This window comes from Symphalangus syndactylus, chromosome 7, assembly GCF_028878055.3.
Source record: "Symphalangus syndactylus isolate Jambi chromosome 7, NHGRI_mSymSyn1-v2.1_pri, whole genome shotgun sequence".
In the NCBI taxonomy this organism is placed as follows: domain Eukaryota; kingdom Metazoa; phylum Chordata; class Mammalia; order Primates; family Hylobatidae; genus Symphalangus; species Symphalangus syndactylus.
In genome coordinates, this window is record NC_072429.2 from 99,289,076 (window position 1) to 99,423,694 (window position 134,619).

General features: G+C 42.8%; 1 protein-coding gene and 1 pseudogene across 2 annotated transcripts; one reads left to right on the plus strand and one right to left on the minus strand.

Annotated features, from left to right (window-relative positions):
* Nucleotides 1–9,883: 9,883 nt before the first annotated feature.
* SNX31 (sorting nexin 31) lies at nucleotides 9,884–86,514 on the minus strand. 2 transcript variants are annotated; one of them, XM_055286920.1, is made up of 14 exons: nucleotides 86,301–86,514; nucleotides 86,126–86,200; nucleotides 72,451–72,565; nucleotides 66,886–66,950; nucleotides 55,019–55,129; nucleotides 50,352–50,442; nucleotides 49,341–49,428; nucleotides 45,862–45,931; nucleotides 37,704–37,796; nucleotides 33,993–34,196; nucleotides 25,981–26,094; nucleotides 21,225–21,302; nucleotides 14,017–14,073; nucleotides 9,898–10,975 (listed from the first exon to the last, which is right to left on the minus strand). In XM_055286920.1, exons 1-14 carry the CDS (start codon nucleotides 86,364–86,366, stop codon nucleotides 10,880–10,882), a joined length of 1,323 nt encoding a protein of 440 aa, XP_055142895.1. In that variant the 5' UTR covers nucleotides 86,367–86,514; the 3' UTR covers nucleotides 9,898–10,879. The 2 variants fall into 2 exon arrangements, with proteins under 2 accessions (XP_055142896.1, XP_055142895.1); XM_055286921.1 differs by lacking the exons at nucleotides 66,886–66,950; nucleotides 72,451–72,565; nucleotides 86,126–86,200; nucleotides 86,301–86,514 and adding an exon at nucleotides 55,729–55,803 and having other exon boundaries at nucleotides 9,884–10,975.
* A 36,215-nt stretch (nucleotides 86,515–122,729) lies between these two features.
* Nucleotides 122,730–122,830, plus strand: LOC129487039 (uncharacterized; annotated as a pseudogene).
* The last annotated feature ends 11,789 nt before the right edge of the window (nucleotides 122,831–134,619 follow it).

Sequence of the window (134,619 nt, forward strand, 5' to 3'; positions counted from 1 at the left end):
GATAAGTGTCATGAAGGGAAAGAGAAAGGATTCCTTGAGGGCAAACAATATGGGAGCTAATTTAGATAGAAGGGCAACAATGTCTTTGAATAAGTGATATTTAATCTAAGATGCAAAGCATGAGGAATTAATTATGTAATGAACAAGGGAAGTATTCTAGACAGAGGAGACGGTATGTTTGGCCTGCGAATGGTGATGGCAGAAAGCTATCACCTTCTGTGGCAGTACCTCTACCCCTGAATCCTTAGCACCACCACAGTGACTGGCACATCAGACGTGTTCAGGAATATTAGCTTAGTAGTTTTCAACCTGGCAGCATGTTACAATCATGCAGCAGCTTAAAAAATAACAGTGCCAGCCAGGCGCGGCATCTCATGCCTGTAATCCCAGCACTTTGTGAGGCCGAGGCAGGTGGATCATGAGATCAGGAGTTCAAGACCAGCCTGGCCAAGATGGTGAAACCCCATCTCTACTAAAGATACGAACAGTAGCCAGGTGTGGTGGTGGGTGCCTGTAATCCCAGCTACTTGAGAGGCTGAGGCAGAGACTTGCTTGAACTTGGGAGCCAGAAGTTACCGTGAGCTGAGATCACGCCACTGCACTTCAGCCTGGGCCACAGAGCAAGACACTGTCTAAAAAAAAAAAAAAAAAAAAAAGCAGTGCCCAGGCCCTAGCCAAGATCAAGTTAGAATCATCTGGAAGCACGGCCCAGTCATCTGCATTTTTAAAAGCTGCTCAGGGAACTCTAATGTGCAGCCAGGATTGAGTTGAGAATCACTGTATTAGATACAATTGAGTGAATGAATGAATAAGTGAAAGGAAATATTTGCTTTGGGTAGGGTTTTCATTTAGAAAGTTTTCTTATTAGGGATAAGAAGGGTTTTGGCTATATTTGTTATATAAATTCCTATCCAGTCTTAAAAAATGCAGACGGACTTTCAAAAATATTGTACTTGAATGCTCACCAGAAGAGACTGAAAGTGATCTAGCAACTATCCCAATGTAACTAGTTGTCTCTGTAGAAAGGTGATATGGTCAGAATGGGGAGGTGTTTGAAAAAAATACACCACACCTACGAAGTAAGGGTTTTGAGCTCTACTTTCCTGTTCCAGGGTGCATTTGGTTTCTGTAGTACTGAGGAATGACCATGAGAGGGAGATATGCTCCTGACAGGTGTTGCTTCCACGAGTCTCCCACCTCTCAAGCCCGGCTAGCATGAATCAGGTGTTCTCCACAACACTGTGGGTTCTGAGACATAACAATGGAATGAGTAAGTACAGGAGATGAGACAAGTAGCACATATTTATCTACACCAAAGTTAGGGTCATTTCAGTTCCCCAACAATTTTAAACAACCAGAAAAAAAAATGAAGTGTTTTGTGTGCCGGACATATTTGAGAAACTGTTAGAGAAAAAATTTGAAGCCCAGGAGAATAATATTTTCCTAGAGCAACTGGCACAACTAAAAAATATTCAAACAAAACATTCAGAAAGAGATCTCTTTTCTCAATTGCAAAGTAAACATCTTAGATGTCCTTGGGTTTCTGAAGTTTCTAAGATAACAGTTGGACTCTTGGAAAGAAAAAAAAAGATCTCAGCTCCTTGCCATAACATCCATTTGTCATTTCTCTTTCCACTTACCTATACATGCCAGAACCACACAGATTCTCACACACACACACACACACACACACACGGCAAAATATGATGGGATGTACATTTAGGCAAGTTACCTAACATATGTCCTGTACACCTTCTAGCCCTGCTGCATTGGGAATTAAGTTTCCAACACATGCTTTTTGAGGAACATATTCAAATGATAGCAACTGGTTTGATAAATTTGCTTAGAAGCAGGCAAGGAAAAGTAACAGAAGATAACACCAGAAAAGCTCACGGTCCAGGCTCATCTTACCTTTCCTCCAGTTCCTTCCTGGCCCTAGTTTCCTTTCTAATCTTGTAATATTTCAGCTCCTTTGAGACCAGGATAGTTCATGGCTTGTTAAGTCTGGGCAAAGGTAAAGTTAAGGGTTCGTGCAGGTCCCAAAAGTCTCTGGGTTATCCATTCAGTTCAGATAATGAGGAGAGTTGAGGATTCCAGCAATCTGTGTTGTTAAAAGGTTCACTTCAACCCTAGAATGGAACTTAGCTTACCCCAGGGACTTAAACTGAACTGAAATCTTAGGCTTAGAAGGATCTTAACTTTTACATTAGCCTAAAACAAACTCCTGGCAATCATTCAAACAGAAGCAAAGCACATCTCCTTCTCAGTCTTGAAACATATGCCAGGAACTATATTAGGCTTTGCCTCAATTCTGCTCTCCTCCTCTCAAAACACTGATCCTGTGGTTTCATTTCCACTTTTACAAAATTGTGATGCCAATGTCAGGGTAAAGCCTGAGGCTATCCTACTCTGACTTTTGAGGATATAGTCATACTCTGACAACTATTTTCTGCAAATACAACTGAACGAACATATCTTTTGGACATACACTCCTGCCTTATTCCATTCAGGCTGCTATAATAAAACACCACAGACTGGATAACTTAAAAAGAATAGAAATCTATTACTCACAGCTCTGGAGGCTGAGAAGTCCAAGATCAAGGCACCAGCAGATTCTGTGTCTGGTGAAGGCTTCTCTCTGCTTCCAAGGTGGCGCCTTCTTGCTGTGTCTTCATGTGGCAGAAGTTGAAAGCGCAAAATGCACTAGGGTGTTCCCATCAACCTCCTTTATAAGAGCACTAATCCATTCATGAGGGAGGGCCCTCTTAACTTAGTCATTTTCCCAAAGGCCCTACCTTTTAGTACCATCACTTTGGGGTTTAAGCTCCAACATATGAATTTTGGAGGGACACATACATTGAAACTAGCAACTCATGACCAGCAAGAAAGGAGACTTTTGTCATTTTTATAAGAAAAACAAATAGGTAGATAAGTAATACAAATTGCTCTTAGCCTATGATTTATTTTAAGACAAATAGAATGAGAAAAGACTTAACAATGACTTCAAATTATTTTATTTTATTATTATTATTTTTTGAGATGGAGTCTTGCTCTGTCACCCAGGCTGGAGTGCAGTGGCGTGATCTCGGCTCACTGCAAGCTCCACCTCCCAGGTTCACGCCATTCTCCTGCCTCAGCCTCCCAAGTAGCTGGGACTACAGGTGCTCGCCACCACTCCCGGCTAATTTTTTAGTAGAGACGGGTTTCACTGTGTTAGCCAGGATGGTCTCAATCTCCTGACCTCGTAATCCACCCGCCACAGCCTCCCAAAGTGCTAAGATTACAGGTGTGAGCCACTGTGCCCGGCCAAATAATTTTTTTTTTATTTCTTTTGAGACAAGATGCAACCATAACTTACTGCAGTCTGGACTTCCCAGGCCCAAGCTGACTTCCTACCTCAGCCTCCTGAGTAGCTGGGACTACAGGTGAGTTCCATCATGCCTGGCTAATTAAAAAAAAAAAAAATTATAGAAACAGTCTCCCTGTGTTGCCCAGGCTGGTCTTGAACTCCTGGGCTCAAGTAGTCCTCCTGCCTTGGTCTCCCAAAGTGCTGGAATTACAGGCATTAGCCACCATGCCTGGCCTGATTTTCATTTTTGAAAGACCTGAAAAATGAATTTTATTTGTTTATCTGGCAGGTCACAAGAGACGTTAACAAAATAAATGGAGTGAGTTGCTTTTTGTGTTTTTGTTTTGTTGGTCACCCAACAGGATTTTTTAAGTCCCAGGTAATAGTTTGCAGTAGGGTAGTAAGGTTTTAGGATTTTTCTATAGTGAATTCACTGCCTAAGATTTCCTCATCCTATCTTCATTGTGAACCCCCAGACTGCGTGTCTGTCACCTGTTTTAATTTTGACAAATTAAACGGGAAAATAGAGGAAGTTAAAAAAAGGAGGGGGATTTAAAAAAATCTATGAATCTATGACACAAACAACCCATAGTTAATTGCAAAAGAGTAACTAATACTTATATTACATGATTAATAAAAATCCAGTTACCTGTCAAAATGTTAGGTTTAACCACTATGACTTGTATCCAGTCAATAATTAAAAATAAACCCTAATTTATAATCTTACTATTTTCTTCCTTAATATGGTGCTATGTAAGTCATGGTAGTGGAATCGCTTTCTCTTTGTGCATAAGTGGGGCACTTGTTGGCAATGTGCCTCTGGAGAGCATGATGCTCCACCAGCTATTGTGAGGCAACATTCAGGTATCAATTCAATAGCTGATTTTGGAATGGAATTTGCCTTCAGGTAGTTGACTTTTACAAATACTTAAGAAGTTTAATAACTGCCATTTCACTTGTTTTACTCAGCATTTTTGTTTTGTAGAAAATCAAATTCTGAACTTCCCCTGATCAGGACCCAAATACAGTAGTAGATTTCCATCTTCTATTCCTCTGCACACTAGAAACCATGACAAACGTTATCTCCCCAGAAATTCTGCCAGGATCAGTTTCCAGTGAGGATAAGAGCATGCATGCCCACAGCAAAGCCAACTCAGAGGATGAGTTTCAGCCTGCTGCTCTGAGTGCCTCCGCCCAGACAACTGTTGCGACTCGGAACCCATCAAATACATATGAGCTCGTGTGGACAGATGGAAAACCCATTAGGAAGTATAGCCAACTGTGTGTTCCCACATTTCTGGGAAAGAAACCACATTTGGTGCAGGAGCAGTGCAAAATCACTAAGGTCATCACCTTTAACTCAACAGAATGTCTAACCTCTTTCAAGCTATCACACAGGTAAAGCTATCTGGTTAGCTAAAGACTTTGCCCTACAGAAAAATACATGGGCTAGGGCTAGACCAAAGACCCAAGCCCACCAATGACATCATGTACTTTTCTGTAGCTGTTAATTTTTCTTAAAATTGTGATACAAACAACTTACCTCATAAGAATACAACTGTTAGCTATTATAAAGTAACTTATGAGCAAAATATAATTGGACCTCAATAAAGTGCGGAGAAAGTACAATTACAAAGCTTAAAAGCCATCTTGTAAGAAATCGTTGGTTAGCCATACTTTTTTTAAGTTAACACAGCACGTCTTTTTTTGTGTGACAGAAAAGCATACCTACTTTTTTGACATTTTTTTTGGACTATGGGTGACAGGAAGGAGACCACCCCGTGAAGGAGAGAACTCTCCCCTGTCTTCCACAGTCCTGCGTCCACACAAGCCACTCCCCTCATGGGCCACTGAATACCCACTGCAGGACAAGGGACAGCTAAAACAGCAGCTGAGAAAGTAGACTTCCTCTGTTGCTGAGTTTTCTTTTGTAGTTTTCCTTTGTTTGGTATTTTAGAATCATTTTGCCACTGTTTTGCCACCAAAGGTTGGCACCTACTTGTTTTTTCCACAAATTAGGATCACCAAGCTCTTCTCAAATTTACTTTGAGGGTAATCTTAAGGTAATTTCTAACTGAAATGTTTAATGTAAAATTTGCTCAAATGTCCATATGGGGATGTGTGCAAGCTGTATGCTGACCACATGCTGATGTAAACTGAGACCTAGTTCTGGGGAGGATGTTAGCTCATATATATACATGGGATTTTAGAGTTATGAGCCAGGAATCATGGATGAAAACCAACATATATGTATCATAACACCACCGGCCACTGATGGGGACAGTCCTTTAGTCCCTTCATGTTGAGTGCTAACACATACTTGTGAAGGCACGTAAGCCAGCCCTTCATACTTTTATCTCCCCATTCTAGACAACCAATGTTCTAATTAGTTGTTCTACTTCTCTATTACTAAACGTTTACTGTAAACTATCAGGCCGCCCCTGGTTTTCAAATACAGACCCCTTACATCAAAAGAATATACAGGCCAGGCATGGTGGCTCACGCCTGTAATTCCAGCACTTTGGGAGGCAGAGGTAGAAGGATCACTTGAACCCAGGAGTTTGAGACCAGCCTAGGCAACATAGCAAGAACTTGTCGCTACAGAAAAATAATTTTTTAAAAACGATATTCAATTCAAAAGATACTGCCTTATTACTAGAATCCCATGTAGTCATTAATAATTAGTCCAGTCCATCATTGTGTATGAATGTCTCCCAGAGTAAAGTTACTCAGGTTTGCAGGTTTCCTCTCAATCTTGTCAGGTGCCAAAAACAGGAGTGGTCTTGGCAACTAGCCTCACTCTTTGAGGCATCTAGAATAACTGAGCCAAGACATCATGTCATCTTTTGCTCTGAGACTCTTTTGAAGTGTTAATGTAATATTGAATTTCTTTCCATTAATAACCAGTTTTTTCTTTACTCTCAGCTGCTTTTTCTCCTTCTCTCCACTAATACTCAAACTTTTTCACCTTTGGAAGGGACACTAGAATTGCCACTGTGCTGGTCTAGATTGTGGGCAGCAGTACTAGTCTAGCAAGTAGCTCCTCCTCAGTCCACTGCCATTCAGATAAGGTAAGGTTACACAGGTGCAGAACTAGTGAGCTAGTTTTGCCACCAGAGAACATAGGTGCATTCACTCTTGATCCCAATTTCTTAAATGGGGTGAAGGCAAAACCCACCCCCATTATCCCCTTAGGAATTCAGATACAAAGTTTAAAAATGTAGTTACAGCTTCTTGCTTAGAAATCATCCTTGCTTCCAGCACTTGTAGTTGTAGTCCTGGTCCTAGGATCATTGCATCAGGTAGAGCAGAGAAAAAAAAATTGAGGTTATTTGGGGAAGAAAGGGAAAATTATAGTCATTATACCACTACTCCTCCCTTGGCAAGAATTGCATAGTCATATCAGCATTCTCCCCAATCCCTCTTCCCCAGATCAACCAAAAGAAAAACAAAAACAAAAACAAAACAAAACAAAACAAAAAACCAGAAAAATCTAGTGGGGACACCCCTTTAGTCCCATTCGTGTTGAGTGTGAGCACCTACCTGTGAAGGCGTGCAAGCCAGCCCTTCATACTTTATCTCCCTGTTCTAGACAACCAATGTTTTATACTTATTCTACTTCTCTATTACTAAACTATTACTCTAAGGAGGTATCTCTCTGCCCATCATTGGATATTATGGCTTATACATTGTTCCTTGGTCTGAAGAAATGACAGTTGTCTGTACACATCCACGCAAGTCTTCAGTTCCTGTTTTTTTATGGTACTCTGAGCATTTTCATCTTCCACTAAGGAAGCAAAGCCCAGTCCAGAGTCAGTGTCTAATTCCTGTCAAGACCAATGTGTAGTCCCCAGGGCTACCAGCATCAGTCTCACTTGCCAGCTCTGGTCAGGGCCTTCCCACCAGACAATCTGCCCCATAGCCACTGGCAGTTTCTGTCTCTCTTGCTGACAAACAGGACAGTTATTATTGGCATTCTGTGTCTGCAAAGATGCAAAAGGAGCACGTTTAGATTCATGCCATCTCTGCACTGCTGCAGTATTCCTATATCCACTCTCTTCATGGACCAGGTGGTGACCACAAGGGCGGACACGGAGTTGCTGCTTGTCTATTCCAGTCACCTTCCCAGCCTGGGGAGGAAGTTCTTCTGATGTGCATTGACTTATTCTCCTTTAATGCACCCCTCACATTTCTATAGGGCTATGCCCCATATGGACATTCCTTTAATAGCCCAGATTTCCATCGTCCTCTTGCCTGAGTGTATGGCCAGGCCTTTGGTCACTGCCCATGAGTCAGTAAAAACCCAAATATGGGGGCTTCTACTACTGTTCAGTTCTTCCATTACTGTAAGAAAAACAACACACAGTTCAGCCCACTGAACTAATCTGTTTTTACCTTCTTTGATCAAAGCAGCAGCCTTCCAAACAGGAGGATGTTGCCCATTCACTTTGGAAATGCTTTCTGTAAATAGAGCAGCTCCTTGTTGGTCAATCAAGAGCTGTTCACAGTGCACTCTCCAAGTGTCTATAGAAACCAGCAGCACCTCACAGTTTGCATCAGTCCTGGGGGTAAAGAGGCTCCCTGCTCGTGAATATCTCCTTCTTGCATTCCCCAGGTGGCATGATCCCCTAGAAACCATTTCCATTTTATTGTGGAACTCTTCTGGGCACTGTCACTCCCTGTAGCATGTTTCTCTGCTGTCAGCTCTTCAATCAAAGCCTACACATGCTTCCCTCCATAGGGCCCAAAGGGGCTCGGTGGGGCCTGACCACAATTTAATCACCTCTAATAGTTATTCTCATTATGATTTGTGTGAAATTTTCAAACTCAGTTGTGTTTGCCTGTGGGCAAATTGCTTATGCCAGTTATTTTAGGAGTATAAACAGCAGCAAAATCTCATATGAATGTCTAGAAGTGGAAAGAAGTGATGGTGGATATAGACATGGCAGGAGAAAATGTGGCTGCCTGGGGATCATTTTTGCAGGGATATGAGGAGTGGACAAAGGCATAGGCTGGTAATTGGCAAAGCCATGTCACACCCCTTAGGATTAGCAGTCACTGAAGGATATCAACAGTCACCTACCTGATAAAGCCACGAACCAGCTGACGGCTTCTCCAGTGCTGGGGCGGCTGTGCCGGTGGCAAGGACTGCTGCAGAGTGAGGTCCTTACCTCCTGGAGTGATGAGGGGGTCTCACTCGCCATCTTCTCCCAGCACCTGCAGCTGGGGAGCTCACTCCGGCAGCTGAAGTTCTGACTTTTTACACAATGATCAAGTGTTTTGATCCAGAAGTGATTTAAACTCCTAAATTCCTAGATAAAACTAGGCCCAGTAATCCCCAAAAAAGGCTAATAGCTCCTTCTTCTCTCACATAACTACTAAGAAATGTATCATTTTACAAAATAAGTTTTGAATTTTGTTTGAATTTTTCTTTTGTTTATCAGGTGCTACCCTAGTTCCTTTATTCTTCATGTTATATTTATATACTGTGGAATGCATGTCATCAATTGTATTTTTCTTCTCATATTCTGACACTGATGATAATCTCAATGTTTGGAAAAAAAATTAAATAAAGTGCTTCTGTTTTTGTCCATCTTCAAAGGATAAACTGCTCTGCATATATTGTAGAGATGCTGCATTAGGATATGCATATATTTCTGATCCATCCCGCCTCTTAGCTTTATCTCCTAACTACTCCCTTAACCTAAAACTTCGCTAGCACAGAGCAAGTTTACTCATTTTTTCTGCAACACCACATTTATTCTCCCATCTGTAACTATCCTTCCCTTTCTCTAGGGTGCCCCACCTTTGCCCACATGGCTCTACTCTTTCTTCAAAGTCCCTCTTCCCCTTGGGGCTTTCCTGATGGCCCCGACGTCCTTTGACATGCAGGTCCACACTATGCTGTTGTTGTTGCTGTTGTTTTTATAGATATTGGGTCTCACTATGTTACCCAGGCTGGTCTTGAACTACTGGGCTCAAGTGATCCTCCCACGTTGGCCTCCCAAAGTGCTGGGGTTACGGGAGTGAGCCACCATGCCCGGCCCACCCACATAGCACACGTCTGACACCAACCACGTGTTGTCTGGGATTACTCACTCTCTTATATATCGAGTTGAAACTTGAAATTGTCAACATAAAACTATTTTTGGCCTACAAGGACAGCAGTTATATATGGTTCAATTTATGTGTCTTCTTACCCCAAATACAATTCGTTGCATTCTTGTTTTCTCTGATAGCCTTTTCCATTGTGTAGGTGTTTGCTATTAAAAAGAGATAGAGCTTGACTACTCTTAAATTGGCAAAATAGTAGATAAACTTCCATTTTAATCTGAAGAGGATCCTAGTCCATTAATACATTTACTAGGATGATTTGAGATGTTTGTGAGTCTCTGCTAAAATATCCTACTACAGCCTAAAATTTAAATATAAAAATTTCCAGTACTAGGAGTTACAGCTATAGGCATATGTTTAAAAATATTATAGAATGTTAATAGATTCTATATTTCAAAAAGATTATTCACAGAATTTTAATCAACAAATTTATATTCACTAGAATTATTTTGTATTTATTATATAATTAGGTATACAACCCAGTTAGACATTAGAATATTGTACTTTTTCTAATTACACTATACAGATTCCTCTGATTATCTCCCTTATTGTGGTCTTAATTCTATACATAATTACATTAATTACCATGAGAGAAATGAAGCTAGATAAGGAAAAACCTTGTGAGAAAGTACACATATTTTTAAAGCTAAGAGACTTATAAGGTATCTGATATCAGGTGCAGGGCCTAATAAAGCAATAGCTTTCAAATTAAAACATTCCAAATAGCATGTTGATTATTGAACTGCCTTCAGTACTCTAAGGACAGAATACAATGATAACAACGGTCAAGCAGAGAAAGGGACAGCCTTTTACTTTGAGTACATCCATATTGGTAGGCTCAGACTTATGTGAGGAAACAAATCAGTATTTCATCACCTCCTTGCTCTAGTACTGTGTGGATAGATCAGAGAACCCAGGTTTCTTTTTCAGTGATTCCATTTCTTAGAGCCATATTTTCCTCCGTTGAAGAGTCACATCTTTAGAAATTGATCCAAAATACATTTATGATATTTTATGAGGCTTTTATTTATGTAAATTCAGAACACATAAAAGACTTCATGAAGCCATATAAAGATCTACTTTAGAGAAAAATAGAATGAGCTTCATGTAAGTTGATTTGAATTTGCCACTTGTCATTTATGGGACATTAAAAGCAAACTCTATACTGTCATGACGAAGTGCAAAAATAAAATAAAAACTAACTCTATAACTTGGTTCCTTTTTTTTTTTTCTAATCTTGAGATTTCCATAGAGTGCTGTGGTATAATATCTTGATGAATACAGTCTATCTTAATGCCAAAAAAATGGGAAGAGGTCAAATTTCCTCCACTGATGGTAGGTAGCCCACCTGAATCCCCAAGTTCTTTCACTGTCTTGAGATAGCCTCCAAGGATATTCTAAAATATGAGAGTTTTATCAGAGATCTTCTTCCTTTATGTTCCCAAAAATGCAGTCATCTTTAGCTATCTTAATCTTGCTTTTTGTTGATAGAAGACTAGAATAGTCTTTCTGCTGTGAAGTAAACAGAGAGGTCAGAAATGTAAATGAAAGAAAATCATTTCCATAACAATAACAAAGTCACAGAGGTTAAAACAGCACTGAAAGGGCAACAGAAAGCTTACATTTGTATAAGCAATGGTTATTTTAAACAGTTTTATTCTGTAGAAGCTTTATTTTGGGGTGAGTGTAAATACACTCGTTAGGGCTGAGAAGAGCGCCGCCTACTGGTTTTAGGTGTCCTCTGCATCTTTTGGGGCCTGGGATGTCACTCAGGTAACATTTAACTCTACCTGTCTTGCCTCTTTCCCCTCTTAAAGCCATATGACTTTCAATTTTTAACTTTGCCCAAAATCTTGAGTGCATATTCCACACAAATACAAACTTTAAAAAAGAGGCTGGGCGGCCAGGCGCAGTGGCTCACGCCTGTAATCCCAACACTTTGGGAGGCCAAGGCGGGCAGATCACGAGTTCAGGAGATCAAGACCATCCTGGCCAACATGGTGAAACCCTGTCTCTACTAAAATACAAAAAAATTAGCTGGGCATGGTGGCTGGCGCCTGTGGTCCCAGCTATTTGGGAGGCTGAGGCAGAGGAATCGCTTGAACCCTGGAGGCAGAGGCTTCAGTGAGCCGAGATTGTGCCACTGCACTTCAGCCTGGCAACAGAGTGAGACTCCGTCTAAAAAAAAAAAAAAAAAAGAGGCCGGGTACAGTGGCTCATGCCTTTGGGAGGCTGAGGCGGTGTATCATTTGAGGCCAGGAGTTAGCGACCAGCCTGGCCAGCATGGTGAAACCCCGTCTCTACCAAAACTACAAAAACTAGCCGGACGCGGTAGTGCACACCTGTAATCCCAGCTACTCAGGAGGCTGAGGCAGGAGGATCACTTGAACCTGGGAGGTGGAGGTTGCAATGAGCTGAGATGGAACCACCGCACTCCAGCCTGGGCAAGGGAGCGAGACTCTGTCTCATTAAAAGAAAAAAAAGTATTACATTTATTTTAAAACATTTTAGAGGTTAGGGTTACCACAAATCTTTAATGAGTAATTTGCCTTCAGTACTTACGAAATCTCAAAGACGGGGTTATGGAAAGTGGAAAGTGAAAAAAAAAAATGTGGAGCCCCTCAGTGGGCAGATGGGCTACAATTTTTTTTCTACAAGGGATTTGTTTTGATAGAGGGGCCTCACTGCTGAGTGGTTAAAGCAGCAAACTAATTTTATTTGTTAAACAACAAACAAAGACTGCTTGGGTTCAAATACTGGCTCTGATATGAACTGACTGTGTGACCTTGAGCAAGTGACTTAACCTTTCTGTGTTTCAGTTCTCTATGCGGTAAGCCAAGGATAACAACAGCGCTTTGGTTGTTTATTGGGATTAAATCAGTTATACATAAAAAGTAATTATAGCCGTTCATGGCTCAGGATAAGGTCTATACAACGGGTTGCAAAATAAATTAAAACTCAATACAGTTGGACACTAGGTCTCTTTCCGACCTGCTGGTCCTACTCACAGCATGAGATGGGTTGGCCTGTATTAGAGTTACCACTCATCTGAGAGGACAACTGAATTGATCACACTTGTGCTGAGTGTTATCTGTTGTCCTAGGACAGTGGCTCTCAAACTTGAACATGCATCAGATTTGTCTGGTAGGTGTGTTAAAGAGATTCCTGCGGACTTCCCCCAGAGCTGCTGATCCAGTAAGTTTGGGGCCTGAGAATTTGAATTTCTAATAAGATCCACGTGATACAGATGCTGTTGGTCCAGGGACCACACACTGAGAACTGGTGTTCTAGGATAATGGTTCCAGCTCTGGTTGTATAATAGGACCACTTGGGGAGCTTTTAAAAATTCCATTGCCCAGGACCCTCAGACCAATTAAATCCAAATTTCTGAGGGTGGGGCTCAAGCTTTAGTTTTTAGAGCTCCCAAGGTGATTCCAATGTGCAGCCAAAGTTGAGAACCACAGCTCCATGCTGTCGACATGCTGCTAAAATGGGTGCATTAAAATGATGATGTGATTACCATCTACATTTTACAGATAAAGAAATGGAAGTGCAGTGTCAGAGTCCCTAATGCCATTAGGTTTCGGATCTGCCTAATGACACATAACCAGTAAGCAGTGGAGTTCCTATCTCGTCTCTCTGTCCAACCAGCCACAAATGCTGTGATTATGAAGGAGAATGCTTTTATGCATTTATGCTAGTTTATTATTCCCTGACTGTATTCATTCAAGAAAGGACTTTATATACTTACGTATTTATAAATACTGTACATATATACTAAGGATGTTTACCTACACACCAGTCTCTGTGACAGGTGCTGGATCAAGAAGAAATCCCATTCAAATGCTACTTAGAAGTCACTTTTCTTTCATTCACCTACACTAGGATTTGGACTTAGAAAGGAAGAGTTAGCAAGGGCACAGTTAGTTAAGGGCATGGTTCCAGGGTCAGACTGCCTGCTTCTTTCCATCATTGACTGCTGTGCAACCTTGGGCAGGTCACATAACCTCTCTGTGCCCTAATTTCCTCAACTTATTTATAGGGCTGTGAAGGAATGTGTTAATTCACATAAAAGTGAATACTGCCTGGCAATAATGAGTGCTCAAAAATGTCATTGATTGTGATTTTTTCTATTATTATCTGCACAGCAGATCTAAATGCTTAAAAAAGTATTTTGTAAACTTAAAAGTTGCTTTATACAGAGTATACTGCAGAAAACTATGAGATCAAAATATACTAGATATATAACATATACAAACTAGAAAGAGAGTTGCCTCCAAAAAATGCATGGGGTGTACAAAAAAATTGCCAAATAATTTTGTGTTTCTCTTGGAAATCTTCTATGTAAAAATTCTTGGTAGTGCTATGGGGTGCTACAATAAAAATACTATACTTCTGTGATGGCCTTCCAATTGGCCCAATCTACAAAGAGGAGCTTCTGAGAAACATAATTCTGACTTATTATTGAAAGTGGGATGACTTTGGTTAAAGAGGAAAAAAGATCAGATTTATCAAAATTATAATGTATCAATTACATAATTTTACTCACAGACCTGGCTTTGTTGAATGTGGTATTTTTTACTTTTGCTTTGTTCCGGAACTTCAATCTGCTAAATAGATTAGTGAAATGTCAGTCAGCTCAGCCCAGAGAAGCAGGCACACAAACAATATATTTAACTAGCACACTTTTCCTTCCACGATAATCCTCTGAATGGTTCCAAAGGCTGCCGGTCAGCAGGTACACCTGCTTGTCATCTGTGCATTCCTCTTTCATTTGTCAGGGTCTAAATGTTACAGAAATAGAGTGCCCAAAAGTTAAGTAAAACTTAATGTTTCACATTAGTGGTTGCCTATGGATTTTGTGATGGAAGAAAGCTTTTAAAAGAACACCACACGAAATGAAATGTCCTTCTAAATCCTGAAATAATTCTTGGGGTTGCAATCCATATGCTGACTCAAAGCCCAGCAGGGCTTTGGTTAATCAAAAGCCACCATTAATCAAACGAAGAGCCAAAGCGAAGTTCAAGACACATGAATATACCTCATGTACATAAGGTAAATCCAATATACCAGAAACAGATGGTGCAATCTTGGGATAATTGAGGAGAATTTTAGGAAGGAACCATTTAACTACTTAATGGAGGTGTGGGCAGGATTACATCGAATGCATGAAGGGATGTTGGGGCCCCCAGGGCCTAGCAATGAGGGGGATTTCCAGAGGATTCTTATCACCTCTAGGCCTGAAGGGGCGAGGGAGCAGCTGTGGCTGGAACCAGAGAGTAGCTGTAGCTATAAGGAGGAGAGATTGCCTGACGGGAGCTGTATCCCTCAGTAGAGGGACATTCCAACCACAGAGACCCAGCAGGTTCCAACGTGGAGAAATAAACACCCCACTCTCACTTTTCTCCCACCCTCCAATCTCCTGCTGGTTTCCCAATGAGTTATCCAGGGATGTCCAATCTTATGGCTTTCCTGGACCACACTGGAAGAAGAGAATTATCTTGGTCCCCATGTAACATAGCTAATGAGCTTTTTAAAAATCACAAAAAAAACCCTCAATGTTTTAAGAAAGTTTATGAATTTGCATTAGGCCACATTCAGACATGTCCTGGGCTGCATGCAGCCCACAGGCTGTGGGTTAGACAAGCTTGAGTTATCCCATTGAGGGTAAGGTTGCAGTACACAGTCTCCCAGGGCACAGAGCAGAGTGGGAGTGAATCTGGAAAGGCAGAGTGCCTGGCACACCTAGTAAACATCACCTAGCCAGGCTTTTGGAGGAAAGAGTTATTAGACAATTCTTAATGGGAAAGAAAAGAACTGCTATTAAACAACTGTGCATTAGGTACATAACTTAAACAGGGTGCAGCATTTATTCACCCTACAATTGTCAACGTCTCTGTACTAATTGCCTTTCTCCTCCAACATATTAGCTCTTTGACCCTGGATCCTCAGGTTTAGCCATCACATGGTACATACAGGCATTCATAAATGACAGAATAAAAGAGTGACCTAATTGTTTATTATTGCTTACTTCTCATGAGAATATAGACTGAGACATTTCAAAATAAGTAGGCTAAATAACATGACACTGCAAAAAAGCATTACCTTTTAACTATAGTTAACTTTGTTGTAAAATCAATTGCTTTAAGGAGGTATGTATAAGACTTCCTTTAGGTTAGTATTCTTCATGGAAATGTTCACATATTTAAGCCGATTTCAATAATTTTTTATTTTATTTTATTTTATTTTATTTTGAGACAGAGTCTCGCTGTGTTGCCCAGGCTAGAGTGCAGTGGCACAATCTTGGCTCACTGCAACCTCCACCTCCTGGATTCAAGCGATTCTCCTGCCTCAGTCTCCCAAGTAGCTAGGACTACAGGTACGCATCACCATGCCCATCTAATTTTTGTATTTTTGGTAAAGACGGGGTTTCACCATGTTGGCCAGGCTGGTCTCAAACTCCTGACCTCAAGTGAGCCATCTGCCTCGGCCTCCCAAAGTGCTCGGATTACAGGCACGAGCCACCGTGCCCGGCCTCAGTATTTTTTAAAAAACCAGTTATTAAGTCTTGGTACATGAGAAATTAACACTCTGATGTCTTATGTGTTTTGCTACTATTATTATTATTTTACAGTGTTACATTAGGGTCCGTAAATAGTCTTGCAGCCATGAAATACAGAACTTGGAGGAAAATTCTCAGATTTTTTCTCTCTCCTAGTCTCCTTCCCTTCCTGCTCCCTATGTCAAAGTAAATAAAATAGAACCACTACAAATGTTAAGCAATTTCTGACATAATCAGTTTCCTTGACTTCTTGCAATAAGGCCTTCAATACTTTATATACTAGTGGGAATAAAGCTGGGGAAACAAACAAATCTTTTTTCATAATGCAGTATTCCTTATACTTTCTTTTTCATCAATAGAGTAGTTTCTGTTAATAACATAATCACTTATTCCTGCACAGTAATTTCCCTCTGGCTGTCTAAAACTGTGTCCACCTGCTATGCTCATACCATTCTCCTGACTGCCATACACAGTTTTTCCATTTTCTATATTGGACCAGCTCTTCAAAAGGCTAACGTTCCTCAGATATCAGAGACCACAGTCCTTAGTGTTTCCCCTCCTCACTATATAATAGAAACATGTTAAAAATTGCCAGTTGCCTTTTAAATAGTTTCACCTTGCCTAAAAGGAAAGAAGAATGGACGGAAAAATACATCTGGTGATGGTAATTGAGGATGGAGTGAGAGGTGTAAGGTAATCAGGAATCAGAAAGCCATCCTGTTCTTTGCCATTTTTGAGGGAAACTAATTTTGAGATCAGATCTACTTTTAAGAAAAACAAAGGGAAAAATATACAAACTAGTTATAGATTATTAGAAATATAAATTGTTTCTTGCCAGGCATGGTGGCTCACACCTGTAATCTCAGCACTTCGGGAGGCCAAGGCAGGCTGATTGCTTAAGCTCAGGAGTTTGAGACCAGCCTGGGCAACACAGCGAGACCCCTGTCTCTACAAAAAATACAAAAATTAGCCAGGCATGGTGGTGTGTGCCTATAGTACCAGATACTTAGGAGACTGCAGTGGGGAGGATGGCTTTAACTCGGGAGGCAGAGGTTGCAGTGAGCTCAGATTGGCACTCCAGCCTGGGAGACAGAGCCTGTCTAAAAAAAAAAAAAAAAAAGAAGTCTTTTTAAGTCAGAAAATTATTCACCAGCATACTCCTGATGTACATCTCATGTATCCAGATTACAGTTCAATATGTAAAAAAATAATGATGCACTTTCAGAAATTCCTTAGGAACACATCTATTGCATAAAATACATCTATTCTCTTTTCCTGGTGTCTTTTGGAATTCTCTAAATGGCAGATATTGTTGGTAGTTTACTCCATTATCCATTCTGCCCTTCTTCCTTAGTAATTACACCCAGTTTTATTTGAATAGACAACACACCCTGCTAAAAGACCACATTTACCAGACTCCCTTGCAGCTAGGTGTGGGCCTGTGATGTGACTATCTCTTGGCCAATTGTCATAGGGGAAATTCTGAGTGAGACTTCTAAAACTTCTCCTTAAAGAAAAGAAGTGAGCCCTGCTTCATATTTTCCTCATACTTGCTGCCTAGAATGTGGATGTAATGATGGGTGTTCTGGCAGCCATTTTGGGGATGAGGTGAAGGCCACATACAGAAGATGGCACAACAGAAAGGTCTGTGTTGATATTATGGAGCCACCCCATCCAGCCCTAGACTTCACACCTCTGGACTTCTTTTAGATGAGAGAGAAACAAACTTCATTGTGTCTAAGACACTTGTTTTGTCGTTTGTTTTCTACTATATGCAGCAAAACCTAACTCTAACTAATATACTTTATTTTTAAATAAAGCAATCCTTTATAATTCTGCTCTAATTAAGAGCAGCAAATATTAAGGAAATTGATTCAGGCTTTTGTACAGGAGCATAGCTTTAAGAAGAATGTTACACTTTTTTTTTCTTCCAGTTTATGGTTAATATTGCCTTTAAGGGCCAGGTACAGTGGCTCATGTCTGTAATCTCAGCACTTTGGGAAGCCAAGGTGGGAGGATCGCTTGAGTTCAGGAGCTCAAGACCAGCCTGGAAAACATAGGGAGACCTTATCTCTACAAAAAAAAAAAAAAAAAAAAAAAATTAGCTGGGTGTGGTGGTACATGGCAGTGGTCCCAGCTACTTGGGAGAGTGAAGTAGGAGGATCACCTCAGTCTGGGAAGTTGAGGCTGCAGTGAGACATGATTGCACCACTGCACTCCAGCCTGGGTGACAGAGCGAGACCCTGCCTTTAAAAAAATTATATATATATATATATATATATAGAGAGAGAGAGAGAGGGAGCATTTATATATATATATAGCATTTAAGAACTTAATATATTTTTATATTTAAGAACTTAATATATTATATATTATATATTATATATATATATATATATATATATATAGCATTTAAGAACTTAATATATTTTTGTTGTGGCTGTATGTTTACATTATTCTTTAGTGCATTTGCTTGACCCAAATTTTAATGATGTCTTCATAAACAGAGCACAAGTTTTATCTTTGAAAACATTACCTAAAGCTAACTAAGCTAATTAACAATACATTTCTTTTTTCCCTCATTTCTTCTTACTAGGATAAAACTAGCACTATTTAATCTGCTTCTAGGGACCATCTGCCTTATTTATGGGGATCATTTGGTTACAGTTCTCTCCCCTGCTTCAGATTCTTTAAGATGATCAAAATCTTGGACTCGGAACCTACCCTGCAAAATAGAGACCTCTGTGTCCTAGTCCGTACAAGCCTTCTATAAGTGCTATGTGTCAGTTTTGACTTTGTGTGTTTCCCTGGAAAACAAGGGAATGTTGCCATGGTACATTTATATGGTTTCCTTGAGCCACAAAATGACTTTAATCTACTGTACTTGTGAGGGGGCCCAGCACTCAGGATGAGTTCAAACACTGAACTGTCTGCTCTTTCTACCTCCCAGGTTCTGCTCTACCCAGAGCTTTGTAGATAAAATTCGAGACTAAAATGCAGACTATCCTTACAAAATCCTCTTGGAAACCCAATTTTCAAAATGAAAGATCTGAACTTTTCATTCCAAGAGCCAAAATAAGTAAAAAAAAATAAAGAATTTCTGGAACTAAAACGTGTTAAATATTTGGATAAAGCAATACAAGGGTACTGACTAATGTGCTGATTTTGCTAACCTCAGAGATAAATTATGGATTTCGATTCATGTGCAAACTTAAGATACATAGTGTGGTTGTTTTTCTTGAAAACTTTAAATAGATTACTACTTTCTCCATTTTACTGAGTTAACTCTTTAGCTACTCATTGTACAAGTATTTCCTGAATCAAGTAGCTTACATTCTTTTCATCCACATTTGAGAGCACTTCTCCCTTTTAATGAGGCTACTTCAGTTAACTACTTTTCTTTCTTCTTTTTAATACATACAATAATCTCAGCCTAAGAGGGTCCATCCTGCCTGAGAGGTTGGATTTTATTATACTACTCTTTTAAAAAGAGTTTCCTTGATTCTTTTATTGCTTTGATTTACTACTCTCTAGTACATTTTGAATTGTTCAATCACCAAGAGGCAGTGAATTTATTTTCCCTGGAAAAGGTACGTTCAATTCTAGAAGAAAGAGAAATAATTACAAAACACAACTATTTTCTTAGAAAAAAGCTGGAAAGTCAAGTAAAGATCAATGTTAACTAAAGATGTCATCCATCCTCTTAGTCTAAATTTAAATGAAAACATTAGAAAAGTTTCCCAGCCAGACGCGGTGGCTCATCCCTGTAATCCCAGCACTTTGGGAGGCCGAGGCGGGCAGATCATGAGGTCAGGAGATCCTGACCATCCTGGCTAACATGGTGCAACCCCGTCTCTACTAAAAAAAAAAAAAATACAAAAAATCAGCCGGGCGTAGTGGCGGGCACCTGTAGCCCCAGCTACTCGGGAGGCTGAGGCAGGAGAACAGTGTGAACCCAGGAGGCAGAGCTTGCAGTGAGCTGAGATGCACCACTGCACTCCAGCCTGGGCGACACAGCGAGACTCTATCTCAAAAAAAAGAAAAGAAAAGAAAAGAAAAGAAAAGAAAAGAAAAGAAATTCCCAATATTTTCTATTATATTTTAAAATATCAATATAATATTCTACAAAAGAATTAAGTTTATGAATGTCAACCAGGTACTGGTATTTCTTTCTTTCTTTCTTTTTTTTTTTTTTTAAGATGGAGTCTCACTCTGTCACCCAGGCTGGAATGTAATGGTGTCATCTTGGCTCACTGCAACCTCTGTCTTCTGGGATCAAGCAATTCTCCTGCCTCAGCCTCACCAGTAGCTGGGACTACAGGTGCACACCACCAAGCCCAGCTAATTTTGTATATTTAGTGGAGGTGGGGGTTCACCATATTGGCCAGGCTGGTCTCAAACTCCTGACCTCAAGTGATCCCCCCACTTGGCCTCCTGAAAGTGCTGGGATTACAGGCATGAGCCACCATGCCCGGCCCCAGGCATTGGTATTTCTAATCATTTAAAAAAAAAATTGTACTGTATTGTTTGGGACATACTTGTATCATGATAATGACTAGGCAATTAAAACAGTTTAAAATCTAATTTTTTCACAGCCTTCTCACCAAACTTTTTGATGAGTTACTAGGCCTTTAATAAATATAATAATAAATAAACACTAGAACAATAAAGTTTAATTTTATATTGAGGAAAAAAAATAGCCTTGAGAGTTTATTTTACTACTTCCCCCAACTGTTAAAGGCATTTTCATTTGGCACAATGGAAGTATCAAGAAGCTATGGATTCTTTCTAGAGATAAACTTATAATAAGATCATCCCCACTGTGTTAAAGACCCCCTCAAGACCCTGACTTGAAGATGTAGCTTCTATAATAAATCTGAAAGCCTCCGTGTCAGAGAAGGCTGAAATAAAACAATACAAAGTCGAGGGTTAGAATTCTCAGTAACCCAAAGATGACTTCTCATTGGAAAAATGACTTCAATTCTAAAGACAGGCTTCCTTCTGCCCTGTCTTTCTAAAGACAGGCCATCCTGACCACTGAGCTACCAGAGGGAAGAGGAGCTTGCTTCTGTGGTTTGGAGTCCTCCCTTTGGGACTAGACCTGCTGGCCCAGGGAGCTCATGAGTGTAGTTTGGTCTCCAACTGTTGGCTGATGATGGGAACGTAAAGTGAAAAATATAAATAGATAAGAGCACTCACCATTTCTGGATTCTCAGCAGCTAGCTTTACCATCTTTTCTGAGATCATCTTTTTCAAGCAGCTACTCAGCAAAAAAGCCTAAGAAATGCAGGAATAAAGAACTCTTGTAACTGAAGAAATCTTCACTCTCTTCCCTCCTCACACCACAAAGCAGATTTTGACTCTGTCCTCCAATAACACACATTCGAGAATTTAGATTTCTTCATTAACGTCTCGAAGTTTTCATAAGATCCAATTAGCAAGTAACTATAAATTTTCTCAATTATTTGGATATATTTACAGCAAATTTTTTACAGAAATGAAAAATGACCAGGATCTCACTATTAACATTTTTCCTCTTAAAATTCACCCCCTTGCATCCCATGTTTTCTATTATTTTGTAAGCAGATCATGTTTTATGAGCAACAAACAATAAAAACTAATTATTATTATTATAATGAGATGAACTGATGATGGTCAATCCTATATTTAATTCTAGACATTGTATACATAATCATTGAGAGATCTCTATTGGGCATAAAAGTAACTGGTTTTTTGAGGGAATATATTAGCACCTTATTGCTTTTACTAAACTGAAAAAAAAGATTAGCTGTTTTTCTTCACTTCACTTTCTTATTTTTCTTTTTCTTTTTCTTTTTCTTTTTTTTTTTTCTGAGACATAGTCTCACTCCATCACCCAGGCTGGAGTGCTGTGGCTGCGACCTTGGCTCACTGCAACCCCCGCCTCCTTGGTTCAAGCGATTCTCCCGCCTCAGCCTGCCACCACGCCCAGCTAATTTTTTTGTATTTTTAGTAGAGACGGGGTTTCATCATGTTGGCCAGGCTGGTCTCGAATTCCTGACCTCAAGTGATCCACCTGCCTCGCCTCCCAAAGTGCTGGGATTATAGGTGTGAGCCACCGTGCCTGGCCTACTTTCTTATTTTTCTAGTATCTTTAATCACTCATGTTCTAGACTGATAGTCACCTTCACTATCCTTCGTGGCTTAATCACCATTAGTGCCAAGACACTCATAGTTGTACAACTTGCTACACAAAAGCTGGCCTTCCTTATTCCAGGCTCTTCAATACTATGAGCAAAATTGAAGGTTCCCTGTGATTTTCCCATTTGCTCCTTTCCCACTAATCCTTTTTCTCTCTTGTCCTGCTCTTAATTCTTGGCTTGCTGTTTTCTCCTTTGGCCCTACTAAGGTTTGGGACAACTGCCAATCAAAGTTGAGGCTGTAAGAACTTAGCACAGGGCTGTGTTCAGGGGTGGTCAGGGGTTGGAGGGGAGGATGGAGAGGAGAAGGGAGGAGAGAGTGAGAGAAAGCACAGGCTGGGGTGGTAGCCAAGTAGGAAGTTCTTGGAGGGGAGAACACAGAAAGCAGAATTAGAGGGAAAATGGGCTACATATAGCTCTCGATGTCTTGCAGGGGTGTACAGCATTATAGGAATCAATTTTATTTAAAAGGGGAAAAGAGGGAAGAGAGAAAAAAGGGCTGACATCAATTTTTAAAAGAATTAACAGATGTGGCATTTGTGCAAACATTTTGATTTCCTGGTTTTGCTAAGAACTAGCCCTGTTTATATGTGCATATATGTAACCTATGCAAAACGAGATAATAAAATAAACAACAAAACCCCGAGCAAATGCAGCTAGGAAGGACGTTTAATAGTGTCCAATAAGATGCAGACCAATTCTATATTCCTATACAATGTACACAAGTACATAGGCCAGGACTCTGCTATAAACTGTCAGGTTTATTAAATATGAAAAGATTGAAAATGAATAAAAAATTTAAAAAAGACAAAGTAAAAGGATTGAGTTGTTGTTGTTGTTTTTTTTTTTAGACGGAGTCTTGCTCTGTCGCCCAGGCTGGAGCACAGTGTTGTAATCTTGGCTCACTGCAACCTTCGCCTCCTAGATTCATGGGATTCTCCTGCCTTAGCCTCCCGAGTAGCTGGGATTACAGGTGCCTGCCACCATGCCCAGATAATTTTTGTTCTTTTAGTAGAGATGGTGTTTCACCATGTTGGCCAGGCTGGTCTTAAGCTCCTGACCTAAAGTGATCTGCTGGCCTTGGCTTCCCAAAGTGCTGGGATTACAGGCATGAGCCACTGCACCTGGCCAAGGATTCAGATTGCATTTAAAAGGTCTCAAAAAGATTTGGGCCCAAGCCCTCATTTGTATTTGCAAAGCACACAAGTCACATTTCCACCTTTTGCAAAAGTAGCCCTTGAGTATGTACAACTATTATATATCCATAAAAATTATAATGTTTTTAAAAAGTAGCCCTTGGGTGTACTTGAGTGTAAAACTCACACTCCAGGGGAAATAAGACCTTACCAGGAATCCTTTGAAAGAATGTTTATTGCACCTCTTTATTATGGTTTAAACTCATTTGCTACTGACTAGATTTTAAAATCATAGTAAAATTTAACCGCACTTAGCATTCTGAGGTTGGGAGGTAGTTTTACTACCCAAATCTCTCTGTCTCTCCAAATGACTGATAATCTTGCCTTAGCAAACCAGTCTACCATTTCCCTAAAGATGTTTCATATTTAAGGTGTACCTAAGGACCCACTCCTTTAACCTAGAATTTTGGTTTAGTACTTCATGTTTTCAGAGGACTTTGATATAATGACTCAACTATACTAGAAGTAAAGAGTCAAAAGGGGCCTTGGTTTCTGAACCAGAATGTTCCATGGAACTTAGCCTGATCACCAGAGACTCAAGTTGAATATGACATTGATGCAAAGAGTTTACTATTTTGATTCCATTTTAGAACATCTACAATTTTGGTTCCAATTTGAAATGGCTTAATTTAGTAAAAAGGACTTTTCAATTGGATCTGGCATTTAGATTTTCTCTTTTTTAGCATTTCTACTCCAATTTTAGTTAAAAGCCTATGGTAGACATGGATAGTTGGCTACCCAACAGCCATTGCCCCTTCTTCTTTCCTAAGAGACACTGATTTTGTTTGGGATGATAACATGCTCACCCCTAGGCAATAGTTCATGCTTACTCTAAGCCAATCATAAATCCTGTTTCTCTTTGCTAGATGCTTGGTTCCCAGACTCCCTTGCAGCTAGGAGTGGTCATATGATCCATTTCTGGCCATTGAAACATAATAGGAAGTCTATTGGGGGGTTTCTGGGGTAAAACTTTTGCTTTCCAGATAAGAGAGATATGGATTGAGCATCCCTAATCCAAAAGTCCAAAATGTGAAACTTTTTGAGCCACTTAAATGATGCCACGAGTGGGAAATTCCACACCTGATCTCCTGTGACTAGTAACAGTCAAAATCCAGGTGTACAGCACAGATTCTGTTGCTGTTGTTTCACAGGTTTCACAGCTGATACAGGTATTCTGGTGATGCTATTGTGCTGATTAGCTACCCTGAACACATAATTTTTCACTGCATTAATGGCATGTCATATTTTCTACTGTTGATTATTTATATGTGAATAAGTATAAGAAATGGATTGCTTATCAGTAGCATATAAATTCAGAGTCAGGAATGGTGGTGATGCTCAACAACCACAGATGGTCCACATGGGTGGCTGAGGTAGTGACATCTTTGCTTTCTGATGGCTCAATGCCCACAAACTTTGTTCCATGCACAAATTTATTTAAAATGTCATATAAAATTACTTTCAGGCTATGTGTTTAAGGTGTATATGAAACATAATTGAATTTCATGTTTAGACTTGGGTCCCATCCTCAAGATATCTCATTATATACAGTTATACATCACTTAATGATGATGGGGGTATGTTCTGAGAAATGCATCATTAGGCAAGTTTGTCATTGTGCAAACAACATAGAGTGTAGTTACACAAACCTAGATGGTATAGCTTGCTATATACCTAAGCTAGATGATAGAGCCTCCCACTCTTAGGCTATAAACCTGTACAGTATGCTACTGTACTGAATAAATTCTGAGGCAATTGTAACACAATGATAAGTATGTGTATCACCTAAACATAGAAAAGGTACTACAGGAAAAAGGTGAAACATTAAAAAAACCCATAAAAAACTACAGTAAAAATAGTGTATTATAATCTTATGGGACCACTGCCATATATACAGACTGTAATTGACCAAAATGTTATGTACAACATGAATGTATATGCAAATATTTCAAGATTTAAAAAAATCTGCAATTGGAAACAATTCTGGTGCTAAGCATGTGGGATAAGGGATACTCAACCAGTGGCTTTTTATCTGCTTGGAAAAGGTCAAGAGAATAATAGGGATGCCAATCATCTACCTTCAGTATTCTTATTAACTAAGATCATAAAAATCTGTATTGCCTAAGTCAGGGGTTGGCAAACAAGGCTAGGCCACCATCTGTTTCTGTAAATAAAGATTTATTGGAACATAGCCAGACCCGCTTGTTTACATACTGCCTATGGCTGCTTTTAACAGAGTTGAGTAGTTGCAACAGAGACTGTATGGATCTCAAATCCTAAAATATTTGCTATCTGGTCCTTTAAGAAAAAGTCTATGGACTCCTGGTCTAAGCCACTGTTGGTTGAATCTTCTATTACTTGGTAACTAAATTCATTTCTAACTGATACAAAGGCCATGGTGACTAGTAAAATAAAACGAAATATAAAACAAAATCAAAGGTATTACAGTCCCAAACGAGAGTGCATAGAACACTTTAGTGTCCTGCTCTAGTTGGGTTAGGGTCATGTGCTTCATCCACCCTAGCAAGCAAGACAGTATTTCAGCACAGAGGATGTTCAAGGTCTGCTCTGAGAACTCACCTGTTTGGTGTAAATAACAAACCACTGCCACCAACTATCCTCACTGTATTGAAATCTGAGCTCTAAGTTCTGGTTGAGAGTCCTCTGGGGCCCATCTGTATCCAGCAGAGTTCCCTAAAAAGGAAAATATTTTATATTTGATGTAAATTTAAATGCCCATTAATTTGCTGGGCGCAGTGGCTCACACCTGAAATCCCAGCCGAGGCGGGCGGATCGCCTGAGGTCAGGAGTTCAAGACCATCCTGGCCAACATGGTGAAACCCCATCTTTACTAAAAATACAAAAATTAGCCAGGCGTAGTGGCAGGCACCTGTAATCCCAGCTACTTGGGAGGCTGAGGCAGAAGAACCACTTGCACTAGAGAAGCAGAGGTTGCAGTGAGCCGAGATCATGCCATTGCACTCCAGCCTGGGCAACAAGAGTGAGACTTTGTCTCAAAAAAAAAAAAAGCCCATTAATGTGTTGGACAAAATATCAAAATGAGGGAGACTGTCCCTATTTCCAAGAAGGTATCAATCTATGGAGGAGCCATGAAAGTAAATCACCACAGTTTGATATATTAATAGTTAAGTGTTAGGAAGGAAACACAGGTCTATGGAAGTAAATAGGAGGGGCACCTAACCCAGGCTAGGAGGGCAAAGGAAGACTTCCCGGAAGGGCAATCTGAGCAGAGGTAGAAACTACCCAAATTTGTTATGGTGGTTTTATTTTGGTATTGTGTAGGGGAGGTGAGAGGTGATTTTTGAAAGAGGAAATATTATAGCAAGTGCAAATGTCCTGAGGCATGTTGGAGACACTACAAGGGGCTATGCATATATGGCTGCAGCACAGGCTCCAAGGCATGGAGGGTGATATGAGAAGAGGCTTAGGACCAGATCCTGAAAGCCTGGTAGGCAACATCTGTGATTTTTGCTTTGCAGCATCCATCATCCTTTTTCCTAGTAATGGAGTCTCAAATACCCTTGGAAAAACCATCCCTCTTCCACTGTTGGCTATCTATGTAGGACTGTCAGAGAATGAAAAATCAGAGGATGGCATACGACCAAATTTCAGGCCAAGTGGACAAGTAATTCTCTATGCTCCTCACGTTATTCCAGTCAGAGAGACCCAAATGGTAGGTCCTGATAGAGTTCCTATTTCTTAGAAAGCTTGAGATCCTTTGGTTCCTAACTTTCTAAAGCTTCCGCATCCGTTTTTCCTTTGAATCTGAAGATTACTCCATATCCTTCCAATAAATCCCGTTTTCCACTAGAGTCCAATGTGTTGGTTTCTATTGCTTGCCAACAAAGAGCCCTAACTCTTACAGGTTTTATAAGCTAAGGATCCCTTCCTGCAGATTATATGCAGTACACAAAAAAGAAATAGGGAAAGAAAAAAGATATTTTTCCCCCTAGGGGGCAACAGACATTATCCTAAGGGCAACAGATTTTCTTTAAGAGGTTTCATCTAGGTGTGGTAGCTCATGCCTATAATCCCAGCATTTTGGGAGGCTGAGGCAAGAGAATCTCTTGAGCTCAGGAGTTCAAAACCAGCCTGGGCACCATAGCAAGACCTTATCTCCAAAAACAGGAATTAGATTTATATTTTAGAAATATTGGTCTGGCAGCATCAGTTAAAACATGAATTGGAGACTGGGTGCAGTGGTTCATGCCTGTAATCCCAACAATTTGGGAGGCTGAGGCAGGCAGATCACTTGAGGTCAGGAGTTTGAGACCAGCCTGGCCAACATGGTGAAACCCCATCTCTACTAAAAACACACAAAAAATTAGCTGGGAGTGGTGGCTGGTGCATGTAATCCCAGCTACTTGGGAGGCTGAGGCAGGATAATCACTTGATCCTGGGAGGTGAAGGTTGCAGTGAGCCAAGATTGCGCCACTGCATTCCAGCCTGGACAACAGAGTAAGACTCCATCTTGAAAACAATAACAACAACAACAACAAAACATGAATTGGAAAACAGCTGTTTTCAGACACTGAACAACAGATAATGCAGTACTGTTAACCCAGAGAGAAGGAAAACCAAATGAAGTGAGACCCATAATTATCCCAGCTTACCACCTGAAGAGGTTTCCAGGATATAACACAAAGACAGGGAACCCAAACAGAGCCCAGGGGTCTTAATGAGTGGAGGAGAAAGGGTAAAAGTTTCAAGAAGTTGAGATTGGAATTTGTGGTGCAGAATACCAAAGACTAGGGCTTTAAACACAGCAAGAGCTCTAGGGAGTTTTTGACAAACCTTTGGCTGAATAATGATCTATGCATGTACAGAGTAAACCTACATGAGGCTGGGGAAAGAACATCCAGAAAGCAGTAGGTTGGAAATTGCAGGAGCTCACAAACAAGAATGGAAAGAGTTCATGTTCCCATCGGCCAGAGCAGAGAGACAATAGACAAGATGTCAGGTAGAGCACTAAGAATGGTAGCTAAGGCAGAAAGGGCTAAATTAGCCCTAGACTAAAGATTACTCTGCAACTTCATTAAGGCGGGCAGGCGCCTGTAGTCCTAGCTACTTGGGAGGCTGAGGCAGGAGAATGGCTTGAATCCGGGAGGGAGAGCTTGCAGTAAGCCAAGATCGTGCCACTGCACTCCAGCCTGGGTGACAGAGCGAGACTTTGTCTCAAAAAAAAAAAAAAAAAAAAAAAAGAAGAAGAAGAAAAAAGAAAGCTTAAAAGCAAGCATCAAAAAAGTAAAACTGGCCAGGCATGGGGGCTCACGCCTGTAATCCCAGCACTTTGGGAAGGTGAGGCAGATGATTGCTTGAGACCAGGAGTTCAAGACCACCCTGGGAAACATAGCAAGACGCTGTTTCTACAAAAAATGAAAATTAGCTGGGCATAGGCACATGCTTGTGGTCCCAGCTACTTGGGAGGCTGAGGAAGGAGGATCTCTTGAGCCCATGGGGTTAAGGCTGCAGTGAGCCATAATTGTGCCACTGCACTCCAACCTGCGTAACAGAGTGAGACCTTGTCACTTAAAAAAAAAAAAAAGTAAAACCAATCCTAAGTAATTTAACTGAATGCCAGAATAAAATCTAATACTCTTTAAAGGAATTCAGTAAAATGCAACATTCAACAATGTAAAATTTGCAATGTTTAGCATACAACAAAAAATTATCTGACATGCATAGGAGGAGGAAAATATGATCTGAAAACAGTAGAAAAATCAATCAATAGTGCATACTCAATGCCAGGTGATAAAAACAAACAAACAAACAAAAAGTAAAAAGAAAAAAGTATCAATCAGTAGAATTAGATCCAGAAATGACAGAGATGATGGAATTAGTAGCAAAAATATTGAAACTGCTATTTAAAGTATGTTCCATACACTCAGGAATTTGGAGAAAAATAGAAGCATGATAAGGAGAGAAATGGAAGATATAAAAAAGATCTAAACAGAACTTCTAGAGATGAAAAATACAACACTAGAAGTAAAAATGCACTGGATGGGATAAATAGCAATGTTAGACATTACAGAAGAAAATATCAATAATCTTAAAGCTATAGCAATAGAAACAACCCCAAATAAAGCAGAGAGAGAAAAAATACTGAGATAAATAAAATCACAGTGGGATACCATGTCACATCTATCTACTAGGTTGGCTATAATAAAAAATTAATAACAAGTACTGGCAAGGATGAGGAGAAATCAAAACCCTCCACTGCTGCTGGGGATATAAAATGGTGCAGCCACTTTGGAAACTAGGCTGGCAGTTCCTCAAAAAGTTAAACACAGAATTATCATTTGATCCAATGATAATTCTACTCCTAGGTATATACTTAAGAGACATAAAAACATATGTCTACACAAAAGCTTGTGCACAAATGTTCATAGCAGCATAATTCATAACAGGAAAATATAGAAGCAACCCAGATGTCTATCAGTGGATGAATGGGTAGAATGTGCTATAACCATAAAGTGGAATATTATTTGTCCATAAAAAATAGTAAAGTACTGATGATACATGCTACAAGAATGAACCTTGGAAACATGCTAAGTAAAAAGCTAGTCACAAGGATCACATGTTATATGATTCCATTAATATAAAATATCCAGAATAGGCAAATCTATTCTATAGACACAGAAAGTAGATTAGTGGTTTTTTAGGGCTGGGGGGATAGGAAGGTGACAACTAAAGGGCATGGGGCTTCTTTTTCAGGTGATAAAGTGTTCTAAAATTGATTGTGGTGATGGCTGCACGACTCTGTGAATATACTAAATGCCATACCATTGAATTGCATACTTCATATGGGTGAATTGTATGGTATGTGAATTATATCTCAATAAAGCTGTTACAGAGAAAGACACATGTGATATTGGTGGGGGAATATACACATAGATCAGCCAAACAGAACAGAGAACCTAGAAACAGACCCATGCAAACATGCCCAACTGATTTTTGACAAAGGTATAAAAATAACTCAATTGAGGACAGACAGTCATTTCAACAAATGGTGCTGGAGCAACTGGACCTCCAGAGGCAAACAAACAAAAGATTGGGGATGGGGGATAACCACCTTATTTTTATTTTATTTTATTTTATGTTTTTTGAGACAGGGTCTTGCTCTGTCTCCCAGGCTGGAGTGCAGTGGCGTGATCTCAGCTCACTGCCACTTCCCCTTCCCGGACTCAAGAGATTCTCCTGCCTCAGCCTCCCAAATAGCTGGGATTACAAGTGTGCACCACCACGCCCAGCTAATTTTTGTAGTTTTAGTAGAGACAGAGTTTCTCCATGTTGGCCAGGCTGGTCTCAGACTCCTGACTTCAAGCGATCTGCCCACCTCGGCCTCCCAAAGTGCTGGGATTATAGGCATGAGCCACTGCGCCTGGCCTGATAACCCTATCCTAAGTCTCATGTTCCATACAAAAACTAACTGGAAATGGATCATCAACTGACATGTAAAACCCCTAACTCTAAAACTTTTAGGAAAAAAAAATAGAAAAACTTCAGCATCTGTAACAGGATTTATCAAAGAGTTCTTGGACTTGACAGCAAAAGCACAATGCAAAAAAGGAAAACTGATGAATTAGATTTAATCAAAATTAAAAATTTTTGAGCTGCAAAAGACCTTGTTTAAGAGGATGAAAAACTATAGAGTGGGCCAGGTGTGGTGGCTCACACCTGTAATCCCAGCACTTTGAGAGGCCGAGGCGGGCGGATTGTTTGAGGTCAGGAGTTTGAGAGCAGCCAGAACAACATGGTGAAACCTCATCTCTACTAAAAATACAAAAAATTAGCCAGGCCTGGTGGCACATGCCTGTCATCCCAGCTACTTGGGAGGCTGAGGCAGGAGAATCCCTTGAACCTGGGAGGTGGAGGCTGCAGTGAGCTGAGATTGCACCACTGCACTCCAGCCTGGGTGACAGAGCAAGACTCTGTCTCAAAACAAAAATAAAAACAAAGAAAGAAACAAATGACAACAATAACAACAACAAAACCTAAACTATCGAGTAAGAGAAAATAATTGGAAACCACATGGCCAACAAAGAACAAGTATCTAGAATACATAAAGAACTCACAACACTCAACAGTAAAAAGCCAACAGTCCAATTCAAAAATGGGTAAAAGATATGAGAAGACATTTTACCAAAGAAGATACACAGATGGCAAATAAGCACATGAAGATATTCGGCATCATAAGCCATAGTGAAATGCAAACTTAAGTCACAATGAAATATCTTTACACATATATTAGAATGACTACAATAAAAAAAATAGTGACAACACCAAATGCTGGTGAGAATGCAGAAAACTGATTCACTCATACATTGGTGGTGGGAATGTAAAATGATATAGCCATTCTCAAAAACAATTTGGCAGTTTCTTTAAAAAGTAAACATCCGGCCGGGTGCGGTGGTTCACACCTGTAATCCCAGCACTTTGGGAGGCTGAGGCAGGCGGATCACGAGGTCAGGAGATCGAGCCCATCCTGGCTAACACGGTGAAACCCCATCTCTACTAAAAATACAAAAAATTAGCCAGGTGTGGTGGCGGGCGCCTGTGGTCCCAGCTACTCGGGAGGCTGAGGCAGGAGAATGGCCTGAATCCAGGCGGCAGAGCTTGCAGTGAGCCGAGATCGCGCCACTGCACTCCAGCCTGGGCGACAGAGCAAGACTCCGTCTCAAAAAAAAAAAAAAAAAAAAGTAAACATGCAATTACCGTATGACCCAGCAATTGCACTCCTGGGCATTTATTCCAGAAAAATGAAGATTCATGGTCAGACAAATACCCGTATATGAAGATTTATAGCAGCTCTATTCATAATAGCTAAAAACTAGAAACAACCAGCGGTTCTTCAATGAGTAAATGGTTAAGCAAACTTCGGCACATCCAGACCATGGACTGCTGCTCAACAATCAAAAGAGACAAACTACTGATATAGTCAGCAACCTGGATGAACTTCCAGCAAATTATGCAGAGCAAAAACGAGCCAATCCCTAAGGCAATTGATATTTATAGAATGTTCTACCCCAAACGGAAGGCACATTCTTTTAAGATACATGTGAAACATTTATCAAGATAGATCAAATTTGGGGCCCCAAAACATGTTTCCATACGTTTCAAAGGGCTAAGATCATACAATATATTTTCTCTGACTTCCAGGAGGAAAGAGTGGTGTAGGGAGAAGGGTTAGGAAACTGTTCAACCCATCCACATAGGGCATGTTGAGAGCAAGCTGTGAGTGTGGAGATAGAGGGAATTTTTTTTTTTTTTTTTTTGAGACAGGGTCTTACTGTTGCCTAGGTTGGAGTGCAGTGGCGTAATCTCAGCTCACTGCAGCCTCTGCCTCCCAGGCTCAAGGGATCCTCCCCAGTAGCTGGGACCACAGGTGCACACCACCATGCCTGGCTTATTTTTGTATTAGTTTGTAGAGATGGGATTTTGCCATGTTGCCTGGGCTGGTAAGGGAGACTTTTGAAGGACAACAAAGTATAGAAAGGATAGGCCTCCATTAGCACTTAAATGTGTAGGGTCAGAGAAAGAGAAAAGTCAGAGATAATTTCAAGATTTCTGGTTTCGCAATTAGGGTGTGGTAGTGGAAGTTCCCTTGACCAAGTAGGGAACACAGGCAGAAGAACCCCATGAAAGGCATAAGGAGGAAAGGACACTTCTGCTTTGGGGAAAGGCTGTGTTTGAGATGTCTGTGAGACACCCGGTTGAAGGTATCAGAGGTAGAAAAAACTGGGCTTTTGAGAAGGGTCTGGGCATTGATTTCAGAGAATATGTAGAGGAATGATGCTAGAATGCAATGCCAGAAACACCAGAATTTCAGGAATGCTCAGAGGGAGAAGTGGCCTACAAAAGTAGGGGAGAAAGGAGAGAGATTTTTGAGAAGTAAGAAATGGTTGACAGTATAGAATGCCACAGGGAGGTCAAGTATGAGCCCAGCTAAAAAAATCCCCAGGGATTTCATGGATTTAACAAGTGGGTGTCATGCTCTGATAGCTTTTGTCCTCTATTAGTTAACCTCAGTTTCCTGTGTAAAGAGGAGAACACCACTTAGCTCACTGGGGTCTTATAGGCTGAATTAAATAATAGATGAGACAGTGCAGCGCAGCCCCTGGTACAAAGCGGGCCCTCAATAAATCTAATAAGGGTTTCTCTCGGGAGGAGCTGGCAATGCAAGCATGATGCCAAGGTGTTGTAAGAAGAGCCCTGCCAGTCAGTGCCAGTCTTGAAGGGTAGAGACCTTGTCAACACTGAGCACGTAGTAAGTGCTCAATAAATGGTAGCTGTTATTGCCATCTGCTGTTATTACTACAGCCACCCTTCAAGCAGTAGGGAGGCCTGCTGTTGGGAAGGTGGAAAGATCAATGTCTCTGCTTCTCTGAGTGGGGAACGTGCGTCAGACTACAGATAGGTTTTACCACTAGGTGATATTTAATGTGGCTTACATGTCACTCCACTCAAGGTACAGATTCAAATGGCAAACCTGTCTCCCTAGTGTCAACTTTGTCATCCAAGGGTACGAGGATTTTTAAGTCATAGGCAAAGCAAGGTGCCAAGATACTCACAAGGAAAGTGACCTGCCAGCACTTCACCCTGCTCATCTGGAAAACGATGTCCTGGGTCTGGCTGTCAGGCAGGGTGATGCAGCAGCTGATCTCATTATTGCCAACAGAAAGAACAGCTCCAGAGCCTGGTTCTGGGTAGTCACAGGTACAAGGATCCAGCTGCAGGTATCCATAGTGCTGTACCTCCCGGGCCAGCTCCAAAAACTGCTCCAAAGAGGGTGATGTTGGGAGAGGGGAGGCAAGAGGAAGCAAAAGACCACTTGAAACAGACGAAAACCTCATGTCAGAAGCTACTGCCATTCTAGGATAATACATGGAACTGAGTCACAATGAAAGCTCCTTTTCTTGATCGTACAAATGGAGATAATGCCCCTGGTGCTCACCAGAAGCCCAGGGGAAATTCATGGAGTGTCCTTCCAGGGAGGGGACCATTCCTGCCTCTTTCACCATTGTGTCCCTGCCCCTGTTATGGTGCTTGGTACACAGTGGAAATGAAAATATTCCATGAGTAAATGAAGAATGAAGAAAAGAGTCCATAAAATGCATGAACGGATATGATTCTGTCTCAGCAGATTAGAATAGCAAGTAAACAAAAAAGTGTACTTTGGCTTTTTTTTTTTTTTTTAGACAGAGTCTCGTTCTATCACCCAGGCTGGCGTGCTGCGGCACGATCTTGGCTCACTGCAACCTCCGACTCCCTGGTTCAAGTGATTATCCTGCCTCAGCCTCCCGAGTAGCTGGGATTACAGGCGCATGCCACCACACCCAGCTAATTTTTGTATTTTTAGTGGAGACAGGGTTTCACCATGTTGGCCAGGATGGTCTCGATCTCCTGACCTTGTCGTGATCCGCCTGCCTCAGCCTCCCAAAGTGCTGGGATTACAGACGTGACCACTGTGCCTGGCCTAAAATGTTGGCTTTAAAAAAACTAAGTGAGATCTATGTAGTGAGAAAAGTAGTTCATTTCTACAGGCTGCTTTATATGATGGTGGTATTAATTGCCAGAGAAAGAGATTTTAGAAATGGCAATGAGGGCATGAGCTGGTCTGCTTTCTACATAGAATTCCGGAGAGCTCCCAGTTGCCCAGGGAAGACTTTTAAAATTTAGCTTTGCCCTCTGCTTCTGAAGTGACCTAAGAACTGAGGACAGTTGCAGTCACACCACTGATCAAGGCATCCTGTCACATTAACGTCTATCCAGGGCTTTTCATTTTATTAATGATTGCATTTAAATAAGCTGGTATAGGTTTGGTGACCTCCATTCTGTTCTTCCAGCTTTCGCCATGGGCTTGGCCTAATGGTATGTGAGATGTGCATGCAGAGAACAGAGTTCCCACTTTAGCACATGTTTAAATCAGGAAGAAGACTACCTAGTGACAACCTGTGATCCTTTCCTGAAGCAAGGTAACTCATACCTCCTTTACAAGGACTCCGGAGGTGTTCTCTGATAAAGTGAAACAGGCCGAGACAGGAGCAGTAAGGGACAGCTGACTCCTGATCTCATGCTGGCAGGAGTATTCAAAGCCACTGTCCCATCCAGCCACATGTGCCAGCTCATTGTGCTATGGTCCAGGCTTCAGCTTGGGAGATGCATTAAGGTGCTGGGCTTCAGTTGGGTCAGTGAGAAACATCAGAAAGGACAGGTTGCAAGTACATGGTACTTGTGCAGTGATTGGGGGCAGGAGCTGAGTCATCTTGTCACAGAGCAGACAGAGAGTAGTGTCATGCTTTTGCTGTGACACTTTCTAACTGATATGGTATAAATTTATAATTGTTTATCTTATTATTTGATAACACTTCTTTAAAATTGTAATAATCTCTTGGCTGCAATGAGCTAAAAGAAAGTGCTTGTTTAATTAAAAGTGAAGCTCTATTTTGCAAGAAAGTTGATGAGTAAGTAATTTATGTAAAATGCCTGTTGGCATTTGACATTCAATAAAAGGGTGTTGTGATTTTACTAACTATACGAACACCAGAAGACAGAATCCTACAAGGATTCTCTACTTGAAAATTAGTTAAGATCGTACCTAAAAAAGACAATTTAACATACACAGCTGCAGAAAGTATGTTCATATTAATATATCTTCATTTTGATCAGGGACTGGTAAACTTTTATGTAAAGAACTATCTAGTAAATATTTATAGCTATACAGACATATGGTCCCTGTTGCAACTACTTACCTCTGCCACTGCAACACAAAAGCAGCCTTAGACAATACATGAATGAATGAGTATAACTGTGTGCCAATAAAACTTTATTTATAAAAAAAGTGGCCCATGGACCACAGCCTTTCTCTGATTTAGATCAAATGACTCTTTTTTAAGTTAATTTCACTCAAGTTTTCTTGTACATAAAGTATAGTTGTTAATGTGTTTGCTCCATTAGCAGAAGAACTTCACAAACAAATAATGTTGGTTACATATCAGTACATGCAGATGCTTTGAGAGAAAGTAAATTTCAACAATAATTAATTTTTTTCATTCAATTTATGTACTCAAAGCAAAGCTTTTTTAAAATAGCATTATTACAAATAGTATGGTAAATTCAGATAAAATGTTTATCATAGAAGATAAAATTTATTTTGTGGAAAAACTACAAATACATATTTTGCCAGGGCATGGTAAGAACAATGTTCTTACTAAATTAAGAAGTTTATAGGGCAGATATGTAATGAAGACTTGGTTGTGGTATACACAGTTTGTAATCGCATCTAAAGTAACAGCAATATTCTATCCATCAAAATAGAAGCTGCACTTGTCAAAATTTACAAACACACAGAGAAAATGAGCTCCTTTTTTTTTTTTTTTTTTTTTTTGTGACAAAGCTGAGGTAGAACACTGGGCCAGCGGCGGCGGGGGGGGGATACTAAATTGTGGCACTATGTGCCTTTCCTTTTTCTTTTTTTGCAGTTCATTAATAAAAATCTCAAAGTGTCTGAGCCTTTGAAGAATTATTTTCTGTTACATATAAATGAATCCTCTAAATTTTGGTTGTATTTCGTTCAAAAATCAGTGTTGCAGTTGTGAACATTGGCAAAGTCAAAAGAATTTTTAAAAAGACAACACAACAAAACAGAGGCCATTTCTTCTGTTAAAATACGTATTGTCTGTCAGACACATTCGCTGCTTGGGGGCAGGAGGTATGTGAGTTGGTAACACCTTTATGGAAACTTTAAAAACAAATGTTTAGAAATATATCCTAAGGAATAATAGAACACATACTCAAAGAAAGAGGATGTTGGCTGCAATGTTCAGGGACTTCAGCCAGGAACTGTACCAGGTGCTGTGAATACACAGAGTATGTATAAATTAGACACAGCCCTGGGCCTCATGGCTCTTGCTGCCAAAGTGATTTATAGCAGCAAGAGCTGGAAACAACCTGACTTCCAATAATAGAAAAGTGGTTAGACAAATGATAATATAACCATAAAATGGAATACTCTGTAGTCACTAAAAATAATGTGGAAGATCTATATTAATTAACTTAGCAGAGGACTCACAATATACCATCTGTGTTTTTTTTAGAATCTTTAAACAATAAGCTTTTGCTAATTCTGTACTCAGAACAATCAATGAAGATATTCTCATTTTTTAAAAAAGAGCCCCACTTTTAGTGCTTGGTAGGTTTATAAGTTACAGAAACAGTTCAATTCTAATATGTTTCTTTAATTCCCTTTCAAGGGATTTCTCTTGGAGCAATATTTGATTCACCTTTGTTTGATTGTCTTCTTTCTGGAAAGCTTCTAATTTCTGCCTCTGCGCCTGTGTGGGTTTGGCCCATCCTTTTTCAATGTCCTGTATTGCCTTAAAATAACATAAGTTGTAAAATTAGCAGTCTTAGCAGAAATTAATCAATCTGACAAAAACATACTCTTGTATGAAGGGATATAAAAACAAACCCAAGTGGATATATATTTAGGGATTTAGCATGTTATAAGCCTTATTTTTTAAATTAGTAAGAAGCGATTGTTCAACAGCTTGGGGACAATTGGCAACACTTGGCAAAAAAGAAAATAAAATTAGCTCTTTCCCCACACCACTCAATCAAATAAATTCCAGATAAAGATTTAAATGTAAAAGACCATAAAAGAATCAGGAAAAAAATGAAGGTAAATATTTTTATCTGACATTGAGGTAGGGAATATCTTTTTTAAGATATAGAAACAAAATGTCATAATGAAGAAATAGTCATATATAATTATGTGAAAACATAAAACTTCTGTACATGAAAACCACCAAGAACAAAACTAAGAATCAAATGGAAAAACAAGGAAAATGATTGCATCATATATATCAAACAGTTAATATTTATATAAAGCAATAGGAAAAATGTAAGCATCACCAAAAGGAAAATGGACAACAGCTATGTATTGGCAATTGACAAAATGGAGTTCCAAATAATAAGTATATTTGAATCATAAACATAGATATTGGAAAAAATATATTGATAAGGCCATTACTGCTATTGTTTATAACAATGAAACATTTTCAACTTGATAGTGGCAAACACATGTATAGTGCTTACTATGTGTCAGGCAATGTTCTAATTGATTCAGAACAAAAGGCAATCCTTACAGCCACCCTGTGATGTAGGTACTGTTATGAAATGCCCCAAAATAGGTACCTGAGTTTGGGTATAACTAAATAATGGGCTATGCTATCATTAAAAATTATACAGAATATTTAACAACATGGGAAATGTGTGTAATGTACATGAAAAATATCAAATTGCCAAGTAAGAGTCTAGTAGTAGACCCTAATTTTTATAAAACAACAACAAAAAAATATAAAACAACAAAAAACCCTCATATGGATACTTACGAGTCAAGGAAATGGATGTGAAAATACGTGAAATGTATATGAAATAAATACACCCAAAGAGTTAATTAATAGTTTATATATCTGGTTGATTTAAGATGTGGGGTGTCATCTACTTTCATTTTTGAACTCTTCCATATATACAAACTTTTTATAACATAAAAACTAATTTTACATTAAAAAAATTAAAGCTGAATATATTGTTGGGTCCTGTCTGGTCAGCCTAGGGTAACCACCATCAGCAAGTGTTCCCAAACTCCCAATTCCTAATAGGGTTCTTGGTTGCCTCCTAATCCACTGCAGGCTTCAGCAGAACGACACTGGGCTCAAAGGCAGAAATCACCTGGAAGGCAACGGCCCCCTGTGAAAGCGCGTCAGGATTGTGGTGAAGCAACATGAAATGTGGAAGTAACAAAGCCTGTTGTCTCAGCCTACCCTCCCTGGGCTAGGCACCTTTTCCTGTGCTCTTTCTCTCTCCTCTCGGCACCCAGCTCCCTTCCCCTTTAGCCAGTCTGGCCCCGAGGAGGCCGTGGAATCAGCTGTCCACCTCCTCAGCTGCACACACTCGGCCTGTGCTGCTCTGACTTGTCATGACGGGGCAGAATTGGCCATTGTCCCTCAGTTAGGCTGTCAACCCCTAAGGGAAGACCCCACGCCCATCGTCTCAGTGTGCCTTGCCCAGTGTCCTACATACGGCAATGCCCAGCAATTCTTTGCCAATTATCAAGCACTTATTTTCACCTTAGTCTGAATATAAGCCTATCTGTTACATCCCTCAGTGATATTGGCAGGCTATGCTTTATCTCCCAGAGAAGAATGAAAAGCTGAATACGCCTTAAATATTGCTGTTTAGGCTGGGGGAAAAGGACATGGGATTTAGAGAGGAGAAGAAAAATAACTAATATTTGTCGAAAACTTGTTTTAGATCGATTTTGTCATTGACTTTTTCCCAACTACAGTGGTCCCCCTTATCCTCAGGGGATACTATCCAAGACTCCCAGGAGGGATGCCTGGTACTATCATGGATAATACCAAACTCTATATATACTACGTATTTTCCTGCATATACATACCTGTGATAAAGTTTAATTTATAAATTAGGCACAGTAAGAGATGAACAACAATAGCTATTAAGAAAATAGAACAAGTATAACAATATGCCAGCATCACCACTCTTGCACTTTAGGGCCATTAAGTAAAACTGGGGCCTTGGACACAAGTTTTGGGATACCAGGACAGTGATAACTGAGATCACTACTAAGTGACTGATGGGTGGATGATGCAGACAGCATGAATAAACTGGACAAAGAGATGATTCATGTTCTGGGCCAGCAAGACATTTCATCATACTACTTAGAATGGCGTGCAATTCAAAACTTATGAATTGTTTATTTCTGAAATTTTTTCACTTAATATTTTCAGACCATGCTTGATCACAGGTAACTGAAACCACAGATAGCAAGACCAAGGATGAGAGGGGCCTACTCTATTCTGTGCGGAGGAACAATACCATTTTACGGATGAGTAAACTGAGGTTCAGAGAGGTTATGATGTTCAAGATGACCCAGTGAGTAAGTGGCAGGAGTTAGAACAAACCCAGGTCTGGACACTACACCAAGCCCTCCTTCCCTTGCCCAAGCCACTGACTTCTTACCACGTAGGCAGCTACCCACCCCAAGGCTTTCTCCGTGTCGCCAATTCTTCATCAAACCAAACCTACAGACCATACAAGAAAGCATGGGTGTGAAGAACTAAACGCTGCCTTCTTTCCTGAATTGTACTTGATGGTAGAGCCCAGTAAGTGCTGTTAGTACAGGGGAACAATATCAAAAAGAAGGGGTGACTGTGTAAAGATAAACAGGAGTCACGGCAGTAAGTACTAACCCAAGACATGTCATTCACCATCAGAGTAACTGGATCCTCAGACACAGAGATGCAGATGTCTTACAGCAAAGGTAACGTAACTGTTTTGTTTCATTACCTTTTTTTTTTTTTTTTTTGAGACGGAGTTTTGCTCCTGTTGCCCAGGCTGGAGTGCAATGGTGCAATCTCGGCTCACTGCAACCTCTGCCTCCCGGGTTCAAGTGATTCTCCTGTTTCAGCCTCCCAAGTAGCTGGGATTACAGGCGTGCATCACCATACCCAGCTAATTTTTTGTCTTTTTAGTAGAGATGGGGTTTCACCATGTTGATCAGGCTGGTCTCAAACTCCTGACCTCAGATACCTCGGATGATTGGCCTGCCTTGGCCTCCCAAAGTTCTGGGATTACAGGCATGAACCACCACACCTGGCCTTTTTTTATTTTGAGACAGTCTTACTCTGTTGCCCAGGCTGGAGTGCAGTGGTGTGATCTCAGCTCACTGCAAACTCCGCCTCCTGGGCTCACGCCATACTCTCACCCCAGCCTCCAGAGTAGCTGGGAGTACAGGCATGTGTCACCACACCTGGCTAATTTTTGTATTTTTCGTAGAGAGGGGGTTTCACCACATTGGCCAGGCTGGTCTCAAACTCCTAATCTCAGGTGATCCGCCCACCTCTGCTTCCCAAAGTGCTGGGATTACAGGCGTGAGCCACTGCGCCCAGCCTTGTATCATTACCTTTGAAAAGAGTTGACCCTGATTATGGGTTCACAAGTCATCACTCAAATGCGATATTATACAGTGCCTTACTCTGAGTAGGTCCAGACAATGAGAGTCCAGTCTAGACAAGTCTACTCAGTTATATGGTTCCCTGAACACTGGCTGAGAGGGGCATATGCAGAACTGAACTTAAAAAATCAAGCATCCTAAAGGTGCTGCAGATAGAAAAAAAGAAAAAATAATAAAATAAAAAAAATTAAAAATCAAGCAAAATCACATAAGCCATGGTCTTCCTGAGCTTCAATCACACATGCTCTAGTGTTCTCTGCAGAGGGCACAGTAGTGAGAAATGGAGGTCACATGCCTCTCAAAGGCAGGCACTGGTCTCTCGGCTCTGGCTAAAGCATGGTGGAGAAGGGCCAGGGACGTGTGTGCCTGGACAAGGTCACTAGGCCACAGGGGAGTCAGGAAGCCAAAGGTCAGCCCCCCTCCACTCACCAAGCCATGGGCCCCAACGCAGGGCTAGCCCCACCTGGAGGATGGGGTGCCTTTTTCTAATTTGCATCACTGTCCAGGCCAGCAAGGCCCTGCTGAAATGCAGGCCCAGAATTGACTGAGCCTTCAAAATTTATACTTACTTATAGTTTTAAATGCAATCTCTCATTTTTAAACTCAGGTTAAAAGAGGAGGAGAAGAAAGGAAACAGGCTGTGGGAATTCAGTTGACTCACTGGATATCACTGGGCACATCTGCTTTAGAAAATCAAAGCTGTGCCCCTTAATAGTTAATTATGATGGCTCCATTATTTATCAGAACTCAAGAGCTTTTCATGTTAACTTTTTTAAAGGATGACTGCTTCTTAGTCTTTTTTTTTTTTTTTTTTGACAGAGTCTTGTGCTGTCGCCCAAGCATGAGTACCGTGACATACTCTTGGATCACTGCAACCTCTGCCTCCTGGGTTCAAGTGATTCTCCTGCCTCAGCCTCCCAAGTAGCTGGGACTACAGGCATACGCCGCCATGCCCAGCTAATTTTTGTATTTTTAGTAGAGACGGAGTTTCACCATGTTGACCAGGCTGGTCTTGAACTCCTGACCTCAGGTGATCCACCTGCCTTGGCCTCTCAAAGTGCTGGGATTACAAGTGTGAGCCACCATGCCTGGCCACTTCTTAGTCTTTCACATATCCCAGGCACCCAGGACACAGGAGGAATGAGACAGTCTCTACCCTTGGCCATTCAGAGTCTGGTTGGGAGAAGTGGGAGGAAGGCAGGCATTTTCTTCTGGGGAGAGCCAAGGCAGGCCTCCCAAAAGAGGCAGTGATTGTGGTTCTAACTTTCCTGCTGACCTTGGACCCACCTTTGACTTCTTAGCTCCTCTACCCAGATTCAGGGAACAATGATGATGATAATGATGATGATAAAGATGATGATAAAGATTATTATGACATCAACTACAATTTTTTGGAGACTTTGCCAGGCAATGAGCTAAGGTTTGAATGACAGTCTATTAAAGCTTGGAGAAAACTTAGAGATGATGTTAGTTCCGCCTCATCTCAACAGGGAGATGTCGTGGTTCAGAAGGATGCAGTGGCTGGACCAGGGTCACCCAGAGAGAGGACCAGTGGCAGAGCAAGGGACAGAATTCATTTCTGAAACTGCAATTCAGTGTGCCTCCCATGAAGCCACCTGTTTTTTTAGCTTTGAGCAGAGGAAGTATCATCATCCATTTCCCTCTGCTTATAACTCTTTAATGAAGACAGATTTAAAAAGTCACATTATGATGCTTGAAGCTCTGACCTCTCATCACAATGAGAAGCAAAAGACATGCCATAAAGATGATATTTCCCACAGGAACGATATTAGAATTATGTGATGCAATCTCAACCAAGGACGTGGTATCAAACCAGACACAGCTAATAATGTATCATAATAGCAAGGATACAGTAGCAAGCATGGGCCTCAATAAACATTTAAAGTGGAAAACTTCTTCTCTAACTCATATCAAGTACACTGAACATGATTTTTTCTTTTGAGACAGGTTCTTGGTATGTTGTCCAGGCTGGAGTGTAATGGCATGATCACATCTTAAGTGACCTCCGCCTTCTGGGCTCAAGCCATCCTCCTACCTCAGCCTCCTGAGTAGCTGGGACCACAGGCACACACCATCACGCCTGGCTGACTTTCATATTTTTGGTAGAGATGGGATTTTACCATAGTGCCCAGGCTGGTCTTGAACTCCTGGGCTCAAGTAATCCACCTGCCTCAGCCTCTCAAAGTGCTGGGATTACAGGTGTGTGCCCCTGTTCCCAGGCTGAACATAATTATACATGGATTAATGTATAATATGGAATGAACTCAAAGCTATATTCTAGCCATAAAAATACAATAGTGAACATTAAACATTTAATAAGTGATATTTTGATTTGCCCTCTTAGAATTTAGAAGAGCTTTAGGGTCTTGATCTATAAAAGTCACTTAAGGAGGCATGGGCTAAGTTTCTTTCCCTCTTCTACACCCTCTGGTAAGCCAGGGTGTCAAAATCCACCCATTGACCTTTTTCTATACCCAAAGTACTACAGTAGGTTTTATTAATATTCCACTTGAAAAGCTCATTAAAAGTAATAACTTATCCACCATCTCTCTCTCTCTCCTGAGTTTATGAAAGCTACCAAGTGTAGCAGCTTAGAATCACGCTAAATAAAAGGCACTGTAAATAAGTGTTGTTAAATTTCTTTATCTACAACCTCTACTAATCCAAACCCACTACTCAATCTTTTGTCAGCAAAGCTAATGTTTCTCTTCCTCAAAGTGTGGATGGTACCAACTGCCTTACAGAGTTGTTATGAAGCTCTAATGACATAATGCACTTAATTAATACGATGCCAGGCTCACCACAGGGCTTAATGCTGACATCGTGCCAGGAACAGTTCCAGTTTCTGGGGATGCAGCAGTGAACGAATAAATACCCACTTTTATGGAGAAATCATTCCAGTAGGGAGACAGTAAACAAATATACACAACACACACACATACTTACATTGGCAGATGGTAGAAATGCTATGGAGGAAAAAGAACAAGGACATTGGGATTTGGGGTTTAGCCTGAGTGAGATGGAAAGTCTGGGAAGGGTTGGAGCAGGGCAGGGCTGTGACCCACCACCCTGCCTGCTTCCTGAGAATAGACTGTGAGATGTTCTCAGGGAACTCACTGAAAGAAGTTTCTGAGCTTCCTTCCCAAAATTGTGGAACCAAGCCTGGAAAAGATCAGGTCTCCGAAGATGGCGGCGTGGTGAGTGGGAACACCTGGGGCAGCTAGTGACCAGGGTGTGTATGTTGGGGGCAGCACCGGCTGACCATTCCACGACTTGGCAGAAGCTTCATCACACGAGGCAGGAGAAAGGAACTGAGGCCAAGCTCGAAATTTACTTTACTAGAGGCTGGGGGTAGGAGTACGTAGGGCCAACTACGTAATTTTCAGGGTCTACCTAGTGCAAAATGAAAATGCTGTTCAAAAATTAAAAATTTTGGGTAATGGGCACAAAAAAATAGAATGAAGAAGACCTAGTATTTGCTAGCACAACAGGATGACTATAGTAAAAAAAAATTAATTGTACATTTGAAAATAACTAAAAGAGTATAATTGGAGTGTTTGTAACGTAAAGGATAAATGCTCGAGGAAATAGATACCTTATTTACCCTGATGGGATTATTACACACTGCATGCCTGCATGAAAATATCTCATGTAACCCATCAATATTATATATATACCTACTATGTACCAATGAAAATTTCATTTTTTTAAATAAAAAATAAAAATAAAATGAAGAATTTCAAGATGGTAACAGCGATCATTACAGAAGCATGGGTTCTCTGAGCCCGGCGCCCAACGCAAATGCGCAGGCCACACGCCCACCCAGCTGGAGCCAATGGCAGGCAGGTTGCTTGTTGGCTCAGGGGCAAGAAGGCTATGCTAGAGTGAGATTTAAGGATCATGTGTGACTTTAAGTTATCAGGGATATCCTTTCTAGGCTCATGATGACAGTGTGTCAGCTGAAAATTCAGAGAGGGATTGTTAAAATGGAGATAGAATTCCTTTTCTCTCTCTAAACTCCTCTACTTTTTACACTTAATTGTTATCGTGGTAAAATATATAAAACATAACTTGTCATTTTAACTGTTCACAAAATTCAGAGTCATTATATACATTCACAATGTTGGATAATCATCACCACTATTTAGAGCTAAAACTTTTTTATCATATCCCCCAACAAAAACTGGTACCCATCAAACAATAACAACTTCTCCTTCACTCCCCGCAGCCCCCGGGAACCTCTGTTCTACTTTCTGTCTCTATGAATTTGCCTATTTTAGGTATGGAGGTAGAATTATTAACTATCACAAAATTTTTTTAGTGACTCCAAGCCAACATGGCCTATGATCTGTGGTGCTGTCAGAGCCCTTGGTGACCCTCACCTGCATGTAGAGCAAATCTACGGCCGCCCTGCAGTCCATCAGCATGGAGTCGAAGGATGGATCCATATACCTGCAAAATTCAGGAGCGTGAAATTCATTCCTGTGACATGGCCCATGGGCATACCTGGCAAGTGCTTTGGAAAGTGGTGGCCCTCTACCCTATGAACCAGGGCCCCTTTTTCTAACGAAGCCGCATCTCCACTTGCCCAGCTTTCACTCTGCCCCTCCACCTCTTTTGTTTCCTAATTTATTTACACTGTAAGCTCTTGCCTGAGGGCTCTGACAGTAAAGAGGCACAAAAATAAAGCTTTAGGGGAATGGTCTGCATCCCTGTTCACACTCAGCCTCACTCTTGGCCACCAAGCCCTGGGTTCCCTTTCTCCACTGCACAATACCTGGCATAGTCATCTGTCTCATACGGACCCACCCCCATATTCACCACCCTGCAGCAGGGCCACCCTCATCTGTTGCCCGAGCTACCCTGGGAGCCTCCTTCCCAGGCTTTCTGTCTCAGCCACATGCCCTTAATCTCATGCTCCACATTCTAACCAGAGTGGTCTTTCCTGTGAAACTTTTCAGACTCTCATGGTTCCTGGAGTTGGGTATTTATTCTACTCACTTTCAAGGCCCTTCCCGGGACCACCCCCGCTTTCATTTCCAGTTCCATCTCTCACCAACCCCACCACCAGCGCTATATTCCAACCATGTTTTCTCTCCTCTCCCCCTGCCTGGAAGACCAAGGTCCTCGCCAGTCTCCTCCCCTGATTGATTGGCCTTTCTTTGCAAGCCTCATGCAATGCCCCCTCCTCTGGTCCCTACTTCCCAAGGCTGTATTAGCCGCCCGTCCACTGTGCTTCCTCTGCACCCTGAGTTTATTCCAATTGCCGCTCTGATTAAGTTTTCTTGACATCATCTGTGAAGAACCCCAAGGCCAGGGGCCTATCCAGAGTTGCCCCTCTGCATCTTGATAGAGTAATTTGCAAATAGAAGGGGCTCCGTGTCTGCCTGTCAGATCCAGAATCACGAGGAACTGAAATTAATGACTGTAGAAGCACAGTAGCATGTTAAGAAGGGACTGAAACTGTCAGGAAAGGGTACCGAAGGCTGATCTCTACCAACCAGAAGGCAGAGGTAAGCAGAGTTCCTATGCTCAGAAGAATAGGGTGAATAGATCAATGGGGTTGGCTTAGACCAGGAAAGGGATAAATATGGTGCTTGAAGGTCAATTTCATTCTGGGGTGGGGAGAAGTAACTGAAGCATCCCTACTTACATTCCAGGTAACTATGCAACCACACACCCCAGAGGCCCCTGTGTGCAGAGAATAGACCCATCCCAGACTGGGGCTCCCACAGGCCAGCACAAGCACCCTCTGGCCTGGAGGAAGCCATATCATCATCATTGGAGAGATACACCCAGGCACCTCTCCTTAAGGACAGAAAAGTCCTTAAGATGCCACTTAGGCCTCACTGAGGCTTCACCTGCTGGGAATCACTCAGCTTTTGGAGCTAGCCTTCCGGCTTCCACCCGGCAAGACTTCCCTCTGGAAAGAGGGCAAGGCACCTGCAGGAGCCTATGCCAGAGTCTCCCCTCCAGAGACCTGATCCTCAGCTCCAACAACAGAAGTGGAACCTCCTTTCTTCCCAGTTCCATCAACAGAGGCAATCTGCCCGGATCTGAGATGCTGCCTTATAATTTGGGGTAGATGTTTTTTCTTGCACATATCATCTAGAGTTTACCTATTTAAAAAAGACATAGGCAATGCCTAATTTCTAATTCAAGCTTCAAGGTAAGAAACAGAATCGTCATCTCTCCTTTGATATCAGGTTTTCAGAAGAGCACATGAGTGAAAATCTAAGCCCCAAAGATTTTTTTTTCTTCCTATAATCACCATCATCATCAATATAACAGTCACAAACATGACCAAAACTTACTGAGCATATGGGACTATTTTACAATAATCCAATAAACTATTTTTATTATTCCCATTTTACAGATAAAGAAACTGAGGCTTAGAGAGCTTGAACAACTTGGCTAGGTTTATGCAGCTAAGACCTGAGCAAGCCGCAACTTAGATTCACATACTGTAATTCCAGGAAAAACTGTGCTCAGCCACTCACTACAGTAAGCAGCTTCCAGAACAGCTGTTCTCTAAATTGTTGGATGGAACCGAGTCCTTCTCCCCTTCTCAGGGTTTCACACCTCAAGATCTGGACCATTCCTCTGGATACTTCTGAACAGCAGTATATGAACTGCCTTGCTGTGCCCCATATCCTTCCACAATTCAAAGCCACAAACTGGAGCTCTAGAGCAAGGCATCACAAGGTCAAGGGAATGCTTAGATTTCAAAATACTTTTCCTTAAAACCTCCGTACTCAGATAACAGAATAAATGGGCTGGGAGAGAGTGAGCCCAAGGAGCAATCCCCTGCAGCCGCGGTAATAAACGCTGGGAGCTGCAGGTTATAGGACTGGGGGTGCATAAGGTCCTGCTGCTCGGCGCTATTTTCTATAATATTTTGTTCTCCACAGGCCCCTGTGTTACTGGAGGAAATGACAGTATTTTCTGCAGAGGGATACTTGTGTCCTATCTATCTAGGAATATGGATGGCCCTGTACACATCCTTTAGGCATGTGTAAGCCTAGTACTTAGAGTTCAAATTCACTGCAAACTGGATGAATCCACCCTTCACCTTCAGAGAATACCACACCTCAACGAATAAATCAGATCTGGTTGTAATCATCAACAAAGTCCCTCCATTAATACAGTCAGTGATGCATTGCAAAGCAAACCCAAGGCCAGCCATTTCCCACCATTACCTGCTTTAATCCATGTCCCCTGGCCCTGACCCTGGTTTTCAAGTCTTACTTTCTTCTTCGCCTATCAGTAGAGATGCAGAAAGATGGCTACCCTCCTCATTTTCATACCCCACCCGGCCCTGAGTATTTACCTGAGACTACTGAAAGTCATCCTCAACATCCTATTCTTTAGGACAAATATTCAGAAGCTAGTTTATTTCACCCTTTCTCATTTTCATTGCTTCTCTTTTCTTTTTGAGACAAGGTCTTGCACTGTTACCCGGGTTGCAGTGCAGTGGTGTAATCTTGGCTCACTGCAGCCTCAGTCTTCTGGGCTTAAGTGAGTCTCCTGCCTCAGCCCCCTGAATAGCTGGACCACAGATGCACAACACCACATCTGGCTAATTTTTTTGATTTTTAGCGGAGATGAGGTCTTGCTATGTTGCCCAGGCTGATCTTGAACTCCTGGGCTCCAGCAATCCTCTTGCCTTGGTCTCCCAAAGTACTGGGATTATAGGCATAAGCCACAGCACCTGGCCTTTATTGCTTTTCTTACAACCTTCTCTAAGTTCTTGATCTCCAGCTGTCAGGCTGTGAGCAGGATGTGACGGGACTCTGATAAGTCCTGATGGGCAATGGTGAAATGTCCTCAAACGCCTCTGTCACTTTCAGAACCTACTTACCACTTTCGGAGTCCAACCTTACAGTTTTCCACCTCAGAACTTCCAAGACTAACATAAGGGAGTTCAAAGTCGGCCAGTTTTTTCACAACTAGAGAAAGGGGAAAGCCGGTCTTACTGGTTGAAACAGCACAGACAGCTTATACATAGCAGCTTTCAAATGAGAAAATAAAACCTTATTATTGGAAATAATAAAATCACAGTAAGAATATCTTCTGTATTTACATGTAATTTTAACTTTCTGAAGTTCATTCAAAAAATAAATATCATTTGATCCTCAAAAATGTCAGCCCCTTGAGTGGGGGATGTTTTACACTGTGATATAGATGAAAAAATAGATCCGGAGACATCCAGTGCCTTTGCAGCACACCACAGGGCCTAGCAGACAACCCTCTACACAAGCCCCTTAACTTCCAACTCAAAACCACCTCCCCTGGCTTCTTGAGGACATTTATAAACTACTTTAATATAACTGATAGCATTTCACACAAAAAACCCTTGTAGTATCTAGAAACATACTGTAGAGAAAACAAAAAATACGAGAATCAGACTGTCTAAGAAGATAGTGTAAGAACACTATCTCATTACACTTGAAAAAAAGAATCTAATAACTCATTAATATCATCCACAAATATTCCTTAACAAGGAGAAATGATGCTGTGGTGGGGCGTCCTGACCCCTGGAGTCTAGCACTCCATTCACAGGAAACGGTGCAGGCGGGTGGTCAGTGGTCAGGCCCAGGCCAGTGGTAAAGGGGAGAGGGGTCAGGATTAGGGCTGGGGGTACAAAAGTGCAATTACTGGGCCACCCAAGGTATGAGTGGTTTGCCCCCACTCTCCCCTAACAAGGACGCAACCTCTCATTCCCCAAACCCTTAACCCAGTGACTGAGAACAGTGGTAGGGATCACAGCCCAGTGGGTGGCCAGCCCCTCAGCTGTGACTCCTGCATTGAGCCCCCGCTCACACCTGTCCACTCCATCTCCTAGCTGATTCATTTGTTCCTTCCTTCTTACCAGAGAGCTTGCCCTCCTTGCCAAACCAAATGAGAAAGAGGCTGAAGTAGCACAAGAGCTCCCGACACAGTCCAATTTTGTGTGACACCACCTTTAACCAGAAACAAGCAGAAGGGGAAAAAGTTAGGTGTGCCCACCATGCATCCTAACTGTGACATGCAGACACGGAAATGGCCGGTACACATCAATAAAAAGTGCTGTCATGGGTTAGTGAACACTCAAAGAAAGCTTTTTGGAATCCAAAAATGGTATCCATTTTAGAAAATTTTAAAACACAAACAATTAGAATAAAGAAAATAAAAATCAGTCCCACCACAAGGGACAGAGGCTGGCCCCAGCTGAGGTTGGTCATCCCATCTCAGATGTGGACACACTCCCGGATCGTCTTGGTCTTTATTTTCCCCTGGAGGGCAGCAGCCATGCTCCATGAACATCTGTCCTTCTGTGATGTCTGTCCCTGGAGCCTGCACACTAGTTTACCTTCCTATGGGCTGCATTACCAGCTATTTGGAAAAGGATCACTCCCCGCCGCTTGGCTGGCATACAAATGTGCATGCGCTACTGCCCACCTTTGACACTCCAGGCCTGCTTCACCTTGATGTTTCCTGTGATGGTCAACTGCAATTTACTAGGATGTTTGCAAAATGAAAACCTCAGATCCCAGGCACAGGTTGCCTTCCTTCACATTCCTCTTTGACTTTTATATCAAACAGCTTTCATTTCAACACCAGTGGCTTCATTTTTACCATCAGCCTATTAGGGTGTCACCTCACAGCATTGGACATCTACTCACACTCCGTTAGCAGAAACTTCTTCTAATGACCACAGGCTACCTCCCTGCCATCTGCCCAGCCCAGCCCCGCTTTAACACTGGGCTTTCGAGTAATTTCTTTATACTCCTGGTCTTAACTCACTAAATCACCTCTGTACTACACAAGGAGTCGCCTCCAAGCACTGCCCTCGAGAGTTGCTTTACCCACGGCTCCCAGTTCTCTAGGTGGCAGTTGTATAAATACCAGCCTCACAGGGGGCCTTCTCTTGTCAGAGATACATAAATTACCCCCAGGAAGCAGTCTGATTAGGTGGCTGGTATGAATGGTGTTCTCAGCATAGCTTTGAAAATAAAGAGCAGCTCAGGAATAGTTTCACCACTTTCAAAGCAATTCCCTTTCCCCTTCTTTCTGTCTCCGTCTTTCCCCCATGTTTTGGGTTGCAAAACGCCCAAAAGCCAAACACAGTGGGTGAGTGTGTGGTAGGTAACAGCATAGGAAAGACATCTTTCCCAGAGTAAACCTGACCCAGGTCCACTCAAGTTAGATTTCCTTCTTTTCTGTCTAATTTAGGGAAAACAACAAGCTTACATGCCAAGGCAGACAGAGGAAAGGCATGGGGACAAAAGGAGAATGAAGAAGCCTTTCGCGTTCATAAAGACATAAACACCTTCATTTGAGAGGAGTGAGCATCAGCAAAAAAATACATAATATTTTTCCTCTTAGCAAATGTTAATGATGATTCAAAACACGAACACCATCACTGGCACCACAGTAGTCCTAGATTTTAGCTTGCTGCTGGCCCTTAAAGAGCCCATTGAGGCCCGGCATGGTGGCTCATGCCTGTAATCCCAGAACTTGGGAAGGCCGAGGCGGGTGGATCACCTAAGATCAGGAGTTCAAAACCAGCCTGGCCAACATAGTGAAACCCCATCTCTACTAAAAAAAAAAAAAAAAAAATACAGAAATTAGCTGGGCATGGTGGCACATGCTTGTAATCCCAGCTACTCAGGAGCTGAGGAAGGAGAATCGCTTGAACCTGGGTGGCGGAGGTTGCAGTGAGCCAAGATCGCGCCATTGCATTCCAGCCTAGGCAACAAGAGTGAAACTCCATTTCAAAACAAACAAAAAAAAGAGATCATTGAAAAGTAAAAGGCAGGCTGTGGGTGAGGCAAACGTGGGGAAGCAAAGTGAGAATGGCAGGAAGTGTGCTGGAGAAGATGCAGGTGATTTTTAATTATAAAACTTAAATTATGGTTTTATGCAAGCTAGAGAATTTCCCAGCTCCTGGAAGGAAATTCACACCTGTGGCTGGCCAAGTGACCACTTCACCTGTTATGGAAACTACCACTTCTAGGGTAGAACCTCCAGTTCAACTTACCTGATCTGATGATGTCAATGTCTTGTATCTGAATTTCTCACAAGCCAACATGATTGGAAGAGAGGAAGCACATTTTTCTGACTGCAAATGTACTTCATCAAATGTATGCTATTAGTTTCAAGGGAAATGGACAAAATAGATGGTACCACAGAACCCTAGAGATACTGTCCTACTCAGTATGTATTCAGCACTCCCTCCAATATCAATATCAATACCAATACCAATAATGATCAATAAACACAACTGCCATTGTCTCGGGAACGTGAACTATTTCTATAATTATTTACTTAGACATTGTCTGTAAAGTAACTTACCCAAATTCACACAGCCCTTACACAGCAGCACTGTACAGCTGTGTGTGGCTTAATGACAGGAATACATTCTGAGAAATGCATCGTTAGGCGATTTTGTTGTTGTGTGAAGATTGCAAAGTGAACTTACACAAATCTAAATGGTATTGCCTACTATACACCTAGGCTAGATCGTATGGCCCACTGTTCCCGGGCTACAAGCCTGTTAGCCCAGTTTTATAGTAGTACAGTAGGCATGTTACTGTACTAAATACTACAGGCAATTGTAACATGCTGGTAAGTATTGGTGTATCTAAACATATCTATTGTTATTATTATTATTATTATTATTATTTTTTTTTTTTTTTTGGAGACGGAGTCTTGCTCTGTCGCCTAGGCTGGAGTGCAGTGGCGTGATCTTGGCTCACTGCAAGCTCCACCTCCTGGGTTCACGCCATTCTCCTGCCTCAGCCTCCTGAGTAGCTGGGACTACAGGCACCCGCCACCACGCCTGGCTAATTGTTTTTTTGTGTTTTTTAGTAGAGATGGCGTTTCACTGTGTTAGCCAGAATGGTCTCGATCTCCTGACCTCGTGATCCACCCACCTCAGCCTCCCAAAGTGCTGGGATTACAGGCGTGAGCCACCATGCCCGGCCAAAACATATCTAGACATAGAGAAAGTACAGTAAAATGTCATATCATAAACTGATGGGACCACCATTGTATATGCAGCCCAATGTTGACCGAAACATCATTATTATGTGGCACATGACTGTAATTTGAATCCAGGACTCATCCTAAACCCAGAAGATAGGAGACCCCAAACTACCACCACCACCACTGCCTTCGGCTGCAGGCATGTCTAGTTTGGTCAGCAAGCCCAGTGTGTAAAAAAGAAGTCAATGATGATGTCTTTGGGCAAGGCAGGTGCTCTCTCCTGTTCTGAACAATTCCATCCATTTCCAAGTTATCTCTGATCCTGCAGCTGTACCCCAGAGCTACCTGCCTGGCCCCAGACACATGCAGTCTGTGGCTCCCACTCTATCACTGCCTTCCTACTCCTCCTTCATTTATGAGTCTGTCTCCCACTTCTAGATCCTGAGCAATTGAGGTTTTTGTGTTTGGGGTACAAACTCCCTCAAGCATCAGGGGCCTTTGATACTTTTTAGAAAGACTATGCTGGAAATCAATACAGAAGATTAGCAAGACTGGAAGCAGGGAGACTAGTTTAGGGGCAGCTGTAGAGATCTAGCTGGGAAAAAATGAGGGCTGGAACTAAGGTCAAGATGTAGGATCGAGAGGAGGAAACGGAGAGACGATGAATATGAGAGAGGCTGGAAATACAGGAATAGGTTAAGTCAAGGCAGGCCTGAAGAGCTAGCAGCCAAAATGGGAGTGCTTCCATTTCTCAGCTCAGAAAGGGTCAGACACCATAATCCAAGCACAAGAACTTTCTGTCCTTTGAAAGGTCCTAGAAACTTTCTGACTCTTCTTCACGTTTATAACTTTGTATTTTCTCTTGTATGTTTCTCTGGAGGATTAGAGCTAAAACCTTCCAGAGGAAAAGGGCCTGGGAGCTTGCCCCCGGGGAGCAGGATGTGGGTGTGAGAACACAGTGTCCCCTCTGCAGCCCCGCTCAGCAGATGGAAAAGGGGTCTGGGAGGCAGAGCTGCTGAAGAAGGACGAAGCCTTCTGGGTCTTGCCCTATTAGTCCTCAGACAGTGGACTACAACTCACGTCTGGGCCCTCTGCACCCAGAATTAGCCCTGATGGAGCACTGGTTTCAAGAATTTTCCCTGTGAGAGAATAGGAACCTTCAAGAACTCCCCTGTCACCCACACACCTAGGTATGATTTGTTTCAGACTCCGCCAAGCCCCACTTTCCTTCCTGCTCCCAACAATGGGGCATCCAATAATAAAGCATTTTATATATTTCCAGGCCACATCCCTGGCTAAGTTCCAAGGAAGTGACAGCAGCCTTCCAAGAGATCTCTGGAAAATTGGTGCCCCCAGGGAGGGTGAAATCAAAGAGGCCCTGGAGGACTGGCTGTATCTCAGGTTCCTTGGTTGTTCTCCCAGGAAATGCCAGTACCTCTGCAGATAATCATCCACAGAGTAAAACAACAGGCCAGAAGCTCCTGGAAGGTAACCGTATCCCACTCCCTGCTTTCCAAACAGAACCATCCCCAGATTCAGTTCTGGAGCTGGAGTTTAAACAAAGCTTACCTCTAGGACTCTTTCAGCAGTGTCTGATGTCATAATTTCGATTTTAATACTCTGTTCATTGGGCAGAAATATGTCCAGATAAGCTTTCTTGGTGGCGATGTTAAATGTATTCTATAAGCAAAAGAAAAGCAAAATACATTTCTATGCCTTTATTTTTTTTCTGGAGGTGGAGTCTCACTCTGTTGCCCAGGCTGGAGTGCAGTGGCCTGATCTTGGCTCACTGCGACCTCTGCCTCCCGGGTTCAAGTAATTCTCCTTCCTCAGCCTCCCGAGTAGCTGGGATTACAGGCACCCACCACCACGTCCAGCTAATTTTTTGTATTTTTAGTAGAGATGGGGTTTTACTGTGTTGGCCAGGCTTGTCTCAAACTCCTGACCTCAGGTGATCCACCCTCCTTGGCCTCCCAAAGTGTTGGGATTACAGGCCTGAGCCACCACGCTTGGCCTCCACACCATTTTTTAAAGCTGCACCATTGCAGCAAGTGAACAATCCACAGCTTCCTTTTTTGGTACTCTTCTAGCATATGGTACCCAAAGTTCCCAAGAGACAAGTGCAGAGATTGGAAGGGTTGTTTTGTGGGGTATAGTGGAGGCAAGGCAAAGCAGTAACATGAAGCTTAAAGAATTCCAAGTGAACAACTGAGTATCTATATTGGAGAAAACAGCTTTTGATAAAGTCCGCATCCTTGACAGTCTCATAATTAACTTGCCCACTTTTCAGTATTTCCAAGCATCCCTAAAGCCCATATCCCTGATTTTTTCTGACACTAATTGTGGGTGGGGGCAGGGGGAAGGTGTTTCCATGTAGCAACCAATTCTCCAATTCTTGAATGTAACAATGGCTGTCCAACAATTCAATTCAATTATGACATGCTTTACCTGGAGTTAGCATCAGATCCCACAAGTTTAAGGGCTCAGCTCCACGAGACTACCCCCTTCACATGCCAGCAGCAAATATGGCGCCCAGGTTACCCACATTTCTGCCCAGCTGACTACAAATTCTGGTTTCCATGACCCTCTCTCAGGTTCGATAGTTTGCTAGAACAACTCACAAAGTGAAGGAAAATGGTGTACTTACTATTACTGGCTTATTATAAAGGCTACAACTCAGAAACAGCCAAACGGAGGAGGAGATGCACAGAGCAAGGTGTGGGTGGGGTTTCCATGCTCTGTTTGGGTGCCCCGCCCTCCCAGCACCGCCACGTGCTCGCCAACCTGGAAGCTCTTCAAACCCCATTGCTTAGGGGGGTTGTTTATGGAGGTGCCGTTACGGAAGCTCCTCAAACCCCATTGCTTAGGGGTTTCTTATGGAGGTCCATGACACAGGCATAATTGACTAAATCATTGGCCACTGGTGACGAAACTCAATCTCCAGCCACTCTCCCTTCCCCAGAGGCTGAGGGTTGTGGGGTGGGGGCTGAAAGTCCCAGTCCTCTAATCATGCCGTGGTCTTTCAGGTGACCAGTCCGCATCCTGATGCTACCTCGGAGTCCCTCAGCCAAGAATCATCTCATCAGCATAAAATCAGGCAATGCTGAAAGGTGCTTGTTATGGATAACAAAAGGCAGTGCTAACACTAAGGAAATTCCTAGGAGCTCTGTGCCAGGAACTGGGGACAAAGATTAAATTAGTTTTTTATTATACCACACTAAATATGCAGTAATTTATGATTTTGCTACAGCAAAAATCTGAGCTGCACAAACTGTGAGGCCAATGAAGGGAAGTGAGTTGCCATCTAGTGAGTGAGTTTCCAGCTGAAGGAGCAGCTCCAGCTGGACACAACTCTGCAGGCTTAAGCATCCTGTGAGGGGAAGGATGTGTGCTAGAGGCAGGAACAAATCTGGGGACCTGTGACATTCTCGGAATGGAGCTGGAGACATTGTTAGGCCATCAGAGTTCAGGGAAGCACAGGCTGAGTTGTTATTCCAGCTGCTATAGGGAGAGGGAGGACCCCAGGAGGAGGCAGTGTCCAGAGAGGCCAGCGGCTGCCCACATGGGGCCTCGCAGGGCAGCGATCTGGGGGTGGATTGTTCCTTGGCATCTTCTGAAGGTGATGCTGTCAGTCCACAGACCTGCTTCATCTCTGGCTGATTGAGGTCACAGCCTTTCTCCTCCCAGATTCCCTGAGAGGATTAAACTCTAATGCCCCAAGGCATCCACAGTATACAATAAATTAACTTCTCTCCTAGGCATTCAGAATTGTGCTGGTCATGTAATATCCTCAGGAAAATGGAGAAAGGAGTCACATCATCTTCTGTGTTTGGAGACTGCTATATAAGCCAGAATGCTAGTCACACAGTGCAGGTGGGAGTGGCGGGGAAGTAACCTCCTTTTTTTTTTAGACTAATACATTTATGGCATACACCTGAATTTGTGGTGCGAAAATCTGATACCCACTGCACACATTCTGTATCATGTTTAAAATAATTTCAACTTTCATTTTAGATTCAAGGGGTACACTTGCAGTTTTATTGCATGGGTTTATTGCGTGATGCTGAGGTTTGGAGTGCAATTGATCCCATCACCTCCCAGGTGTCAGGATGTAAAAAGGGAAGATCCAAATGACCAATCAGGAGATCACTGGGGGACCACAAATTTAGGGCTCAGGTCAGCTGACCAGGTGAGACCCTGTCCCCACCACGGGCAACAGTTCCCCTTTCCTTAGTCCCCCTACCTTTCAGACACAACAGATGCTGCAGGCTTCACAGGGACCTGGGGAGCCCCAGCAACTCAATCACATTGCTCAGTGACCCCAAAAGGCTGATCACATTAGCAACAGGCTTATTTTTCATCACTTCATTATCAAAGGGCAAGTTTTGACTTTACATTTTAATCCCTCCCCACCACATGCTTACAATTACTAAATTTCTATGATTCCGAATCTAAGTTCTTTAGAAGAGAAAATCTGCTCTCTTCTACATTCAAAGGATTAGTCCAAAAAAAGCAATATATTTGTGTGTTATATCTACATATATAAGAACCTGTTTATACAGCACATCATTTATGGATAAAATATCTATATATTCATTATATACAAATATTGTATTAGATTGTGATCCTGATCATTGGGCTCATTGTTTCACATATAGCAGCTCACTTGATTCTCATAACAACTCCATGAGGCATATACACTTACTAATCCCATTATTTTTTCAGATGAAGTAAAGGTTCACAGAGGTTAAATAACTTGCCCAGGCTGAGCACAGTGGCTCATGCTTGTAATCCCAGCACTTTGGGAGGCTGAGGTGGGCGGATCACCTGAGGTCCGTGGATCACCTGAGGTCAGGAGTTTGAGACCAGCTTGGCCAACATGGTGAAACCCTATCTCTACTAAAAGAAAAATAAAAAAGGAAAATACATTTTTAAAAAAATTAGCCAGGCATGGTGGTGGATACCTGTAATCCGAGTTACTTGGGAGGCTGAGTCAGGAGAATTGCTTGACCCTGGGAGGTAGAGGTTGCAGTAAGCTGAGATTGCACCACTGCACTCCAGCCTGGGTGACAAAGCAAGACTCCATCTCAAAAAAACAAAAACCGAAAAAAAAAACTTATCCAAGGACACACTGCTAGTTGGTGGCAGAGGCAAAACTCAAGGCCAGCTCCATGTGACTGTAGGTTCTAAATAGGGTAAACATCTCTCCCAGCTGGCCCAGAAGCCTGGCACCCCAGTGTGATAACTATAGCACTGTTTTCACTCTCAAAAGCATCCCAGTTTGGATAAGCTGTATGGCTGCCCTAGCTCTAAGCTACCATGTGTTAAGCTTCCTCTCTCCATGTAGAAGAGAGTTAATATTTGACTTACCGGCAACAGGTAAGAAATAACGGAGTCAAAGAAAGATTCAGAAAGGTCTTTTCAACACTCATATCGAGTCAAGTTCTGAGACCTCCATATTTCCCATCTTAAATGATCTCTTGAGTCCATCTCCATCTCACCAGCAGCACCTTAGACCCAGCTAACATCCCCTCTGCCCTGGACTCCCCACTTCAATGGGCTCCTTACAAGTCTCCTTGCTTCCATTCTCCTCCCCTACCAAGCAGTCCTCACACAGCAGCCCGAGATATATTTTTTAAATGCAAACCTAAAAATGTCCCTTTTTTGCTTAAAACCCTCCAACATCCTAACATTATCCACAGGTCACCTGACTCTTTGCCGTTGGTCAGGATGAGAGGAATTGGTGGCCCACTGCCTCTTACTTCCTTTCCTCCTCCTGTCTGGCACGTCCTCCAGGTTTCGACGCTCAGTGCAATTCTCACTCCCTCGGAAGGAGGAAGGAAGGGCAGGGTCCTTGCCTTCAGCTGGGGCTGCTAATCTTGAAGCAAATGGAGGGAAGCTCTGTGAGAATAAAGTCAATGTAGAGAAGAGCAGGGTTTGGGGTAGGGGTGAGAAGTGGGAGGCAGCCAACCTTCCACGACCTTTTAGTTAAATAAACAAATTTCTCTTTTGTGATTTTGGCCTTGACAATGAAAATAACCTGACTAATTGGAAGTAGCTGAGTTCTACCTTCTCCACTCTAAATGCTTATTTGTAGAATGTTGTTGGCTTTTTTTTACTCTTAATTAGTTTAAAGCCAGGTTAGATGGCTGCCTAGAAGACAAGTTCCTTCAGAGCAGGATTATGTGGTGAGTTTATCTTGAAGAGTGCCCTGTACAAATAGACCTTTAATAATCCTGGTTCCGTATTTCTCAAAATAATCCAAGTGAGAAGAGAAAAAGAACTAGCATAGCAGCGTCCGCAATGGGGCAATTTCCAGGTGCGGTGGCTCACGCCTGGAATCCCAGCACTTTAGGAGGCTGAGGTAGGTGGGTCATTTGAGGTCAGGAGTTCGAGACCAGCCTGGCCAACATGGTGAAACACTGTCTCTACTAAAATACAGAAATCAGCTGGGCGTGGTGGCACACGCCTCTAATCTCAGCTACTTGAGAGGCTGAGGCGGGAGAATCACTTGAACCCAGGAGGCAGAGGTTGCAGTGAGCTGAGATTGCACCACTGCACTCCAGCCTGGGTGACAGAGCAAGACTCCCTCTCAAAAAATAAATAAGTAAATAAATAAATAAAAATAAATTAAATGGGGGCATTTAAAAATGGAGTGTTGATATATGAACTTCCCTCTCTAGCCCACGACTGCATACTTATCCTACAGATATGTAAGAAGAGAATATTAAGGTTAAAGCCTCCGATGTCCTCTTTTGATGTCGCAGTACTGGTTTTGGCTGAGGTAACCTCCTCTCAGTAGAGAACCTGCACATCAAGGGAGGCAAGAGGTTAAAGCGCCACCCAACTCGCTTCCATTGGCCAGGATGGACAAATCAGTTGTCAGCTGCACTCACCTTCCTTCCACCTTCTATCACACCCTGCTGGTTTGTATTACTCTGATCTCATATTGCTATAAAGAAATACCTGAGACTCGGTAATTTTTATAAAGAAAAGAGGTTTAATTGGCTCACAGTTCTGCAAGCTGTACAGAAGCATGATGCTGGCATCTACTCAGCTTCTGGGAAGGCCTCAGGAAGCTTACAATCATGGTGGAATGTGAAGGGCAAGCAGGCATGTCTTACATGGCTGGAGCAGGAGCAAGGGTGGGTGGAGGTACCACACGCTTTTAAACAACCAGATCTCGTGAGAACTCACTCACCACCATGGTAACAGCAACAAGGGGATGGTGCTAAACCATTCATGAGAAACCACCCATGATCCAGTCACCTCCCACCAGGCTCCACCTCCAACATTGGGAACTACAATTCAACATGGGATTTGGGGGAGAACAGAAATCCAAACAGTTCCCCCACCCAGTGGAATTCTGACTCACATTCATCTTCAACCTCATCCACTTTCCCTAAGACTCCAGCCACACTCTCCTCCTCCCTCCTTCCCACCAGCTAACCTCACTTCCTATTAGTCACAGAGAAAACAGCAAGATGGGAACTTACTCTACTTCCCTTCACCGTCCAGCCTTGGACCCCGCCTGTAGCCTTGCTCTATCTTTCTTTGTTCTACACTCAATTTAAAAGGTGCCCTTCCTCCACCTGATCCCAGACCTTGTGCAATTCTCCTTCCAGAAGGACTTGGAGCCACTGATTATCAAGGCCCCTCCTTCATACTCCCATCTTCCACTTCTCTTTCTCTACTGGCTCCTACTCACCAGCAGGCAAACTTATTCAAGTCTCTGTCATCCAAAACAACAGAAAGTCAGAGACTTTGGGTAGATCATCCCGATGGGAAAGAACCTGATGTGCTTGACTATGGGGAAAATTCTGTCTTCAGCACTGCTATAGGTACGGAAGGAGTTAGTCATATGTTTTGAGACAATTAAGCATATTTTTTTTTCTTTTAAGTGATTCGGTTTTAACTCCAGTTGGTGGGGGTGGGGGGATGGGGGGAGGCAAGGGGAAGGTGTTGACTAAGGACTTAATTTTTTAACATTAAAGTTGGGGAGAAGGGAAGAATAGAAGAAGTGACACAAGAAAGCTGAAATCCTCACCCCCATCACAGTCAGTGGATAGGGTTTAAAAATTGAAGAATAATAGCTAGGTGCTATGGCATATACCTATAATCCCAGCTCCTGGGGAAGCTGAGGAGGAAGGATCACTTGAGCCCAGGAGATGGAGTCCTGGGCCACATAGTGAGATCCTGTATCTAGAAAAAATAAAACGAAGAATAAGAGGCAGTCGTATATGTATATAATTAACCTCGATATTTTTAAATATCTGAAGAGAAAGCTGTGAGATTTGAAAGTCATTGCCTCTGGAGGACAGGGGAGTGTTATAATCCTTTTTAGCACTATTTCACTCTTATTTTTAGATTTTTAACTTTTATTCCACCCATGATATCTATTTCATTTTCTTAACTATAAGCACATTTTGCTTTGGTAAGTAAACAAACATTTTAGAGAAATATAATAAAGAGGAGAGTTGATGCCATCAAAAGATCTTTGTGTGATGAGATCAAAGCAAGCATAAAACAGATCAAACAAGTTTAGAGCGGAAATCAAACAACAATTTGGCTCTATTTGTGATATTTGAATTTTACTGGAATGTTTTAATGTATTAATCACAAAATTAATGAAATGTAAAAGCAATACAAAAACCAATTTGGGGGAAAGTCAATCTGGTAGAATTGGCTTGTATAAAAAAACAAAACATTAAATAAGCTGCTATCCTTTTTTCTTTTTCTTTTTTTTTTTTTTCAGTCAGGGTCTTGCTCTGTTGCCCAGGCTGGAGTACAGTGGGCTGATCATAGCTCACTGTAGCCTCAAAGCTCTGGGCTCAAGCAATCCTCCTGCGTCAGCCTCCAGAGTAGTGGGGGCTATAGACGCGGGCCACCACCCCCATCTAAATATCTCTTATTATTATTTTTTTGTAGAGACAGAGTCTCACTATGTTGCCCAGGCTGGTCTTCAACTCCTGGCCTCAAGTAATTCTCCCACCTCAGCCCCGCAAAGTTCTGAGATTACAGGTGTGAGCCACCATGCTTGGCCCAGCTGCCATACTGATATATGATGCAGCAGGAATGAAAAAACGCAATTCATACTAGAAAACTAACAAAAACACATTCATTTTAAAGAAACCTCAAAATCCTCCAATACTGTGGGCTGCCTTAACACGTTTTAAAATATGTGCTTTGTTGCTATTCTGCTCTGAGGCAGAGGAACATTCTTAAGAATGTTTCCCATTTCACTTGTAGAGAAATGACAGTGGCCCATCATCATTGCATGTGATGGAGGTTTAGAGCCTGGTGAGTCCGCATATGGATTTTCTTGGATGGGCACCATGGCTATTAGACATTCCTCTGCCTCAGAGCAGAATAGCAACAAAGCACACTGATCTCCTTGAAAAATTAAAAGGTTTCTCCAGTTGTTAAATTCAACTCCATTCAACTCAAAAAGAGCACATATTTTGAAACGTGTTAAGGTTCTGGGAAGTGACTGTTACCTCTGTCCTGCCCTCTCTTTAGAAGCAAACAGAAAGCAATGAAAAGGAAAGCATCCTTGAAGAAACTTACAAATAGCCCTGAGCCTGAGGTTTTCAGAAGGGCTGCCAAGTGCAGTGAAAATTGAACCTGGTCAGGAAGGAGGGAATTAGAGGTCTCAAAGTGCTGCAGAACTCAAGCAATGCATAAGCTGCCTCAAAGCAGTTAATCACGTGGTGCTCAGCCTGTCTGAGAGCGCTACTCCGGGCCCCATTGGACACCACCTAGTGGCAGGGGATGCTGAAGAAATGTACAGACACTCTATCTTTGCAAAAAGCAATCTCTCAGCATGGCTGGGGAAAGAAAAGGGACTGGCATTAAGATTTTGCTTTTTAAAACCTATGTCTTGGCCAGGTGTGGTAGCTCAGACCTATAATCCCAGCACTTTGGGAGGTCGAGATGGGTAGATCACCTGAGGTCAGGAGTTCAAGACCAGCCTGACCAACATGGAGAAACCCCATCTCTACTAAAATACAAAAATTAGCTGGGCGTGGTGGCACGCGCCTGTAGTCTCAGCAACTCAGGTGGCTGAGACAGGAGAATTGCTTGAACCCAGGAGGTGGAGGTAGTGACTACCTCATATCTATTAACATTGTGCCGGATGATATGCTTTAAGGGTATCAGTTAATTTAATCCTCAAAGCAACCCCAAGAGACAGGAGCTCTTCTCCCCATTTTACAGATGGGGAAACTGAGGTACAAAAAGCCTAAGTAAATTGACTCAAGTCATGTAAATCAAAAGTAGGGTAGCCAAAATTTGAACTGAGGCCATCTCACTACTTAGCCTGAACTCTTAACCCCTAAACCAGGTCGGGGGCTGCTGATCTTGGTCAATCAAAATATTTAGAAGGCTAGATCATGATATGAGGAGCTGGGGTTTAAAGCTTTGCTGCTAGACAGTCTGCTCAGGCCTTAGGGTAGCGTGTTCATAAGAAAGTGCTCAGAAACAAGAAACAAGAACTGGAAATATAACAGATTCGATGAATTCAACTCAGGCCCCTTCCCCAATACTATGTGTCAACAAACAGCTAGCTCACAACAGCAGCCCCTTTCAAAGTTGATTGATGACCTAAAGATAACTGGCAAGGGATCTATGCAAAAATCCTGCAAGAAAGGAGGAAAGAAACGTGACCAATGAAAGGCAAAAAACATATACCAAAAGAATTACATCATTAAGCAGATGAAAATGATGGATGTGTTAATAAAAAGAAGGTGTGTCTGAATGAAGACCTCAAAGAATAGATAAAAGCCTCAAGAAATAAGATAACAAAAAGATATAAAAGTGAGCTGGCAAAGTTCATGGAAGAAATGGAAGAGGAAAATAAAGCCATTACAAAAGTGAAAATTGTGTTAGAAAAAGTAAAAAGAGGCACTGAAAAACACAGCTAGAGGTATAAGGCTTTTGTATGAAGTCACAAAGGCAAAATATTAAGGAACTAAAATCAGGTATAAAACCTTTCAAATTATCAGGAAAATAAGATATACAAAACTGGCTGGGCGCATTGGCTCACATCTGTAATCCCAGCACTTTGGGAGGCCGAGGCGGGAAGATCACAAGGTCAGGCGTTGAAGACCAGCCTGACCAACGTGGTAAAATCCTGTCTCTACTAAAAATACAAAAATTAGCCAGGCATGGTGGCACATGCCTTTAATCCCAGCTACTTGGGAGGCTGAGGCAATAGAATCACTTGAACCTGGGAGGTGGAAGTTGTAGTGAGCCGAGATCATGCCATTGCACCGTAGCCTGTGCAACAAGAGCGAAACTCCACCTCAAAAACAAACATACAAAAAGATATACAAAACAAAGCTCAAAAACATTGAATGATCCCATGAATGATGGAAAGCAAAACCCATAAGGCACCCCAAAAAGATGACTGAACTAAAGTCAACTTACCGTTATATGTGCAGATATAGAATGATCTGCAAGACATAGGTTTTAAAAAGCAAGGTCAATTTAAAAAAATTTTTTTTCAAGACAGAGTCTTGCTCTGTTGCCTAGGCTGGATTGCAGTGGCATGATCTCAGCTCACTGTAACCTCCACCTCCTGGGTTCAAGCAATTCTGCCTCAGCCTCCCAAGTAGCTGGGATTGCAGGCATACACCACCACGACCGGCTAAATTTTTATTTGTGTAGAGACGGGGTTTCACCACATTGGCCAGGTTGGCCTCAAACTCCTGACCTCAGGTGATCCGCCCGCCTCAGCCTCCCAAAGTGCTGGGATTACAGACATGAGCCACAGCACCCGGCCATTAAAAAGCAAGTTGAAAAAGTGTGATGAGTGTGCGTCTGTTTGTAAAATAAAATGGGTGTGTGTGCGTGTGTGTGTGTATAGTCATGTACCCCTTAATGACATTTTCGTCAACAGCAAACTGCACATATGACAGTGGTCCCACAAGATGATAGTACCATATTTTTACTGTGCCTTTTCTATGTTTAGATACACAAATACCATGGTGTTTCAATTGTCTACAGTATGCAGTACAATAACATAGTACGCAGGTTTGTAGCCTAGGGGCAGTAGACTCTACCATCTAGGTTTGTGTAAGTACACTCTACGGTGTTCACACAATGACAAAACCGCCTAATGATGCATTTATCAGAATGAATCCACATTGTTAAGTGACACATGGTTGTGTGTGTGCATGTATGCATATATATGTGCATGTATGTATACATATGTGTATGTATGTATAGATGTGTATGTATGTATAGATGTGCATGTATGTATATATGTGCATGTATGTATATATGTGTGTGTATATATATATATACATGCTTATATATGTGCAGAAATGTGTAGCAAAAGAGCACTATAAACTATTAGACTATAAACAACAGTTGTCACTGAGGAGGGGGATCATAAGGGAAGAAAAGTTACTTTTCATTGTATACACTTGTGCTATTTGAATTTTACTATCATCACCGCTTCCACAGCAAACTTTTCAAAGAATAGGAAAGTGTGTGTATATATAAACCATCAAGCAAATGTGAAAATATAAACCACTACAGAACAGAAGGCTCTAGGGCCATTTCTCAGGTTGACTGGGCCAGTAAATATCCCAACACATTTGAACCCCTGTTTACATGAGATTTGTTCTGAGAACCCAGTGGGATTTTATTTTATAAATGAATAAATGAATGAATGAAATGTGTTCTAGTTTTTGCAAATCTGATCATTCCTCCCCTGGCTAAGGATCCATTTAACTATATCATATTACTGCAGAACTTAAATCTTTCAGAGCTTTTCGAGCCAAGCTCATACATACAGGCATAACAACGTTTCCTTATGTATCATTAGAATGAGGGTGTGCTAAACAAATGTACTTAGCAGTTTCAGCCTAGGGAGCAAGTGAACCATGATTCTTTAGACCAACAAAGGAAAGGGAGTTGCTGTATGTCATTCTGTTCATGTTGAATTTTCTCCATGATTCATTTACAATAAAGGTAGGGGTAGAGAATATACAAGGAATTGCCAGCATGGCCTGCTTTCCTGATGTCTTCACTGTGGCCCATTTGGAAATCTCAGCTACAGAAGCAGGGTCACAGTCATGTTATGAGAGCCCTTAATGATAAAGGCTGTAGTTCTCATACTATACTCGAAGGTCCTCTTCTTCATGTCCTGTTTTGAGATGTATGATTCTTAGGCTACAGAAAAAGGGATCTACTTAATAAAATGAGCCGAAGATCAAGTGACACACTTCATTTTCCATCTAAAATCTAAACCACCAAAAGAACAAAATAGGAACCATCCCCCAATTGACTTGAAATGAATATATTTTGTCCAAGTCCAGGCTCTGTGGGGCTGTGGCCAGTGCACACATGTGTGTGTTTACCTGCACACTTGGTTCATGAAGAGTGTCCTGCAGAGGAATGATGGCCCCATTAAAGAAGAGCAAGCTTACCAGCTGTGCCAGTTTTAAAAACTCAATGAAGACATCACTTCTCAACACGTTTGGGTCCATGGTTACTGAAAAACATGGATGGTGAGCCAGGTTAGCATGGGCTGGGCTGGGCCTTGCCTATTAATTGCTATGTCCTCCAGAGATCGCTCCATGCCTTGCCAGTGCTCTGTCTCCTCCCTGAAGTGATGAATGTTGAAACCTCTCAAATACAGGAAAACCCCCAAAACTTGCCTCCTACAGGCAGCCTTAACAACAGGAACCCATGACCCCCACCCAGGGTGACCGTGTTCCCAGGCATCTCACTTTATTTATACATACCCATACTACACAACATCCATTTTGCTGCCCTACCAGGATGATAATGAAGTTTATATGAAGAATCAGAAAGATCTTAAAACCTGCATCTAGACTCCCGGCCTAGCAAGACACAGGATAATTTGAAAATTTAATTCAACCAAGAAACATCGACTGAGGGCACCTCTTTGGAGTCTCGCCCAGTCACTCAGGCTGGAGTGTAGTGGCGTGAGCTCGGCTCACTGCAATGTCCGTCTCCTGGGTTAAGGTGATTCTCTTGCCTCAGCCTCCGAAGTACCTGGGATTACAGGCACCCACAACCATGCCCAACTAATTTTTGTGTTTTTAGTAGACATGGGGTTTCACCATGTTGGCCAGGCTGGTCTCAAACACCCAACCTCAGGTGATCTGCCTGCCTCGGCCTCCCAAAATGCTGGCATTACAGGTGTGAGCCACAGCACCCAGCCAAGAGCACCCCTTTGAATGATAGGAGTTCTCAAGATGTTACCAAAAAAAAGCAATGATAAGGCAGTCAGAGAGATTTAAAATATTTCATTCTTCTATACTTAACAAAAATATTTTCACCCTTAGTTTTAAAGCTCCTGACACAAATAGCCGGGAGATATGGGCAGAGCAGATGGGGCAGACACACCCCCATGAGAACTGCAAGCCCACAAGGTATGGCCCAGCCTGATTCCTCCTGGTTCACCCCCCTTGCCACAGATCCTCTCCTATATCCTGCGCTTCAGCTACACTTAATACTTACTAAATGCTGCCAAATTTCTTTCTTCCTTCTGTTTTTATTGCTGTTTTACGTTTTGTTTTGTTTTGTTTTGTTTTGTTTTTGAGACAGAGTCTTGCTCTGTCACCCAGGCTGGAGTGCAATGGCGTGATCTCAGCTCACCGCAACCTCCGCCTCCCAGGTTCAAGCAATTCTCCTGCCTCAGTCTGTCAAGTTGCTGGGATTACAAGCATGCGCCACCACACCTGGCCTGTTTTACTAATTTTATCAAACATCCTCTACCAGCGTTCGAAACTATCACTGACTTCATTGCAGGCTGTGCCTCTTCCAAAAGACATCATGTTTTCCAAAATAAACGAAGAGAGAAAGTCCCTGCAACATGAGAAACTATTTATAAAAAGCATTCTGTCTTTTCTGAGGGGTAATTCCCGGGGTGGACGAGGGGGAAGCCCTTGCATTATTTTCTGCAACGGGGCATATAGTCAAACTATTAATAACTATATTCATTAGCATAAATTCTTGGGAATGAGGAAAGCTGCTGAAAAAGGTATTCACCCAACTGATATTTACTGCATCACTATTAAGTACAGGTACTAGGCTAAAAACTTTGTATATTTTAGCTTATCTAATCTTCATGACAAACTCTGAGGTAAATATTATTTATATTTCACGGATAAAGAAACTGCGGCTCAGAGGAGGTAGGTATCTTGCCCAAGGTCACACAGCTGGTGAGGAGCTGAAGTGGGATTTGACACTGGGTCTGATTCTAGAACCTGTGCTCTGAGTCATGAGGCTAAGCTCTACTGTCTTCCTACTTGACCTTGTCAAAGAGGTACACAGGTCATCCTGATGATATGAATAAAGACCAGGCCTGGAAAAGCGAACCCTTAAGCACTGTGATCATCTGTAAAAAGGCCAGGTATTAAAGGAGCATTTTGCTAAGACACGAGAAAACAAGCTAAGGGAGAATGAAAATTCAAAAGATATTACATTTTGAACTTGAACTTTGAAAGAGCTCATTCAGCAGGTCTAAAAAGAAGTATGGTCCCATGACAAAAAAAGTTAATGGGAAATAGATGGCTTCTAGAATTTTTACTATGTTTAAGAAAAATATGCAGCCATGAAAAATAATGAGATAAATCTATGACTGCTGATGTAGAATGACTTCTAAGATATATATATTTTAAGAGAAAAAAGTCAACATACAGCAGAAAAACTTTTTTTCTTGAGCTACAAAGGACATTAGTATAATAGTTGGTGATGTTTTATTTATTTGTTTGTAGATACAGGGTCTCCATCTGTCACCCGAGCTGGAGTGCAGTTGCTCAAATCATAGCTCAGGAGGTCGAGACTGCAGTGAGCTGTGATTGCACCACTGCACTCCAGCCTGAGTGACACAGCAAGACACTGACTCTAAAAAAAAATAAAAAGACATGAGATCTATATTGCTCAGGTTGGTCTCAAATTCCTGGGCTCAAGTGATCGTCTTGCCTCAGTTTCCCAAAGTGTTGGGATTACAGGTGTGAGCCACCACGCCCAGTCTAAATGTCTCAGCAGTTTTATATTTGCTGACTTTATTTTATTTTTTGAGACAGAGTCTTTCTCTGTTGCCCAGGATGGAGTGCAGTGGCAAGATTAGAGCTTACTGCAGCCTGAAACTCCTGGGCTCAAGCAATCCTCTCACCTCAGCCTTCCAAGTAGGTGCAGACACGTGCCACTACACCCAGCTAATTTTTATTTATTTTTTATTTTTTGGTACAGATGGGGTCTTGTTATATTGCCCAGGCTGGCCTTGAACGCCTAGGCTTAAGAGATCCTCCTGCCTTAACCTCCCAAAGTGCTGGAATTGCAGGCATGAGCTACCATGCCGAGCCTAATTGTTGGCGAAGTTTGAATAAGGTCTCTAGATAAATTATTGTATCAATGTTGTTTCCTGGTTTTGATATATTGAACATTATTGTATCAATGTTGTTTCCTCATTTTGCCAACTATACTGTGGTTCTATAAGACACTCTCTGTGATCTTAGGAAATACACAAAGTATTTTATTTATTTTTTATTTTTTATTTTTTTGAGATGGAGTTTCACTCTCATTGCCCAGGCTGGAGTGCAATGGCGTGATCTCAGCTCACTGCAGCCTCCTCCTCCTCCTTCCGGGTTCAAGCAATTCTCCTGCCTTAGCCTCCCAAGTTGCTGGGATTGCAGGCACCCGCCACCATGGCCAGCTAATTTTTTGTATGTTTAGTAGAGATGGGGTTTTGCCATGCAGGCCAGGCTGGTCTTGAACTCCTGGCCTCAGGTGATCTGCCCACCTCAGCCTCCCAAAGTCACAAAGTATCTTAAAATAAGATGGCTGAGGTGTGTAACATTCAAGTGAGTCTAAAAAAAGATATAGAGAGATTCATATATACACATACACACACAAGGAAAAAAGAATGATAAGACAAATGTAAAATGTAAACATCTGGGAAATCTGGGTGGAGTATACAGAAATGCTTAGCATTATGTTTGCAACTTTTCTGTAAACCAAACTTTCAGAATAAAAAGCTCTGAAAATCAGCTACAGAAAAGTATGTATGTAAACTTCAATTTGTGTTGAGCAAAAAGGGATCTATATACATGCAAATTGCTGCTAGGGAATATACAAACAGCCTGGGGTGGAAGGGGAACTTACCTTTCATTGTATATTCTTTTAGGTAGTTTATATTTTAAAAAATATTACATGTATACACTTTTCCAATTTTAAAAACTTTAAGTCTTTAAGTGCCAGTTTTGCCATCTCCCCTTAACATCCTCTTTTCTGTGAGAGCCTAATCTTGCCAACCACAGTTTTGCTGTACACAGCATTTCTAGGACCCAGGCTAAGGGCAAGCTGTTGTACTGTAAGCCTCACAGGGGCCAGAGCTGAATGCCTTTGGTGCCTTAGCATGGCTTCCTGGTAAGGACTAACATGGAGGCACAAGCTCTGGCACTGCCAATAAAGACCTCTGATATCTCTTATGAGCTTTCCTGTAAGTGGTTCCTCTCATCCTTTTGTTCATTCCTAATCCAGAAACTTTTTTTTTAACCTCCCAGTCAAAGCCAATATACAGCACCCAAGTGTGACTCTAAACATAAAGTAGGCCAGGCATGGTGGCTCACCCCTGTAATCCCAGTACTTTGGGAAGCTGAAGTGGGCAGATCATTTGAGATCAGGAGCTCGAGACCAGCCTGGCCAACATGGTGAAACCCAATCTCTACTAAAAAAATACAAAAATTAGCTGAGCATGGTGGCAAGCACCTGTAATCCCAGCTACTAGAGAGGCTGAGGCAGGAGAATCGCTTGAACCTGGTAGGCAGAGGTTGCAGTGAGCCAAGGTCACACCACTGCACTCCAGCCTGGGCGACAGAGCGAGACTCTGTCTAAAAAAAAAAAAAAAAAAAATTAAATATTGGGTGCAGTGGCTCATATCTGTAATCCCAGCACCTTGGGAGGCTGACATGGGAGGATTGCTTGAGGCCAGGAGTTTGAGACCAGCCTGGGCAATATAGTGAGACCCCACCTCTATAAAAAAAATTTTTTTTTAATTGGCCAGGCATGGTCCATTGCACATATAGTCCCAGGTTCTCAGGAAGCTGTAGGGGGAGGAGATCAAGGCTATAGTTAGCCATGATTGTGCCACTGTACTCCAGCCTGGGCAACAGGGAAAGATCCTGTCTCAAAAAATAAAATCAGCAAACATATAACTGCTGAGACATTAAGGCTGGGTGTGGTGGCTCACACCTGTAATCCCAACACTTTAGGAAGCTGAGGCAGGAGGATCACTTGAGCCCAGAAATTTGAGACCAGCCTGGGCAACATAGTGAGACCTCATCTCTTTTATTTATTTATTTATTTAATCTTTTTTAGAGTCACTGTCTTGCTGTGTCACCCAGGCCGGAGTACAGTGGTGCAATCACAGCTCACTGCAGCCTCAGCTTCCTGTGCTCAAGCTATCCTCCCACCTCAGCTTTCTGAGTAGCTGGGATTATAGGCATGCACCACCATACCTGGCTAATTTTTAAAATTTTGTTTAGAGACAGGCTTTCTCTATGTTCCTCAGGCTGGACTTGAATTCCTGGCCTCAAGTGATCCTCCTGCCTCAGCTTCCCAAAGTGCTGAGATTACAGGTGTGAGCCACCATGCCCAGCCAGACCTCATCTCCTAAAAAAAAAAAAAAAAAAAGGTATTTTTAAAACCAAATACAAAGAACACATATTATATGATCCCTTATATATGAAATGTCCAGAATAGGCAAATCTTTAGAGATAAAAATTATAGTGGTAGTTGCCAGGGCGTGGTGGGGGAGGGAAAGAGGAAGTGATTGCCAATGGGTATGAGGTTTCTTTTGGGGATGATGACAATATTCTAAAATTAGATTATGGTAATGGTCACACAATTAATTACATAAATATATTGTAAAAGAATTGAACACTTTAGCAGGTGAATTTTGTGGCATATAACTTACATTGCAATAAATCTGTTTTTTAAAAAACCCTGCAAATACATACCATTTTGCAAATATTGTTCCAGTTGGTCCCTCCTCTCATCGGCCATAGCTGTGGTCATTGCCAGATAGTACTTTGGTGGGAAGGGTGGCAGGCAATTTCCAAAGACCCGCCTTAGCTGAAAGATCCAGGAAACACAGTTAAGGCGGGTGAGCCGCCAGTTCAGGGTTGATGAGATTACTAAAGCCTCCTCTAGGGCAAGTCCCATCCCAGCACTTTATTTCAAATTAAGCCTTCCTGGTGGCCCAAAGGGGGAAAAGAGGACAATTTGATTTTCTTAAGGAGGAATTTATTTCAGTATATATTCTGGAGACGTTACTAGACATATCACAGACCGACAGCTCCAGTCTAAGTTTGGTAGAGCTGAGATGTATTTTTATTTTTCATTTGTTTTATAAGACTAGCCACTGCTCACATCATACAATATTATCTTGATTCATTCCACAATAGTGTCTGTGATATCAATGAGAACGAGAATTAAATTCCTCAACCCTACCTCCACCAAATCTGAACTTGACAAATGCTTACAGCTGTGTTACCTAATGCGCTAGCCACCAGGCACCTGTGGCGAATGAGCACTTGAACGTGGCTAGTTTGGATTGAGTTGTGCTGTAGGTGTAGAATACATTCCAAATTTCAAAGAAAAGAGAATGTAAAATATCTCGCTGATAATTTTTATATTGATTACATGTTGAAATGATAATATTTTGGATATATTGAATTAAATAAAATATATTATTAAAATTAATTCCATCTGTTTCCTTTTACTCTTTTTAATGTGCCTATCAGAAAATTTTAAATTACATAGGTGACTCATATTTCTTCCTTTCTGTTTTTTTTTTTTTTTTTTTTTTTTGAGAAGGAGTTTCACTCTTGTTGCCCAGGCTGGAGTGCAACAGCTCGATCTCGGCTCACTGCAAACTCCGCCTCCCGGGTTCGAGCAATTCTCCTGCCTCAGCCTCCTGAGTAGCTGGGATTACAGACATGTGCCACCAGACCAGGCTAATTTTGAATTTTTAGTAGAGACAGTGTTTCTCCATGTTGGCCAGGCTGGTCTCAAACTCCCGACCTTAGGTGATCCACCTGCCTCTGCCTCCCAAAGTGCTGGGATTACAGGAGTGAGCCACCGCACCCGGCCAGGTGACTCACATTATATTTCTATTGGACCAGGGCTGGTTACAGAATTCCAGTAAGGCTGACATATGATCCCAAGTAGAAACCAGCCAGGCCCTTCTCTCCCACTTACTCATATATGACCCATGACCATGGTAGTAATTATTTTTATGGAACCTAAAAAGTGGATGCATAAAAAATAATTTTAAAATTAAGAACTAAAAGTGTGCATCTTTATTCCAGCCCTACACTTGTAGTGGCAGCTTGAAGGTAAGGCACAGAATCATTCTCCTGAAAATAAGAGAAAGGAAACCACTCAGAAACCCAATCAGGTTTTGACATGGTACCTCTAAAGCAGGAGGGCTGAAATCTTACTATTACCATACTCAGTGGCTTAAAGAAAATGAAAGATGTTTTCCAGTTTCATCCCATTCTCAGTAAAATATCGCAAGGACAAAAAACCAAACACCGCATGTTATCATTCATAGGTGGGAATTGAACAATGAGAACTCATGGACACAGGAAAGGGAACATCACATTCCAGGGACAGTTGTGGGGCGGGGGGAGGGGGGAGGGACAGCATTAGGAGATATACCTAATGATAAATGACGAGTTAATGGGTGCAGCAAAACAACATGGCACATGGATACATATGTAACAAACCTGCACATTGTGCACATGTACCCTAAAACCTAAAGTATAATAATAAAAAAAAATAAATTTAAAAAAAAGAAAATGAAAGATGGAATAAGAAAAATGAGGCTGCAAACAGTAAGATTTTTTAATTCCATGGCCTTTGTCATAAATACAGTGAGTATCTGACAAATATTTACCTTGCATAAACAGGCCCTAACTTCAAAAAAGTCAAGAATCTGATGACTTCTCTCCATGCCCGCTACCATCACCCTGGTCCAAGCCACTATCATCTCTTTTCTAGATTATTGCAGTAGCCTTCCAACAAGTCTCTCTGCTTCTACCCGTGACTCCTTCAGTCTATTCCTAACACAGAATCTAAAGTGATACTTTATTTTTATTTTTATTTTTTTTTTGAGACAGAGTCTTGCTATGTCACCCAGGCTGGAGTGCAGTGGCATGATCTTGGCTCACTGCAACCTCTGCTTCCTGGGTTCAAGCGATTCTCCTGCCTCAGTCTCCTGAGTAGTTGGGACTACAGGTGTGCACCACCATGCCCAGCTAATTCTTGTCTTTTTAGTAGAGATGGGGTTTCACCATGTTGGCCAGGCTGGTCTCGAACTCCTGGCCTCAGGTGATCTGGCTGCCTTGGCCTCCCAAAGTGCTGGGATTACAGGTGTGAGCCACTGCACCCAGCCTAAAGTGATACTTTAAAAATGTAAGTCAGCCAGGTGCAGTCATGCACACCTGTAGTCCCAGCTACTTGGGAGGCTGAGGCAGGAGGGTTGCTTGAGCCCAGGAATTCAAGGCTAGCCACTGCCCTCCAGCCTGGGCAACAGAGCAAGACTCTATCATCTCTTAAAATAAGAAAAGTAAGTCAGATCATTCCACTGCCTTGCTCAAAATCATCCTCAACTTCTCATCTCACTCAAGTAAACCCAAAATTCTTACAATGATCTAGAACTGTGCCATCTAACATGGTGGGCATTAGCCACCTGTGAGTAAATTTAAACCTAATTAAAATAACATAAAATTTTAAAATTCAATCTTCAGTCTTGCTAGCCACATTTCAAATGCTTAATAGCCACTTGAAATATTGTAATTTGCTACTGAGTTGGGCAAAGCAGATATATAGCATTTCCATCAGCACAAAAGTTCTATTGGAAAACATTGGTCTGACATCTGGAATGGTTATTAACTGCCTGCCTGTGGGTAAAACACACTTCCCTGATGCATTTTTTTGGTGGTTGGTTGTTTGATTTTTAGATAACTGGAACTTGATACCAGCAGTTATTTGTGTGATTTAAAATTTTAAAAACTTGTGTCTTGAAGAGAATACAGAATATTACAACCACTTTGAAAGACAGTTTGGCAATTTCCTACAAAGCTAAACGTAGTCTCACTCTATAATCCAGCAATAAATACCCAACTGATTTGAAAACTGTCCATACAAAATGTTTATGGCAACTTTATTCATAATCCCCAAAATTTCAACAACAAAGATGTCCTTCAATCTGTGAATGGATAAGCAAATGGTGATATATCCATACAATGAAATGTGTTATTCAGAAATAAAATGAAAAAAGTTATCAAAACACAAAAGACATGAATGAAACGTAAATAAATATTGCTAAGTGACAGGAGCCAGTCTGGAAAAGCTACATACTATATGATTTCAATTATATGACATTCTGGAAAAGGCAAAAGTGTAGAGACTTTATAAAAAGATCAACAGCCGCCAAGTTTTGGGGCAGGGAGGTACGGAATAGCTGAAACACATGGAGTTTTTTAGGGCAATAAAACTAGTCTATACGAAACTAGAATTGTGGATGCATGACACTATGCATTAGTCAAAATTACAACAGAACTTCATGTTTTCTGAACTTTACAACAGAAGCTTCATGTTTGCAAATATTTTTAGAAATAATTTAAGAGGTTGGGGGAATCTGAGGATGGAATGTAGAATGTGATAAAACTATATTACAAATGTGTGAAACCAACTCACTGAATGTGGTGAGAAAAAAAGTGCTGACCTAAGTCACTTTGAAAATGAGTTGAGTCTGTAAACTAAAGGCAAAGAAGCTAACTGTATGCAGGCATTGGACTCTGGCTGATAAAGTTGCTTCCCACAGGAGTATAGGTTAACAGCACTATACTGCTACATGTGTATACAGAATCAAACAAGTAAATGAATGGCGGATAGTAGGAGTCAGGTTTCCAACTGTTGTAGTGGGAGTCTACACATAAGGGGAAGAGGCTAGAATGATCCATGTGGTAATGCACTAGAGTTGAATATATTAGTATGACCACATGTTTAGTTTAATATGGATACAGATGATTACATATAGAAATATTTATTCATGTGTCTGTATACATGGGTTAGTATACACACATATATTTCCTTGCTCTGTCAGCTGAGAGGACCTAGATGCAACAACACTCCAGTAGCAATGAACATATCTAGTGCCCAGATCTTAGTTTCCAATACCATTCTACAATCAATGCAACCAAGGATCTATGGAGAAATGGCTGATTTCTAGGACTGAGGCAGGAAATATACAAGATGGGCCTGCAGTACTTTGTAGCTCCAGGAAGTAAGGAAACATTCAAAACAAATGAAAAAAACAAATCAGGAATGGGAGTACATCAGAGACAACGGAGCAAAATGAAAGAGCTTCCATGGGCCAAGATGGAACAATTTGACCAACCAAGTAGTAGTGAAATATAACCCGAAGTATAAAGTGAATATCCATGAGTCCTTATAGACTTGTTTTAAATAAATAGGAGTGACCAGACAAATCTCTTGTGCAGAAGAACATCAGATAATTTCTTTTCTTTTCTTTTCTTTTTTTTTGGAGACAGAGTCTTGCTCTTGTTGCCCAGGCTGGAGTGCAATGGCACGATCTTGGCTCACTGCAACCTCTGCCTCCTGGGTTCAAGTAATTCTCCTGCCTCAGCCTCCCGAGTAGCTGGGATTACAGGCATGCACCACTATGCCTGGTTAATTTTGTATTTTTAGTAGAGATGGGGTTTCTCCATGTTGGTCAGGCTGGTCTTGAACTCCTGACCTCAGGTGATCCATCCACCTCGGCCTCCCAAAATGTTGGGATTACAGGCGTGAGCCACCATGCCCAGCCACATCAGATAATTTCTACAGATACTCCTCAAGGAGGGGGAACATAAATCCCCACTCTCAGTGTGGGCTGCATGTAGTGACTTCCTTCCAAAGAGGATACTATGGAAAGAGAGGATAAAAGAGTAACTTTACAGTGGAGAAACCTGACAAATACTACCTTACCCAGGTGATGAAGACCAACATCAAGAGTGTAAGTCAGATGACAGTAGGTACTCTTGATATGATGTGATTAGAGTGGCACTTTATCTCTGGGGTCTTCATCCCTCCAACCCATAACCCCATCTAATTATGTAAAAAATATAAGGCAAATTCCAAGAAGGATATTCTACAAAATATCTGACAAGTACTCCTTAGAATTATCAAGGTCATTAAACATAAGGAAAATCTAAGAAACTGTCACAGTCAAGAGGAACTTAAGGAGACCTAACAACTCAATATAATGTGGTACCCTGGCTGGGGTCCTGGAAGAGAAATAGGACATTAGGTAAACACTAAGGAGGTCTGAAAAGTTATAGACTGTAGTTAATAAGAATGTATCAATACTGATTTGTTAATTGTAACGAATGTACCATATTAATATAAAACCTTAATAATAGAGGAAACTGGATTATATGGAAACCCTCTGTCCTATCTTTTCTGTAAACTAAAACTGTTTCCAAAAATAAAGTTTATTTAAAAAAAAAAAAACTGATATTCCGGCTTCTCTTGAAAACTGAGATCTGGAATCAACAGGTTCACACTCAGGCAACTGTCTGGTGAGGGGATCTAAACCGTTCCCACCGCTCTCCACTGTTGTTCACCTGACCCTCATCTCTCATTTAAAGTACCTGCCAGTTGGCTGCGGTGGCTCACGCCTGTCATCCCAACACTTCAGGAGGCCTAGGTGGGCAGATTGCTTGAGCCCATGAGTTTAAGACCAGCCTAGGTAACATGTCAAGATGTTGTCTCTACTAAAAATACAAAAAATTAAGCCAAGTGTGGTAGCACGTGCCTGTAGTCCCAGCTACTCAGGAGGTCGAGGTGGGAGAATAACCTGAGCTGGAGACTTCAAGGCTAAGGCGACAGTGAGCCAAGATCACACCACTGCACTCCAGCCTGGGCCACAGGAGTGAGACCTTGTCTCAAAATATATATATATATATATAATATATATGTATATATACACACACACACACACATGCATATGTATATATATAGTACTTGCCTGTAGCCATTTAAGTTTGCAATCTCTCATCTAAACCTAGTGTATATATATATATTTTTTTTTTGAGACAGGGTCTCACTCCTGTTGCCCAGGCTAGAGTACAACTAAACCTAGTATAAAATATTATAGGCCAGGCGTGGTGGCTCATGCCTGTAATCCCAGCACTTTGGGAGGCCGAGGCAGGCGGGTCACGAGGTCAGGAGATCAAGACCATCCTGTCTAATGCGGTGAAACCCTGTCTCTACTAAAAATACAAAAAAATTAGCTGGGCGTGGTGGCGGGTGCCTGTAGTCCCAGCTACTCGGGAGGCTGAGGCAGGAGAATGGCGTGAACCTGGGAGGCGGAGCTTGCAGTGAGCGGAGATTGCACCACTGCACTCCAGCTTGGGTGACAGAGCAAGACTCCGTCTCAACAAACAAACAAACAAACAAACAAATAAAATATTATAGTGACAATTCTGTTTCTTTTAAACTCAAGGAAATTTTTCTGCCCTTCCAGACACTGTCAAAAGGCATCCCAGTTGGAGCATTATCCCAGGCAGGGCTGCTGAAACAACCTGGGATTGATGCACCCATCTCTGCTAATTCCATTAAATAGAAGCAAAAATTTGACTTCTTTGCATGCAATTATTTCTTGGCTAACTGATTAAGTGATCTTTAAAAGGCAATTGTCTTCCTTGGCATGTGTTCATAAGTGTCGCAGATGTTCCCGAATCAGTTCTAATCACAGCAGCCTTGAATCAACAGGGCTGCCTGAGTTATCCATCTGCAAGACAGTATCTTGGGGAAGTCCTGAGGACAAAATCTGGGGAAAAATCAACAAGGATTAAGGTTCTAATACCTATCACAGGGCAGAAACCTTCCCAGCAGGTTTTTACAACATGAGCTGACTTGTCAAGGCATCTTTCCCCTCCCTTCTCGGATACTGATCTAAGGGGAACAATGAACATAAAGGAAACTGAGTGGTTAAATGTGCCAAAAGTCAACAATCAAATCCAAGTTCAACTCCACCAAAAGAGGACCTTTTCCGTGGGTCTCACTGCACAGTTGACCTATCAAAACCACCAGTGTACTGAGAATTATCTGGTACTACAGTTCAGCACTGTCTTTCAAAAAACTATTTAAAGAGATCAAAAGAAAAACATACCTGTTCTGCTCTTTTATTATGTGGTGTTTTTGTTTGTTTGGGGTATTGTGGGGTTTTTTTAAGACTATGATCTGACAAATATTTTCATAAACCCCAGAACAGGCCGGGCATGATGGCTCATGCCTGTAATCCTAGCACTTTGGGAGGCTGAGGTAGGCAGATCACCTGAGGTCAGGAGTTCAAGACCAGCCTGGCCAACATAGCAAAACCCCTTCTCTACGAAAAATACAAAAATTAGCCAGGTGTGGTGGCAGGCACCTGTAATCCCAGGTACCCGGGAGGCTGAGGCAGGAGAATCACTTGAACTTGGGGGGGTGGAGGTTTCAGTGAGCTGAGATCGCACCACTGCACTGCAGCCTAGGTGAAAGAGCGAGACTCCATCTCAAAACAAAACAAAAACAAACAAAAAATCCCAGAACCATCTCCTGTACCAACTTTCCCTTTGTACAGCTCTGCCTTTTAACATGAAGAGGTCTTTACAGGCCAGTTGAAAATGTCACCTACTTCCCCCACTTTACTGCATTCACACCCTCCTATACCTACGCCAAAATGGTGATGGCCTGGGACAAGTAGAATTACAGACACAAACGGTGTCTGTTTCTAATGTCGACTCATTTATCCCACCTCTCCGAGTCCCCTTGTAGTTAAAAACCCAAATTCACCATATAAAGGGCCACAGCTCAGAGTCTGGGTGGTGGCATCTAGAACGTAACAGCATGGCCTAGAGCTTGCATATTATCCCATTTGTTCCTCAAAACAGCACTAAGAGGTAGACAGATCCTTAGCACCATGAACATTGTCATCTTCCACCTTGAGCAGGAGCAACCCCAGACTCAGGGAGATGAAGTGACTTAAAACTAGGACATCCAAGCTAATGACTGGCAGAAGATGGACTCAGTCTTCTCACTGCTGTCATCATCATCACCATCACCTTTCCCACCAAATCTCTGCTAAGCAACTACCAAGGCAGAATTCCATGCTGGGTGTTCCATGCCCACAAGGCTTCATTCTGTCCCTTCATTCAAATATTTGGGTTTTGCTTGTAAGTAATCAGGGGAGACAAAATATAAACACAAAAACAGGAAGGAGCATGACAAGGTTGAAAAATGAAGTGGCACAGCAATCAGAGAAAGGCATCTCATTCAATCAAGGGGGACTTCCTGGAGGAGATGGGACTGAGGTGGGCTTTGAGAAATGATTGCTCCCTTGACAGGTAGACTAAAATCAGGAGTCATCCCAGGCAGAGGAAGTGAGCCAGACAGAGACAAAGAGTGGGCCAGCCTGATAGGAACAGGAGGTGTGGGTAGGAAAAGAGGAGATCAGGTTAGGTCAGAGGGGAAGCAGCCAAGTTGGGTCAGCACCTGGCAGGGAGGACAACTGAACCAGCGCATACAGGCTGCACAGCCCTCCCCTCCTGCTGACGGGTCCTTTGCAAGCTTTCCCAACTTGTTCCCATTGCCATGTCTGATGCTGGCAGAGTGCAAAGAAACAGAGCCCCGTATCACTTACACAGGATGGCCTCATCTGTAACTTGGTCAAAATGAGCTGATTAAATGTTTCCCTCACAGATTTCTTTAAATCTATTTGGGCAGGGTGGTGCCAGCAAGAGCAGGGGCATAAATCAAACTGGTTTTGTTTATCTAAAGGCACAGAAAAAGGTGGGGCCGGCCAGTTCACACGGCAGGAAGATGGGCAGCACTGAGCAGCAGAGGTTCAAGCTGCCAGAGCCCGAGGGAGCCTCACTGGGGACAGGACTGCAGATGAGGATGACAGAGGGCGCAGGTCACAGCAGAGCCCATGGAAACACACCCACCTCTTCCCAAGGTCCAGCTTTTCTTTGTTTTGGTTTTTGTTTTGAGACGGAGTCTCCCTCTGTTGCCCAGCCTGGAGTGCAGTGGTGGGATCTCAGCTCACTGCAATCTGTGCCTCCTGGGTTCAAGCAATTCTCGTGCCTCATTCTCCCAAGTAGCTGGGATTATAGGCACATGCCACCACACCTGGCTAATTTGTTGTGTTTTAGTAGAGACGGGGTTTTACCATGTTGCCCAGGCGGGTCTCAAACTCTTGAGCTGAAGTGATCCACCCACCTTGGCCTCCCAAAATGCTGGGATTCTAGGTGTGAGCCACTGTACCTGGTCAACCCAGGTCCAGTTTTTATGCATTAGCTCTCCACATACCCTGGCTGAGATGGAGTAGAGGCCACCTCACCTGTGCCAGGTACTGCCCCTCAATCTCAATTATACAACATGCAAAATATAAGTCCAATTCTTAAAGCCAAATATCACACATGCTAAACTAATAGTCCCAATTTAACAGAATGCATGGCATATAATAGGAACTTAGTAAATATTTCTTAAGCAAATAATCAGTTAATTATATAGATGAAAACTATTCTATCAGGATGCAGAACTTCCCAGAAAATAAACTGGAAATAAACTCATATTCCCCAAACACAAACACAGATGGGACCGTTCTACTATTTCCTTTTTTACAGTGCTCTGTGTTAAATCATATTAAGAATTCTGAGCCGTTTCACATCCTCCACTGAATAGGAGAAATAAAAACTAGCTGAAAAGTATCTGGGAGAGGTCACCCAACCTTTCAGTCTCAGACTTAGGGCGGCCAGATAAAATACAGGATGCTCAGTTAAATATGTATCAAGTGGTGCATGGGACATACTTATACTAAAAAAAAAATTGTTGTTGATTTGTGATTTAAATTTAACTGGGGGACTTTGTATTTGTATTTGCTAAATCTAGCAACCCTACTCAGACTTTTCATTTTTTTTTTTTTTTTTTTTTTTTTGGAGACAGGGTCTCACTCTGTCACCCGGGTTGGAGTGCAGTGGCGCAATCTGAGCTCACTGCAACCTCCACCTCCCAGGCTCAAGCGATCCTCCCACCTCAGGCTCCTGAATAGCTGGGATTACAGGAGCACCACCATGCCTGGCTAATTTTTTGTATTTTTGGTAGAGACAGGGTTTTGCCATGTTGCCCAGGCTGGTCTTGAACTCCCGAGCTCAGGCAGTCCACCCACCTTGGCCTCCCAGAGTGCTGGGATTGCAGGTGTGAACCACCATGCCCGGCCTCAGACTCTTTACCTATAAAATGAGAGTGATGATGATGATTGAACTGCTGACCTTACTGGGGACTTGCTGGAAAAACATCCTGTGTCTAGAACTCTCATGACAGAGTGGATGCTGGAGGCCTGGGGTCAGGGCTGAGTGAAGGGGATTGAGAGCAAAAAGAATATCGGGGCCAAGGGCAAACTTACCCTTCATCCTCTGAAGGTTCACTGAAAAATCAACTGACAAAAGGCTGATTCATAGGAGAAAAGGCATACAAATTTACTAACATGGGCGGGCGTCTTACAAAATATAAGATCTCAAAGAAATGGCCAGATGGTTGATGGTTTTATACCATCTTGAGATTACAGAAAAAAGCGGCATGGCCAAAAACAGGTTATGGTGGCAAATCAGGTTATGGTGGCGAGACAGGTCATGGGAAGAAGAGGAGAGACCTGGCTAGCAAAGGTGGTCTTAGTATATAGAGGAAACCCACAGATAGAAGCTCTCAGAGAGAATAGTTGGTAAACATTTCTTTCAGACCTTTAAAGGTGTCAGACTCTCTGTGATTCTCTCCTAAATCTGAACAAGAGAGGACTTCAGAGAAAGCCTGGCTGCATCAATACAGATTCTCTCTACAGGTGCAAATTTCCTCCAGAAAAGGCAGCTTTTCAGCTATTCTGATATTTCCAGCTCTCTACACAGCCATCTTGAAATATGTCATAGCAGTACATTTTTGGATAAAATATTTTGGTTTCCTTCAAGGACAAGGGGACTTTTAGAGTGAGGCAAAAAAAATTTTTAACCGTGATCATGGTGGTGGTAATTGTATACATTTACCAAAATTCATTACACCGAACCCATAAAGTTGGGGAATTTTATTACATTACATGATTCCAAAATATAGTAAAAGTATGTTAGTTTGGGACTCAGTCATTTGACTCATTGTTTTACTGATATGATTTATTTTATCAACTTTAGAAAGAAACCACATTAATGTAATAGGTCAGAGCAGGTTCTAGAAATCAAATCCTGCCTCCAACATTAACAGTATGACTTTGGGAAAATTGTACCTCAGCGTCTTCATCTGTTAAATTGGACTAATTCTAATGCTAGCTCATACTATTGTAAAAATTAAGCTATTACAGGTGAAGTATTTGGTACCAAAATCAGCACACAGTAACTACTTGTTATTATTTCAGATTGATTATAAATACCAATAGCCATCTAAGATCTAAATAGTTTCTTTAAAAATGTAGTAGTTTGTGTAGAAAGGGGGAAAATGATAAATATTCATGTAAGATATATGGAAGTTGGAAATTAGACAAAGAAATTTCCATTTTAGTATTTTGAGAAATCTGGGATAAATATGAAATATTTATTAAAATCTATTTTATTAAAATCTATTGTATACCCTACTGAGGGCACTGAGCCATGGTAATTCAATATTTAAAGGCCCCAATAGTAAATAACAGACAATTTCTACTTCATGTCTTACTAAAAAGAAGATCAAGAATAAAATTTACTCACTCTATGCCTCTGCTTCTGGACCTGCTAGAATTTGATTCATCTGAGTTTTCCTGAAAATAAGCATTTTCCCAAGTCTGTTGGGTAAGAAGGGCCAGATTCAGGAATGCTTGAAGCCTCTGAGTCCACAAATGTTTGCTGAGCATATATTATGTACCAGGCTCTGCAAGCAGCTGGCCCCTAATCTTCACAGGCACACTGTGAGGCTGACATCCATAAGGACCCATTTGCTTGTTATTTCTGATGAGAAAATTGAAGATCAGAGGAGAGGTGAGGTGATCAGCCAGGACGCAGTTGATCAGTCACAGGCTTTCTTGCTGCCTCCTGCTCTGCTCCCGCCCCTTCCCCACCTCAAGCTGCAGGAAGACAGAGGAGGGTAGGAAAGGATACCCTGCCTCCCCCTGCCAATGCCTGAGACACCCATCCTTCGTCTTCCTTTGAGATCCCTGCCTCTGCAGTCCTCACATGTGTTTCAGTCACAAGTAGCTTCTTATCTTCCAGAAGTCTGAATCTATGCCATTCTTCATTCAATCATTTGACAATCGTTCCTAAGGACCTACTGGGTCACAGCACTAGTAATATAAAGATGACCACTCAAATTAACTAGTAACCACATTACAACTGTTCTTGGTTGACTCCAAAGATACTTAATCACACCTTGAAAATGGACTTTTCCGATGCACTATGATGTATGAGCAAGAAGGCTTGCTACAGTGACAATTTCAATAGCAGAAAAAACAAACTAAGCTGTCAGTCAACAGAAGATGGTTAAATGAAACATGGTGTATCTAACTCACTAGAAACCCAGAGACTATCTGAAAAAAACTCTCTCAAAATGAACAAACAAACAAACAAACAAAAACAGCTGTTGCCCCTGGGCAAGTTTTTTCTGTTTCCTCTGTACATTTTTTTTTTTTTTTTTTAATAGAGACAAGGTCTCGGCTATGTTGCCCAGGCTGGTCTCAAACTCTGGGACTCAAGTAATCCTCCCGCCTCAGTCTCCCAAAGTACTGGGATTACAAGCATGAGCCACGGTGCCTGGCCTATACTTTTGTTTTTAATGTTAGGTATGTGCTCTTTATAACCTAAAATCTGAAACAAAAATACAAAAAGCACTATTCATGGGGGAGTGGAGGAGGAGGGTAAAGTTTATTTCTAAACTTTCATTTACTTCTGTAATCCATTTTGAAGACTTATAACACCTCCTTATAAGAACAATGAAACCCATTAGAGCAGACTAATAAATCAGTCTGCCTCCCAGAGAAAATACTGTCAAGACAGCAGGGTGAGAAACTATCCTAGCTTGGTAAGTCATGTTCCCTGGTTCCCAGCCTGCCAGTACTTGAAGCCTCATGGCCATTCGAAAACAAAACTAGAGACACACCTTTTTAAATGGGGCAAACTTAAGAAACTCTGGAGACAAAGGAGATTAAATACCCATGTACAAGACTCCAAAGACTCTAGGCCTTGATCTAGACCCAGTTTCCTAATTTTGGAGGGAGGCATTGTCCTGGGGAACAGCGGGCACTGAAATGGGGCCCAGCATAGCCCCAGCGCCCTGCCAGGCGGGGCTAGCGAGGATCACCCGGCTGCGGCTGCGAGTGGCTTGGAAGAATCACCTGCGCCCGGTTCCCTCATCTCACAGCTGTAGGCGACCAGGCGCCGCAGCATGCATTCATCCAACTGTATGCCAAGCAATTCAGTTCATCCTTACCAGGACCCTGTTTCACAATACGAAGCCCGAGGCCCTGAAAGGCCCAGTGTCTTGCCAGAGTCAGAGGAACAGAGCGCTTTGGGGACAGCTTTCTCCACCTGTCTCAGTGGATGGGCTCGTACCCGCCTCCAACCTGCTCACCTGTTCGTTCCAACCGTGCAGCTGGCTGTAGCGCACCCTGCAGAAGAGGAACCCGTCCAGGTACACGGAGTACAGCTGCAAACACACAGACACCCCGTCCCGGGTGAGCCGAGGGATAAGTGAGCATTGCCACCGGCCCCCTCCCTGCCCACCATGACCCCAGCTCTGGGCGCACCACGTAGCGGCCCCCCAGTGCGTCGGACCGCTGCTGGGACACCGGGATACAGAAATGCATCTTCATGGCTGGGCGGGCTTGGGAGTAGCGCTGGGAACCCGACCTGCGGCGGCGGGCGGTGCGCGGCTCTGAACTCGGCAGCGGTGGACGCAGCAGGGCCTGCCACGCGACTCAGGGCGAACCCCGGCGCCCGCTCTCCCTGGCCCGGGGCGTCCACAGGTGGGGCCGGGGCCGGACCGCGCCGCCTCCCAGTCCCCGCCCCATCCAGCACCGCCGCTCTGGTCCCGGGATAGGTGGTGACCGGGGCTGGGGCGCATCCACGGCCACCCCCACCCCGGACATCGGCCACTGTTGGCATTTTCTCCAAGAAGGCCCGTGAGGGGCTTGAAAACAGTTTGTGTCCCATTACCTGCCAACGCTGCCTGCAGTGCACTAATTAAGATTTCTGTAATTACATAGATCTAGTAACTGCCTTATGATTAGCAGAGTTTGTTTGGTCAGTTTTTTTGTATTGACATTTGTTAAATGTAACACAAGACATGCAGCAATATATGCAACCCTGCTTTAGTATTATTCTTTCAATCTTGTTTTTCCCCCTTAAATTACCAGAAGCCCCCCAAAATGGAAATGGCTTGGCTCTCTCTTGATCCCTGAGAAGCCCTCATTTTTAGACAGGTGCATTCACATAAACACTTGGTTCTCTGGACTACCCAGTGCAAGTTCTTTCAACAGTCTCTCATTTTTAGTTGCTGTGGAAAATAATCTTCCTAATTCTCTTATTTTAGTTAAATGAAACTAGAATTCCTCCTGCCTTGCCGTGATCACAGAGCACAGAGATGCTGCAGCTCTCGCCAGCCTGTTCTGTAGCAAGCCCTGGGCTGACTCCACTCTTCCCTCTTTCCTTTAATCCACCCATAACTCTTCCAGGTAAACAGATGACATCCTACCATGGATAAAACAGGCCCAGGGGGTGGAGGAACTTGTCCAAGCTCACAGGGCATTTTTTTCATGGGTCTGAGTCGTTTACTGAAGGATTTCATCAGGATCATTGAAAGTCCTTTCAAATGCCAGTCATCCCTGGGGTAAGAGTTGCATGCCTGAAATGGGAATCTGAGACTCACAAAGGAGAAGGGACACCCGCCAAACACCGGTGCCTCCTGTGTGCTTGCTGGGTGCCAGGACCTGACATATGCTATGCCATTTAATTTTCACAAACACCTGTGGGCTAGGAGCCATTGACGGTTCTGGTCGTATAGAAAAGGAAATTGAGACTTAGGGCCATTAAGTGAGGGAAGCAGTATCATATAGTAGTTAAGAGAATGGCAACAGGAATTCATGTCCCAGCTTAGTGGCTTCTAGTTGAGAGGCCTTGGGCAAATTAGTGTGTTTTTTTGTTTTTTGCTTTTTTTTGAGACAGAGTTTTGCTCTTGTTGCCCAGGCTGGAGTGCAATGGCATGATCTCAGCTCACCACAACCTCCGCCTCCCGGGTTCAAGTGATTTTCCTGCCTCAGCCTCCTGAGTAGCTGGGATTACAGGCATACGCCACCACACCCAGATAATTTTGTATTTTTAGTAGAGACGGGGTTTCTCCATGTTGGTCAGGCTGGTCTTGAACTCCTGACCTCAGGTGATCTGCCCACCTTGGCCTCCCAAAGTGCTGAGATTACAAGTGTGAAATTAGCGCACTCTTTAAGCTGCAGTTCCTTCTTATGAAATCATGTTAATAACTCTACTCACTTCAAGGGAATTTTCAGTCCAGGATAGATGGGCCTTAGGGTATTTCCCCTGCCCATAGGCCATCTCTGATCTGGAAGGCCTCCCTATACCAAGGCCAGGGGCATTCCTGAGTGCCTCTTGGGACAAAGCCTGATCACAGCAGCTCTGGAATCTGGTCTGATCTTCAGGGCAAACCAGAGCATTTTGGTTAGACCCAGAAGTGGCCCCAGCCTTCCTGGAACTTTCCTGCTCCAGTGAATGGCCTGGACCCTGGCTTCACCCCATGGCAATGTCCAAACAGGGCCATTTCCTTCCTTTCACTAAGTGCCCCCCTGGAGTTGAACTGGAACAGGACAGGCCTCTGTGCAAGTCACCGTCCTCTTGCATCCCTGACCTCTGCTGTAGCCAGTCGGCTCTTATTCAGTCATTCAGTCAGTGAACATTATTGAGCTGCTTCTGTGTACTCCACACTGTGCAAGACAATCTTCAAACATGACCAAGAGATAAATATAATAATAGTAGCTGACGCAATTGGAGGTGCTGCTCTGAACACTTTACATGAATGAAGTCATTTAATTCTCACAATTGCCTGAAGTAGGTACTGATGTTATTCTCATTTCACAGATGGGGAAACTGAGGCATAGAGTGATGAAGAAACTTGCTCTGAATTGCAGAATTTGTGAGTAGTAGAGGGGGGATGTGAAGTAAGTGGTCTGCTTCTAGAGCCTGTGCTCTGTGAAGCTGCTTTTCAGGGGTGCCTGGGGAAATCTGTACCATGACTTGACAAGCGCACCCTTTACAAGTTTTTAATTCTTTTTTTTTTGAGACAGTGTCTTGCTCTGTCGCCCAGGCCGGAGTGCAGTGGTGCGAGCTCGGCTCACTGCAAGCTCCACCTCCTGGGTTCACGCCATTCTCCTGCCTCAGCCTCCCGAGTAGCTGGGACTACAGGCGCCCGCCACAATGCCCAGCTAATTTTTTGTATTTTTAGTAGAGACGGAGTTTCACCGTGTTAGCCAGGATGGTCTCGATCTCCTGACCTCATGAGCTACCTGCCTTGGCCTCCCGAAGTCGTGGGATTACAGGTGTGAGCCACCGCACCTGGCCCACAAGTTTTTAATTCTTAATGGAGTTTTAAATAAACATTTATGGTGCTCAATTTCTGAATCAATCCTATATTGTTTCCAAGGGGTATTTTAATTTACTCTGTGCCTGGCGCATGGTCAGCACTCAATAAAAGCTTAACATTTCTTCATTCAGGGAGTATTCACTGAGTGCTTCTTATGGGCCAGGCGCTGCAGTAAGGCTGTTAGACATGGCAGCCTCGGTCCCCTAACCTTATGGAGCCTAAGCTTATTTACAGATTTTAAAAAGAGGCAATTTCTGTAATATGGCCCACAGTATTACAGAACAAGTGTGCTATTTCCTACTTTGAAAGCTTTAGGCATTATTTGCATGTTGCCTCTCATCTACTTGGTGTGTAATCTTTTTGGCTCTTTGATATCTGGTACCCACACTCTTTTGGAGGTATGGATAATGAGGTATGGCTCTGTCTTGTGGAACTTTCCATGTCTCCTGAGTCCTTCACATCCTTGGGCCTCTGGGATGGGGAGGGCAGTAGGGTCCACGAGGGAGCCAGTGAGGTGGATGGTAATAGCTGGTGCTCTACACCAGAGGGGCCCAGCCAATGTGCATTATGGGTTCCTTTGCTGCATCTTTTCTTATAGCCCAGGTGTTGGGCACATCACCCCAACAGTCAAAGCTGTGGCCATATGAAAAAAAGGGTCTTGAGCAAACATGGAAGAGATTCCTGGTTGGTGGACACCTATTTTGAGCAAACACAGAAAGGGATAGGAGCTGGAAGGTTGGGCATGCAGAGTTGTCTTCGCATCCTGTGTATCTTTCTTCATCTGCCTGTGTCCTCCTCACTCTCTTGAGGTTCAGACCAGTGAGTCAGAAAGGTAAGGCTGGATGGCTTGGGATGTGTGTCTTTCTCTGTCTTTACCTGTATTGGTCTGTGTTGAGTGCTCTAGGGTCTTTTGGAATTTGAGGAAATATACAAAATTATACGATACATAGGAGAACTACAAAATCACACCAGTGGTTCTAAAATGTCCATGGTTCCTGGAGGATTTTCTGGTCCAGAACACCTACTCAGAGACTGACTGTAGTTGGTGGAATAGTGTCCTGATTTGGAAATAGGGTCTTGGCAGACATCATAAGGTAAGGCTCAAGATGAGATCCTACTGGATTAGGGCAGCTCTATATCCAATTAACGTGTCCTTATAAGGCACAGAAAAGGAAATACAGAGACACAGAGGAGAAGGCCACATGAAGACGGAGGCAGAGCTGGAGTTGTGCTTCCAGAAGCCAAGAAGCGCCTCAGGCCACCAGAAGCTCAGGAAAACAAGGAAGGAGTCAGCCCTAGAACTTTCAGAAGGAGCATGGCTCTGCCGACAATTTGATTTCAGACTTCCAGCCTCCAGAACTATGAGAGAATTCATTTCTGTGGTCGTAAGCCACCCAGTTTGAGGCACTTTGTTATGGAAGCCATGAGAAAAACCTACACTGATGCTGTGGCCACAGTCAGCCTCATGCCAGAGAGCAGAGGGCTGAGCCCCGGGCCGTGTGTGCATCTAGGAGGAGAATGGAACAGCGAAAGAGCAGCTCAGAGGAAAGGAGACCTGCAATCTGAGGGACAGTGTCCTGGATGTAGTAACAAGACTGGCTAACCCTACGCAGCACTCACTCTCAGCCAGACGTAACTCTGTGTAACATGCACAAACTCATTTAATGCTTGCAACAAACATCTGAACTTGGTGGGTTTTGTTTTTGTTTTTGTTTTTGAGACAGGGTCTTGCGCTGTTGCCCAGGTTGGAGTGGGGTGGCATGATCATGGCTCACTGCAGCCTTGACCTCCCCAGGCTCAGGTGATCCTCCCACCTCAGCCTCCCAAGTAGCTGGGACTACAGGGGTGCACCATCACACCCGGCTAATTTTTTTATTTTTTTGGTAGAGATGGGGTTTTGCCCATGTTGCCCAGGCCAGTCTCTAATCCCCTGGTCTCAAGTGCTCCTCCCACCTCAGCCTCCCAAAGTGCTGGGATTACAGGCGTGAGCCACTGCCCTGGTCTTTGGTGTGATTGTTATCCCTATTTTATAGGAGATGAAACTGAGGTGGAGCGAAATCAATAACTCACCCAAAGTCACACAGTTTGTAAGAGAAGAGTCAGGATTCAAATCCAGGCTGCCTGGAAAGTCTCCAAAGCCCTTGCTCCTAATCACTTCTCCAAACAAAAATAACATTTCAGTCTGTACTTACCCATTTGAGGAACTCTGGAAAATCAACAGTCCCCAAATTTGAGGGATGACATCAGGAAAATACCACTCTATGGAAATGAAACTGCTGGGAATCGAGCCATGGCAGAAGTGACCCCCACCCCAGGGGACCTGGGAATGGGCTGCTGAGAAGCACACGCCCCTTCCAGGGCCTCTGGGCAGGCACCACATTCAATGTGAGAATTGAAAGATGACGATGGAAAAAGTAAAGATGGGGCCGGGTGCGGTGGCTCTCACCTGTAATCCCAGCACTTTGGGAGGCTAAGGCATGCGGATCACTTGAGGTCAGGAGTTCGAGACCAGCCTGGCCAACAAGGTGAAACACTGTCTCTACTAAAAATACAAAAATTAGCCAGATGTGATAGTACACACCTGTAATCCCGGCTGCTAGGGAGGCTGAGGCAGGAGAATTGCCTGAACCCAGGAGGCGGAGGTTGCAGTAAACTGAGATTGTGCCATTGCACTTCAGCCTGGGTGACAGAGTGAGAATCCGTCTCAAAAAACAAAACAAAACAAAACAAAACTGAAGACAGAAGGTGGGGCCAGCTACAACAACCTTACTGCCTAGTAAGAGAAGGCAGACAATATTCAAAAACTGCTAAATACCAGCACCTTGGGGAGGGGGCACGGTGACGTCCGGTCTGCCACAACAGCACACAGGAGGGACATTGACCCAGCAGGCATGAAGGGAGGAGCAGGGCGGGAAAGGCTTTCTGGAGAAGGTGATGTTTCAGAGAGATGCTTCAGGAAGAGTTAACTGGTAAGAGCATTTTAGGAAGGCAACACAGCAAAGGCCTGGGATAAAATTAAAAGAAACAAAAAGCCAGGTGATATGGTTTGGCTGTGTCCCCACCCAAATCTTATTTTGAATTGTAGCTCCCACAATTCTCACATGTTGTGGGAGAGACCCTGTGGGAGATAACTGGATCATGGGGGCAGTTTCCCCCATACTGTTCTCATGGTGGTGAATACGTCTCACGAGATCAGATGGTTTTATAAGGGGAAACCCCTTTTGCTTGGCTCATTCTCTCTTGTCTGCCACCATGTAAGAAGTGCCTTTCAGCTTCTGCATTCTGCCATGATTGTGAGGCCTCCCCAACCACGTGGAACTGTAAATCCATTAAACCTCTTTTTCTTTATAAATTATCTAGTCTGGAGTATGTCTTTATCAGCAGGAGTTTGTTGTTATGGAGAAGTATAGGTGAGACCTAAGAAGTGGACAGTGAGGCTGGGAGGGAGGCAGCCTGATCTTTTGAAGGTTGCAGCTGCTGGGCCAAGAAGCTTGGAGTTTGCCCTGTAGATGAAGGAGAGCTACCTATGGGAGAAGGTGTGGACAGCATGTGTTCTAGATGGAGATCACTGTGGCCACTGTGCAGGGAATGAGGGGGGCTGTCACATAACTAGAGGCAGTCAGACCAGCAAGGAAGTTTTTTGAGAGAAAAGATTGTAGAACATGAGTCTTGTAAAGTACTCCTCAAAAACTGGGTGGGAGGCCTGGGTGGCACCATCTGTGATAACCCCTCTTGGATGTTCACAAAGTGCTTTAGTGTATGGAGGGCTCTGAGATGTCTGCAGCAAGGAAACCTGGGACTCTGTTTTACATTGTACCTGTTCACATTGCAGAGGCTAATGTCCCAGGAATGGCTGTCAACAGAAGACAGAGGCCTAGGCTAGGGCAGTGTCAAAAAGGATGGATTTAAAAATATTTAAGAAGCATGCTTGGTCTCTCAAGTCACCCGCTTGTCCCTCTTCCAAGTGTACTTTCCTTCCTTTTTTTCTTTCCTTACTGTTCTAAAGATTTTAAAGAAACTTCCACTCCTGCTCTGAAAAATAAATAAATAAAAACAGCCAGACATGGTGGCTTACACCTGTAATCCCAGCACTTTAGGAGGCCAAGGCAGGCAGATCACCTGAGGTCAGGAGTTCAAGACCAGCCTAGTCCAACATGGTGAAACCCTGTCTCTACTAAAAATACAAAAATTAGCCAGGCATGGTGGTGGGTGCCTGTAATCCCAGCTACTCGGGAGGTCGAGGCAGGAGAATCTCTTGAACCTGGGAGGTGGATGTTGCAGTGAGCTGAGATAATGCCACTGCACACCAGCCTGGGCAACAGAGTGAGACTCTGTCTCAAAAAAAAAAAAATTTAAGAGCAAAACACAAACTGTGTAATTAGCTAGAAACAGTTCCTGTCCTCAAAAAACCAAAAGATAACCATTTAGGCTTTAACGATTTGTTGACCCTAAACCACTTTGGGATCCTTTCACAATGTATTGCAAAATTTGGCTACTTGTACTTGATCCACATTCTGGAGGTTTTCATTTCCTTTCTCTTAGGTCCTCTCTTCATGTGTAATGGTTGCTGCCGACAATGATTCCCAGATGTGACCCTGCTCTGTCCCAGTCTGGCAGCAAGAAGTATGGAAAAACTGAACCAGGCATTGAATTCTGAAGAAATACAGGTGCAAGAGCAAGCATTCGACAGTCATCCACCATGCTAATGAAGCTTACACAGCAAGATGGCATGCCATTGGATATTGTACCTTACAGTCAATTAATATTTTGTTAAAATGTAATTTTAAAAAATGAGGAGGGAAAGTGACACAAGACTTGGATTAATCAGGCATGGGAAATAAAGAAAAGCGGGGAGGCTGGGCATGGTGGCTCACGCCTGTAATCCCAGCGCTTTGGGAGGCCGAGGCAGGCGGATCACCTGAGGTCGGGAGTTCAAGACCAGCCTGACCAACATGGAGAAACCCTGTCTCTACTAAAAATACAAAATTAGCCAGGTGTGGTGGCGGCGCATGCCTGTAATCCCAGCTATGCAGGAGGCTGAGGCAGGAGAATTGCTTGAACCTGGAAGGCAGAGGTTGCGGTGAGCCAAGATGGTGCCATTGCACTCCAGCCTGGGCAAGAGCAAAACCCCAACTCAAAAAAAAAAGAAAGAAAGAAACTAAAAAAGAAAAGAAAGAAAGAAGGAAGGAAGGAAGGAAAAGAAAGAAAAGAAAGAAAGAAAGAAAGGAAAGAAAGAAAGAAGAAAGAAAGAAAGAAAGAAAGAAAGAAAGAAAGAAAGAAAGAAAGAAAAGAAAGAAAGAAAGAAAGAAAGAAAGAAAGAAAGAAAGAAAGAAAGAAAGAAAGAAAGAAAGAAAGAAAAAGAAAGAAAGAAAAGGGAGGGAAGGGAGCCCAGAGGCTGCCTCTGGGTTTGGGTGGAACAGGCTTGCTGGACAAGGAGACCTCATTTGGGGAGGCAGCAGGTATACCTGTGGAGTCCAGACTGTGCTTGGATGTGTGGGAAGGAGGTCCAGCTGGAGGGCTTGGGAGCCAATCCGAAGTGGAGGGACAAGACGGGCACTGCGAATACGGGTGAAGATCAGGGTCACGGGAGACGGTGCAGTCACCTGGCAAAGGCCCAGAGGTGAGGAATGAAGTGGACTACTTGGGAGGCTGAGGCAGGAGAATCCCTCGAACCTGGGAGGCAGAGGTTGCAGTAAGCCAAGATCACCCCACTGCATTCCAGCCTGGGCGACAAAGGTAAACTCCGTCTCAAAAAAACAAAAAACAAACAAAAAAAATAACAACAACAACAACAAAAAACTAAAAAAATTGGTCACCACCTGTGATTTGTTACCATTTGAAAAATCACAAATCCTTGGCATTTTGTTTAGACCTCAGCAGGTCAGTTCAGCCCAACCTGGACTGACCATGGGAATCATCTGGGAAGCTTTAAAAAAATGCTGATGTCCGGGTCCCACCTTCAGGGATCCTGATTTAATTGTTTTTTGAAGGATAGCCTGGGCATCGGGATGCTAATGCTCCCGAAGTGTGAAAACTACTGGAGAGTGAGTAAAACCCACTGTGGTCAGAGCCCCTCACTGCTCTGAAGATTCTAAAGGCTGCAATTTTGGCTCAGCTTGCTGTCTAGGAGATGGAGGCTACTGTTGGAAAAATGCCTCCCTGGGAAGCTAAGTTAGAATCTCATCCAAGCAGCTTGCAGGGACAAAACTGCAGTCTGTGAAACATTGCCTGAGATTTTATTCGAAGTCTTTTTCATTCATTTGTAAAATGAAAGTTCATTTCTTGTGCTGCTAGGAACCTATTGAGCGACAGTGAGTGGATGCTCAAATGCTGCTGCAGAGGCATTAACCAGTATTTAATAGCATAGTTAACATGTAGTGGGTACTTCCCATGTGTCAGACACTATTCAGGGCACTTTACAACATTACTTCACTTGATCCGCACAACAATCCTATGAAATAGGTACTACTGTATGCACTTTACTGATAAGGAAACTGAGATCAGAGAGGTTAAGTATCTTGCCCAAAGTTGCACAGCTGGTAAGTCCCACAGCCAGGATTTGAAACTCGAGTGCCCAGGCTCTGCAGCGATCTGTGGGACACTAGGACCACAGTGGGGCATGGCCAGTGTGGACTTTGTGTAAGCACACACGAGATGCTTCCGGGATCACCATACTTTTCAAGAGGTTCTTTGCGATGAGTCAAGGTCTCGGTTAGGGGTGAACCAATGACTGCTGTTTGATCACTCCTGGTGGGACCTACTACTCTGTGCCCACTGGCTGCTAGGCTTGGGGGAATTCAGATTTTAATACAGTTGTTTCCAACTGCATTGTACAGGTGGAAAATATGTTGATTTAAGAAGAACTTAGATTCATGTGGGATTCACATATGGATTACAAAGCAGGATCAAGAATTAAGTAAGGGACATAAGAAGGTGTGGGGGCTGGCCAGGCACAGTGGCTCATGCCTGTAATACCAGCACTTTGGGAGGCCGAGGTGGGTGGATCACCTGAGGTCAGGAGTTCAAGACCAGACTGGCCAACATGGTGAAACCCCATCTCTACTAAAAATATAAAAATTAGCCGGGCCTGGTGGCGGGCACCTGTAATTCTAGCTACTCGGGAGGCTGACGCAGGAGACTTGCTTGAACCCGGGAGGCGGAGGTTGCAGAAGCTGAGATCACACCACTGCACTCCAGCCTCTCCAGCCTGGGCGACAGAGCAAAACTCCATCTCAAAAAAAAAAAAAAGGCGTGGGGGGACATCACTGTTCTTTTCATTCAGGGTCAAGGAGCACAGCAAGACATTCCTGAGGCTGTCCCATGTAAAGGTCTCAGAGACAGATATCTAAGATATTTGGTTTGAGGCATTTTAATTATTTTTGCTTGCCTACAGATAGCTATCTTTATTGGTTACAGGTAACGAGAATGTTTCCTGCTTTTCTGAACAAAGGTAGCAACTCCATAGACATCAGAACTATTTTTAAGTGTTCTTTTTGTAAAAGCAATATCCATTCATTATATAAAATTTAGAAAACACAGATAAACCAAAAGAAGAGAGTAAAAAGTTTCCTCAACCCCAAGACAAAGAGTAATTACTGTTTGTGTTTTGGTTTGGATCTTTTGGCAAACATTTGGTACAATTTTACTTTATATCTTTCCAGTCGTTTCAACTCTGGCTTTATAAGTTACCCCCACCCACAAAATGAGGTCTTTCAACACATACAGTTTTAGAGCTTTTTTTTTTTCCACTTAATCCTTTTCCTTTTTCTCCTTATTCTGCTTTCATAGGTAAAATGAGACAAACTCTTTGATCTACTGACAAATCTACTGTATCATTTCTCCATATAATGAAAAAGATAACAATAGAAGGATTAACAATAGATAGAAAAATGATTTAGGAACTACGGGAGAAAAAAAGAATGAAAATATAATTAAGATCACTCTTTCGCTGAAAGTAAATTATGCCCCTGGAAATGATTTTGCTCAAATTATATATCAGTTATTATGATTATTAGTTACCTTTCTTGGAGCACTTACCATCTTCCAGAGAACCATTTTATGTAAACTACTTTGTTCAATCTTCACACCTACCCACAGATTAGCTAATGGTATTAGCAGTAGTAATAATAGTAGAATGCTGATTTTCAGATTAAAAAACTAAAGCAGAAAGAGGTGAGCTTGTCCCAGTCACATCGTTTAAAAGTGGCAGGGCCAGAAATTGAATCCAGGCTCTCTAAGCCTAAACTCTTTGCAGCAATTTTTATTATTTATTTTAAATTTACTTCATTTCAGTTATTAGCCACTAATATGCTGTTTCCTGTAAACACAATGTTTTACCCATGCCTGTGGGCTCTTCAGAGTGATACTAAATGATCATGTTTTACACAAGAGGTCAAACCAGGTCCTGCAATGTCACTCAGCACTGGGCTCTAACTCAAGTGGCAGGCATCCCTGACCTGACAGAAGAAGGTTCTGTAGGGGTCAAACTTGATGCCCAGGAAGTTGCTATATTCAGCCTTCCCCACTAGCACTGGCCTGGCCTCTCCTAGCAGCCTGGCCTGGGCCTGTCAAACTCCAGTGTACTTGCTCTGAATCCCTCCCCTCCACAGACCCCAATGATTAGCCATAAAATGAGCTCACAAAGGCATTTACACTAAAATCATAAATCTGAATAATATTTGTAAAAGGGCTGCTTTGAGAGGTTCTACTCAGTATCGGGTTCTGCTGGCAGACCAAGCCCTGGCAAACACACATTCACGCTAATGCAGCATGGATCACCCCTTTATATTTTCCTCATACCGTACAATTTTTAGGAGCATTTTGATGAACATTCAATCTTCACAACAATCCTACCTGCCAGAAAAGCAGGTCTTTTTTTTTTTTTTTTTTTTTTTGAGACAGGGTCTCGCTCTGTCGCCCAGGCTGGAGTGCAGTGGCGTGATCTTGGCTTACTGCAACCCCCACCTCCCAGGTTCAAGCGATTCTCCTGCCTCAGCCTCCCGAGTAGCTGGAATTACAGGCATGTGCCACCATGCCCAGCTAATTTTTGTATTTTTAGTAGAGACGAGGTTTCACCATGTTGGCCAGGCTGGTCTCAAACTCCTGACCTCAGGTGATCCGCCTGCCTTGGCCTCCCAAAGTGCTGGGATTACAGGCGTGAGCCACCGCGCCCGGCAAAAGCAGGTAGATATTATAAGTTCCATATTACTGACGAAAAACACTAAGGCCCAGAGAGGTTCAGAGGATTAGAAAGTTATAGAAACATAAATTCTCCTAAATGCAAGAGGATCAAAAAAGTCCATCAAAATCAGGGATAACAATAAGACTAGAACTGAGTGTTGACTCTGATTCAGGTAGCAAACACCTGAAGCCCTGTGTTAAAAAGAATGAGGTTAGTGGGAAATAATGACAGTTAATATCTTTTTTTTTTTTTTAATCTAGATAGGGTCTCACTCTGTCACCCAGGCAGGATTACGGTTCACTGCAGCCTTGACCCCCTGGGCTCAAGTCATGCTCTCACCTCGGCCTCCCAAGGAGCTGGGACTATAACATGCACCACCACACATGGCCAATTTCTTTTTAATTTTGTAGAAACAAGGTCTAACTATTTTGCTCAGGCTGGTCTCAAACTCCTGGGCTCTAGCAATCCTCCTGCCTCAGCCTCCCAAAGTGCTGGGATTACAGGTGTGAGCCACTGCATCCAGCCACTGTTTTGTTTTTGTTTTTGTTTTTTTTTTGAGACAGAATCTTGCTCTCTTGCCCAGGCTGGAGTGCAGTGGCATGATCTTGGCTCACTGCAACCTCTGCCTTCCAGGCTCAAACAATTCTCGTGCCTCAGCCTCCGGAGTAGCTGGGATTACAGACATGCACCACCACGTCCAGCTAATTTTTGTATTTTTAGTAGAGACAGGGTTTTGCCATGTTGGCCAGGCTGGTCTTGAACTCCTGGCCTCAAGTGATCCACCTGCCTTGGCCTCCCAGAGTGCTAGCTAGGATTACAGGCATGAGCCACCGTGCTCGGCCATATTAAATCATTTAACTTCATGACATGTAGTAGGTATTCTTCTGCTCCTCCCTTTATTGATGAGCTCACTGAAGAACTGCATGATTGAGAAAACTGCCCAAGGTTATGCAGCTGTTAAATGACAGAGCCAGGATATGAACCCAGACAGTATGATTCTAAAGCTGGTATTCTCAACTGTCATGTTAAACTGCTATGATCACTTAGCAATGCCTGTCAGGGGCAGGAGTAGGGAGAGATGGCACTTGTACCATGTATTTGCAGCACCCAAGCTCTTATTAACTGCCATGCTGGGTCAGGCATGGTGGCTCACGCCTGTAATCCCAGCACTTTGGGAGGCTGAGGTGGGCGGTTCACCTAAGGTCAGGAGTTTGAGACCAGCCTGGCCAACATGGTGAAACCCCGTCTCTACTAAAATACAAAAATTAGCCAGGCGTTGTGGCAGGCACCTGTAATCCCAGCTACTTGGGAGGCTGAGGCAGGAGAATCACTTGAACCCAGGAGGCAGAGGTTGCAGTGAGCCGAGATTGCGCCACTGCACTCCAGCCTAGGCCACAGAGCAAGACTCCGTCTCAAAAAAATAAAATAAAAATAAATAACTGCCATCCTTTCTCATCTAAACTGTCCCACCAGATGTGTAAATCCCCTCTACAATATCAATTTCAGCTGTTGCTTAAATGGAGAACATTTTGAGGTAGGAATTTGCTCAGTATTAGAAATTTTTGTTCCCAAAAATAGAGTGTCATAACACACTTGGCCTAATTTAAAAATACATATTTTTGACTTTTGAAAATAAATCAATGCTCTACTATTAAAAAAACAAGAACAAAATCATGCTCCTTGCAACAACATGGATGTAGCTGGAAGCCATTATCCTAAGCGAATCAATGCAGGAACAGAAAACAAAATACTGCATGTTCTCACTTATAGACGGGAGGTCAACACACAGACACAAAGGTGGGAACAACAAACACTGGGGGCTCCAAAAGGAGCGGGGGTTGAAAAACTACCTGCTGGGTAGTATATTTGCTACTTGAGCAACAGGATCATTAGAAGCCCAGACCTCAGCATCATGCAATATACTCTGTCTAACAGAGTTGCACAGGTACCCCCCAAATCCAAAAGTAAAATGAAAAAAGAAATAAATGAAAATCAGGAATATTTGATTCCCACTGAGCAGTATCTTTGTATTTGAGAGTTAAAAGACAGAAATAGCTCTTTTCTCGACAGTACAACTGGAAAGAACCCAACCAAGCCTTTTTTGAATGCACAGGGCTTTTGAGGAATGCTTTTTCAGAGTTGCTTTGTTCTGCTTTTGATTCTTTTTGGCTCCTCTTCCTCAGTTGCGAGGATACCATGTGAATTAAGACGGCGATGTCCCCCAGCTCTGAAGCAGTCAGAGTGGAGCCCTCTGGAAACCCTACTGAGTAAAAGGTCCTATAAAGAAGATTTTGTTTCTTCAACAGAAATGAGAACCACAGCTCCATGGCTGGAGAATAAAGGAAAGGCATTTTCAGCCATGCCAGGGTGCACTGTAAATAAGAATGTGGCTGGGTACATCCTGCCTGCTGAGCTTGTCTTACTATTCAACTATCGGACTTTGATTTTGGTTAAGTAAACATGAACTTGGGGACAACCAGCTTTTCTGCATCTCTAGTCAGGGAGTTGTAGGGTGCAAGGTTTAGCTGGTGGCTCTGGCAGTGAGCTGGCCAAGCGAGGTGGCCTGGTATTCAGCCAAGAAAGGAGAGAATAAATATATAGTGGATACCTACGGCGGATCTGGCACTGTGGATGGGCTGTGGGTCCCACAGTAGATGTCTCTGTGCTCATACAGGCTTACAGGGAAGCCAGACATTCAGCAAGAAAGAACACAAGTGGATTCGATTCCAAGCGTGATCCACTCTAGAAAGGGCAAGCACAGAGCAGGGACTGTGCACGGGGGGAGCAGCTCTGGGGGAGTCAGCTCTGAGTCTGGGGACAGGGAAGGCTTACTGGACCAGGGACATTTAACCGATGCCTGAAGCATGAGTTGGGATTAGCGCTAATAATATAATAAAGCCTTATTTTCTGGCAATACTACTGTCCCACTGATTGGTTTTCTGTGCAGCAAGCAACAGGACCTAGACCAAATCCCTGGTGTTCAGTAACAAAGGGAGTTTAGTCAGAAAAAACAGCAAATGTAAGAAAGCTTCAGGCGGGGCGCAGCGGTTCACACCTGTAATCCCAGCACTTTGAGCGGCCGAGGCAGGCGGATCACCTGAGGTCAGGAGTTTGAGACCAGCCTGGCCAACATGGTGAAACCCCATCTCTACTAAAAATAAAAAATTAGCTGAGTATGGTGGCAGACGCCTGTAGTCCCACCTACTTGGGAGGCTGAGGCAGGAGGATCACTCGAACCCAGGAGACAGAGGTTACAGTGAGCCGAGATGGCACCAGTGCACTCCAGCCTGGGCTACAATAGCGAAACTCCATCTCAAAAAAAAAAAGAAAAAAGAAAGCTTCAAGTTTTCTTGGAGACACAGTGACCTGGAGGGAAACTGCAGGAGGCGAGGGGGGTTGCTGAGTGCAAGGGCTCCCACAGGTCACACCAAGGTTTTTGTTTTGCTTTACAAATCCTACCTCATGTAATCTTACAAATAACACTGTGAGGTTGGTATTATTTGCTCAACAGTACTAAAGAGGAAAATCAGGCTCTGAGAAGTGAAGTAATGTGCCCAAGCTTCTGTAGCTAAAACTCCCAATCGTCATTCATCCTTGTACAACATTTAACCATGTCATCCCACTTTATTTCTATAAGTCCTTTAAAATGTGCCCAATTTAAAGAAGGAGAGGCCAAGCGCGGTGGCTACCACCTGTAATCCCAGCACTTTGGGAGGTCTAGGTGGGTGGATCGCTTAAGGCCAGGAGCTGAAGAGCAGCCTGGCCAACATAGTGAACCCCATTTCTACTAAAAATATAAAAATTAGCCGGGTGTGGTGGCACATGCCTGTAGTCCCCATTACTCGGGGGGCTGAGGCACGAGAATCACCTGAACCTGGGAGGAAGAGGTTGCAGTGAGCTGAGATCGCGCCACTACACTCCAGTCTGGGTGACAAAGCAAGACCCTGTCTCGAAAAAATAAAAATAAAGAAGGAGAAACTGAGGCTCAGAAAAGTTTTGCTCAAGATAACGTAGCCAGAAAGCATCAGAGCTGAGATTTAAATCCTGCGGTTCTGCCTCCAAGCTTTCTCTCTCTCTCTCTGCCTTAGGAATAACTTTCAAACTTGAGTGTGAAAAAATACTACGGAGCTTTTAAAAAGTGCAGGGTCTCTGGCCTTATTCCATTATCTGCTTCAGTATGGCCTTGGACAAATCACTCGGCTCTAACCATATCAGCTTTCTGATCTGCAAAACGAGGAGGCAGATCTTCATTCTCCATAGTGGGAGATCAATTGCTGGTGCCTAATCCAGAAAAGAAGTGCCATCACAAGCATGACATTTGGTGGCATAGAGGATGATCAGCTAGATGCAGAAAAAGGTTGCCTCTTGAGAGGGAGACGATGGAGTGAGGCCTGAGTCTGCTGTTTCTACATAAATCTTATAGAACTAGTTGATTCTTTAACCTGTATCCAACTACAGTCTTGGTAAAAAATTTTAAAATGAAAAATAAAATCAAGTGAGGGGGTGGGACTAGATAATCTCTGTGTTTTATCAGAATTTCTAAGATAATCTTAGATCTGAAATTCTAAGATACTGCCTGTTGTGCTAATGCTTTGGGAAGAACTGGTTAACAGCTAAACACCCTGAAAATACTGGAGTTCACCTCCCCTCTCCCCACCTTTTTTTTTTTTTTTGAGACACAGTCTCACTTTGTCACCCAGGCTGGAGTGTAGTGGCATGATCTCGGCTCACGGCAACCTCTGCCTCCCAGGTTCAATTGATTCTCCTGCCTCAGCCTCCCATGTTGCTGGGATTAGAGATGCATGCCACGACGCCCAGCTAATTTTTGTATTTTTAGTAGAGACGGGGTTTCACTATGTTGGCCAGGCTGGTCTTGAACTCCTGACCTCAAGTGATCCACCCTCTTCAGCCTCACCAAAGTGCTGGGATTACAGGTGTGAGCCACCACGCATGCCCTGCCCACTTTCCTTTTCTTGAAATGTGGTAAGGAGGAAAGGGGAAGGCATAGGAGAAACAATGTTTGGGCCCTGACTTAGGCCCAGCTGCTGAGCTAAGCACATTTGTCTTCAATCATCTCAGTTAGCTGTCCTGGTTATTATTGTCCCAAGTTTAAAGATCAGGAGAGTCTGAAGTAATTTACCTAAAGAAACACAGCTGATGAGAGTCCAAGCCTGAATTTGAACCACAACTCCAGTTGTTTCTTGTGTTGACATTTGATTAAACCCAAGGCAACACATTACCTCCTCATCCCTGAGCTGAACCCCTTGAAGGCAATTTTGCAGGACCTGATCCTGCTATGCCATGTGGCTTTATGATGTAATCTGATCTAATTCTACCTAATTTGATGCGAGGAGAAAACTTAGAATGCCTATAGGAGTGAGATGCGAGCTTAGAACTCTTTAGACACTAGTCATAGAAACTCACTAGAAATATCCTAATTTTTTTTTTTTTTTTTTGTAAAGATGGGGTTTTGCCATGTTGCCCAGGCTGGTCTCAAACTCTTGGACTCAAGCGATCCGCCCACCTCAGCCTCCCAAAGTGCTGGGATTACAGGCGTGAGCCACCATGCCTGGCTGAGACATCCTGAATAAAAAGGGGAAACGTACTTAGTGCACAGGGGTTCTTTTAAGAACTGTAAGACAGGATATATATTGTTGGGTCTTGAGAAGGGATGGATCTTGAAACAGGAAAGTTTCTGAAACTCTCTGTATCTCTTTTCTCTGCACATCTGCTAATCCGTTTTCCCTTCTTCCCAAAATAACCTGGCAGAATATAGTCACTGTATAACTCTTGCCCTTCTCCATCCTCGTTTTCATGTTACCTGTAACAGTTCCAGCCTTAGAGAGTGATTCAGTCTGCTAGTAACCTGGTTTGACGTTCCTGGGAAAGAGAATTTGATTTGTCCATGTCTAGTCTAATCCGCAGAGAATGTGGCCATCCTACATGAATATGTGTGTGTGTGCGTGTGTGTGTGTCGTGTATATGTGTGTGTGTGGTGTGTGTGTGTAGCAGTTCCACAAGAAAAAGAAAAGGTAGGGCCATGTGCTCACAGGCTTTACTAAGTTTGACCTGCTAGGACATAGTACCCTGGAGTTCACTTCCCCTTTCTATTCCTACTTTACAAGACTAAAAAATAAATTTGTGGTAATAATAAAATATCATTAAAGAAGCAAAACAAAAAGTTTAAATTATATGTACAATGGCCTTTTGAAATACGTATTTGTCTAATTTTTGGTTGCATATGTCAGAAACTAAACTCAATGTAACTCAAGCAAAAAGAAAATTGCACACTCATGCAAACTGGGAAATACAGATGTGATCTGACATCATGCATACATGAATCTAAGATCTCAAATAATATCTTCGGGGCTTTGCCTCTCTCTTACCACTTCTCATTTCTGCCTTCCTCCCTATGTTGGTTTAATTTGCTTCTTCTATAGATGGCTGCTTCCATGAAGCTGGGAAAGATGACTACAAGTAGTTCCGGTTTGCCAGCAGCTACAGCCACTCATTCCAGGAACAGTGCTGCTTCGTGTGTGGAAGGGGTGGTCAGTAGCGCCCCCTGAAGAGCATTTTGGGAATTTGTGGGGATGGTTTTGGTTGTCACAATGATGGTGGAAAGCTACTGCTTAAATTTTATGCTAGACTTGCGGTGAAGCATGGAATAGTCCTACACAAAGAATTATCCTACTGGACATCTATGTGGGTGGAAAGCCTATTTGTAATTAATTGAGCCTAGACTTAACCCCATTTTATATATAAAGTATTTCTTGCACAGTTTTAATATACATTGAGTTGTCCATACATACTACCTTGTGTAAAACAAGGGAAAGTTGTATTTTGTTTGAAATTTTGCCAAGGGCTGTTCATGATTTCACTGTTTCAGAAACCACATCGCCGATGGCAACGCCACTTATGGTGTTGGAGGTATCACACAGCACACCTGCATATGGCGTCATCTGCGGCTGTCACACTCACGGTGATTCTACGTGTTTGAGCAAGCATCTGACTCCCTCATTATGTCTTCTAGTGTGGGCATAACCATGCATTTACTTATTGATGAATTATTATTTTATTATATGCTATTTTAGAAATGATTTTATTTTATTATAAGCTATTTTAATTTCTCTTTTCTACTACAGTTAGGGCATCATATTGATTTTTTTTTTTTTTTTTTTGGTATAGACAGGGTCTTTTTTTTGTTTCCTAGGCTGGTCTTGAACTTCTGGCTTCAAGCCATCCTCCCACCCCCAAAGTGCTGGAATTACAGGTGTAAGCCACTGCACCCTGCCTGAGGTTTTAAATAACATGTACATTATCCATTACCTTTCAGTATATTAAAAGGATAATAAAGTATTTGTTTAGAAAAGGAAAGTGTTAGATTTTAGAACCACTGTCTTAGACGAAGAGGGCTGTGTACTCCCTCCTAATGAGCATCACCTTGCCAACTTGTAAGGATGACCCATATGGTCTAGTGTGGGTCATAGTCCACCCCGAACCCAAGGGCTGACCAAGAAAGTAAGTGCTCCTGACTAGCTTGGTTAGTGGGGCACCCTTGGGAAAGGGGTAAGAAGGGAGGCAGAACAGGCAGGACCCTAAGATACATAGCTTCTCAAGGCGGCATGGAGTGGGGAGGGGCTCCCCAAAGGGAAAATGGGGTGCTGTTACTACATGAAGGCAGAAGGGAAGCTGGACAGGCTAAAGCGACAATTATGCACAAAAAAAAATTTTAAAAAAACATATTCATGACTTAGAAACCTAAGAAATGGAAAAGTGTTGATGAAACATTCCCTACTACAGCCTCAGGGTTTACAGAACAAGTCCACAACAAACCAAATTGCTAAGGATGGAGAGAAACAGAAAATGATCATTGACATGCAAGAAAACTGCAAGAGAAAGCCAGGATCCCCTCTAAACAACATCGATGATGCAACAATAACAAAGCTTCCTGCCTAAGATTGGCAGGAATTCCAGCTATGCTGTGCACAGTGGGAGATGGCCACGCCAGAGAGCTGGGCTTGGCAGCCAAGCTCCTCGGCTGAATGTTGAATCAGTCCCCAGGACTCCGCTAGCGGAGCACTAATTTTGGTAACCCCTGACTGCATATAAGCAGTTGTACATAATAATGGCACTCCAGGGAAATGTATCCACTCACTTGGAAGAACCAAGCAAAGGATTTGCATTGTTCTCATCAACTGGTTGCCCATCTGGACATCCTCCTTGTAGGCTGAACTCTATATTTTTTAATAAAAACAAAGCCTTAGGAGAGCTCCATAAATATCACTTCTTTCAGTTGGGCTGTGCCTGGAGCTAGGGAGTGAACAATTGAGCCTAGAATATTGATATTCTAATTTGCTGATGGAGGGGCTGTACGGGTTAATCATTATGTTTTCTTTATTCAATAAACATTTATACAGCATATTCCATGGCGTGGTACAGGACCGGGTGATACAAAGACTTGAGACTCATAGCTAGTGTGAGATCATTATCCATAAGCAGAAGTGCTGGATGACACCATGGGCTCATTCCCCATTCACTCCACCCCATGCATTGCTGCCCTCTTCTTCTTGGGCCTAACAAGCTGTCTGCTGCCTCAGACCCTTGTTTTTGGCTGTTTTCTCATCCCTAGATAGTTTATGAGTCCATTCCTCTCTTCCTTCAGGTCTCTGCGTAACTGCCACCTCCACAAAGAGGCCTTCCCTTCCTAAACATCCCAGCTAAAAGAAGCCCTCTCACTTCCCCTCCCAGCCCTTATTCTCTTATTCATGCCTGTTTTATCCCCTAATCTAGTTTGATTTTTTCATCAAGAGTCTCATTAATAAAGCTGGAGACGAAAATATTATCAATATCTTATGTTAAAATAATGGTTACTTCTTACTAAATATTTTCTATTTAGGCCAGGTGCGGTGACTCATACCTGTAATCCCAGCATTTTGGGAGGCCGGGCAGGTGGATCACCTGAGGTCAGGAGTTCGAGACCAGCTTGGCCAACCAAAGTGCTGGGATTATAAGCACAAGATGAAACCCCATCTCTACTAAAAATATAAAATCAGGCAGGTGGTGCACACCTGTAATCCTAGCTACTCGGGAGGGTGAGCATGAAAATCGCTTGAACCCGGGAGGCGGAGGTTGCAGTGAGCCAAGATCACACCATAGCACTCCAACCTGGTCAACAAGAGCAAAACTCTGTCTCAAAATATATATGTGTGTGTGTGTGTGTGTGCACATATTTATCTGAAATTGCTGTGTTTTAAGTACATTAATAACTTTTTTTTTCTTTTTTGAGACAGGGTCTCACTCTGTCACCCAGGCTGGAGTGGAGAGGCACTATCATAACTCACAGAAGCCTTGAACTCCTGAGCTCGAGCAGTACTCTGGCCTCAGCTTCCCAAGTAGCTGGGACTACAGGCGCATGCCAGCATACCCAGCTAATTAAGGGCATTAACACTTAATTCTCTCCCAATAACTTTATGAATTGGTTCTGAGCTTGTTCTTATTATCTTTTCTGAAAAAAATAATAGGCCAGGTGTGGTGGCTCATGCCTGTAATCCCAGCACTTTGGGAGGCCAAGTTGGGAGGATTGCTTGAGGCCAGGAGTTTGAGACCAGCCTAGTCAATATAGTGAGATAAAACAGGTGGGAATATAGTGGGAAAATAAATAAATACATTTAAAAAATTAATAAACATTACTTTTTAGATCAGTTTCAGGTTCACAACGAAATTGTAAAGTGCAGAGAATTTCCATCCAAATACTCCTTGCTGCCCACCCCACAGTCTCCCCAACCAGAGTGGTACTTTTGTTATAATTGATGAGTCTACACTGACACATTATTATCATCCAAAGTCCATCGTTTATATTAGAGCTCACTCTTTTTTTTTTTTTTTTTTGAGACAGAGTTTCGCTCTTGTTGCCCAGGCTGGAGTGCTCATTCTTAATGCTGTATATTCATCATCTTCTTTTTACAAATAAGGAGGCCAGGTACAGTAACTCATGCTTATAATCCCAGCACTTTGGGAGGCCAAGGCAGATGAATCACAAGGTCAGGAGTTTGAGACCAGCCTGGATAACATGGTGAAACCCCATCTCTACTAAAAATACAAAAAATTAGCTGGGCATGGTGGCATGTGCCTGTAATCCCAGCTACTTGGGAGGCTGAGGCAGGAGAATCGCTTGAACCTGGGAGGCAAAGGTTGCAGTGAGCCAAGATTGCACCACTGCACTCCAGCTCAGGGGACAGTGCGAGACTCCATCTCAAAAAACAAAAACAAACAAATGAGGAAACTGAGGCAAAAGGGGTTAAGTAACTTGCCCAAGGTCACACACAGCCAGGGTTTGAACTCCAGCCCGGTTGAGTCCAGGCTCTGAACCACTAGGCTCTACAGCTGCTCTCCACATTGTCACTTATCTATTGACTTCGTTTGACTGCCAACCACCTCCCCTCTAGAATACAATCTCCAACAGGACAGAGATTTGTCTACGCCACTGCTATACCCCCAGTGTCTTGGGGAGTGGCTGGCACAGAGCCAGCACTCAACAAACCCTAGAGGAATGAATGGATAGTGGCAGGAGGCAGACAAATCCTAGGCAGACAGGGACGGGTTCCCAGTGGAACCCCACCTTCAAGCCGAGGACAGTTTAAAGCCTAGCCATAAGTCCTAGATAAATCCATGGACTGGATTGAGAATGTTTCTTCTTGTTTGGCACACTTTTCTCTGATTGATCTCCACTCTTCACCTATTTTACATATACCTGCCGTTCCCTAATTGGTTTATTACACTGTTGTGCCCACCTTTGAGTGGCACTTTTGTTTTAGACTTTTTTGTATACTCACAAACCAATCAGCATGCAGTCCCCAATTCTTAGCCCATAAAAGCCCCAGACCCAGCCATACTGAGAGAGAGACCACCTGACTTCAGGTGGTGGACCACCCTCATGTCCCCTCTCCACTGAGAGCTGTTTTGTCACTCAATAAAACTCTTTTCTGCTCTCCTCACCATCAAGTTGTCAGTGTAATCTCATTCTTCTTGGATGCGGGACAAAAGTTTAAGACCCACCAAACACAGATATGAAGAAGTCTGTAACACTATAGCCCTCCTGGCCTCTGCTGGCAGAGGGTAGCTGCCCCACATGGCAGGAAGCAGTGGTGGGGCTGGGCCAGTCCCAGAGCCTAGGACCGGAGTGGAGCAACAGGACTGACAGAGCTGTTAACACACCCCCATTCATCGGGCCATGGATGGCAGGACAAAAGAGCTATTAGCATGCTGAAACACCCACTCTAAGGCTTCAGGGTCATGGGCATCCCTGTTCGGGTGCCACCACATTCCCCTTGTCTAGGTGTTGGAGTCCACCGCAACATGCCTGATCCAGTCGCAAGCCCTGCACAGAGCCCTCTCCTGTGCCGGTGCTTGGAGCAGCCCGCCGGACCACACACTCACTCACTCACATGTTCGCTCCTGCTGCAGGCTGAGTGTGCAGTTGCGGAGGCTGCAGGATCCACCCCAAAGCGCAAGCCAGGTGCGGTCCAGCAGGCCAAGTGAGCAGGGACACTACAGGCTGTGGAGGTCTCCAGCTGGCAAAGCAGCATTAAAAAATATCCTGCATCATTTCGACATTGGTAAATGTTCCTGCCCTGGTCCCTGAGGTACTCCAAGACCCTAAAGAGTTCTCTGAATTTCCACATGCTCAAGACTTGGGAAGCTGTGGCCTCACACTTAACATGAGTAGCACTTTCTACCAACAGATCTCAAGGCTGGCTGCACACTGGCATCACCTGGAAGCTATTAAAATGCCAATGCCTTGGCCTCACCCTAGATCAATCAAATCAGCGTCTCTGGGTGGGACACCAGTCTCAATGTTTACAGCGCTCCATTATTGATTCCACTGTGCAGCCAAGTTTAAGAACCATGTTCATAGTTGAATCCCATCAAGTGGTAAAGCAACCTGAGTGGAGTTATAAAATATTGTCTCCTCAAATCTGGGGATAAAGTCAACAAAAATTACACAAGAATTAAGCAATGAGTATTTGAGTAATTTAAATTTGGGGACTGTTAAACCCCAACCCACCATAACCTTCTGGGAGAGCAAGAAATCCTTTCCTGTAGGCTCAATTTGCTCCTCCTTGTCATTAAAAAAATCAGACCAAAACAAAAACACACAAAACTCTGCTTAGATCTCTGTATCTTCAGAACTTGTGTCCTGGCCAAAACTATCTGATTGGTCAGTTATCTTAGCCTAGTCAATAGAAGGTACCCCCGAGTATGCCTGGGATGTTTCCTTCCTGGGTATGTGACTTTACCCCTGGAAACTCTTAGCCTTAATCTTAGAGATAATAAAATTAAATCCATTGTATCAATGTTTTTGTGTTACATTTAGAAGTGGTCTGTGTAATATTTATCAATAGGTACCTACAATGATACAATGTTTGTGATGTTTAAGAGGACTTGGCATGGTAGGGTATGCAACATATTAGCCTTGTGAGTCCAATGTAAAATATGTAATTGAGTATTCAATTGTAGAGTTTAGATTTTAAGTTGAAAAATAAAGTAGCATTTTTTCAAGTTTATTAACAATATTGTAATGTTTGAGATAACTGGCAAATTACTGTTGCTACTCATTTACTTCATTAGCTTTCCTATGGTGGCTTAAGTATTTGGGGAAGATTTTGCTTCTTAGTCTAGCATTCGAGGAGCTTAAAGTTAAATATGTTTAATGTGTAAACACAGCTTAAGATATTAATATTTACAGGCCTTGAACTGTGTTGTAGAAGGGGGCTAGTGTTTGCTTTGGAGACACCCTGGACTCTCTCTCTCCCTCACGTACTCCATAACTCATCCATTGACAAAGCCTGTTGGCTTTTCCTTTAAAGTATATCCAGAATTTCACCCCCTTTCACCTTATCCTACACTCACCCTGGTGTAACCACCATTCTCTCTCACCTGGATTAATAACATAGACTCCAACTGGTCCCTCTGCTTCTATCCTTTTCCCATCCTATAAGCCAGGCCATGTCACTCCTTCTCAGCTTCCAGCAGTTCACATGGGGTAGTAGCTCACCCTGCTCCTATCCTTTTCTGACCTCATCTCTTCCCGCTTCCTCTTCCTTGGGGGAAGTCACTCTGGACTCATGGCTGAAGCAAGCACATCCCCACTCTCGGGCCTCTGCACTGGCTGTTCTCTCTGCCTGATGTTCTTTCACCTGATGGCCACCTGGCTCATCCCTCACTTTCTTCAGGTCTCTGTTAAAATGTCTCCTCCTCTGTGATGCCTTTTCTGAACATCCTATGCAAACCCCTCCATGCCCTCCTCCCACCCCTTCACTCCTGCCCCGTTTACCCTGCTATTGTTCTATAGAGCACTTATTGCCATCTAACAGGTTATATACTGAACATCAGAGGCATCCAAAAAAGTCACACTGACATGACAATGGGAAATTATATTACATTTAGAATGTTGTCAGCATTAATTGTTATATATATATAAAATATATGTAATATATATATTTTTTAAATAGAAACGAGGTCTCACTATGTTGCCCAGGCTGGTTTTCAAACTTCTGAGCTCAAGCAATCCTCCTACCTACGCCTCCCAAAGTGCTAGGATTATAGACATGAGCCACCATGCCCAGCTGTTTTATACTTTAACATTTATTATTCATATGTTTTAAAAAATAGAGAGCAGCGCCATGTAAATAAAATCTAACAAAGTTCTTCCAGTTGGTAGGTATCATTCTAAGTACTTTAATCACTTAATTCTCACAACCATGTTAGTTGGTTATTACTACTAGTTCTATTTTTCAGATAAGGAAGTTGAAGCACAAAAAGAAGTGGGTTGCCCAAGCTCACACAACCACAGGTGGCACAACAGGGATGCCAGGCCAGGCCATCTGGCTCCAAGGCCCATGTTCTTAACCACTTTGCTAGAATATTCTACTGAAGCCCCCTTCCCTGTGAGAGGGTCTCTGCCACCAGTCAACAGGGTGACCTTGGACAAACTAACTGCTTTACCTCCTTGTTATCTGCACAGTGACTCCCTTTCAGCTCTGAGTCTTGATTAATTGACATCAAAAAACAATTATCTGAGTTGCTGCAGAAAACTCAGGATAAGAGAAAATTGATTTAGAAGACATGAGGGATCTGGCTCACATGCCCACTTAGAATAAAGACCCGCTCTCCAGGAAAACTTACATGTGCCTACAATTTTGTAAACTATTTCAGGTGGTTTATAAATTCCCTACTGCCCTAAGTCCTGGGTTAAGAACCCTTATTATAAACAATAAATTTCAGACCCTTGGAAGAGTTCTAAGAAATATGGGTTCTCGGCCGGGCGCAGTGGCTCACGCCTACAATCTCAGCACTTTGGGAGGCTGAGGTGAGTGGATCACGAAGTCGGGCCAAGATGGTGAAACCCCATCTCTACTAAAAATACAAAAATTAGCTGGGCGCAGTGGCAGGCGCCTGTAATCCCAACTACTCAAGAGGCTGCGGCAGGAGAATCACTTGAACTCAGGGGGCGGAGATTGCAGTGAGCCAAGATCATGCCACTGCACTCCAGCCTGGGTGGCAAAGTGAGACTCTGTCTCAAAAAAAAAAAAAAAAAAAAAAAAAGAGGTGGGGAGAATATAGGTTCTCTTTCTCTGGAGGGGTTTTTAAAAATAAAGCTGGTCTTCTTTCTTTCTTTCTTTTTCTTTTTCTTTTTTTCCTTTTCTTTAAAAAGAAAGCTGGCCTTTCTTTTTTTCCTCCCTTCCTTCCTTCCTTCCTTCCTTCCTTGAGAGATAGGGTCATGCTCTGTCACCCAGGCTGGAGTGCAGTGGTGCAATCACAGCTCACTGCAGCCTCAACCTCCTGGGCTCAAGCAATCCTCCTGCCTCAGCCTCCTGAGTAGCTGGGATTACAAGCATTCACCACCACACCTGGCTAATTTTCTTGATTTTTTTTTTTTAGAGACGGGGTCTCTCTATGTTGCCTAGGCTGGTCTCTAACTCCTGGGCTTAAGCAATTCTCCCCCTTGGCCTCCCAAAGCGCTGGGATTATAGGCATGAACCACTGCAACAGGCCAAGGCCGGAGGTTTGAAAGGTTGGAAGTTGTCTAGATGTGGTTCAGTTGGAAGAAGGAAGAATAAGGACCCTCAGGGCTCCCCAGACTCCTAGCTGTGCACCTGAGTCACCTGGGGCAGAGGTTCTCAACCCCGGCACTACAGACATTTTACATGATGACTATTGTGGAAGCTGCCCTGTGCACTGTAGGATGTTTAGCAGCTTCCATGGCTGCTACCTGCTTGCTGCCAGGACCATCCCTCCTCCAGGTGTGACAACCAAAAATGTCTCCACACATTGCCTAATGTCCCCTGGGGGTTCAAAATCAACCCTGATTGAGAGCCACTGATGTAGGGGCGCAATTTATTTTTATTTTTATTTTTTGAGACGGGGTCTCACTCTGTTGCCTAGATTGGAGTGTAGAGGTATGAACATGGCCCACTGCAGCCTCAACCTCCTGGGCTCAAGAGATCTTCCTGCCTCAGCCTCCTAGGGTAGCACTTTTTTATTTTATTTTATTTTATTTTTTATTTTATTTATTCTGAGATGGAGTCTCACTCAGTTGCCCATGCTTGAGTGCAGTGGCATGATCTCAGCTCACTGTGACCTCTGCCTCCCAGGTTCAAGCAATTCTCTTGCCTCAGCCTCCCAAGTAGCTGGGACTACAGGCATGTGCCACCATGCCCAGCTAAGTTTTGTATTTTTAGTAGAGACAGGTTTCTTCATGTTGACCAGGCTGGTTTTGAACTCCTGACCTCAGGCGATCTGCCCTCCTCAGCCTCCCAAACTGCTGGGATTACAGGTGTGAGCCACCGTGCCCAACCAGGGAGCACTTTAAAAATAAGACTTGTTCACACAAAAATTTGTACATGAATAATCATACCAGCATTATTAACAATAGCCAAAAAGTGGAAAGAGCCCAAATGTCCATCAAATGATGAACTGATAAATAAAATGTGGATATCCATACAATGGAATATTATTCGTCCATAAAAACAATGGAATATTGATACATATTACAACATGAATGAACCTGGAAACATTATGGAAAGTAAAAGAAGCCAGTCACAAAAGATCACAAAGTATTAATATATGACTCCATTTATATGAAATATGCACGATATGTAAATCTATAGAGACAGAAAGTAGATGAGCCAGGCACAGTTGTTTACACCTGTAATTCCAGCACTTTGGGAGACTGAGGCAGGGGGATCACCTGAGGTCAGGAGTTTGAGACCAGCTGACCAACATGGTGAAACCCCATCTCTACTAAAAATATAAAAATTACCCAGGCATGGTGGCAGGCACCTGTAATCCCAGCGACTCGGGAGGCTGAGGCTGGAGAATCGCTTGAACCCGGGAGGCAGAGGTTGCAGTGAACCGAGATCGCACCATTGCACTCCAGCCTGGGCGACAAGAGTGAAACTCTGTTTCAAAAAAAAAAAAAAAAGAAAGTAGGTGAGTGGGTGCCTAGGACTGGGGAGACTGGGGAGACAGGGTGATTGGGGAGTGACAGCTAACGGTCACAGGGTTTCTTTTTGGGGTTGGCTAAAATGTTTTAAAATTGATTGTGCTGCTGTTTTGCATAACTCTGTGGATATACTAAAAACCATTTAATTGTACACTTTAGCAGGGTGAATTGTATGGTATATGAATTATATCTCAATAAAGCCGTTTACCAAAAAAAAAAAAACAACAACAAAAAACCTCTCTACCATGCCCCCAACCTCCTGCCTCAGGCCTATTAAATCAGGTTCTCCGGGCGATAGGCCCTGGGAATCGAGCACATGTCAAAGCTCCTGGATGGCCCTGATGCAGCTGGGGAGCCTCCTCTAACTCTGTGAGTGACTCAGACTGAGGGACTAGAATTTTTTTCTTTTCATCAACCCTTGCCTGCTAGTCAGAAGAGGAAAGAGGAGCATGAATTAATGAAGAACAGCAAGTTTCCCCACGGAGACAACAATAGAGTTGTCATTTGTCTATGTCCAGGAGTTGTTTTTCATCTTCTGGTGTCTAGCAATGGAATGGAAAATTCCATAAATTATGAACTGGCAAGCAATGCCCCCCTGTGGACTGTTGCAATAAGAAGTCCCAGTGTTTACATTGCTTTTAGATCTTTTAACCAAGTATCTTTCCCGCCTGCATCATTTTATCTTCAGTTCATTTGTCCCAGAATCCAGATAGAGAGCACATCTTAGGTCTTGGAAAGTACAAGAGGAGAGAAAGCACTTTGAAAGGTGACATTCCCAGAACTGGTGAAAGTTCAGGAACAGATTTCTTGAAGGTAAGTGAGGTCTGCTCACATTGTTTTCTTTCAGGTTACCACTGTAAAAGGCTCCAGCTGCATCCGTGGCCTTTTCAGTCGGCGAAACAGTACAACATGGTCGTGTTAGCACAGCATCCTTACCTGCTCCTGGCGGAGGCAATCTTAGTGCCCTCTCTTCTCCTCTTTTTTTTTTTTCTGAGATGGAGTTTTGCTCTGTCACCCAGGCTGGAGCGCAGTGGTGTGATCTCGGCTCACTGCAACCTCTGCCTCCCAGGTTGAAGCAATTCTCCTGCCTCAGCCTCCAGGGTAGCTGGGATTACAAGCTTATGCCACCACACCTGGCTACTTTTTGTATTGTTTGTTTGTTTGTTTGAGATGGAGTCTTGCTGTCTCCCAGGCTGGAGTGCAGTGGTCCGATCTCAGCTCACTGCAAGCTCCGCCTCCCGGGTTCAGGCCATTCTCCTGCCTCAGCCTCCTGAGTAGCTGGGACTACAGGCGCCCGCCACCACGCCCGGCTAATTTTTTGTATTTTTAGTAAAGACAGGGCTTCACCATGTTAGCCAGGATGGTCTCGATCTCCTGACCTCGTGATCCGCCCTTCTCAGCCTCCCAAAGTGCTGAGATTACAAGCGTGAGCCACCGCGCCCGGCCTACTTTTTGTAATGTAAGTAGAGATGGGGTTTCACCATGTTGGCCAGGCTGGTCTCGAACTCCTGACCTCATGATCCACCTGCCTCAGCCTCCCAAAGTGCTGAGATTACAGGCATGAGCCACCGCGCCTGGCCTTCTTCTCCTCTTTTGTTGTCTGTTCCCTCACCAAATGGACCTTGGTTTCAAGTGCTTCCTAGCCACTCAGACCGACCTGGGCTCCAATGCCGGCTTGCTAAAGCAATGTGCCAGTGCTTTTGAGGCGTTATCCTAATTAATTATCAAAACAATCCTATGAGAGAGGTGTTGTTCTTTTTTTTTTTTTTTTTTTTTTTTAAGACAGGGTCTCACTCTGCCACCCAGGCAGGAGTGCAGTGGCACTATCTTGGCTCACTGCAGCCTTGACCTCCAGGCTCAAGCGATCCTCCTGCCTCAGCCTCCTGAGTAGCTGGGACCACAGGTGCATGCCACCACACCTGAATAAACGTCCTTAGGGTCTTCAGATGTGGAAATTGGGCCACGAGGAGCTAGGTCAATTCAGTGCAAGAAGCACAATCCACAGTGCATGGTATGCAGCAGGGTTGCATTATCATTTCCCTCATTCTCCAAGTCCTATTGTGCTCTTTGCTGATCAATTTAACTGACGCTTGATAAGTGTCCATGTCTTCCAATGACCAATTAAAAAGTATAAATAAAAGTATTGGCCGGGCGCGGTGGCTCATGCCTGTAATCCCAGCACTTTGGGAGGCCGAGGCGGGTGGATCACGAGGTCAGGAGATCGAGACCATCCTGGCTAACATGGTGAAACCCCGTCTCTACTAAAAATACAAAAAAAAATATTAGCCAGGCGTGGTGGCAGGCGCCTGTAGTCCCAGCTACTCGGGAGGCTGAGGCAGGAGAATGGCGTGAACCCGGGAGGCGGAGCTTGCAGTGAGCCGAGATCGCGCCACTGCACTCCAGGCTGGGTGACAGAGCGAGACTCCGTCTCAAAAAAAAAAAAAAAAAAGTATTAGCACTTTTAGGCCAGGCGCAGTGGTAGCTCACGCCTGTAATCCCAGCACTTTGGGAAGCCGAGGTGGGTGGATCACCTGAGATCAGGAGCTCAAGACCAGTCTGACCAACACGGTGAAACCATGTCTCTACTAAAAATGCAAAATAGCCGGCCTGGTGACGCACGCTTGTAATCACAGCTACTTGGGAGGCTGAGGCAGGAGAATCGTTTGAACCCAGGTGGCGGAGGTTGCAGTCAGCAAAGATCATGCCATTGCACTCCAGCCTGGGCAACAAGAGCAAAACTCTGTATCAAAGAAAAAAAAAGTATTAGCACTTTTAAATAGCGTGTATGCATTTCAGCAGGGGTCTTCCAGCAATCAAACAATAAACCCCAAACTAAATCCCTAATGCTGGGATTTTAAGAGCTATGTCTCATGGGGGTGAAACACTATGATCTGCGCCTGGGACTTTCCAGGTGGGCTGCAAAGTATCACCTGGGCATATAGTAACACTTACTTCAATTTGCCGAATGCTTCTCTGCTGGGGAGTTTATGTATTTTATCTCTGTCAATCCTCCTGATTACCCACAAGGGCATGATTATCCCATTTTACAGCAGAGGAAACGATGTAAGCCCCAGTGGCGGTGAGCAGCAGAGCCGACATTCACACCCAGGTCTTCCTGGCTCTGAAGCTTGTGCTCCTGGGTGTGCTGCCTGGCCCCTCAAGCAGCCTTTCAGGAGTGAGCTCCATCAGAGGTCTGGGCACTTTCTTTCTTTCCATTTATGTCTATGCCACACTCCCTAACAAACTATGCTATAAACCTCTGCAGGGGACTGAAGCTTATTCACTGTTTCCTATAGCATCTGTGTTGCTCATAGGTGCACAAGGCATGTGTGATGCATTACCGGATGGCTGCTTAGACATGTGGCTGCTTGTTTGTTGCAGACATGTACTCAGCATTCAAATGAAATATTTCTGCCGTGCCACAGATGCTTGCCAGCAGGTTAGGAACACCTTTCCTATGGCAGATAGCAATGGGCATCTGTGCAGTCTAATTGTAGTAGGCAAAGTTAGCCATATCAGATACAATTTTAAACTTATCTTTAGGCCAATTTTTTCCCTAATGTCCTAACCTAATGTCTCTCCAGTCCTGGATCTCTAGGCCCAGGCCACTGGGTTAACTTGCCTTAGCCAGAGATCTTTATTTTGTGAGTGACAAAACCCGATCTCAAACAAGCTTGCATAAACTGGAGAGCTATTGGCTTTCACAACTGGGAATGACTTGGGAGGCTTGGAGAACTGAAGGAAGAGTTCCTGAGCCCAGGGACCTGGGAATGGAATGAGGGACCCTACCTGGCAGGACCTTCTCTCCTCTCTACTTGCCAGGTTTTATTTTGTAGACAGGTGACTACATAAGGCAGGAAAGATCGTCATCTGCAACCCAGAACCTGCCTCCTTGTATCTTATGATCCCAGAGGAAAGGAGAACAACTCTCCTCCCACTTTGATTTGGGAAATTTGGGGGAAAGGCTCCAGTTGGCCTGATTTATGTTGGATGCCCACCTCTTGAACCAGTTCATTCACTGTCAATCATTCAACAGATATGAGCAAAACATGATACTGGGCCTAGCCCCATGGAGTTCATAATCACTGGGGAGACAAACATAAATCAATTAGCCAGCAAGTGTGAAACTGCACTGTGACGAGTGCTTTGCAAAGGAGATAGGTGGTACTTGGAGAGTGTACATGGAGGATTTGACCTTGGAGGTTGGGAAAAGCTTCCCTAAGGAAATGATGCTTGCACTAAGACAAAAAGGATAAGTTACCTAGGTGGAGTGTTAGGGAAAGGGCATTTTGGATGGAAGAACCGCTATGCACAAAGCACCATGTTAGTTAATACCAGAAACTGGGGCTGCAAGAATGTCTAGTAGCTAAAACAGCAGAGAGCAGGACAAGGTGGGGCAGGAGAAGTGGGGGGAGTAGTCCATGGGGCTTGTGGGCCACATTAAGGAATTTTGTCTTTATCCTAAGGCCGTAGGAAGCCAAGACCAAAATTGGGGATGGGTAAGGTATCACAATCATATTTGTCCTTTGAAAGAATGACTCTATGGCAGGTCGTGGTGGCTAACACCTGTAATCCAAACACTTTGGGAGGCAAAGGCAGGTGGATCACCTGAGGTCAGGGGTTTGAGACCAGCCTGACCAATATGATGAAACCCCGTCTCTACTAAAAATACAAAAATTCGCCAGACCTGGTGGTGGGCACCTGTAATCCCAGCTACTCAGGAGGCTGAGACAGGGGAATCACTTGAACCTGGGAGGCGGAGGTTGCAGTGAGCCAAGATTGCACCATTGTATTCCAGCCTGGGCAACAAGAGCAAAACTCCATCTGAAAAAAATAAAAGACTCCAGCTGCAGTAGGCTGCATGGCGGTGGCCCGGAGCGAATGTGAAAGTATCAGTTAGGAGGACACTAACTAAGAAGTTAGGTAATAACAGCTGGGACTTGGGTGATTGAGGATATGGACAGGAAAGAGATCCAGGAGGCAAAATTGGCAGATCTGGGAGCTTGGATATGGCAGGTAAGGGACAGGATGTTGTCAAGGATGACCTCCAGCTTTCTAGCTTACTCAACAATGTCCAAAGGGATGCAGGACTAAGTTTGGCCTGTCTGGGTCCCATTCTCACCCCTACGGACAGGATCAAGTACTGTGGCTCATTAAAATTACCGGATGCATGTAGAGATTGGGAGAGATTTTCTGAAGAGAAGTGGTACTGTTACCAGGAAAAGAGGGATGGGAAAACCACAGCCACTGCAGGGAAAACATAGAGTGGCCAGCCTCTGGCCACCCTGAGATACTTAGCAGTAAGTGCTACATTTATATTTGCCATTAAACATCAGTTTGCATATGCCACAGGGCAAGACACCAAGGGTCACGTTCCAGCTGCTTCAGGAGTCCCCTGGGGGAGGTTTCCTACTGTCAAATTCACTGTCATAAGCACTCACCAGTAGGGGCACTGTTACTCTTCTCAGCCACTTCCCTGGCCCCTGAGGTGGCCAACCAGGTGGCATCTTGGCCCCAGCTTGAGTCGGAGGTTAAAAGGACAGAGGGATTATTTCCAACAGTTTCAGCCAGCCTTGGAAGTGGCAGAATGAGTTACAGTCATACTGCACAGGAACATTTAGTCCTAGTTTTGCATAAAGACCCACAATACACTCATGCACTCTTTGGCATTCTTTAAATCTTTCCCCATTGTGATGTGGAGTCATGGATCTTAAGAAGAAAAAATGGTCTTTGTTCATCTTAGGTATTTCTTTCAGTGATACCTAGAGGCCACTGGCAAATATGTCCAAATTATAAACCAAAATGATAAGCCAGGGAGGAAGTTAAAATAATAAGAACTGGTCTTTCAAGGTCCCCTAAGGTATTCAGCCAAACCGGTTGTATTAATGACAAAGTAAAAGAAGCCAAACTGCCCAGGATGTTTGTCTAAGAAAATGATAGGCCACTTTTCACGTATCGAGTGACGGATGCAGACTTGCGAAGGTTTGCTAAGTTCTTGTAAAGGGGCAGGGGTGGCTGCAGGTTTCGTCATGGAGAGGATGTATGCAAAGTCAAATGCTCTATCTAGCAGGTCAATTTGTTTCCTTGCTTGTTTGTTTTTTTTCCAAAATACTGTTTTAAAAAAATCTGTTGGAAATAGTTTGAGCAGTCAAGAAAAACAAAAGCAAACTCAGGGAAAGAAAATATACTGTCTACACGACACCAAAACAGGGAAGTCCTGGGTATCTGTCACAAAGGTGTAGAATGGCAAATGGAGCTGGCTTCAATCTCCTCCAAAATGGTGGAAATACTGGGATTTTTACTTAATACTTTAGTACTAAGTAAATCGATGGCACCTCCAAGTTGGTGGTTTCTGTACTTCCTGTGGAACAGGTTTCTGGGCCTGAGCCCACCATCAGGGTTGGCAGCCATCCCCGGGGTGGTGCTATCTTTGCTGTGGTATCTCTGCTTAGTAATAAGAACTAAGGTGTATGGTAGCTCACTGTGGGCCAGGTGCTCCACGAGCTTTGCATAATAGTTATTTCCATCAAATCTTCACAACAACCTGTGAGGCAACCCTATATCTATCTCATTTTTTTTTAAGATGGAGTCTCACTCTGTCACCAGGCTGGAATGCAGGGGCGCAATCTCGGTTCACTACAACCTCCTCCTCCTGGGTTCAAGCGATTCTCCTGCCTCCCGAGTAGCTGGGACTACAGGTGCACACCACCACGCCCAGCTAATTTTTGTATTTTTAGTAGAGACGGGATTTCACCATTTTGGCCAGGATAGTCTCGATCTCTTGACCTTGTGATCCACCTGCTTCAGCCTCTCAAAGTGCTGGGATTACCAGCATGAGCCACTGTGCCTGGCTTTTTTTTTTTTTTTTTTTTTAATTTTGTTTAACTAGAGATGGGATCTCCTTATGTTGCCCAGGCTGGCCTCAAACTCCTGAGCTCAAGCCATCATCCCCCTTGGTCTCCCAAAGCACTGGGATTACAGGCATGAGCCACTGCACGCAGCCTCATCCCCATTTTAACACAAGTACACTGAGCCCTAGCAAACAGCTATAACTTACTGAAAACCCCACAGCTGATAAGTGGTGGCACTGGGATTTGAACCTGAGCAGTCTGTTTCCAGAGTCTGCCGGCTGAGCTACTGTGTGAAACGGTGCCTTCCAAACAGTCTTTTCTACCTTATTGCTCCTTGAATTCTGGCCCTGGCTCCAGTTTGGGGCCAAGCAGAAGATAGGATTGGTGGGCATGATGGCAACAGGGTCTATATGAAAGTGAGTATTTGGGGCTGGGCACAAGGGCTGACATCTGTAATCTCAGCATTTTTGGGAGGCTGAGGTGAAAGGATCATTTGAGGCCAGAAGTTCAAGACCAGACTGGGCAACACAGCAAGCTGCCATCTTTAAAAAATAAAAAAAAGTAGCCAGGCATGGTGGCGTGTACCTGTAGTCTCAGCTACTTGGGAGGCTGAGGTGGGAGGATCTCTGGAGCCTGGGAGTTCTAGTGTGCAGTAAGCCATGATTGCACCACTGCACTCATGGAAAGAAGGAAAGAGAGAAAGAAAGAGGACAGGTGCGGTGGCTCACGCCTGTAATCCTAGCAGTCTGGGAGGCTGAGGGGGGCAGATCACATGAGGTTAGGAGATCAAGACCAGCCTGGCCATTATGGTGAAACCCCATCTTTACTGAAAATACAAATTAGCTGAGCTTGGTGGCACATGCCTGTAGTCCCAGCTTCTTGGGATGCATGAGTCCCAGCTTCTAGAGGCACAAGAATTGCTTGAACCCAGGAGGTGGGGGTTGCAGTGAGCAGAGATCGTGATGCTCAGAGAGTGCACTGCACTCCAGCCTGGGTGACACAGCAAGACTCTGTCTCAAGAAAAAAAAAAAAAAAAAGGAAAAAGAAAGAGTGCTCACGTTGGCAGCATATGTACTAAAATTGGAATGATACAGAGATTAGCATGGCTCCTGTGCAAGGATGACACAAATTACAAAGCATTCCATATAAAAAAATGAAAGAAAGAAAGAAAGAAAGAAAGAAAGAAGAAAGAAAGAAAGAAAGAAAGAAGAAAGAAAGAAAATGAAAGAAAGAAAAGAAAAAAGAAAAGAAGACAGAAGAAAAAAAGAAAAGAAAGAGAATGAGAGAGAGAGAAAGAAAAAGACGGGGTTGAGGTAGGGGTTTTACATTGGTCCTTCAAGTATGGGCTGACCATAGTGACTTCCCTGCTGTCCATGTAAGGGTGATTGGTTGTTGTGCCCAGTGTTGGCTGCTGCTACCAACAATTTCCCAGTATGCTGAGAGGACACACAGGCTGCTACCAAGTAAGACCAGAGGAGCAGAGACTCTTATACCCCACCCAATAGCCAGCATCTCTTTTTTTTCCTTAGAAACAGAACATTAAGGCCAGGAGTGGTGGCTCATGCCTATAATCCCAGAACTTTGGGAAGCTGAGATGGGTGGATCACCTGAGATCAGGAATTCGAGATCAGCCTGACCAACATGGTGAAACCCCACCTTTACTAAAAATACAAAATTATCAGGGTGTGGTGGTGAATGCCTGGTAATCCCAGCTACTTGGGAGGCTTAGGCAGGAGAATTGCTTGAACCCAGGAGGTGGAAGTTGCAGTGAGCCGAGATCACGCCACTGCACTTCAGCCTGGAGCGACAAGAGCAAAACTCCATCTCAAAAAAAAAAAAGAACATTAATTTTATTTAGCTGGGCAATGGCCCCCAACTAAAACACTAGAGTTCCCTGTCTCCTTTGCATGCAGGCATGTGACTAAGCTCTAAACAATGAGACATTAGCAGAAGTGTTCTGAGAGACTTCTGGGATTAAAGGGACCTAACTCAACGGGAGGTGAATTCTTTTGCTCCCCTCCTCCTTCCTGATGGCTGAAATGAAACGTGATGGCTAACACGCAACATGATGACTGACACTCAAATAGCTGGATTGAACAGTAGAGTCTACTCTGTAGGTGAGCAGTGCTTCCAAAGCTTTAAAGTGCATGTGAATCCCCTAGGGATCTTGTTAACACTGCAGACTGATTCAGTAGGTGTTGGATATGTTTCCTATATTCCCTAGTTCTGTTCATAAAGGCAGCCTAGGTGCAGTGACCGCCCTAACATATAGGAGCACACCTGACACCCAGATCTTGGCTTCTAAATGCCACATTGCACAAAAAGAAACCAGGGCTTCTTGGAAAAATGGCTAATCGCAAGGCAGGAGCAGGGAAGGTATAAGAAAAGACTGGCACATCTTGTGCCATAAAGCCAGGAAGTAGGCCGGGCACGGTGGCTCATGCCTGTAATCCCAACACTTTGGGAGGCTGAGGTGGGCGCGAGGTCAGGAGTTCGAGACCAGCATGGCCAACAAGGTGAAATCCCGTCTCCACTAAAGCTACAAAAATTAGCCGGGCATGGTGGCGCGCACCTGTAATCCCAGCTGTTCAGGAGGCTGAGGCAGGAGAATTGCTTGAACCCAGGTGGCAGAGGTTGCAGTGAGCCGAGATTGCGCATCAGCCTGGGCAACAGAGTGAGACTCCATCTCAAAAAAAAAAAAAAAAAAAAAAGCCAAGAAGTACTAAAAAAAAAAATGGGAATGGGCCAGGCGCAGTGGCTCTGGCCTATAATCGCAGCACTTTGGGAGGGTGAGGCAGGCAGATCATGAGGTCAGGAGTTTGAGACCAGCCTGGCCAATATGGTGAAACCCCATCTCTACTAAAAATATTAAAAATTAGCCGGGTGTGGTGGCGCACACCTGTAGTCCCAGCTACTTGGGAGGCCAAGGCAGGAGAATCACTTGAACCTGGGAGGCAGAGGTTGCAGTGAGCCGAGATCACGCCACTGCACTCCAGCCTGGGTGACAGAGTGAGACTCTGTCTCAAAAAATAAATAAATAAATAAATTAATTAATTAAAATAAAAAACAATAGGGACATGTCAAAAGGTCAAAGAAGCCAACTTGAAGGAGCTGCCACGAGTCACATCAGGGACAACCTGAGCACGAAAATTAACGATGATAGTCATCGTTTCCTACTGGGGAGCCAAAGAAAGCAGAAAAAAAAATTTAAATAATGATAGTAACAGATTATAACTCATTGACTAAAATGAGAAACCATAAACTCATACAGATATAAATAAATCAATGAACAAATGGAATGTTTGATGGGCAAGCAAACATTTACATAGTTTCAAAATATCTCCCTACAACATAGTAATTATAAAGAGAAAAATAGCAAATGTGTGGCAGATAACAACTTAATCAAATGCTCAAAACGAACGCCATTGGTAATGAGATAAAATAGAATCACAGGCCACCAGACAGGATGTAATGAGAAGAATGTAATGTCAGTTCTGTGATATTTCCACCAAAATGTATCATTTCAATCTAACAATAAAGAGGTATCGGACAAACCCAGACTGAAAGATATTCTGTTGAATAACTGGTCTATAATGTTCCAAAGTGTCAAGGTCATGAAAATCAAGGATAGACTGAAGAACTGCTCCAAAGTGAATGAGCAATTCTTATGTTTTAGGCATGACAATGAAATGTAACTCCCGATTTTGAACTAGATCCTTTTGCTATGGAGGACATTATTGAAGCAATCAAGGAACTTGAGTGGGGCATGAGGATTCGACGGTGCTATCATTTGCATGGCAGTGTCATGGTTATGGAGGAGAACGTCCTTGTTTCTAGGAAATAAATATGTGTTTGGGTACGATGCATTAGGTTAGCAACTCTCAAATGGTTTAGAAAATAATTTTTTGTACTGTGCTTCCACCTTTTCTGTAGCCTTTGTCATTGTTTCAAATTAAAAAATTAAATTCCATTTATAAAAAAAAAAAGCTTAGCACAAAAGCAAGACATTTTGATTCTGCTACTCTGCTGTAGGGGATTTGGAGGCTTGGACATGGATATGATTGTTTTGATTTGTTTAAAAATGTAAAATCATTCTTTAGCTGCAATGGACTTAAGTTTCACTTCAGACCTAACTCCCCATCTCACCCCCCACCCCCCTCAATTATGAAGGACATTTACTTTCTGCTGAATTCTGAGTTAGTTTTTAAGAGGAGCTGTTATTTTTTTTTTTTTTTTTTTTTTTTTTTGAGACGGAGTCTCGCTCTGTCGCCCAGGCTGGAGTGCAGCGGCGTGATCTCTGCTCACTGCAAGCTCCACCTCCCGGGTTCACGCCATTCTCCTGCCTCAGCCTCCCGAGTAGCTGGGACTACAGGCGCCCGCCACCACGCCCGGCTAATTTTTTGTATTTTTAGTAGAGACGGGGTTTCACCATCTTGGCCAGGATGGTCTCGATCTCCTGACCTCGTGATCCGCCCACCTCAGCCTCCCAAAGTGCTGGGATTACAGGCGTGAGCCACCGCGCCCGGCCTGTTATTTTTAAAATAAGAGCAAGAACAAAACAATGAAGACACCTTTAAAAAATATGCTGTAACTGGGTTAGCCTCTAAGGTGGTGCTGTTTGGTGCCTCTTCATACCTCAACTCCAAACAATTAAAAATATTATTTTAAATGGTTAAAATTTAAAATATTAATATACTTAATAATATAATATAGTATAATTAAGTATAATAGTTAAGTATGATATATAAATATAGTATAATTAAGTATAATAAAATATACTTGAAATATTAAGTATAACATGACCAGGGGCAGTGGCTCATGCCTGTAATCCCAGCATTTTGGGAGGCCGGGGTGGGTGGATCACTGGAGGCCAGGAGTTCGAGACCAGCCTGACCAATATAGTGAAACCTCCTCTCTACTAAAAATACAAAACTTAGCTAGGTGCAGTAGCCCGCGCCTGTAATCACAGCTACAGAGGAGGCTGAAGCAGGAGAATCGCTTGAACCTGGGAGGTGGAAGTTGCAGTGAGCCAAGATCACGCCACTGCACTCCAGTCTAGGCAACAGAATGAGACTTCATCTCAAAAAAAAAAAAAAAAAAATACACTGGACTTTATCCAAATTAAAACCTTATGCTCATCAAAAGATGCCATGAAGAGAATGAATAGACAAGTTGTCTATTAGACATATAGAATGGGAGACTATATTCAAGACAGATGTATATGACAAAGGACTTGTATCCAGAACATATAAAGACATTCTACATCTCAGCAATGAGGAGACAAAAACCCAGTTAAAAATAATTGGGCAAAAGTCTTGAACAGACACTTCATAAGCGATATGAATGGCCAACATGCAAGAAAAAAAGTGCCCAGAATCCCTAGTCATCAGTAACAGGAACCTTTAAATTAAAAGAGGCTTAAGAGATATGTTGGCCAACACAAATAACTAGAACTTATTTAAATCCTAATTCGGACAAACAACATGTAAAAAAATTATAAAACAAGTGGAGATGTATGAACACCCACTGGATATTTTATATTAAGGTATTCTTGGCCGGGCGCAGTGGCTCACGCCTGTAATCCCAGCACTTTGGAAGGCTGAGGCGGGCAGATCACTTGAGGTCAGGAGTTTGAGACCATCATGGCCAACATGGTGAAACCCTGTCTCTACTAAAAATACAAAAATTAGCTGGCCGTGGCGGCACACGCCTGTAGTCTCAGCTTATCGGGGGGCGGAGGCAGGAGAATCGCTCGAACTCAGGAGGTGGAGGTTGCAGTGAGCTGAGATCCTGCCACTGCACTCCAGCCTGGGCAACAGAGTGAGACTCTGTCTCAAAAAAGAAAAAAGGAGAGAGAGAGAGAGAAAGGAATTCTTACTCATTTAACTGGGATAATGGTATTGTGGCAATAATTTTAAAAGTCTTTATCTTTTATACATACTTTGAAATAGTTACAGATAAAATGACATGAGGTTTGAAATTTGCTTCAGAATAATCTAGGGACATGTGAATTGGGGGAATGTAAATGAAAGAAAATGAACCAAATGTTGAGAAAGCGGGTGATAGGAATGTTGGCTTTATTACATTACTTTCTATACTTTTCTACACATTTGCAAGTTTCCAAAATAAAAAGAGAAAAGGGCAAAACAACAAAAAAATTGAGAGGAGAAGGGAAAGAGGAAAGAGAAGGGAAAGTAGAATAAGATCGAGTGTTAGATTGTTACATAGTTGATACCATTAAAAAATTGACAGACCAGATAATAAAAGGTTTAGTTAAAAAAAAAAAAAAAAAAAAAAAAGGCCAGGCATGGTGGCTCACGCCTATAATCCCAGCACTTTCGGAGGCCAAGGCAGGGTTATCACGAGGTCAGGAGTTCAAGACCAGCCTGGCCAACATGGTGAAACCCCATCTCTACTAAAAATACAAAAATTAGCCGGGCGTGGTGGCACATGCCTGTAATCCCAGCTACTCAAGAGGCTGAGGCAGGAGAATTGCTTGAACCCAGGAGGCGGAGGTTGCAGTGAGCAGAGATCGTACCATTGCACTCTAGTCTGGGTGACAGAGCAAGACTCTGTCTCGGGGGAAAAAAAAAAAAGGTGGGCTTGGTAGTTCATGCTTGTAATCCTGGCACTTTGGGAGATTGAGGCAGGAGAGTGGCTTGAGCCCCAGAGTTCAAGACCAGTCTGGGCAACATAGTGAGACCTCATCTCTTCAAAAAATAAAAAATAAATTAATCAAGCATGGTGATGAGTGGTTGTCTCGGCTACTTGGGAGGCTGAAGTGGGAGGATCACTAGAGCCTGGGAATTTGAGACTGAAGTGAGCAGTAATCACGCCACTGCACTCCAGCCCAGGCAACAGAGTGAGACTCCATCTCAAAAAAAAAAAAAAAAAGTAACATAATTAGAACAAAAATGCGATCTTTCCTAAATACCAAAAGATGTACTACATAAAGAAAAACATAACATTACATATCTAGCAATAAGGTATTAAATGTGTCAAAGGACATGTTTAATGCTAAAAGACACAATTCATAATGGCTATGCATACATGAACATACATACACATATATTTTTATTCAAAATATATACATCAGTACATATATTTATATGTATGTATCTTCTATATAAATTACACGTGTGTGTGTAGGTATATGGAGATATATATTTCCATCCTAAAGCTGGCATCTTACATAACAGTGAAGTACTAGAGACTTTTCAACTAAGGTCAGAAACAAGACAAAGATTCCTACCGTCTCCACTACGTTTTTTTTTTTTTTTTTTTTTTTGAGATGGAGTCTGGCTCTGTTGCCCAGGCTGAGTGCAGTGGCGGGATCTCGGCTCACTGCAACTTCCACCTCCCGGGTTCATGCAATCCTCCCACCTCAGCCTCCCAAGTAGCTGAGATTACAGGTGCCTGCCACCACTCCCAGCTAATTTTTGTATTTTTAGTAGAGACGGGGTTTCACCATGTTGGTCAGGCTGGTCTCAAACTCCTGACCTCAGGTGATCCTCTGGTCTAGGCCTCCCAAAGTGCTACGATTACAGGTGTGGGCCACCACACCCGGCCCACTAGTATTTACACAACAGGTATTTGACCAATACAATTAGACAAAGCAAAGGCATAAAAATTAAAAGAAAAGAAAAAGTGAAACTATCTCTATTTGTACATGACATGATAGCACACCTCAGACCCTGGGAAAAAATGATTAAATAAACTCAATTTTTAAAAAATCAATGTAGCAGTATATAAAAACTAACATACAAAAATCAACACAAGTAATTTTTTTCATATACACAAGTAATAACCAGTTGGGATATATAATGGTGGAAGAAAAAACCCCATTTACAAAAGCAACAAAAAGCTAAAATAGGAATAAAACTTAACAAGAATTGTTCAAAACCTATATGAATGAAACTATGAAACACTCCTGAAATACCTGAAAGTGAACTTGAGCAAAAAGAAAGACTTCTGTTCTTGCCTAGGATATCTCAGCTTCATTAAGATTTCAATTCTAGGCTGGGTGCGGTGGCTCATGCCTGTAATCCCAGCACTTTGAGAGGGAGGACAAGGTGGGCGGATCACTTGAGATCAGGAGTTCAAGACCAGCCTGGCTAACATGGTGAAACTCTGTCTCTACTAAAAATACAAAACTTAGTTGGGCGTGGTGGCCCACACGCCTGTAGTCCCAGCTACTTGGGAGGCTGAGGCACGAGAATCGCTTGAACCTGGGAGGCGGAGAGCTGCAGTGAGCTGAGATCACACCACTGCACTCCAGCCTGGGCGACAGAGTGAGGCTCTGTCTCAAAAAGAAAGAAAAAGATTTCAATTCTAAGTCCATATATAAATTTAATGTGATCCGAATATAATTCTCAAAAAGTTTTTTTCTGGAGATAGACAATTGAAATGATCATATAGAAAAATAAATATGCGAGGATAGCCAGGAAAACTAAGAAGGAAGGGCTCTGAGGAGATACCAGACCTGTAAGACATTAAACCACATTACAAAGCTGGTATGATAAAGAATATGGTTGTGGAGCATGAATAGACACACTAACGGAACAGAGTAGAAAGCCCAGAAATAGACACAACTACAAATAGAAATTTAGTGTATGATAAAGGTGGTACCACAAGTTACCAGGGAAAAGGTGGGTTTTTAAATAAATGATGTTAAAACACCCGAACATGCCAAATCTGTCTGGCTTAGGAAGAAAAAGAGAAAGAAAAACAAACAAAAAACTGGACAGCCATTTGGGAAAAGATAAAATTAGATCCATTCTTCACACGATCTTTTCACACAAGCATAAACTCCAAATAGATCAAAGATCTAAATGTAAAAAACGAAACTAAAAATAGCGGAAGAAAACGTGGGCAAATTTCTCCGTAAAATGGGTGTAGGAAAAGTCTTTCTCATTATGACTCAAAATCTAAATGAAATAAAAGATTGACAAATTTGAATACATAAAAAAACTTTTGTATGACAAAAAAAATCACTGTAAATAAAGTTAAAAGACAAAATACAAATTGGGAGAAAGTATTCCCGACATATATCACATACAAATGGTTACTATCCCTAATACAGCACATAAAACTGTCTTTAAAATTTAGGAGGACAAAAAGTCCAAAAACCCAATAGAAAAATGGCCAAAAGGCATGAACAGACAATTCAAAAAGATATAAAAGTGGTCTACATATATATATGTGTGGGTCACACCTGTGGTCTCAGCTACTTGGGAGGCTGAGGTGGGAGGATGGCTTGAACCCAGGATATTAATGTTAAGGCTGCAGTGAGCCGTGTTTGCCCCACTGCACTCCAGCCTGCATGACAAAGAGGGACCCTGTCTCAAAAAAAGAAAAAGAAAAAAAAGCATATATATATATATATATACACACACACACACACACACATAAATGTTTAACTTTACTCATGGTAAGACAAATGCAGATTAAAATTACACTGGACCAGGCACAGTGGCTCACGCTTGTAATCCTAGCACTTGGGAGGCTGAGGTAGGTGGATTGTTTAAGCCCAGGAGTTTGAGACCAGTGTGGACAACATGGCGAGACTCCCATCTCAACAAAATTAAAAAAAATTAGCCAAGCGTGGTGGCATACACCTGTGGTCCCAGCTACTCCAGAGGCTGAGGTGGGAGGATGGCTTGAGCCCAGGAGGTCGAGGCTGCAGTGAGCTGTAATCCCACTACTGCACTCCAGCCTGACTGACTGAGTGAGACACTGTCTCAAATAAATAAATAAGTAAAAATAAATAAATAATAAAATTAGGCCGCGTACAGTGGCTCATACCTGGAATCCCAGTGCTTTGGGAGGCTGAGGCAGGAGGATCCCTTGAGCCCAGTAGTTTGAGACCACCCTGAGCAACATGGTGAAACCCTGTCTCTACAAAAAAAAAAAAATTAAAAATTAGCCAGGCATGGTGGCACACACCTATGGTGTCAGCTACTTGGGAGGCTGAGGTGGGAGAATTAGCTTGAACCCAGGAGACGGAGGCTGCAGTGAGCCTAGATTGCACCATTGCACTCCAGCCTGAGTGACAGAGCGAGACTCCATCTCAAAAAAAAAAAAAAAAAAAAAATTGGAGGTTGAATTGAGACTTACCAGTGTGAACTTTTATAACTCTTATATTTCCTAACTCTGAAAGGGCTTCGAAGCAATGTCAAATCAGTTGCAATGAGCACACCTAAAGCCTTATCTTGGTTTTTACTCCTTAGAGGAATGTCTGGTCCCAGGGCTGGAGTAAGGAAAGTTCAAAATAAACCTCGAACATCTTGTTAAGGCAAGAAGTGAGAAAGTGTTCAAAACATGATGGGAGATTGTTAAATGCACACAAGACCCAATTTGAACGGTTCCCACTGGCCAAATGTGAGAAAATGTGAGCATCAAACTAAGAATATAATGGATTATAACCCTGGTTATAAAACAGGAATTCTTTAGGTCACACTGATAATCAATCAATCAATAAGTGTGGGAGGTGCCCTTCCTTATACCAACTGATACATGTAAAGGGAGTTGTGATACTGGAAAATCACCATTCTCAACCATCCTTGTAAAGGTTGGTCCAAGCAAGAATAATTAATGAATGCTAAATCTAGGGGGAAAGTTTGGAGAAGAACAGAATATTTATACAGTTTCAAAGTGTCTCTCCACAGACTGCTAATTAGTTACAAAAGGTAAAACAGTAACTCTACAGTGGAGAAAACAGACATCTTGATCAAATGATCACCAATGAGGAACAGAGGAACCAAGTGTGGCTCTGGATGTGATACACTGGAACAAATACATTATTTGGGTTGGGAATAAGTTAGCTGAAATCTAATCATAAGGAAATGTATAACAAACTCGAACAACATTTGTAAAATAAGGATCGATATAATGAAAGCTAATAAAAGGCTGAGGAACAGTTGCAGACTAAAGAAAACAAAAAACAACAACGACAAAATGCAAAACATGATCCTGGACTGGAGGGAAAAAAATTTCATGAACATTATCACAGCAACTGAAAAAGTTGAGGTACAAGACTTATGATTTTCTCAATGTTAAATTCCTAAATGTAATAACTGATTTATAGCTATATAAGAGAATATCTTTGTTCTCAGGAAATACACAAATACGACGACGGGGCCAGGCTCAGTGGCTCACGCCTGCAATCTCAACACTTTGGGAGGCCGAAGTGGGAAAATTGCTTGAGCCCAGGAGTTCAAGACCAGCCTGGACAATGTGGCAAGACCTCCATCTCTAAATATCTATCTATATAATTTTTAAAGATAATAAGAGGTAAAGGGAAATGATATATGCAACCTATTCTAAAATGGTTCAGAAAATATATATATATGAAGGGAATAAAAAAAGTATATGTGGCAAAATGTTAAACATTGGTAAATTTGGGTAAAGGATATATAAAAATTCTGAATATTATTCTTGCAATTTTAAGTTTGAATTATTTCAATGAAAAGTAAAAAACAAAAGTATGCCATGTCTCAAGTAATCAGTTTCTAATTTCAGAAATTCATAACCTGAAGAAAAATGGTATCTCACGTTTGAACCATTAATTCAAGTATTTACTGAATTCATTCAACAAATATTTACTGAATGTGCCAAGCAGTAAAGCCAGACAGAATACCCCAGTCATGCCCCTACTCTTAAGTGCTGTTACAGAGATAGGCCTGGCTCTATGTGTTTTTTCCATTTTGCTGGAGTCACCTCATCTAGGATCCAAATATCGGGGGTGGGTATCAATGCAAATCCCTGAATCATCGTCATCGTTTTTATCATTGTAGTCGTCATTATCGTTGTAGTCTTTTTCTTCTTTAAATAGCAAAACCCCTTCCTAACACTTGAGAAAAGGTGAATTAAGAGAAACGAAGTTATATGTAGCTTTGTTCTAAAGTCACGAAGTAGTAGCAATAGCATCCGTTTCAAGACATTTCATTTTATGAGGACAGTAATTGTTCACATTTTAAGACTTGCTCTGATTTTGCAGAGCTTTTGAAGACATCTTCCCCTTGTTTGGGAATCAATATGAAAACATTGATTGTCCTGCAATTATCAATGTTACATTGTCTCTGGAGTTTTTGGCCTTGTTTCAATGCAATAAATCAAGTTGTAGATTGCTGGTGCCCGTAGCAGAGCAATTATCACTGCAGCACAGAATATCCAGCTTGCTGCCTTATTGTGATTCAGAGACCTAGTCACAAGCTTGCTTTTTGTCTAACAGCCAAGAACTAAAAACCCAAGTTTCCATCAATAGAAGGAATAAATTGTGGTATATTCATACATGGAGTACTATGCTGCCACATAGGAGCTAACTACTGCTACATGTAATACGGAGAAATCTCAGACATGATGTTGAACAAAAGCAGACAAGCACAAGTCAATATGTGTGCATTTATTTATATGAAATTCAAAACAGCTACCACAAATATAGGACATATGAAGAATGTATACCTTTGGGGAAGGGGGCAAATTATTAACTGAGTAGGGGCCCAAGGGAGCCCTCTGAGGTACTGGAAATGTTCTGTATTTTTATATGAGTGATTACAGGGTATAAACATTGGTCAGGGCCAGGCTCATGCCTGTAATCCTAGCACTTTGGGAGGCCGAGGTGGGCAGATCACCTGAGGTCAGGAGTTTTGAGACCAGCCTGACCAACATGGCGAAACCAGGTCTCTACTAAAAATACAAAAAATTAGCTGGGTGTGGTGGCGGGCGCCTGTAATCCCAGCTCCTTGGAGGCTGAGGCAGGAGAATTGCTTGAACCCGGGAGGCAGAGGTTGCAGTGAGCCGAGATTGTGCCATTGCACTCCAGACTGGGTGACAGAGCAAGACTACATCTCAAAAAATAAAATAAATAGGCTGGGCCGAGATTGTGCCATTGCACTCCAGACTGGGTGACAGAGCAAGACTACATCTCAAAAAATAAAAT

Excerpts from the sequence above, each read along its gene's own strand:
- SNX31 (XM_055286920.1), bottom strand. The coding sequence starts at position 86,366 with ATGAAGATGCATTTCTGTATCCCGGTGTCCCAGCAGCGGTCCGACGCA. Across the intron at positions 55,130-66,885 it reads TTTTAAAACTGGCACAGCTG|AATACATTTAACATCGCCAC; the intron begins GTAAGCTTGCTC and ends TTTTGCTTATAG. Across the intron at positions 50,443-55,018 it reads CTGCTGAAAGAGTCCTAGAG|GTGGTGTCACACAAAATTGG; the intron begins GTAAGCTTTGTT and ends TTCTGGTTAAAG.